The sequence below is a fragment of the Beta vulgaris genome, chromosome 8 (assembly GCF_026745355.1).
Source record: "Beta vulgaris subsp. vulgaris cultivar EL10 chromosome 8, EL10.2, whole genome shotgun sequence".
Taxonomy (NCBI): Eukaryota; Viridiplantae; Streptophyta; class Magnoliopsida; order Caryophyllales; family Amaranthaceae; genus Beta; species Beta vulgaris.
Window position 1 is genome coordinate 15,005,246 of NC_079209.1, and position 144,179 is coordinate 15,149,424.

The window sequence follows — 144,179 nt, forward strand, 5'->3', positions numbered from 1 at the left end:
AGCGCGATGCCCGAGATGCTCATATGATGTTGAAGATACCAACCATATTCTTTGACAATGCCCAAAATCTCAAAATATATGGACCCTAGTATCCACAGATATACCGGTTTCTAACCCAAACATGACCCTTTGGGGGCATGAGAACATCAATTGCAAGAGTGAATTTCGAGACGTTGAGTGGTCCATAATATTTCCCTTCCTATGTTTTGAAATATGGAAAAGTAGAAACCACACCATTTTCAATCCCACAAAAAACCACCCACTCCTAAAGTACTGCTGACCCAGGCGTGGAGAAACGCAAATGATTTCCTCCAAATAAAAGGCCCTTCCGAGGCCCGAATTGAAAGTACCAAGACCTACTGTTTAGTTGACCATACCCCTAACACTTGGACCATGCTTAATGTAGATGCTGCTTTCAAAGATCAAGCCCAAACAAGTGGCCTGGGGGGGGGGGGACATTGGGTTATGGGGTTCACAAAAACCACATTTGCAAGAGATGCTTTAGGGGATGAGCTCCAGGGGATTCAAGCGGGTTTAGAACTTGCCTTCCAATATGGCTTTAAAAAATTGGTTCTTTTTTCCGACTGTAAAAAGGTCGTACAACTCCTTGACCAAGAAGTAACCCAAACTAACATTTATACTAATGTTCTATGTAAATGTAGGGAGTTAGGCACGACTTTTGAAGATTTTAAGGTCCGGCATTGCCAGGGGCAGGACAACACACTTGTAGATAGAATGGCAAAATATTGTATGGCGCATGAAGATCCGCAAATATGTAATAGTGTAGCTAGTATTTTCACCCAGGTTCCTAGTTATTGCATAGAAACTTATGTGGAAGAAGGTATTAGTAATAACACTATGGTTGATTCTGAGGAGTTGTTTGAAACAATGATTGAATTTAATGCATACCTTTATTTCACCCAAAAAAAAAAGAATAATATAACTGATAAGAATAATCTCAAATTTCTAAAACAGTTTCTTTGTGGATTAGCTCTTAAAAAAAACATTCCACTAGATGAATTAAGTACTAATAATAGACAAAATTACTTTTTTCTATATATTAGTTTCTATCACATGACACGAGAAAAACGAACTGTTTTTCTGATGTGCTAATGAGTTTGATAGTAAAGGACTAAAGAGAATAGATGGACGGTTGGAATCATAAAAGATACATGTTTTCAATGTGTTTCTTACATCGAAACGTACACACAATAATGAAATTAAGTCATAAGATACAATAAAATTTGTGTTAAAGTAGCTCGCAAGATCATGAGCCCGTTGAATTTGTCCCCGAGTGACAGTGACTTTGGTAATACATCACTGTTAGGTTTTGTGCCTTGGAAAATTTTCATGTGATGTTTTTCAAGCCCGTCCGGTCGGATCGGGCAGGTACGCCCGATTGGACGTTCGTCGCAAACACGACCAGACAGACGTTGTCCGATCGGGCCTGAGAGATTAGTACGTATTTTGGGAAAAATCGATCGCCCGATGACGCGATCGGGCGGCCTAACGACAACGCAGTTTTCGATTTTTCGTTTTTGAGTTACCTCTTAGGGTTTTGTACGAGTTTCCTTATGTTATAAAAAGGCTTCCTAGTGTTCATTATTTAACACACAACTTTTTAGAAACACTTTTAGCCTTTGGTAAATTTAGGCCTCCTTGTATTATTCTCTCTGGTTTTCTCCATTATAGTAAGCTCTAATCCTTCATCTGAGAACGTAGGTCAAATTTGATTGAACCACGTAAATCCTTGTGTTCTTTGTTTGTCCATCTTTATTGTTTTCTCACCTTTATTATTCCATTAATTTTGTTCCGCATTAAATCAAACTACAACACCCTATTTCCTAGCAATCACCAATTCATGTGGCTAGCAAGCATCTTGATATCATTTATTGCCCAATATGTTTTACGTGATGCAGAGAACACTTTAAAAAAAGTGATGGAAAAGAGACGAAACATTATTTACGTACTTGACAAGTGATAACAACTTATCACACGTTATATTTGAAAGAAAATGAAACAAAGAAAAAAAAAACTTTGAAAGTTTCTTAAACATAATTATTATTGCTTTTACAACGGTGATAATGGAGATGTTTGATGTGGACAAAGATATTTGGAGCCTCTAATTGATTCCTTACTTAATACTAGATTTTATTGCACGCTATGCGTACGAGACTGCGAGTTATATTAACGTTTTTTTTTGCAATTAATTATTTATTAGTGTTGCAAATTCTTTAATTCGAACATATATGTATAATTAACTTTTTTTTTATTTATAAAATGTTCTTTTTGAATCAATAATTTATTGATTTTTTTTAGTTATTTGTTCATCCTTATCCAAACATAATATGGAGAGAAGGAAATATAAAGTAGAAGAAAGCTTGTGCTCAAATAAGTGGAAAAATTTGTGTATAAGGTTCAATAATTGAATATTAATAAAGTGAAAAGAGTTTAATTTATATAATAGAGATTACCAAATAATAATCAATATTTAAGTTTTAAAATATTATCAATATAATTATTAATATGAAATTCAAGTTTTTTTTTCTTCGGATATACATATAGCCATTTGAATTAAGGATAAATTAGACCTTTTTGTGTGGACACTATCTTCTCCCCCTTCCCTTATATAATAGAGATTAGTGGTTGATTACTTTTACTACATGTTCTTCATTGATTAGGTTGGACTATTTTATTTGTATATTCTGAATTGAGAAAGATTAGATCACTCAGTGTTGAAGTCTTCTAAAAATCTCCAAATAAGGCTTTCTTTGTAATTATATAGGTTGGAGATTAGATAAGCTTATACCAAATCCCACTCCATTTGGTACCAAAATTTTCACTTTAGTATCAAAGTTAAAATTTTGTATCAATCGTAAAAGTCAATTTGGTATAGGTGTCAAAATTATAATTTTGGTAACATGGTTTAGTATGAGCTTACTTTTACTTTGGGACCCTCAGCCAGCGAAATTACCAAAAAAAAATTGTTGAAATCTGTTTCAATACCAACATGTGAGTATTTGCCATCATGATATTAAACTATAATTTTTTCCCCATATTATTAGTGATTAGATTGGACTGAAAAATATATGAATTGGATTCGAACTCAAAATATCAAGTCCAAATATTTTCGGATTGGATTTGGACTCACTGCTTTAGTGTCCAATTCAATCCATATTATATTTTTTTAAAAAAATTCCTTAACATTTTTGTTGACATTTTAGATTTTCTAACATTTCCTCTCTAAAATTTTTTACCTGACGCCGAAATTTGCACTTACCCTGTATAACTCTAGTGAGAACTGAATAGACAAAAGTGAGTCTAAATCGAAAAAATTTATATATAATAATTAAACTGGAGTAGACTGGATTTGGACTCAAGAAAAAAAATTCGAACGGAATTGGAGTGAACTCGAAAAAAGTTCGCATCGTATTTGGTTTCAATTTTACGAGTCCAAAAAACTTTGGAATAGATTTGAATTTGGCAAAAACCAATCGAGTGTAATAATCAACCTCCACCCCTTACTCCTACCTATTATATCTCACTAAGAGTTTACTTTATTTTTGAGGCTCATGATCCTCGTACAATTGAACCACCTATGTTTAATCAATGGCCCAAATTAGTCTTGAATTAGTTTGGACCACTTATTGATGGGCACAGGGATGGGCACAGGCTGAAGATACTTATTTGTTATTTCCGACATCATCACATTCACCAAATGCTGAATTGGTGATGTACATCAGTGTATCAACTTAATATTTTACGTTGCTTTTGGCTGCGCTTTCAGTAAACAACGCAGAAGCGAAATCTCATCAAAAAGCCCAGGAGAGAAAATTCCCAATCATGGTTACGCCTATTGTTCTTGCAACCACCATTTTTACAGCCCAATCAACTGCGTTCTTAGTTACCCCGAAAACAGAAGCGCAAATAAAGATTAGAAATAGTGGATTTATTGCAGCTGCTTGCTGTACGAAAAGTTTTAGTACTTTTCCTCTGAAGGAGAGCTCTTTCAGTGGACATCACACCCCAAATGCAGTTAAGTTCTTTTCTTTTTGTTTAATTTGGACAGTCAAATACGTACAGTTAAGTTTCATCTTTCCACGTTTAAATTGATTATCTTTGGTGGGCTAAATGTTTGTTTTCTTTCATTTAGTATTGATAAACTTAGCATAATAAGAATTTTGAATATTAACAATAAAAATAAAAATGTAACACAATGATAATAATAATATAATAAAAGTAAGGAAAATTTACACAAAACCACCTTAAGTTTTTACTTATTTAGAAACTCCCACCTTTATGTTTTTTTTTTCCCAAATCTCCACCTAAACTTTACAAAACCATTATAAACTCCCACCACTTAACGGATTTTGCCAAACTCCTTTAGTGGTGGGACCCACATCAGTCATTTTTTTTGGTTTTTCCCTCGAAACAACTCACGTTCCCCTTCTTATATAAGAGAATATCCCTCCAACACAAGCAACAAAGGGGGCATATCTCCTTCTGATAAGATGTGGGTGAAGGGATCAAAGGGTGAAAAGGGAAATTCTCTTATATAAGAAGAGGAAAGTGAGTTGTTTGGAGGGAAAAACAAAAGAAATAACTGATGTGGGTCCCACCACTAACAGAGTTTGGTAAAATCCGTTAAGTGGTGGGAGTTTATAAAGGTTTTTTAAAGTTTAGGTGGAAATTCAAGAAAAAAAAAACATAAAGGTGGGAGTTTCTAAATAAGTGAAAACTTAAGGTGGTTTTGTGTAAATTTTCCTAAAAGTAACTTGACTGGTTATGTTTGGTTTTTTATTCTTTCTTTGGTTTGAAATTGTTTATTTGGTGCATGTATCGTAAAATATGTCTTGAAATGTTTTACTGGATCATGACTATGTCTGGCTGTGTGCAATGGGATCCGGGAATTTGAGTAAGAGGTAGGGTAATATTGTCATAATATGGTACTAGTCTTATATGCACGCTATGCGTGCAAAATCGCTATTAAACCTAATTAAATTGCCAAATTTCATCTTGTATTATTTACAGATAATTATTTAGAACATATTCATAGTCCAACAGTGTAATAATGTATACAATTTAGCTATGTAGTTTATTTCTCCCAAAATTTTCACATGCAAATGCGAAGGTCGATTAAAATACATCATTATTTTTTACATGAGCGTAATTCTAATGTACTACCTCCGTTTCTTTTTAATTGTTACACTTACAATTTTCACGCATGCCAATGTAAAACTTTGACGATATATATCTCTAATTTTGTATTTGTAAAAATTATAAAAAGTACATATTAATAAAATACATACGAAGACGAATCTAACAAGACCCCACATGAATATATTTTTATTCACGTATAAATCACAAACGATGGTCAAAGTGCAATTTGTGAATAGTGTAAAATGTCAAAGTGTAACAACTAAAAAGAAACGGAGGTAGTATATATAGTAATTTATAATCCTTATTAATATGTATGTTGATAACTTCATTTCTATATTTATTTATAAAGTCACTCCATCTAGTTTTACTTGTCACTTGGTTAAAAAAACAAACCAACAGTAGTCACATTAAAGAAACGGTATTGGATGAATTGTAATTCCCCACAAAGATTGAATTTTTTTTTAATGAATTATGATTCCTTTACTAAATTATGCTTTTTAATTAACCAACTTGTTGTCTATTAAGTACATATATGTCATTCTTTTTTAATTAGCCAACTTCACATTAAAGCATAAAGAAAAAGTAAAGTGATTGAGAATTACCTCTTGCATGTGATTTTCACTCTTACTCCTTTTGTTTTTTTCTGCTCTTCTGATTCGTTTCATTACCAGCTGAATACTATTAGCAAACCAATAAATATATCAAATTATCAAAAAAAAAAAAATAGTACCTTTTGAAGAACAAAGTAAATAAGAAAATAATTACATTTTGAATTGTTTTTTCCGTTGAGGATTGCAATTGCAAATTGATAGTACTGTTTTATGTTTACACATAATGGAGAAGAGGAGATGAAGAACTTTCAATAATTTTGAAGCATTTTACTGGTTTTGGAAGTTGAAAATTGACATTAGATTTGATCGGTTAATCATGGGAGTTTCTCCCACTATTTTAGGGATTTTAATTTTTTTTTAAATTGTTTTGATAATTTGATTGTAAATTCCACGGTTAATTGGGTTTTAAAAACATGAGAAGTTGGTTGCTTCCTTATCTTCCACTATTTTAGGGATTAAAATTTTTTTATTTTAATTATTTTGATTTTTTCATTGTAAATTTTACAGTTTATTGAGTTTCTAAAAAACCAGAAGTTGGTTGCTTCCTTGTTTTCATTTTCTTTTTATTTTTTAACTTTTTTTTGGTAATTTTCAATATTTAGTGAGGGTAAAACAGGGGTTTCTATATTTTGGTGTCCCCCATGGGTTGCCTTATAGAATAGAGATAACTAAAATAAAATCATGTCAACCAAATTAAATTTTAAAAGTTATAAAATTCAAAAAAACCTATAAATACTGTAATACAAGAAACTTAAAATTGTTTATGAGGAATTCTACAAATTGTAAATTTGTAATTGATCATCTTATTAGATTACAATTATTTATGCAGAAGAATTTTGTTAGCTTGGTTAAGTTGGAGAAGACATTACTATTAGATTACAATTATCTCCACTTTTATTTTGTGTCCTTCATAAAAAAAAGTAATTAGAAAACCAGAAATATGGCTCTCTTGTTTATTCTTCTTAGTTTTGAAAAGTCGCAATTTACAAATACATAAACACAAAATCTTTGATTTACAATTATAATATAGGTGAAAAAAACAAATGAAATGAATTCAAGACAAAAAAAGGATGAAGAAACTAACTTTATCTACACTGCATAAAAACTGCACAAGCGAAGCACCCAAGCACTGTCCACTTCTCACAAGAATACCCGATGCTAATTTGTCAGATGAGTATTTTAAAATACATCCTTTAATTATTTGGATATCTATAAGAAGATTAGTAACATAAGGATATTTAGAATAATTTCGTTGCAGCATATGAGTATTTTATAAAATTTCTGAATATTCTTAAACTTTTCACTAACCATTTGAGCCCTTTCTATGGATTTCAATTTTTTCATATTTTTGATTTTCTTTAATCTTTCGTAATGTAATTATTCTTTAGTTACTATTTCTTCCCTTACATTATAATCTATTTATATCAATGATAAATGTCTCAAAAAAATGTTAAATGATATTATTAATATATAACACATAAAAATTTGACACAATACAAAAACAAATAAGTTTGTTCGACACTATTAAATCATTTTTACTTATTTGTACACCTCTAGTTATACTTTTACAAATATCATTTCAAAAGAACTCGTTTAAAATTATAATAAAAATCGTAAAAGATTTGTTAAATATTAATCCATCAATACTTTATTTTATTTTATTTTTCTTGTTTTTCTCTAAGACTGTTGAGAAAGTCTAATGTTTTCATGTGATAACTATTCACAAATAGGGAAATAAGGGAAAAAAGAGTGAGAAAAGGAGAAAAATAAATGAAAATAAAAGAAAAATGGTTAGAAGAAAAAGCAAGTGTACAATATAAGCTAAGTGATTAGAAACGGAGTTGGCAAAAAATTTCTACTCTTTTAAACAAAGGCATGTACCGAAAAAGTCTCTCCCTCAGCGGCGCTAGGGTTTGAGTGTTTCGAAGTCGTGGTTTTCCACATCTCGGGATCGATAGTTCGAGATTTCTGATCCCTAGTGGGATTGCTTGGATTTTTGTGATGGATGATGACATAGCAGCGAAGGTTTCCAATCTTAAAATAACGGAGGAGGAAGATCAATTGATTGCCCTAAACGATATTCCGGAGGACCAAAATCACCAGGACTTATCCTTAGCTTTGGTAGGGAAGGTTTTAACTGGTCGTTCCTATAATGTTGAAGCTTTGAAGAGGACCCTTAATCAGATATGGGTGATTTCTAAACGCGCACTTTTACGGTCAATTGAAAATGACTTCTTCGTCGTTCAGTTTGCGTGTAAACGGGACAAAGAGAAGGTTCTAGCGGGCCGTCCATGGTCTTTTGATCAGAACCTGGTTATGCTACAGGAGATTGAAGAGGATGTGCAGCCCTCGAACATTGTTATATGAAACTCTGCCTTTTCTGGGTACGTCTGTATAATTTGCCGCTACGAAGTCGGTCGGAAGCCCATATTAGGTTGATCGGAGGTAGTCTTGGGAGGATCATCGAGATGGATTCTGATGGAATAATATGGGACAAATCGGCCCGGTTACGCATATTACTGGATGTAACTAAGCCTCTTCGAAGGGTGCAGAGAGTCGCATTGAAGGGTGGTACTTCGGCCCTTATTGAAATAAAATATGAAAGATTACCCACATTCTGCTATATGTGTGGGGTGATTGGTCATATCTAGAGAGATTGTCTGAAGGCATCGGAGGAAAACAAGGAGGATGAGAAACAATGGGGGTCGTGGATTCGAGCTTCACCCCGACGTGGTCGTCAAAAGATCGAAGAGGAAACTAAGGCTTTCTTGAAGGGAGCTCGGGTTCTTGATTTTCTTGGGAAAGATTCTGAGGTGGAGGTTAGAAACAAAGGGGGGAAAGAGGATGTGGAAGTACTCCAGGAGCGCTCGGCAGCCAAGGGAGATAATATGGTGTAGGAGGCTCCAGCGCTTTCCCAACAACAAAATGAGTGTGGGCGGGTAATTGTGGGCGAAGGGTGTGAAAGTTCCAAGGAGATTGAGTGGGTCTCTCCACAATGTATGCATGGGGAGTTGCGAGCGGATGCCATGCAAGTTCTGCCTCTCTTAAGTGGTAAGTCCCCAACTTTTCTCTTTGAAGCAGGATCGGGTAAAATTGCGAAAAAATTTAAGAAAACTAAAATAAAGACCCCTTCTAAAAAACGAGGTGGTGATATAACTGTTGATGCCCATTTTGACGTTTGTAATGAGTTGGACGTGGGTGAAAAACGTAAATTTGTGGATAATATGTTTGTAGATGATGAGGTTGACTTAGTTGAGAGTGGCAGTAAGAAACAAAAAGTGACAGGAACTAATATGGATGGCAATGACTTTGGTGTTGTCGAGGCGGAGGTTGGGCATAGCCAACCCCGCCGGGCATTTTGAATATAATATGCTGGAACTGTCAGGGTATGGGTAACCCTTGGACAGTTCGACAGATGAGAAGGCTTTGTTCTTCCAATACCCCCGACATACTCTTTGTGTCGGAAACAAAGGTGACGAAGGCTGTAGTGGAGCAAAAAAAGGAAGTTTTGGGTTTTTCAAATGCTACTGGTGTCTCTAGCATCGGTAGAGCTGATGGTTTGTGCCTATTTTGGAAGGGTGAGACGGTTTCTTTCTCGGTTGTGTCGTTCCCTCAAAATCATATATGTGGAGATGTGGAGAGTCGGGGAAATGTGAGATGGTGTTTTGTTGGTATTTATAGGTGGCCGGAGGAGGAAAATAAATATGAAACATGGGACTTGATCAATTCTCTCTGTGCAGATTTCGAGGGTCCTATTGTTTTTGGTGGAGATTTTAACAAAATTTTAAGTTATGACGAGAAGGAAGGGGGAGCATCTAGAGAGAGATGTGCTATGGAGGGGTTTCGTGAGGTCCTCTCTCGGTGTAGCCTTGGTGAGTTGAGGTTTGTAGGGCAATGGTATACTTGGGAAAGGGGGAGGAGTCCGGAGACTCGTATCAGGGAACGGCTGGATCGGTTTGTGGTGTCGCATTCGTGGATGCAATTATTTCCTCAGGCATACATCAAGCACACATTGAGATATGGCTCGGACCATTCTGCGGTCGTTTTGAGAGGGGATGTGAGTCGGCAGATTCATAGGGGCAGTACCGGCTTCTGGTTCGAAACAAGTTGGCTTCTTGATGCCACTTGTGAAGAGGTAGTGCGAGGCGCTTGGGCCAAGTCGTCTGGTGGGGTGATTATTGATCGATTAGGAGAAGTGGCTCGAGAGCTTAAAGCATGGAGTAAAAAGGGTTTTGGAAACTTGGGGAAACAGATCCGAAACACTGAAAAACGGTTGCATATGGCACAGAGCGAACCGATATCGGAGGAGAGTTGTTAGGCCTGTTGAACTTTGGAGAGGGAGCTCGACTCTCTGCACGCAAAAAATGAGGCCTACTGGTACCTTCGTAGCCGGGTAGTTGAGGTTAAAGATGGAAACAGAAACACATTATACTTTCACCATAAAGCTTCGCAGAGAAAAAAGAGAAATAATATCTTCGACATTCGTGATAGATTTGGGGAGTGGCAGACGGAGATAGAGAAGGTCGAGGTTGAAGTGGAACACTATTTTGACTCCAATTTTACCTCGTCAGGCCTTCTATAGACTGTTTACAGGAGGTTCTATAGCATGTTCGGAGTTCGGTCACCCAAGAATATAATGATCTACTGCTTCGACCCTATACTAAAGAAGAGATTTTTGCGGCCTTGAGTGAGATGCACCCCTGCAAGGCTCCTGGACCTGATGGTATGCATACGATATTTTATCAGAGGTTCTGGCACATTATTGGAGATGAGGTATTTAATTTCGTGAGCAATATTTTGCATAACTATTCATGTCATGGTAGTGTTAATTGTACTAATATTGCTCTCATCCCAAAAGTTAAATCTCCTGAGTTTGTTTCTGAATATAGACCGATTAGTTTGTGTAATGTGCTATATAAAATAGCTTCTAAATCTATTGTGCTTAGGCTTAAACAATTCCTCCCTGCAATTGTAACTGGGAACCAGAGTGCCTTTGTCCCTGGGAGACTGATTTCTGATAACTCCCTGATAGCACTGGAAATTTTTCACTCTATGAAAAAGAGAAATAATAGCAGGAAGGGTTTAGTGGCGATGAAGTTGGATATGAGTAAAGCCTACGATCGTGTGGAGTGGGGTTATCTGCGTAAGCATCTATTAACGATGGGATTTGATGGCAGATGGGTGAATTTGGTAATGAGTTCTGTGTCTTCAGTGCAGTATTCGTTTATCATCAATGGCAGAGTCTGTGGTTCAGTTTGTCCTTCTAGTGGCCTTCGTCAAGGAGACCCTCTTTCCCCTTTTTTATTTATCCTTGTCGCTGATGCCTTTTCACAAATGATTCAGCATAAGGTTAATATTAGGGAGCTTCATGGAGCCAAAGCTAGCCGGAATGGTCCAGAAATATCTCACCTTCTTTTCGCAGATGACAGCCTCCTTTTTACGAGGGCTACCCGACAGGAATGCGGTATTATAGTTGATATTCTCAACAAGTATGAAGCAGCATCTGGTCAGAAAATTAACTATGAAAAGTCGGAAGTGTCCTTCAGTAAAGGGATCAGAGCTGAGAAGAAAGAAGAATTGATTGATCTTCTCCATATGCGGCAAGTTGACAGACACCAGAAGTATCTTGGTATCCCTACCATCTGTAGTGGCTCAAAACAGGTAATTTTCAGGGATCTTTTAGATAGAATGTGGAAGAAGCTTGAGAGGTTGGAAGGAAAAACTGTTATCTAGAGCAGGGAAGGAGGTGTTTATGAAAGCAGTTATTCAAGCATTGCCAACGTATCTCATGGGGGTTTACAAAATTCCTGTAGCTATCATTCAAGAATTTCATTCGGCAATGGCTCGGTTCTGGTGGGGTGGAAAGGTAGATGAGCGGAGGATGCATTGGTTGAGCTGGGAGAAAATGTGCAGGCCTAAGTGTATGGGTGGTTTGGGTTTCAAGGATCTCCGAGTTTTTAATGATGCTTTACTGGGAAAACAGGTTTGGCGCCTATCGCATTACACAAATTCTCTTTTGAGTCGTGTTATGAGGGCAAAATACTATCCACAAGGGGACATCTTTCAGGCTTGGTTAGGGTATTTGAATAGCTATTCGTGGCGGAGTATATGGAGTGCCAAAAGCCTTGTGAGGGAAGGCATGATGTGGAGGGTGGGCGACGGGAAATCGATTGATATTTGGAGTGATCCATGGGTTGGGGATGCCGATGGAAGATTCCTTGTGAGTGAGAAGGTTGCAAGCCTGAATGTTGTTAGTGATCTGATAACAGAAAATGGGTCGGAATGGAGAGTTGATGTGATAGAACGAAACTTTGTGGAGCATGACCAAAGATGTATCTTAGCTATTCCGCCGAGCTCTAGAGTTTTACAAGACACATTGATGTGGGCATACTCAAAAGACGGTAACTACTCTGTGAAAACCGCTTACATGCTCGGAAAAGGGGGAAACTTAAACGATGTTCATAAGGCTTGGGGAACGTTGTGGAGTATGGAAGTCTCTCCAAAGGTGAGGCATTTCTTATGGCGTGTCACGACAAATTCACTTCCAGTGAGAGAGGTCCTTAGGGAGCGCCATTTGGTAGAAGATAGTGGCTGTCCGAGGTGCGTGGGTGAGGTGGAGACCGCCCAGCATGTGCTGTTTAAATGACCATATGCTACGCGGTTTTGGGAGGTGCTGGAGTGCGGTGAAATGATGCGCGGGGTTGAGGGTGAAGGGATGTGCGAAACTATGGTGAGATGGGGACTGATGGAAAAGAAGAAGGTGCAGCGAGGGTGTTATTTGATGTGGAATTTGTGGTCTGACCGAAACAAATTGATCTACGAAAACTCTCGCCCCCCATTCGAAGTGGTCTGCCAGCGAGTGAGGAGGCAGGTGGATGAGTTTAGCAATTACTCCAGCCGCATATATGGAGGGCAGATGAAGCAAGGGAGAGCCAGCCCGTCGCGATGGATAGCTCCGTCTAGGGGTGTGGTCAAGTTAAACTCCGACGCAAGCCTTAGTGCAGATGGTTGGATAGGGCTCGGTGTAGTGGCGCGTGATTCAGAGGGAAAGGTTCTCTTCTCGGCGGTGAAACGAGTAAGGGCGTACTGGCCCGTGGAGGTGGCCGAATGCAAAGCGGTCTATATGGCTGCACGCCTAGCCAAGAGTCATGGAATGCAAGAGGTGATTTTTGAGTCGGATTCCCAAGTGGTGACTAATCGACTATCAAGAGATGCGGTGTGCTTTTCCGATCTTGATGCGATCCTAGGGGATGTTTTTGATATTTGTCGTGATTTCAATTCTGTAATTTTTTCTCATGTTAAGAGAGATGGGTATACTGTGGTCCATAATCTTGCTAGAATAGTGCCGTTTGGCGTGGAACAACGTTGGGAATCTCATTGCCCAAGTGATGTAGCTCCGTATGTTTTAATGGACACTTTGTCCATGGATTAATGAAATCACGGTTCCCCTCAAAAAAAAAAGAAAAGGAGTTGACAAAAAATAAGGATTCATATGATTAAAAGAAGTTTTATTGAATACCCGTATGTAGGAGGATTTCGTTTGGAATACTCCAATGCATGGTAATTGGATATCTTTTGAAATACCAACGTGGTAGTAGATATTTTTTCAATAGTCATTTGTCAATTTGGCTGAGCCACCGAGCCTACCTTCCACCCATCCATTACCATCAGTCCAAGGCTCTATCGCTACTAACAAGTCCAACCTATGGATGACAACAAATCCTGAATTCATGGATCTAAATCCATTTTATAGGATCTAGGTCTATCAAATTTTGGTCAAGCGAAACTGGATGGAATCTGGATCCAGGATATGGTGGTTTTGATCTGGATTCTACTAGTGGACCGTTTTCTATTTTGAAATATTTCAACATATATATAGTTACATGATACTTCCTCCGTTCCATAATAAGTGAAACACTTATTATTTTAGAACGTTTCAAAATAAGTGAAACATACCTTAAATGGAAAAAGGAAAGTTATAAAACGACAAGAATACCATCACAAACTTGTGTGGTTTGCTTTTCTCTCTCCTCCTTTTGCTCATGAATTACCTATTGCTTCCCCCTTAATTGTTGCGCGCCCAAAACCGCAACAATAGGCAACTTTTTGACCGCAACAATAAGCATTTATTCTACTAGTGACACCACTAGAAATGAGGATCAAAAGGACCCAAGGGGGAGAGAGAAAAAAGAGAAGTGGTTGAGTTTAGGGTTTATGTTAATCCACAGTTCTCCACAAGTATAATATACTTCACACTTCTCTCTCTATTTTTTTAATTAGGGGTAACATGTGCTACATTTGTTACTAAGTGGCTCAGTCAATGGTTGTATAGTGCTTGAAAATAAGGATTCTCTTACTGAACTTCTATTCATCGCCCCAAAGTATTTAAAATCTCCCCAAAAAAAAGTTGAAATTACATCTCTAATCTTTGCCTTCTTTTTCCTAAACAACCACCACCACCCACCACCATCCACCTCACTCCACCACCATCCACCTCCTGCCACCACCACCCCATTGCCACACCCACCCACCAGCAACCTGGAAAAAGTTGAAATTTTTTTAGGACGATGACGGTGAACGTTTGGCCTGGAAGTTTGCTCCATGGGGCGAACATCTGGCCTGGACGTTCGCTCCATGGGGTAAACTTCTAGGCCAAACGTTCGCCCCATGGAGCGAACGTTTTGCTTGGAAGTTTACCCCATGGAGCGAACTTCTGGCCTGGACGTTTACCCCATGGAGCAAACTTCTAGGCCAAACATTCACCCCATGGAGCGAACGTCCAGGCCAGACATTAACCCATCTTCCTAAAAAAAATTTGCAGGCTTCCAGGTGGGTGGTGGAGGAGGTGGCGGATGGCAGTGGGGAGGTCGTTGATGGCGGGTGATTCCAGGGGGTAGCAGGTGGTGGTGGGTGGTGTGGAAAAGAGGAAGGGTAAAATAGTCTATAAAAATAAATTTGGGGCGATTTTAAGTAATTTTGGGGCGATGTTTAACAATCTTCTTCTCTTACCTTTTTCTGCTATTCCAATCTAAAATACGACCCGCAAATATTAGACCTAAAAATTATGTGGATTGTGATTCAAACAAAATTTTTCTCCTAACCAACTGAAAATAAAATACTACTTCCATCTTAACTTAAAATCCTTGTATAATGCTTTTCCACCTTTATTTCTTTCTTTTCCTCCCAGTAAAGTTATATAATTTCAACGTTTCGAATTACTAGCTATACTTTGACTTGCACGCTTATCGATGCACTACTTTGATTATTGATATCTTTAAATTTTTTTTGACAACAATAATGATATCGTTAATTATGTATTAGAGTAAAGTATACAAATTTAATTTTTTTAAAATGTACATTGAGACGAATGCAACAACATATTACATTATAACATATAACTTTATATAATAGTAAATAATGCAGGGTCAGATGAATACTGGAATTTTCAAAGAGTAGCGAGTGACTCGAAACGAAGGAAGTATGAGTTAGGACACTAAGTTTTGCAAACTAAGTTTAGTAACTCATTATATATTGACGTTTTCAAATTAAGTACAAAATATTTTTACTACTACATTGAACCCCATAATAGTTTGAACCTAAACTTTTTTGTTTGTCCTAAATTAATTTGGACACTTCCACTTCTAACATGGTCACACTATATTAGTTTTCTAAAAACCCATTGTCCCACACTCTATCTCTATCAATAAAAAAAATTATCCAACCTTTTTCCCATCCAATAAAAAAAGTACCCCACCTAATCAAATCAAATCTAATCTACTTTTTCATAAAATAACATATAATAAGCACAACAACTTATCACCTTAAATTGCATGTCTCATAAAACGTTTAATTCTTCATGTGATGGAGGTATCTTGTTTTTATATGTACTAGTTGCTTGTAAGATAATAAGGTTATTAAATTACATTGCATATATGCTTTGTTTGTGCAAACAGTTTGTGGGTTAAAAATATTTGCTACCAACCAAGGTAGAAAAAATTGATTAAAAAAATCGATGGTGTAACTATTTGAGCCAAATCATTTTGTTATCATCTACAATGTATTTGCATTATTCAAATTAAGTTAAATGTTTTCAATATATTGAATGTCAAGCTATACGCTAATATATTTAATGCTTTTTCTCTTATAAAAAAAAGATATTTGATGCTTTACACTCACAATTTTGGTCTATATATAGTTGTTTGAAGGTAACAACAATAATCGAATAAGGGAAGACAAATACATTTAAACATGGTATATAGAAACATAAGCTAAGTAGATTAACATATATGTATATTGTTGAGTTACAAAATATGACAAGAGTCTTTGCTATGAACAAGGACTCAATGTGAGCCTTTATGTTCCTCTAAAAAACCATTGGATCATTGTTATATAGAAGTATATTATAACTCCACCGTGCCTAGTACCAAAATGCATTAGTAGCAAAAGATGTTAGGACGATTGTGAGTGAAGGTTCTCTCCATCTAACTATGAGAATAGTTGTATAAGAATACAACTAATCGACAAAGCTTAAGGTATTGGCTTGCAGATCTTTGCAGAGTTTATTCCATTATGTAGCAAGATAGCTTCTACCAACAACAATCAACAAAGTTTTTCGTAAACTTATAGATATAAACGCTTCTTGAAATATAGTTGAGGAAAGAGAAAAAATAATTCCTTAGCATTCACTTTTTTTGTCATAACATTAAATTCTTTTTTGTTTGATGTGGCAACATCTTAACTAATGCGTCCCTACCCCTATTGTTCGTTTTTTGTATATATTAGATATTATTAGGGACGTAAGGTATATTAGTGAAAAACATAAGAGTAAACCTTTTATGTTTGATGTTACTTTAATATATTGGTGAAATATATATGAGACCGTGGTGCGTACATTATACTATCAACGTCTCAAACCTAACTCTAGATCAAACCTACATCCCTACCTCTCGATCTCTATCCTTCTTCCTATGTGTCTATTTCTCGATCTTTATCCTTCTTTCTATATTCCCTCCATTTCATAAAGATCTTCTCTCTTTGCGTTTAAGTGCGTTTCTAGAAGATCTTCCCTCTTTTACTTTATTCCTTATTTGGAATTTTTTTCCCCTTTTTACCATTCATGTCCCTATCACATGGTCTACTATTACATTATTAATTCAACTTTACTTCCTTTCCCTCTCCTACTTTAACCCCTTTTATTTGTTAATTTATCTTAACCCTTTTCCCTCTCCTACTTTACCCATCCCCACCCCACACCCCACATATGGATCCTCATTGGTATTTGTAAGAACAGTAACAAGGAATATCTTTAGGAAACAGAGGGAGTATGTGGTTTTGTGATTATAGAAGATCTTCAAAAGTGCTCCTCTATCTTTGGCCTCCTTTCTTTCCGATTGTTGTGTTTTTGTAAATTGTATAACGTCATATACTACATTATCTATATCTATTTTACTTTCCCTTTCTTTCCTTATAACTCGTCTTTTATGATTTTTTGAAGTTATAAAAATTCTCCTAGAAGAGATTTTTATCTCATTCCTAGTTACACTCTAAAAAAAGTCTATTTAGACTATGCTTCTCTTCCACCCTCTTATCTCAATTTCTTATCCTTACCTCGACATATTTTTTACTCTCTATGTATCACGCTTATTTAATTACTTGGCTTTGAGATTCAAAATTCTCAACCTCCTTTCTCCCTCCTCCTTTTCAACCAATATTTTCTAGCTTCACAAGTAATATGAAATGATCATTAACATTATTTATCTCTATCTTAATTACACTTAAACATAATCTAAGTTAATACCATCTCTTACTCCCTCTTCTTTCTCTCATCTTCATCCTCATATCTTCCCCTTCCTTTTTACCCTTACCCCATCTTGATTCTTGCTCCTCTCTTCATCTCACTCTATTTGTGAATTAATTTTTTCAAATTTTCTTACTTACACCTAAATGTAGTCTAAGTTAAGACCACCTCTTACCCCCCCTCCTCTTTAATTTCTCTCATCTTTATCATCACTTCCTCCTCGATATTATCCTTTTTATCATTACCCCATCTTGATTCTTCCTCCTCTCTCCATCTCACTCTATTGTTATCTATTTGTGAATTAAGTTTTTCACCTTTTCTTTCTCTTTATAGCCTTTACCATTACCATTATCAGTACCATTACCATTATCATTACCATTACCATTACCATAACTTTATCTTCCTCTTAGAAGTATTTTTTATCTTCTTCTTATTACACACTGAAAATAGTCTCATTAGACATCCCAGCTCTTCCACTATCTTATTTCAATTTCTCATCTTTACTCCTGCAGTCTCTTTCACTCTCTATATATCACGGTTATTTAATTCTATGGCTTTGAGATGTCAAAATTCTCACCCCCTTCCCCTTTTCCAACCAATATTTTATAGCTTTACAAGTTATAAGAAAAGATTTATTAATGTTATTTATGTCTGTCTTAGTTACACTTAAATGTAGTCTAAGTTAAGAACATCTCTTACTCACTCTCCTCTTTCTCTCATCTTCATCATCACTTCCTCCTCGTTCTTCTCCTTTTTACCATTACCCAATCTTGAGCTTTCCTCCTCTCTCCATGTCATTCTACTGTTATGTGTTCGTGAATTAACCTTTTTACCTATTTTTCTCTTTCCAACAATTACCATTACCTTTACCGTTACTTTATCTTTCTCTTAGAAGTGTTTTGTTTTTGTCTTATTCTTAATTACACTCTAAAAATAGTCTCTTTAGACTCTCCATATCTTCCACTCTCTTATTTCAATTACTCATCTTTACCCCCGTCCATTCTCTTTCACTCTCTATATATCTCGCTTATTTAATACCATGACTTTTGAGATTTCAAAATTCTCGTACCCCTCCTCCTTTTCATCTAATATTTTGTAGCTTTAAAAGTTATCGGAAATGATTTATTGATGTTATTTATCTCTATTTTAATTAAACTTAAATGTAGTCTAAGTTAAGACCATATCTTTACCCCCCCCCCCCCCCCCCCTCTTTCTCTCATTTTTATCCTCACTTCCTCCTCGATCTTCACCTTTTTACCATTAGCCCGTCTGGTTTCTTCCTCTCGCCATATCACTCTTCTGTTATGTGTTTGTGAATTAACCTTTTGTCCTTCTATTTCTCTTTCGAGCAATTACCACTACCATAATAATTACCATTATTTTCTCTTTCTCTTAGAAGTGTTTTTATCTTATTTTTACTTACACTTTAAAAATAGTCTTTTTAGACTCTCTATCTCTTCTACCCTTTTATTTCAATTTTTCATCTTTACCCCCGCATTCTCTTTCACTCTCTATATATGACGCTTAATTAATTCCGTTGCTTTGAGATTTCAAAATTCTCGTCCCCCTCCTCCTTTCCGACCAACATTTTGGAGCTTTACAAGTTATCGGAAATGATTTATTAATGTTACTTATCTCTATCTTAATTACACTTAAATGTAGTATAAGTTAAGACCATCTCCTACCCCTCTCCTCTTTCTCTCATCTTCCTCATCACTTCCTCCTCGATCTTCTACTTTTTACCATTACCCCTTCTTGATTCTTCCTCTTCTCTTCATCTCACTCCACTATTATATGTTTGTGATTCAACCTTTTTACCTTCTTTTTCTCTTTCTAGCAATTACCATTACCATTATCATTATTATTACCATTACTTTCTCTTTTCCTTAGAAGTGTTTTTTTTTTATCTTATTCTTAATTACACACTAAAATAGTCTCTTTAGACACTCCATCTCTTCCACCCTCTTATTTCAATTTCTTATCTTTACCCCTTCATTCTCTTTCACTCTCTATATGTGATGCTTATTTAATTCCATGGCTTTGAGATTTCAAAATTATCGTCCCCATCCTCCTTTCCAACCAATATTCTATAGCTTCACAAGTTATCGGAAATGATTTATTAATCTTATTTATCTCTATCTTAATTACACTTAAATGTAGTCTAAATTAATTAAGACCATACCTTACCCCCTCCTCTTTCTCTCATTTTTATCCTCACTTCCTCCTCGAACTTCACCTTTTTGCCATGATCCCATCTTGATTCTTCCTCCTCTCTCCATATTACTCTTTAGTTATGTGGTTGTGAATTAACCTTTTCACCTTCTATTCCTTTTTCTAGCAATTACCATTACCATTACAATTACCATTACTTTCACTTTCTCTTAGAAGTGTTTTTATCTTATTTTTAATTACACTCTGAAAATAGTCTTTTTGGACTCTCCATCCCTTCCATCCTTTTATTTTAATTTCTCGTCTTTACTCCTGTATTCTCTTTCACTCTCTATATATGACTTATATAATTCCATGGATTTGAGCTTTCAAAATTCTTGCCCCTCCTCCTTTCCAACCAATATTTTAGTTTTTTACAAGTTATCGAAAATGATTTATTAATATTATTTATCACTATCTTAATCACACTTAAATGTAGTATAAGTTAAGACCATCTCTTATCCCCTCCTCTTTCTCTCATCTTCCTCAGCACTTCCTCTTTGATCTTCTCCTTTTTACCAGCATTACTCCATCTTGATTCTTCGTCCTCTCTCCATCTCACTCTACTGTTATGTTTTGTGAATTATTTCACCATCCTTTTCTCTTTCTAGCAATTACCATTACCATTACTTTCTCTTTCTCTTAGAAGTGTTTTTTTTAATCTTATTCTTAATTACATACTAAAAATAATCTCTTTAGACTCTCCATCTCTTCCACTCTCTCATTTCAATTTTTCATCTTTACCCCTCCATTCTCTTCACTCTCTATATATCACACTTATCTAATTCTATGGCTTTGACATTTCTAAAATTCTCGTCCCCCTCCTCCTGTCCGACCAAGATTTTATAGCTTTACAGGTTATCGGAAAATGATTTATTAATGTTATTTGTCTCTATCTTAATTACACTTAAATGTAATCTAAGGTAAGACCATCTCTTACCCCGTACTCTTTCTCTGATGTTCATCATCACTTCCTCCTCGATCTTCTCCTTTTGAACATTACCCCATCAATTTTCACGCACCCTCAATTCTACGAGATCTCACTTGGTAAAGAATGGTACGTATAAAGTCCATATCATCATAAAATTGATTTAAAGCATTTATTTTCCACTAATGATATGGAGTATAATTCCAGTAATGACAAGGATGCTCAAACATAGTTCATCTCTCAGAACCCCCAAGCAGAATAATTGATTCATAATGATAAACCAGGTATCATGTGAATTCTATGTTGACATGTACCTAGCTAAAATCTCCTTACAAACATTTTAAGCTATAATCTTTCAACCTTGTCCTTTTAGCAGACCTTAAAATGCTGACATTTGAGGGTATAAGAATCCTTTGTTCGTGTAGTTGGGTCTTGGGTGTTACTCATAGAAGCTAAGTCCACCCACCCAATAGACACATCAAATATTCGCACTGACCTTTTGGACCCACAATAAGCTAAGAAACAAGTAAAAACACTTTATTGGACATGGCAAAAAGTATTTCTTTAAAACCATACACAAATATGAAGAAATTTTGTAGAAAACATGCTGCATTACAAACTTAATGCAGCAGCAAAGACTCAAAGACTGAGACAATACCGAAAACTGATGAGTTCATCTCCGTTTCATCATTAGGTTCCAGATCTTTAACATATTCAGGTGGTGGTGCACCACCATACATTGCGTATGCTTTTTCCTTTCTCCTCTGTGGCAAAGTGGAAACTAAGTTAAAACACCTAAAATAAAAACTTAAGTTATAAGATGTTAGGAAAATTATTATCTCATAAAGGACAATCTTCAAGCAAGGAATAAACAAGCACACACTCATCATGGTGTAAGACATTGCAATAAACTAACTAAAATCTCAATTAATCATAGTATAATAATTTAAAAAAGAATTACATTCGGGGGTCAACAGAGTGCAATGACAAGAAGGTTCAATATCTTCTGATGTCAACAGAGTGCAACAACCAAAGAGCAAGAAAAGTAACTAAAATATCAAACAACAATGAACAAGAAGGTTTAGTGAATATGGTTAGTGTGCAACAAAGAAACTACATAACAGCTAAACTATTACCACATCCATCGGATCACACATCTGATCTGTATCAAGCCAGACCTTTTCAAACCAGCTTTGAGCTCCTTAAGTGTGATTGAACCACTATTATCATCAGTATCTTGCCATAAACATCTCCTCGAAGCCAGCGATCTGTTAATTTTGAAATGCTTTTAGCCATCAAAGACACGAAAAACCTTTTTTTCCCTTGTTCATCTTGTTATACCTAGAAACATTAACAGTATGTCAACAAAAAAAGAAGAGCGAAGGATGTTAGCTGCTGGGATTGACAAACAGATAGTAGTAACGAACAACAAAAATAATGCATAATGACATCATTGGAAGCGTTTACGGAGGAACCATATGAAAATGGAGCTCACAAAATGAATGCCAATATGCCACTATAATCAATTGCACCAAAGATGGAAGGATCTAGGCAGGTCCACATGGAACAGACTAACAGAATGCCACAATAAGCAATCACAAGAATGAATGTGTCAGCAGACCAAATACTGGTAGTTGGTAATAAAGAGATCCCTAAGGAAGAATTGTCTAGAAACAAATAAACTGCAAAGACAGTAGCCAATGGAAGTAGACAGTTCTTCAACCGATACAAATTTGTATTTTCTAACGATCAATATAATTCCAAAACTTGAAACCATAACTAATCTTCACTCAATTACAAAGATGAGAAGACAAGCACACACAAAACCATGAATACGAAACAAGATGTACATGTGAATATAATGATACGGCTTACCCTAATGAGGGTGCATGGGCTCATATATATATATATATATATATATACGTTATCAATACAAACGTACAATGACGAGGATAGCCTTAATATCCACTATTACACCCCCCCTCAATCCGTGCAGGGGAAACTACATACAGATTGGACCGTAAGAACTCAAAATGTTGACCAGACAAACCGTATAGATAGATCTGAAATACCCATTACAAAGTAGAAGAAAATCATTCGCAAAGCATAAGTGGGTCAACTTCATGTTTTTACATCTAATATGGTATTTAAAACCATCTTGTTCTCCTACAAACCTCAGAACTCTATCAAGATAATCCATACATAGAGCAAACAAAAGGGGAGACATTGGGCCGCCCTGTCTTAACCCCCTTTGAGATTTAAAGAACACAATGGGAGTCCCATTAACCATTATAGAAAACCTAGGAGTGGTAACACAGATCATGATTTATGTAAATTTCTTTATTTATATTAATCATGAATTTATGTTTAGTTTAGTTTATATATATAATTTCTTACTTATATGTATTTTGTATAATTTTTGTTTCTGTATAATGTATTATTGTTGGTATATATGTGTTTGGTAATAATGTTGCCATAGCCCAGATGAGTTAAGAGTACTCACACTTAACATAGTGTGCCAAAACTGAGAGGAATGTTAAATGTGCAGACCTGCAGCTGCAAGTCTGCAACTTTTTTTTTACCATCAATTCCTACATATTGATGCGGTTCGTAGATAAAATCGCATCAGCAAATATATTGGATCTGCTGCGAGCCTATCCGATGCGGACTAAAACTGAATTAATAAGCCCACTTTTGACTGTATGGGATAGGTTTTTTTCCACTAGTGATAATTTGGTTGTCTAAACCTTTTCTTCATGGCGTATCTCTTGATTTCCCCTCCACCCCAAACCCACCCCCCACCCCTACCCCCACCCCCACCCCACCCCCACCCCCACCCAAAGTGGGGAAAAAGGAAAGCATGAGCATAAATTAGAATTAATTCTCATTAAAATATCTTAATGTTCAAAATGACTAATACTATTGAGTATTAAAAGATTCTCTAAATTCTTATTGATATAATAAATGTAAATGAAGATTATATTAATATTAATGAAAAATTAATTGATATTCATTTAGGTATTTCATCGAACATATGGTGTACAACATCAAATAACTTACTACCTATTGATTTTAACACTTAAATGAACATCTTGCATCATTTATACAATGATATATACACATTGTAACTCAATTAAACAATCAAGCTCACAAATTAACATATTTTAAAGCACAAATTAACGTAATAATTATTCCATATGCATATATTTAAAACTAATATAAACCCAGAACTTGTATAGTATAATGGTGGTTGGTTGGACACTGGTTTGACATGGTGGTGGGTCTTTGGTGGGCTGGCAAAGAGGAGCGATGGTGTGGTGGTGTGTTGACAATCTTAGAGGGTGTTGGCTAGTGGTCTATGGTGTGATGTTGTCTATAGATGTACGACAGAGACAGGGTGGTGATGGTGGGCGAGGCAGCAGGGAGTGGTGGTTGGTTTGCGAGGTGGCGACTGGGTAACGAGAGAGAGAATGAACGTCGAGGTGCAATCCGATCAATCAAACCTTTAATGCTGCAACTGTTTCTCTTGTTGCGAAGCTGAAATGGCAGATGATGACAACATAAGCGATACGAAACCATACGCTAGACTCCCGAAAGATGTGATAAGAAAACATCTATGTAAAATATAAACTGGGTTCAAGTAAAATACTATATATTAAGTGCAAGTACTTGTCGGAATTCGTGTTTTTAGAGGGGAAGAAAGTGCAAAGTTCATAAGGAAGACATTGATGAACTATGGAAGAACACTAGAAAGAGAAAGGGAGACAGGGGCAGAGAGAGAAATAAAGAACTACATTTTGTTATTATGGTAAGAGGTAAAGAGAAATATTACAACCTATCTAGTCTAATTACAATTAGTAACAAAAATAATGCTAGAATTCTATCTAACAACCTAACTAACAATAATAACTAAACTCTAACAACCTAGAACAATAGTCAAACTCATACTCCAACACCCCCTTAAATTGGAAATGGTTGGAAGCATTTCTAGTTTGAACTTATAGAGTGAAGTAGGCATAATTGCTACTATACACAGAGGAACACCACATGAACTTGTTGTCACTTGCGAGTAGCTAAGATGAACAAGGAGGAACATTGGACGTTGGTAATTTGTTGATGAACCACCACTCACCAATGTACCAACATGAAAATATGTATGGTCAATGTTCCAAAACCATTGCCACAACTAGAGCAGAGGAACTTTAGTGCCAGTTTATACATATTCTAGTGTAAACACGAGTACAAACATTTGAATTTCATGAAGTGTAGCTGATAAAGGATGGACAAAGCAGATTCAAAAATACATTGTTGGCAAGCATTTAATCAAGTTGATGCTACCACCATAATGCTAGAGAGAAATGGAATCCAATTTCAAGTTATCAATTGAATATACGAAGGTACCCTCTCTTTGCACACCATCAACAACACACTGTGGGAGCTGCACCCAACTATCGTTGATAAGACTACCAAACATCACATGAGCAGAAACCCCATAAACCTTTACCAACAACCAATCCTATCCTCCAAATACACCATTTGAACCAACCACCAATCATACTATATACACCTCAACTCCAATTTGATATAGAAAATAAAAAAGAGAAAAAGAATGAGAAAGAAGAATGTGTTTAGAAGCTGAAAAACAGAAGAAAATGATCACTATGGATCTTGAGAAAATGCCTCATTGGGTAAGAAAGGACCTCTATAGATCAAAAAGAAATGCCTCTACGGGCACAACAAAATGACCAACTATGGGTCTTAATAATCAAAGCCTCTATATGCATGGCAGGTAACCAACTATGGGTCTCAAAAATCAAAGCCTATATGGGCAAATGACCAATTATGGGTCTCAAAATTCAAAGCCTCTATGGGTAAATGACCAACTATGAGTCTCAAAACTCAAAGTCTCTATGGGTAAATGACCAACTATGGATCTCAAAATTCAAAGCCTCTAGTGGCAAATTTGACCAACTATTGGTCTTCAGAAAAAAAGACCACTGTGGGTCAAAATAGATCACTGAGAATCATCAAGAAAGCCTAAAAAAGGGCTGCAAAAAAAAGATGTTCCATGTTGCCAGCATGCTAACCAAAAGAAGACAATTGGATATAATCAAACTCTCTGGAAATTTAACCTCGGCAATTTGATTAATAACCCAAGAAGAACAAACTTTAGAAATTTGAAGGAAGAAAAAGAAAATGAAATGTGTTTGGGAAGGAAACAATCAGGGATTTTCAACATCATCCATCAACCAACAAACTTCTATATGATCCAACAACACAACAAACAACCACCCCCAACAACAATTCAACCCCAACAATCAAGTATTCAAACATCAAATTTAACAAACTCCAACAAAACTATCGAAATTCATTCATCCATCGACTATCATTAATCAACCACAATGTAACAACTGAAGAGCAATCCGCATCCAACTAGAATCAAGAACAAGATAAATATATCAGAGTTTGATAGAAATTATACCCAGAAATATAGAAACTGAAATACCCAGAAATTGAGTTGTCGTGGTTGAGCAATTTCATTAGAATTTTACACAGAAATATTATGATTGTTCCATTCATCCCAAATCATCAAGAAAAATTCAACTAGAGACCTCAAACCAGTGAGTGGTAGGATCGAACTATTTGAAGAATAACTCAGTGCAGAACTTAGAGAGAAATTCCCAAATCAGCGCCAAAAATAGAGGAAGAATTTGCATTAATCTCAAGAATTCGTATACAAAACACAAATGGGAGATTACTATACTTTGAAAAAGTGCAAGAATTGGAGAATTGAGATTAGAATCACCAGAACTAGTCGAGAAATTGCTAGGAAAATGGTTAATAAATTTCAAGTGAAAATCGAAAAATTAGCTCAAAGTTGAAACGAATTTGACAAAGACATCGTGGAGATGAGCTCGAAACTTGAATGAAGGAGCAATTAATAAAAGACAATCAATCACACAACAAAGAAGCAAGAAATCGAGCCACGAATTTGAGAAAAATATAATAAAAAAAATGATAAAAAATTTAGGGGAAAAATAAAAAAGAAATTTGCAGAAATTTGATGAAGAAAAAAAACGATTCATGATACGCATCCCGCTCTGATACCATGTTAGAATTCGTGTTTTTAGGGAGGAAGAAAATGAAAAGTACATAAGGAAACCACTGATGAACTATGGAAAAAATAGTAGACAAAGAGAGGGAGGCAGGGGAAGAGAGAGAAATAAATAACTACATTTTGCTATTATAGTAAGAGGTAAATAGAAATATTACAACCTATATATTTATACTAATTACAATAAGTAACAAAAGTGATGCTAGAAATATATCTAACAACCTAACTAACAATAATAGCTAAACCCTAACAACCTAGAACAATAGTCAAACTCTATACTCCAACAGTACTCAACAAGAGCACAAATGCAAAGAGCAACAATTGCAAAATAGCAGATCAATTCCAAAAGATAAAAAAAAAGATGAATAATTCTTGATTTTGAATATTAAAGTAGGGAAAACGGAATTGTTTGATCAATTGCAAAATAGAAAAGAACACTAAATTCGACTGGTACCTGTCTTACTATCGAACGTCTGAATAGGGACAGCAAGAGGAGCTGGTCGAAGATGAATTGCTTCATTCGAAGATCTTCATTTGATCACTAATTTCACGGCTCCCAGTCCCACCGCTTCAATTGTTTTTGAACCAAAGCCTAAAACGAAAAAGAAGAGAGAGAGAAAATGGTGAGGAGCGAGATGAAGAAGATTGAGAAAGTGAGAATGGAGGGGATAGGAGATGTTGGTTGAAAATGAGGGGGAATTATCTAGGTTGATAAGGACTTAGGAGGATGAAAATGGAGGGTTAAGAGGAAAAACGGGAAGGAAAAAAAGCACGTGGCAAATGGATGGTAGGAAGGTGGTTCCGTGAACAACAGAGAGCAAAACCGTCCGAGCACTGTTCCTAAGGAATAGTAACAAAACTCCTTGATTTTTGATGGGTATAGATATATACTTACTCCGTTCTTTTTTAATTGCAATGTTTACCTTATTTGGAAGTTTCATATTAATTGTAACGTTTGTTTACTTGGTAATACACAAATTTTTCAAAAAGACGGTCTTACGTTATGCTTAACGTAAGACCATCACATTTCCCATTTAATTTATATTTTCTCTCTCCTCTGCCAACTCTCATTTTTCTTTCTTCAATTCCCATCTCCTCTACCCCTCTTGGATCACTTTCCTCCGCACTGCCATTTCCTTATCCTCCACCCAACTTACGTTTCTCTCCCTTTCTCTTGTATATATTTAGATCTGGAACCTAAAGCCCACTTCTCTCTTTTTTCTTTAATTCTTTCACTTTTTCTTTGAACTACAACACCAAAGTTATCCATATTTGTTAGAGTTTTAGCTCAATTATTGTTACTAATTTTGTGTGAAATTGAGCTAAAGTAGGACAACTTATATTTGAATGCGGCCTTTTTCGAACATTCAAAGCTTTCGACTAACATCCTTTTTCATGTCATCTTTAATCTTGATGATGAGAATTTGATGATTCTTAGTTTACTTTTTTCACTTGAACGACGACAGTGTTGAATCAAAGTCAAGTAAGTATATTCTTAATTCTCAAAGCACATTATTTCCCTCTAACAATGGGTCTAAATTATAATATATTTCTTATTATGAATTAAAGTTTTTGGGTAGTTAGTTATATTTTTTGTCGTAATATATGTTTTGGGTAATAATTATTATTTTATGGTAATTAATTATTGTATATGTAAGGTTAATAGTTATGATTTTTACTTATTAGCAATTGTTTACATGTTCTTAGTTATAGTTTTCATGTTATAAGTTTCAAGGTAAATATATAGTTATATCTATAAGGTTACTAGTTATGATTTTTAGTTATTAGTAATTATTTACATGTTATTAGTTATAATTTTCATGTTATTAGTTGTAATTGACTAATTTTCGAGATAATATATCGTATTAAGTGGATACTAAATTGTTATGATTTGCTTGTTATTTGCTATGGTTTTTGGTTATTGGTTTGGATTGTTGGTTGTATGTTTAGATAAAAGTTATTGTTTTGGGTTATGATTATGGTGGTTTGACTGATGTTATAGTTTTGGGTTGATAATAATGGTTTATTGGTCAATAGTTATTAGTATTAATTTATTAGGTAACATAATTTTATTTAAAGTTATTCAATAAAAATAGTTGCACAGTTTTTGTAATTAGCTAACATTTTTTATAGTTTAGTTAAGTGGTATTGCTTTACCATAATCAAACGCGTGTAAATTATCACGTCTCACGTTAGTCTTAACATGATCCGTTTCCTTTAAAGACTTACTCTATGTATCTTCTCTCTATCTCTCATTATATCACATGGATCCCACTTTTTATCTATTTTTATAACTCTATTTCCTTATACAATTTTCTTAAATAATGTGTCAAAGAGTACTGTTGCAAAAATAATGGAATAGATGAAATATATATAATTTAAGAAGGCATTTCTTTTCATAAACTTCTTTTTACTGGTTATGAACAATCTCTATGATGGAAATGGAATGTAATAAATAATTAGAACATGGATATTTTAACAAAAAAACCACATATTTGGTGATAGGTGTGAGACATTAGTATATCAATTCGACTTGTGTGGACCTAGTTCACAGTAAAATTAGTGTGCATCAGGCTCACGCACGTGAATCAGGACACACTACTATAATATATGGAAACCTGCTATATTACAAACATATACACTATATAAGAGAGAAATACACTATATTACAAACAAATGCATTATAGCACAAAGAACACTATTACAAATAAATAATATAGCTCTTGCCAAAAAACACTATAATATAGTGAAACACACTATACCACATACAAACACACTATGGAAACGACAATATTATCCTAATCTTCTGTAACTGGTTCAATTGTACATTCAAGTAGATTACCCAAAAACAAACTATATCACAAACAAATACACTATATCAGAAAGCAATACACTGTAGCACAAAGAAACACTATCACAAATAAACATACTATAGCACAACGACACACACTGTACCACACATAAACACACTATACGAAACTGGTAATATCATACCAATCTTCTATAACAAGTTCAATTGTACAATTAACTATGTCACAAAAACAGAAAAACGAAGTAAGAACTTCAAGAGAGAGAAATGAAGCAATAATGAGAGAGAAACTGAAGGTAAGGAAATTCGAGAAGAGAGAAAGACAAAATAGTAGAAGGTGTAACCATCACAACCTACATAACATCTATTAGATGCACTCAGTGTGCACCGGGTTCATACGAGTTTTTTTTTACTATAAATATTGGTAAGAGATTTTTTTTTCCTAAAATAGCATGCAAATTAGATGTATTACCATCATTTTTGTTGTTGTATCTGTATATATAAAACGGTCATTGAACCTACGCAATTCACGGATTTAGGATATGTATATATGTTTTAGAAGGACGTACGATTTCAGCATGGAGTGCTGAAGATTAGGGAGATAATGACAAGCAAAACAAGGGGCTACATTGAATTGGAGGAACTAATTATGGTAGATATTATCCAGAGATTAGGTCTTGAAGATTACTTCCGAGAAGAAATGCATGTTGCCTTAGAAAAGCTACGTGTAAAATCGGGTACCTTGAAAGATGGTGATGGTAAATTTTATGAGGTTGCTCTTTGTTTTAGGCTACTAAGACAAAACGGATATCACGTACCTGCTGGTTAGTCATTTTACCTATAAATTTAATTTTTTCATTGTTCTGGTCCCAGTTAGTTGCGAAAACTAAATATATATAGTGATGAATTTAGACATATAAAATCGTAAATATATTCCTATGTTAATGTTCATAATAAGTATCTCTAAACATTTTTGCAAAATAATTTGTTACCATCTTTTACTGTTAGAAATCGGTAAAGGGTGAAGAAGATGATTACTTGATGAACTTAGAATCTTCTAGGCGTGTTGGGACACTTTCCCAAAAGCAATATTCCTACCCTACACTGAGCACGGGTTGCAAGGAATTCAATTCCGAGATACAAAGAAGAACAACAAATATCACGCTCGTTATGAGATTTGTCAAAATGAGTGAAAGGAAGAAAACTTTGTAATGATGATGAACTTTTGATTTAATTCTTATGCAAGAGAGAGAATCTGATTTTTCATAACATCCTTCATCATATGAGAATACTCATATATATACTAATGCTTAATAGTTTCTGAAAACCGAAACCATACAATGACTAACCGTCATTATCCACGAAGGCACGCTAAACCGCAGAAAAACAGATGCAAATAGCGAGCCGCGAAGCAGTGTCGCGAGTCGCGACTGGGCACTGTCACAAGGTGCGACCCAGGTCGCGACTCGCGACCATCATTCTGCCTCCTCGTTTATTCTGCTTGGCGAGTGCACAGCGTCGCGAGCACCTCTCTGCCTCCTCGCCTGTGTTTGTGCGTGAGAGAGTGCTGAGTGCTGCGAGGCTATTGCTTGTGTAGCTTGTTATAACTACAACACACTCCGAGGCTTGCAAGCAAATGTCATTGCTCTTCATAACCAAGCATAGTATTACATACATCGATTCAAGCAACACCACCATAACCAAGTAACTTGAAACAACGTATCATGAAATAAACTAACTTATACTCTAAATCTTCAACAATCCTCCCCCATTTAGAGTATATATAATAGTTATGCATAAACATCATCATAACAAATCAATCTTATGCATAAATGAAAGTGTATAAAACTTGAACTTCCATATAGTATAGTACACATTCCAAGTATCCGTATCCAATTGGTGTCGATAACGATTGAACCAATTTCAATACATAATGGAAACCCGAAGATACTATACACACAAGATAAAATTACTTAACTCATTATAAACCGACACATAAAGCCTTGTGTCCATATCTATTCATAAGTGTATAAAGCTATGCCCCATAGCTCCTTGAAGCGGCTAAACTTCACACTTACATAGGTAGATCTCTAAAATACATGCTACTGTGAAAAGCACAAAACAAGAGACCTATTAAATTTACAACCTCCTTATACAACACAGTAAGAACTAAAACTTAGGATGAATAAAAGTTCTACAATCATCTAAATGAAGAAATTAATCTTATTGAACTTAAGACCCAACGTCATATTGGGCGTTAAGTTAAGATTTCCTCATTCGTGATTCTCGAGGGGCTCCAATCCTAAACCGATTGCCATCCTCTTTACATTATCTCTAGCCAAGGCCTTTGTAAAACAATCCGCTAGATTATACGTTGTACGTACATAGTCAACAGTGATTACACTATCCTTGATAAGTCCTTGGATGTAGCTATGCCGCACACCAATGTGTCTTGACTTACCATTATAGACTTGACTATATGCTCTTGCCAAAGCAGCATCGTTATCACAATGAATCGCTATGGCGATATCGGTTTTGGCAACAAAGGAATCTCAATCATGAGATTCTTTAACCACTCCGCCTCTTTGCTTGCGGAAGATAAAGCAATGAATTCCGAAGTCATGGAGGAATCCGCTATGCAAGTTTGTTTCTTGGAAGCCCAAGATATAGCACCTCCCCCAAGTAGAAATACCCATCCACTTGTGTAAGAGTGATCCTCTTTATTAGAGATCCAACTTGCATCCGAATACCCTTCTAAAACCGAAGGATATCCACTGTAGGATAAACCATAGTCCTTGGTTTTTCCTAAATACTTAATACCGACGAATAGCTTGCCAATGTTGTACACTAGGATTACTAGTATACCTACTAAGTTTGCCTACCGCAAATGCGATATCCGGCCTAGTACTCGTCATAGCATACATCAAACATCCAATCACCCTTGAATACTCAAGTTGAGATACAGCACTACCTCATTAGGCATTAATTTCTCACTAGGGTCCATTGGAGTTGACACAAAAGAGCAACCACTAACATCGAATTTCTTAAGAACCTTTTCGATGTAGTGAGATTGAGACAAACTCAATTTACCTTTGCTTCTTTTAATTCTAATTCCTAGAATGACATCCGCCTCCCCCAAATCTTTCATTGAGAACTTAGACGATAGAAAAGATTTAGTCCATTCAACTTGGGATAAATCAGTTCCAAAAATTAGCATGTCATCTACATATAAGCAAATCATCACACCATGACCATTGTCATCAAATTTGCTATATACACACTTGTCTGAATTGTTCAATTTGAATCCGTTAGACAACACTACCTCATCAAATTTTTGATGCCATTGCTTAGGTGCTTGTTTTAGCCCATACAAAGATCTAATTAGTTTGCAAACTTTTGTTCTTGACCTTTGACAACAAATCCAACCGGTTGTCTCATGTAAACCTCCTCATCTAATTCTCCATACAAGAACGCAGTCTTGACATCCATTTGATGGATCACAAGATTATGAATTGCTGCAAGAGCAATCAATAATCTTATAGTGGAGATTCGAGCTACAGGTGCATATGTATCGAAATAATCGATACCCGGCTTTTGAGAAAAGCCTTGTGCCACTAACCGGGCTTTGAACTTGTCAATAGTTCCATCGATTTTCATTTTCTTCTTGAAAATCCATTTGCACCCTATTGGTTTACATTTAGGAGGTAGGTCCGCTAAAACCCATGTGTTATTCCCCATGATTGAGTCCATTTCATCATCAATAGCTTCTTCCAAAATGAAGCATCTTGAGATTGCATGGCCTCATCATATGTTAAAGGATCCCCTTCCACGTTATAGACATATGAAAATTTAGTTAAAACACTATCTCTTGATCCTTCAACCAAATATACATGAAAATCCGGGCCAAAAGATTTCTCTTTCCTAACCCGTTTACTTCTCCTTGGTTGAGTTGATGTAGATGCAACATTTTCATCTAGAATTTGTTCATCTAACTCATGATCATATTTGATCAATCTCTTGAATTTCGGTACTTGGAGTTATATCCTTTGGTCTAGGAACCGATGAATATCTTTTTCATCAAAAATTGCATCTCTTGACTCCACAATAGTGTGAACCGACCAAAAGTCTTTTGTTCTATAACATAGAACCTATAGGATTTGCTATGACAGCATATCCTATAAAGATGCATTCAACTCCTATTTCACCTAACTTTTTCCGTTTAGGTTCCGGCACTTTCACTATTGCCCTACATCCCCAAACTCTAATGTAACTTAGATTTGGTTTTTTTTTGTACCATAATTCATAAGGGGTTACTTTGTTCTTTTTCATAGGAACACGATTCAAGATGTAACAAGCGGTTAAAACCGCTTCACCCCAAAAACCATCACTCAAACCCGAGTAGGATAACATAGAATTTACCATTTCTTGTAAAGTTCTATTTTTTCTTTCCCTAACCATTTTGTTGTGGTGTATAAGCCGCGGTTGTTTCATGTATTATTCCTAAAGCTTGGAAATAACTAGGATTATGAAATTCACCACCTCTATCGGTTCTAAACCGTTTAACCTTGTCACTTAGTTGCAATTCTACTTCATTTTTATAGATCTCAAATTTTTCTAGGGCTTCATCTTTAGTAGACAATAAATATACATAACAAAATCGTGAATGATCATCAATAAATGTTATTATATATTTTTTGTTTCCTAAAGAAGGTGTACTATGAAAATCACAAAGATCACTATGTACTAAATCAAGCAATTTAGTATCTCTTTCCACATTATTAGGGAAAGAACACCTAGTTATTTTGGTAAGCATGCATGTTCTACACTTCTCAATACTTGGATCAAAAGCAGGAATTAAATCATCCTTAGCCATAGAATATAATTTTCTATAATTAACATGACCAAGTCTTAAATGCCAAAGAGAAGAATTATCATTAATAACACACACATTGTTACTAAAGCATTTGAAATGCTGAGTTTAAACATACCATTACACAAATAACCAAGTCCAACAAACAAACCACCCTTAGATAATAAAATTGTCCGACTCAAAAACCATTTTAAAACCTATTCGATTCAAGATAGCTCCTGACACTAGATTACGCCTAAGTTCCGGAGCAAATACAACATCTCTTAACACTAGAGATTTGCCGGAACTAAAGACCAACTCTACTTGTCCTACCAAGAACTTGAGCTGTAGAGTCATTTCCCATGTATAGAACTTCTCCATTGTCCACCTCCTTGAAGGTTTTGAATGAAGACCGCTCCTTGCACACATGCCTTGAAGCTCCTGAATCGATATACCATGAACAATCATCCTGTACACAAAAGATTTCAGAAATCATACACATATAATTCAAACTTGAATTACATGAAAGTTGTGACAAGTACCTTGTTTGGCTTGGGATTGGCTAGACTCGCCTTTCCCTCCACCTTGCTCATTCTTTTTGTTCATTCTCTCTTCCAAGGAAGCAATCCTTTTGAAGTGTCCGGGCTTGCCACACTCCCAACAACCACGTTGTTGAACAACCTCCACCATTCTTAGGCTTCTTAAAGTTGTTGCCTTTGGTGAAATTATTAGCCCTCTTCTTAGGATTTGAGTCTTTGAACTTTCCATCCTCCACCATGTTAATGGTAGAAGAATTAGGATTTACCTCCTTTTGTCCATCTTGAACCCGAATGCCCTCTTCAATCCGAAGATGAGCACCCAATTGTTCCACATTTATATCATCTTTCCTATGTTTAAGAGTATTTCTAACATCCTTCCACTTGGTGGTAATTTGTCAATTATTGAAGATACAATAAATGTCTCATCCATACTAATATTGTGTTGTTTAAAACTTCCTAAAATCCTTTGAATTTCATGAAATTGTTCCATCACAGGCCTAGATTCATTCATCTTAAAGTTATTAAAATTACTAACTAAGAACTTCTTATGAGATGCATCTTCGGCCATGTATTTTGACTCAAGGTCATCCCAAAGCATTTTAGCGGATTCATAGAATTGATAAACATCAAATAAAGTATCAGACATACCGTTTAAAATGTGACCACGACATATATAATCATCGTTCTCCCACTTGTTCCTTCTCCATGAAGCCTCCAAAGTTTCATCTTCCACAAACTCGGGTTTTGGAGTACTCAAAACATATGCCACCGAAAGAGAAGTGAGAAGAAAATGCATCTTATTTTGCCATCTACGGAAACCCACACCCTCAAACTTGTCAAGTTTCTGAAAATTCGAATTCATTTCACGTACCGTAGCCATCTTCAAGAATATTGCTTTTGGATTGTTAGAAATCGGTAAAGGGTGAAGAAGATGATTAATTGATGAACTTAGAATCTTCTAGGCGTGTTGGGACACTTTCCCAAAAGCAATATTCCTACCCCACACTGAGCACGGGTTGCAAGGAATTCACTTCCGAGATACAAAGAAGAACAACAAATATCACGCTCGTTATGAGATTTGTCAAAATGAGTGAAAGGAAGAAAACTTTGTAATGATGATGAACTTTTGATTTAATTCTTATGCAAGAGAGAGAATCTGATTTTTCATAACATCCTTCATCATATGAGAATACTCATATATATACTAATGCTTAATAGTTTCTGAAAACCGAAACCATACAATGACTAACCGTCATTATCCACGAAGCCATGCTAAACCGCAGAAAAACAGATGCAAATAGCGAGCCGCGAAGCAGCGTCGCGAATCGCGACTGGGCACCGTCGCGAGGTGCGACCATCATTCTGCCTCCTCGTTTATTCTACTTGGCGAGTGCACAGCTCCGCGAGGTGCGAGCTGGCTCGCGAGTCTCGAGCACCTCTCTGCCTCCTCGCCTGTGTTTGTGCGTGAGAGAGTGTTGAGTGCTGCGAGGCTATTGCTTGTGTAGCTTGTTATAACTACAACACACTCCGAGGCTTGCAAGCAAATGTCATTGCTCTTCATAACCAAGCATAGTATTACATACATCGATTCAAGCAACACCACCATAGCCAAGTAACTTGAAACAACGTATCATGAAATAAACTAACTTATACTCTAAATCTTCAACATTTACCACATTAGCAAAGATAATGTGTGGTGTGGCACTATAAATCTATGAAAAAAAAAATGTTTCATTACCATGAGCATTAGCACAAAACTTTATTTACAAATTGCAAACATAAATTCATCATCACATTTTATACACGAATGTAATCGGCAATTGACGCTTTCTGATCCGCTTTTTTTTATAGGCTTTTGTTTTTTCATGTCTTCAACTGCATAAAAAAATAAAATTCTAATAATTTAATTGATAATGATGGCAAGAAAAATATTCATAATCTTTCTACCTAGAGGAAAATTCTGATTGGTGTATTATATTTTTGCAATAGTTTTTGGGGGTTTTTTTACTCAAGTGATAGTTATTTTGAATCAAGTAAACAATTTGCAAACAACCACTTATCTTTACAAACAACTAAAATTAATTGATAACTAAAACAATCAATTCAAACAACGAATACTATCAAATGAGGAAACAACTGAAGTGAATTATAGTCAACAACCAAAAAAATTGATTGCCAAACAATGCTTAATAAAACCCTCGATTAAGGATATGTTTGACAATACTGGATGAAATGGAGTTGAAACCGTAAGGTGGTTGAAATTGATTAGGTAGCAGTTGAAATTGTTAAAGTGCTGAAACTGATAAGCTAGCTGATTACATAACCTGTTTGGTAAAATTATTTATGACAGCAGTTGAAATATCTTTTTAGGCTTAAGAAGATAGAAAGGAAATATCGTTTTAGGCCTAAAAAGATAAAAAGAAAAAAAAAATTAACACCAGATCTCGGACGCTATATTTTACTCCAACTCAATTTCAGTCAAATTTTGGATTTAAATTTTATTTAAGTTCCTCCATCAAATACCACTAATCATATAAAGTGACTTGAAATTGTAGCACCATATCATTTAAGTAACCTGCTTCCCCAAACAGAGCTTAAGTCAAAGGGCTTTCTAATTTGGGCGGCTTAACTATGGAATGTCCTACCAATGAATATACATTACGGGCCCTAAGTGTATAAGTTAATGTATAATACTCCATTAGTTCCTATTAATTCAATCTGTTTTTTTTTTATTGAGATGTTTCAAAAAGTTCTTTCAATAAAGAATATTAATACTTTATTTGGACATCTATAAGTAAATGAGAAACACTAGTAGAATAATTGCTTATTGTTGCGGTAATATTGCTGCGGTTATACCCATACGCAGCAATATATCAAGCAAAAAAGAAAAGAAAAATATAAAATAGGCATATTGCTGCGATTTCGACCAAAAACCGCAGCAATATAGTTTCGCGGATAACTTTTGAAAAAGTTTGACTATTTGACCAAGACATATTGCTGCAGTTTCTGACAAAAAGCGCAACAATATATTAAAATACTATAAAAAAATATAATATTTTAATATATTGCTGTGGTTTTTGCCAAAATCGCAGCAATATGTCCTTGGTATATATTTAAAATTACAATGGTTAGATTGAGCGCGGTTTCATTCTCCTCTCACGCCTCTTAATTCTCTCATCCTCACTCACCTCTCTCATCCTCCCAAACTCATTCTCGCTGACCTTCTCACAATCTCACCTTCTTACTTCACTCACCTTCTCGTTCGCACCTCACAATCGCCTGCACGCCGTTCGCCTGCGGTCTTCACGGTCTTCACGTCGTCGTCGTCGCTCGCAGTTCGCCTACTCGTCGGCGTCTTCAAAAAGTCGGCGCCTCGTTCATCTTCTCGTCGGCGTTGACTCGTCTTCTCGCAAATCGTCGTCGCCAGCAGACCTCATAACTCGCCGTCGCCAGCAGACCTCATCAGTCGCCGTCGCCGTCGCCGTCGCCGTCCTTCACAGTCCGAAACCTCGCCGTCGACCTTGCTGTCGCTCACAGCTCGAGACCTCGCCGCTTGCTTTGTTTAGATCTGATGTTTTTTTTTCCTTTTTTTTCATTTTTATTTAGGTCAGATGTTTAAATCTTGTGTTTTTCCTTTTTTTTAATAAATTATGTTAAGGTCAATGTTCAGATTTTAGTTTCACATTGGTTTTTGATGCTGTTTCGTTTTTTTTGATTTAGTTTGGTTATTTATGCCGATTCATTTTTTAGATCTGGTTTGGTTAGAGTTTCTTTTGCCTATGAAGCTCCATTTTTTTATGTTGGTTTCGTCTGAAATATTTACTGTTTTCTTTTCTTGATTTTTTTAATTTTTAAGAATTTTTTTTTACATGTTTAGTGCCTATTGCTGCGGTTTTTAGGACAAACCGCAGAATATACTTAATTTTTAATTATAAAACATAGTATATTGCTGCGGTTTGTCCTAAAAACCGCAAAAATATATTGATTTTTTTAAATATAAAATAAATATATTGTTGCGGGTTTCGCTAGAAACCGCAGTAATATGTTAAGATATTGTCGCGATTAAAAACTGCAGCAATATAATTATTACCTATTGCTGCCCCCTTAATTGTTGCGCGCCCAAACCGCAGCAACAAGCCACTTTTTGACCGCAGCAATAAGCATTTATTCTACTAGTGAAATTTCTAAAGATGAGAGAGAAAGTGAAATTAATGCAAATAGACAAAACAATCAATTTTATAAATTTACAATATGACAAATAATAACACAACTAACACATACATGGTCCATAGTATTTAAATAAAAGAGTCTAACACTAGTAACAAAGAATATATGTATAGTACAATACTAAGTTAGATTAGAGCGTTCATGGCTTCATGCTCATATATCGAGCACGACCAAATTATTATAGATAACTCGTTTGTAAATCATCAATTCATCCCTGTTTGGGCTCAACAAATGACGAGCACAATAATTTGATAAAGTCATCATAGTCACTAGACATGTGGCAATTGTGGTACCACCCACGAGTTGACCTAAATCCAGGTGTCTAGGGATGCACAAATTAAAAGGGTCGAAAATAGTTGCCTCAAAAAGGCAATATATAAGCATTTATCCCAAGAAAGGCCCATATTATCAAAGTTATCTATCTGGAAATTTTCAACAGTATAAATAACACCAGTCTCATCAATGAACAAGTATTCAATCCCAACCTACCAAAAGCTAGAGCTTATCTCTCAACTTTGATCTCTGTCTCTACCTTAATCACATCAAACATGAGCGTGGGAGGGGCGATCCCGAATCAATATCCGGGGTAGTCTAACCTTGTTTTGCAGGATTCTGGTATACGGTCAACAAGCTCCGACGAACATTCTTGGGGCAAACTCTAATCCTCATCTATCAAATCTTCAATTTCTTAATTAGACAGAAACAATTTGGATCCGCCTATAGGGAAGTTACAAACGAAGTCTCTTCGCCATCACTCAGTATGATTCACTTCATTGTCACTCAACAATGGCCCCAACCAAGAACACTCGCTTCAGAACCCAACAATTAGCACAAGATTAGAGGTTTGGACAAGCTTAGTGATCCAGATGAGAACCTTCACCTCCTCCCCATCGAACCCCTACCATACATACAATAGATCCCGAGGGAGTATAGTCCGATGAGAATCGGCTTGTGCCATCACATCAATTGCAACAAGCCAACCCCAACCCTTATTCGTAACGCATATCACTTTGATAGGTGCTCAGGTCCAACAGACCCTGCAACGTAGCATAATGGACATGGTTGCAACCTTACAACAAAGACGCGCACGCGCACATTTAAACCCCTAGAAGCAGGCCTTGCTGCCCTTACTAAGGGAAGAGAACACCCCTGACTATGTCCACGGTCAGCCTAGCCGGCAACGATCTGCAGCGAGGGAGCACAACCAACACGATCTGCAAAGATGTTGGCAGGGAGAAAAGGAGTGCCATCTGCCTAGGGGGAGATCGGCTCAGCACGGGGAAGATACCCATGTTTCTAAATCACCAAGAGGCGATGTCGGACAAAAGCCCAATGACACTCAACATTTCCTCAATGAAAAGCGCCTCATCAAGGGGTACGATGTCCTTAACAAGAAAGCCGCTCAGAGGGAAGGGCATGGTGACTCAGCCCAATCAAGACTCCCTCGGATCAATAGTTTAGCTCTCAAATTCATGGTCCTATTCAACCAAGCAATCATGGAAGCACTCAGTCCAAGAAAGATTAAAACACCCACCATTGAACCATTTTTGGGCCTAACCGACCCGGATAATCACATGCCCACATACAAAGCTCAGATGAGCATTCAGATATGCTGATAAAATACTTGGTGTCACTTGTTTCCCACAAAATTGAAGGGCCTAGCGCTGAACTGGTTCCAAGAACTCCCTTCCGAAAATATCACTGATTTTTCTGTACTAAAGGACCTATTCACCCATCAGTTTGTTGTAGGAAAGAGGTAGAGAAAGACAAGCCTTCAACGATAAGTCACTGAAAGTTTCATATTTGCAAGATGTGGTAACAATCGCTTTCTAATGTCTGGACTCCAATTCGGTCAGTTGAGATGGTCCTTGGCTTAAAACGAATTGAAAAACTTCTCTGTAGCAATGAGTAGGGCCCAAAAGTTCATCCAACTGACGGACATATGTCGCCACTCGAACGATGGTAGTAAGAAGAAGAAAAAAAGAAGGGAATCATAAGGATAAGTTCATGCTCCCCCGCCCACACTCCATCAGAACTTCATCCGCACAGAGAGACAGAAGTTAGTGGTGCGAGTACTAGAAGGAGTGAGGGAACACCACCAAAGATTGTCGGGAGCTGACGAAATCCCTTGATAACTTGGCGGATCAGGGAAAGTTGAACCGCTACCTCAAACACTCGAGTGAGAAAAAGGGCAAACCAGAAGGTGGGTCAGTCGAACATTGGGGATACAGAAAGCTTCATCGGGGTCATAGCAAGTGTCTTTACGTTGGGAGGCCTAACTGGCCGATCTTGTGAAGCCCACCTATAGAGTCTCAAGCATCAAGTGCTTAACGTCAACTAGGGATGAAAGTTTGGTGTAAGGTTCGGATTTGGGGTTAATCCAATCCGATTCGAAAAAAAAATTTGGATTTCAATTTTTCAATTCGAATCCAAATCAATCACACTTTGAATATGATCCAATACAATCGGAATTTTCAAATTTTAGATTTCAAATTCTATTTTTTTTTTTAAAATAAATCAGGCGCGACAAGCCGACAACAACTGCTCAATAGATTTACACTAGAAAATTCATAACTTATTACAAACCCCACTGTCTAGTAATAAACTAATAACAAACCCATAGGCCAAAATTGATTACATCATAACGTAACAAAATTCATGAGGTTTGGTCCACAACACACAACAGGTTCAATTCGACCACCAAGAATACAACAATAACACTTATGCACTGGTTTTTTTTAAAAAATAAATCAGTTAAGCACATAATACAAAGCATACTAATATTTGCTTATATTGGATTTTTGGATCCAATTAACCTTAATTTAATACGATGCGAAAATCTATTTTTTCAAAAAATCTCAATTCAATTCCAATCCGAACACAGTTCGAATTCGATCCGAATTACTAATTCGGATTGGATTGGATTGGATTGAATTTCAGTTTCTATCCGAATAATTTTCACCCCTAACGTACACCACCCCGACCCGACTTCCCTGTGATGAGATTTGGGGAATCTAGTCAGATTCTCCACACGTCGCATCGCGATGCCCTAGTCATCTAGCTAAAGGTGTCCAACACAAAGGTGAAGAGAGTGCCGATAGATAGTGGGTCGTTGGTCGACATGATCACCATAGAGTGTCTCAAGAAATTAAGTACTATGATACGGATGTCATTCCCTTGAATCAGCCACTCATAGGTTTTAGGGGAAACTTAGTGCACTTAGTCGGATCTATAAAGCTACCCACTCGGATCGGGGAGAAAGGCAAGGGAAGAAGCCTACTGATCGACTTCTTTACAACGTTATAATGGGGAGGCCAGCTATAAAAAAAGTCAAAGCTGCAATTCAAAACCGATGAGAGTAGGGTTAGAAACATTTAGAAAGATCAGCAAGTAGCAAGTAGCAAGGCAATGTTATGTCAAAAATCTCAAAAGCAAAGTCATTTGAGTACTCACTGTATACAAAAACGTCTTCGCTTATGAGGCCTCAAAAATGCCCGACCTAGACCCCAAAATTATGTCCCATAAAACTAAACATCCAATAAGGGTTCAGGCCAATCGAGCAAAAGTTGAAACACCAGGGTCCCGAGCGGAACGCTGGAGTAGCAGTCGAGGTTAAGAAGTTGCTTGAGGCAAGCTTCATAGAAGAATGCCAGTACTTTGATTGGATGGCCAATGTGGTATTGGTAAAGAAGTCAAGCAAAGCATGGAGGATGTGTATAGACTTCGCAGATATGAACAAGGCATGCCTATAAAATAACCATCCCCTACCCAAAATCAACACGCGGGTCGATTCAACTGTTGGGCATGCTCTCTTAAGCTTTATGGATCCAAATGTTTCTATCATTAAATTTTGATGGCTCAACAAGATCGGTACATACCACCTTCGTCACAAACCAAAACGTGTAATGCTATAAATTGATGCCATTTGGACTCAAGAATGCATGAGCTACATACCAGCGGAGAGTTAACAAACTCTTCAGTAACCAACTCGGTCAGAATATTGAAGTATATGTTGACAACATGATCGCAAAAAGCAAAGCTCAGGGGTATCAACCTTCAGACATATTAGAGACCCTTAGAACCTTGAGACTTAAGTGCGTCTTATAAGGAAAGTGCCTCGGATTCCTGGTGGATGAGAGGGAGATTGAGGCCAGCCCAGACAAGATTAAGCCAATCATGGTTTGGTAGCTCTCGAACGCTTCCTCTCCTGGTCAGCCGACAAAAGCCTTCACTTCTTTAAGGCCCTCAAGAGGAAAGAGTTCACGTGGGACAAAAAAAGTAGAACAAGCCTTCACCTCCCTCAAAACACACCTATCAACTCAACCTAAATTGATATCCCCCCTCCTAGGGGAAACATTGTTTATATACTTGCCGTATCAAAATACACACTCAACGCCGTTCAAGTAGCCGAAAAAGAAGAAAAGCAGCACTTGACATGCCTTCTGAGGGGCGGAAGCTAAGTACAACGAAGTAGAAGAGATGTCTTTGCTCTTGTAATGGCGAGTCTGAAGCTAAAACCTTACTTCGAAGCTCACCAAGTTAAAGTCATCACTAGACAGGCGCTTAGTAAACTAACTCATAGCATAAATTAGTCCAGTCGGATGATTGATTAGGCAGATTAGTTAGCCGACTTCGGGTTAGAATATGAACCCAAAAGGGCCATCAAAGCATAACCCATAGCATACTTCATAACAGAATGCAACATCAGGCCCCCAATCGACGAGCAATATGGTTGGGAATTACAGGTGGATGGATCATCCACCAAAACGGGGTGCGTAGTCGGGCTAGTAATCAAACCTCGATCGGAGAAAAAATTGAGTATGCCATAAAGTTCGAAATTGTGGGATCAAACAATGAGGCTGAGTATGAATACCTTATACTTGGTCTCCAACTCTGCATTTCTAGCTGGAGCCACATCTAATAAAGCTAAATCCGACTCACAACTCATAATGGGGCAAGTGTCGGGTGAGTGTGAGGCCAAAGAAGACAATATGAGGATGTACTTAGCCCAGACCCAAGAGTTCATCAAGCAGCTAGCTCAGTTCAGCATCACTCACATCCCTAGGTCAGAAAACGAACAAGCGGATGCACTGGCTCGGATGTCAAGCTGAGCAGAAGGAACTGCCCCTCGAAACATCTTGCATCAGCCCAGTATCAACACCAAAGAGCAACTGGTGTTGAATCAATCATCCACGTGGATGGATGAAGTGATAAATTATCTATTGGACGGGGAATTACCCGATGATAGCAAGGAAGCCAAGCGGGTCAAGCACAAGTCTGGATGGTTTCTATGGCATGAAGACCAACTCTACAAGAAACCCTTCAGCCATACTCTGCTTATGTGTATAACCCCCGAGGATGGAGATTACATACTAAAGGAAATTCATGAGGGAGCATGCGAAAGTCATCAAGGGGGTAGAACTATAGCAGGGAAAGCCCTCAGAACCGGTTACCACTGGTCGACCCTGAAAGGGGATGCCCACGAGCTAGTTAAGATATGTCCCTCTTGTCAACTTCACTCGGACATCCCTAGAGCACCTACCACCCCTTTGACCACATTCCATGTTGTTATGCCGTTTGACAAATAGGGGAAAGAACTCCTCGGCCCATTCCCCCACTCTTACGATAATGTAAATTCCTAATAGTTGCAATTGACTATTTTATTGAGTGGACTGAGGCCGAGCCACTCTCCTCAATAACGGAAAAACAAGTGTAAGCATTCATATGGACGAATATCATTACCAGGTTCGGCGTACTAAGAGCATTGGTATATGACAATGGATGACAGTTTAATAGCAGCCTTGCGGACTAATGGACAGGCCGAGTCAGCTAACAAGATCGTCCTCTAATGAATAAAAAAATCCTAAGAGGACGCTAAAGGGGAGTACGTCGATGACCTATTGGGAGTCATTCTCCCTTCAACCTAGTATATGGGAGTGAGGCAATCCTCCCGGTGGAGGTGAGCATCCCCTCAAACCGACACAGTCTATGAGTTGGAGCAGAACAAATAGGAGAAACTTGTCAACTTGGACATGATGATGGAGACCAAGAGAAACAGGTTGCTAAGGTCCATTAGGTACAAGCAACGGCTCACTCGGCTGTTCAACAGTCGAGTCAAAGCCAGACCAACCTGTCTCGACGATGACGGGGTGGTTCGAAAAGTTGAGGCTACATGACTTTTACATCTCAAAGGAAAGTTAGAACTAAATGGGATGGTTGTTACAAAGTAACAGAAGTAGTCAAACCAAAGACATTCCGAATGGAATCCCTAGAAGACGTTCCCCTGGCCCGACCCTGGGATGCGGACAACATAAAATGATTTTATGTGTATTGTTCATTATTTGAAATAGGGGAATAATATGTAATTGAGAAAAAGCGCTTTGTAGCTAGCTTGACACAGTTTGTAAACAGTCGGACTGCTAGACTTACTTATCATCAGTGTATTTCGACACATTTTGTAATTGATCAATTGATCAAATTTGAAGACTTAACCAGCCAATATAAGTTCTTTGCAATTAGGTAAATGACTTAACCAGTCGGATAGATTAATAATATAACCAAGAAGCTTTAACTTAAAAAGTTATTAAAAAGCACAAGAAGCAAGTCAATCGACCAATATTTCAATATAAAAACACAAATGAAGAAACATCAAACTTTCACTACTGGGCCAAAAACAAGTTTACAGAGCAAGTCGAGCAATAACATAAGCTGGCAGAAAAAGGCATTAAAAGAGTAGCTAAGTACAAAAGAGGAATATTAGAGACGCTTTCGATATTTTCATCTCCCTGGTCGTCATCCTCCACTGTCTCTTTGTCATAATCTTCATCATTGTCTTCATCATCATCTTGATCGTCAGCCTTGGCAGCCTCCTCCAAGTCCATTTGACGACAGAGTTCGGCAAACCTCATTCTAAGTAACAGTGTGATTAGATTGGTCCAACACCCCCTTCAGCCGTTCAAAGGCCTCGTCCTCCTCCATCATGTGGTTTTTATGGCCCACCTCATAAATGTACTCGGCGCTGGCTTCGATTTGCTATCATTCGACGAATCATTGCCGCTTCAATCGAAATACCCTTTCATGGGCCCGAGTCGCTTTCTCCCCAGCCTCCTTTAGCTTGCCCATACATATGTCATGTCCGTTCCTGCCTTATGCAGCTTGGCCTCAGCGCTACCCTTGGTAGTTAGGGAAGAATATCGAGCAAGGATGAGATCGGCCCTCTCCTTCTTCCATCCATCCATCCCGTTCAACCAGGAAGCCTCCTGGTCGGCCTTGATGACTCTCTCAGCATCGTCGAGTTTAGACTCCGTGATGCGTTTGGCCTCCTTCGCGTCATAGACCTCCACGAAGTGGTTTTTGGCGGCCTTTCGAAGGTCCTCCACCTTCTCCTTAAAACTCATCCCATTCTTGCCAACGTTTGTCATTCAATGGAGAGCTGCCGAAAAGAAAAATAAGAGTCAGATAAGTAAATAAAAGTTCATTTGGCCAATTAGAAACATAGTGGAAGTACTTACGTCGAAATAAGAGGGTAGTGTTGGTATACTCCTGATTGACCGGCTGGTAGATGTCCTCAATCACCTTAGTCCATCTCTTGTCCTAATCCGAGCGACGCAACTCGATAAAAGGCACGTCAGCCTGCACTGCCTTAGATGGACCCTTCTTTTACCCCTTAGGGGTGGGTGACCTTCGAGTGTAACCCGGACTCCCGACATTCTGAAAGTCCAAGTGGGTGACCTTGGAGCTCGTTGGTGTCGTTTAGCCCCAGGGTAGTGTTGGTATACTCCTGATCGGCCGGCTGGTAGATGTCCCCAATCACCTTAGTCCACCTCTTATCCTAATCCGAGAGACGCAACTCGGTAAAGGGCACGTCAGCCTGCACTGCCTTATATGGACCCTTATTTTACCCCTTAGGGGTGGGTGACCTTTGAGTGTAACCCGGACTCCCCACATTCGTCGGCCTTCTACAAGGATCCCACCAACAGACTGCAAGGGTTGGTCGCCTCAACGAATTTGGCGTTCTTGACCTTAGCCTGTTTGGCTTTGGTCAAGGCCCTCTTGGTCTGGGCCACCTTATATGCCGACCGCTCATTCCTATTCTTCTGGTATGGCGAAGCAAGGCCCTGAGTCAGACATAAAGTTAGCATCGATATTCAAGGCATGGGTTAGGACAAAACTAGAAAAAAAACACTAACCTTTGGGGCAATCAACACCTTTAAGGTCTTAGCCATGATCTCAACCCTTATTGTAGCAGCCCACATCACCGTAAAACTCAGTTTGTAAGCCATCTCTGGATAAGACTCGATCAAGTATGCTTTAGCTTGGGCTACAAAAAGAGAAAAAACTTAGTCTAGAAATAAGAAAAAACATAAAATAGAGCTGACCGCAAAACAAAGGCACCTCTTGGCCAATTACCTTTCAAAAAGGTCGGGCTCAGACCCATGGTTGAAAAGAAATGCTCACTCCTGAAAAGGTGGCAGCTGGGTAGCGAATTGCCTACCACATAAGTCTCGCCCTAATTGACAATCATGGACTCGGTCTGCATATAACAAGCTGCTATACCCTCTCCGTCCGTTAGATCAGGGAATCGAAAGTTTAATTCAACATTTGGCTCGACATATATTTGGTTGTACCAAAGGGACTCCTCAATCACCGTTGAAGTAAATAAAGGCAAAATGCCTTCAGAAGCCCTTCTAGGATGTGAGGAGATTGAGCAATGTTTGATAACCCTTCCGAACTAGAAAACTTTACCATCCGGGTCCATTATCTCTAGTCATCATTTCGAACAACTTATACAAATGCCTTCACAGGGTGAGGGTCGTTTAGACACTTAGCATCTCGCAGAGAACCTGAACTACGATGATTCCACCCTAGGAATTCGGTGAAATCTGACTGAGTGTCAGATTGAAAGCATTCAAAAGTTCGTGGACAAAAGGAGTTAAAGGAAACTTAAGTGCCATCTCAATGGCTTCATAATATGCGTCAGTACATCCAAGAGGTGGGGTCAGATTGGTTGGCCTCTAGTTAAACCAAATGACAAGGGTCCTTTATTTAAATCTTGATAGTCGTACCCCAAAGATCCTCCTTAAGTGCCTTCATCAACTCAGAGAGGGGAAAGAAGGTGCCTGGACCCCTCCCCCCTTCGGATCTAAATTCGAAAACTCTGGTTGGCCTGAAGTTGAGGTTTCAACTTCGTCCCTCGGCATGGCTACCCTAACTACACCATCAACAAATATTTTTCTAAGTAACTCCTTGAAGATGGATAGGCTAGGGACGCCTCCCAAGGGTAGGGAACGATGCTCTCACCCTCCTCCTTCATTAATGACGAATGAATCAGAAGAAAGACAACAACTGAGGGGTCGAGACAACTAATCAAAGTCCACATTAATGTTAGTTTTTCCTACCCCTCTCACCTCCTCGTATAAATTATAGGGAGGTGAGGTCGGGGGATCGCTGACTCGGACCCATCTCCCATTATTTATGGACAAGGAAGTCGGTCGAGATTTGGTGAAAGAAAATAAAGGAACTGAAAAGGAAGTCAGGAGCGTACCTGGTCTGATGAGGAAACTTTTAGAGACTGAATTTGGAGTAAATTCGAGAACTTTTGAGAGAAGAGAATTGGACTAATGAGCAAATGATCCCACTTTCTCTCTCCTGACCCATATATAGACCTACCTCGAAAGATGCGCAACGACAATCCCCTTGTATGCCATAATAGGATTTTATAGGAGGCCCAAGTAGAGCTATTCAACACATGCATTTTAAGACCTAGGAAGGCGAAACGTCAAGACTCAGATCCCAAGGGACGCGAAACGTCAAAGGGCTTCCAATTGTGCCTTGTTAGCTTTAAATTAAAAGGACCTAAGTCTCCCAAGTATCCAAGGCTTCCATGTGGCGTTTGTGGTCAAACTCATCCGCTCGGACCAGAGAGCCACCACCATTAAAAGCATTGAAGATCACAAGTATCAAGGGGCGCCCACTCAGACAGCTTAGGGCTCATTAACCCTTGTCCGAGTGACACCCGACGTACTCGGCCATCATAAAGTCCTCACTCCTCTGCCGAGTCACTCTCATACTTAGTCAAATATGGCTAAGTACTAATAAGCACCCGCTCGAATAGCTTGGGGCTCATTAATTCTCATCCGAGTGGCATCTAACGTACTCGGCCAACATGGGGTCCCCACTCCTATGTCGAGCCGCTTTTGTACTAGGCCAAATATGGATAAGTAGCAAGTGTCACCCACTCAGAGAACATCGGGCTTATTAGCCCTCATCCGAATGGTGTCCGACCTACTTGGCCAGCATGGAGTCCCCACCCCTTTATCGAGTCACTCTCATACTTAGCCAAATATAGCTAAGTACCAAGTAGCACCCCTTCGGATAGTTAGGGATCATTAGCTCACGTTTAAGTGATGTCTAACCTTCTCGGCCAGACGACCACCGTAGGGTCCCATTGCTCTGCCGAATCGCTTTTGTACTTGGCTAAGTACCAAGTAGCACCCGTTCGGATAGTTGGGGCTCATTAGTCCACGTCCGAGGGGCCTCTAACCTACTCGGCCAGACGACCACCATGGGGTTCCCACTCTTCTGCCTAACCGCTTTTGTACTTGGCTAAATATGGCTAAGTACCAAATGTCACCCACTTGGATAGCATGCGGCTCATTAGCCCTCGTCCAAATGGCGTCCGACCTACTCGGCCAGCATGGGGTCACCAACCTGCCGTGGAGTCACTCCCGTACTTAGTCAAATATGGCAAAGTACATAGTAGCACCCGCTTGGACAACTTGGGGCTCATTAGCCCACGTCCGAGTGGCGTCTAACCTACTCAGCAAGCATGTGGCCCTACTCCTCTGCCAAGTTACTTTTGTACTTAGGCAAATATGTCTATGTACCAAACAACATATATAGGGCTTGTTAGTCCTCATCCTAGCGGCGTCCAACCTACTCAGTCAGCCTAGATTTCCGTCTCCTCGCCCAAACGCTCTGGTACTTAACTATATATGGCACTCATTAGCTCTCGTCTGAGCAGCATCGAACCCACTCAGTCAACACGAAAGGCTCTAATTCCTCTACCAAGCTACTTGTACACCAAGTCAAGAATGGCTAGGTACTGGAGGTTCGGTGACTAATGAAAGGTTGATCGGTGTATAAACGACTATATCCAGGTGGACAATTGACCCTGTTCTACCCGGAGACGCGCCATTGGGTCATACATCGATGATCTCACATCCATGGCGTGGGGCTAATTGCTTGGGGCTAACAAATGACCAGCCCAATACCTTCATGAAGTCATCATAGTCACTAGATAGGTGACAGCCATGGGTCCCACTTAGGAGTTGACTTAACTCCAAGTTTCTAGAGATGCACAAAAGAGCTGGAAAGGATGGTTGTCTGAAAAGATACATAGTCATTTATCCCGAGAGAGGTCAATCTTATTGATGTTAGATGTATGGGAATTCCCAACAGTATACATAACATTAGTCTCACAAATGAACAAGTATTCAATTCCAACCTACCAAAAGTTAGAGCTTTTCTCTCTACTTTGATCCCTCTCTCTACCTCAATCTGGTCTGACTTGAGCGTCGCAGGAGCGATCCCGCAACAATCTGCGGCGTAGTCTAACCTTATCTTGCAGGATTCTGGTATACAGTCAACAAGGATCCGACGATCGTTTTTGGGGCCCACTCTAATCCTCACCCATCAACAGTCCTCAATTTCTTAGACAGAAATAATCCCAAATTAATTGCCTCAACTTTCCTATTTTTCGATTGTCTTCGTTTATTTGCCATATAACTATATGGTTAATAAGAAGTTTTGTTAGATAGTTCGTCTTTTTGTTGTAAAAAAAAAAATACGAAGCTGCAGTTCTTTCTATAATCAAGAGAGATTACAACATCCCTGTTGAGCACTCGTATAGATAAATTTCCAATATGAGGTCAAATGGTCCCCTGTTGGAAAAATCAATTATGTTAGGCTTCCTACTGCAAAACGTATTTCATCTCCATTTTTCTTCTAATATTGGACCCTTCGCTTTAAGAACCGGTGATGAGCCAGAGTATTTGGTGCTAATAGTCTAATAGGCTAATACAGTGATAATTTCATTGAATATACTAAATGACTTGAATGTTAAAATAATTCATAGATGTTGAGAAACAGTGGAATGAGCAATTCCACTGTTCACATGTGTGAAGTCCACTGTTCACATATTGTGCGAAGTCTATTTTTCCTGCGTGCATTTAATGCATGTCAGGTAATTTTCTCCCGCTTTGAAAATTTTGCAATTGTGCACAGTAGAAACTTTGCCTATATATACCAGTGTAAGAAATCAGTTTTACACATCAATGCAATACAATACTCTCTGATATATTTGCATAACTTCTCTCTCTATTTCTCACAACACGTTATCAGCACGAGTGTTCTACCGGAAATTTTTTTTAAGGTATCTTTAAAATTTTTACATCCATTTTGTTTTTAAGTTTAAATTTTTTTTCCAAGCCCAACCCTTTTACTACCCGAACATGGACCAACAAAGTAACGGGATTAACATTGTTTTACACAATGTCTCTGTCTCGGGTATTTATTTTTGGATAGAGCGAAACAATGTGCCATTCACTACCAACCCAGCGAGGGGAACTGTAATACAGCCCCGACCCAGTAACCGTAACAACGGTACAAATACTCATACCAGAGAAAACCCACAAACCCCTGTTCCCAACACCAATAATAACCCTCCTACAACCAGCTGAAAATCAACCTCCGCCCAGTAATAAAAGAGATAGAGATGAACAGGAAGAAACTAGTAGTAAACGTCACCATCTACTAACGCAGAAAACAAATAATTTTAACGCCACCTTCATGGAGGGCAAGGACATTTTATTTACGTTATTTTATTTTATCTGCTCTTAAACCGCCTATATGGACAGGTTAATTTTTTTTATTGCCCCTATATGGACGGCCTAGTGAATGATAGCATTATTATGTCTTATATGTGCAATAATGTCGTATGTATGCAGGGAACAAGCATTCAGAACATTATTATATATTATTGTCTCTAATCTTCTACTTTTTTTTGCATTTATAGTTACATATATTATATTACCAATTTACTAGCATGCTCTAATATATATTTGTCAATATTAGAATTTTATTGCGTTGTATATTTTTTAACTGTATATGAACTGCACAGTTAGGGATAACCCTCTATAAAAGCGGATTACCATCCCCATTTTCACCACATATCCCTTATCTTCTTCCGATTTTTTTCTCTAAACCCACAAATTTTTTTTTCTTCTCTCAACCTTCCGGCCACCATGTTTAACGCCGACGACAACCGTCCTCCACCCTCATCTTCCTCTTTTGAAGAGGATTTTAGGAAAATAAAACTCTACTTATTTCTTATAGCCGGTTTCTTTTTCCTCCTCATGGCATTAATGATATATCTCCTAATACATAAATAGGAGACAAAAAAAAAAAAATTTCCCCCGGAAGAATGGCGAAAAATGCACATGAATATCAATTTTTTTTTGTCTTTAAGTGCATTTTAGGAAGTTTTTTTTATTCACTTGTTGTATTTTGTTTCTATTTTTGGTATTTTCTTGTTTTTTTTTGCTTAGCTTCATTATTGTTGTGCGCTATTTTCAGTTTTTTTTTTGTATTATTTATCTATAATAATAATGATATAAATCAGGGGGAGATAATATATATATGTGATTTATCATCATTACTAATTTCAAATATTTACCTATTTGTAGTCAAAAGAATGGGAGATCTAGTGAAAAGACAATTTAACATACTAGATCTATCTGGGCAAAAGTTTTTAGAATGGACGGTGGACGCCCAAATGAATTTAAAGGCCCAAGGACTGGAACATACATAAAAGATGTGACAACCCAACAAGGGGATGCAACTACAACAGCCGCATCAGTTAAAATTGCGACTGTACAAGAAAAGGCAAAAGCCTTAGTCCTCCTGATACATCATTTACATGAAAGTTTAAAAAGTGAATATCTACTTGTGGATGATCCAAAAGAACTATGGGATAGCCTAAATGAAAGATATGGGCATCACAAAAATGTGCTTCTCCCAAAGGCACATTATGACTGGACCAATCTGAGGTTCCAGGATTTTAAAACGGTCAGTGATTACAATTCAACATTGTTTAGAATTGTATCATTGTTAAGATATTGTGATCATCCCATCACGAAGAGCAAATGATAAACAAAACGCTCTCCACTTTCCACGCCTCTAATATCATATTGGCAGAACAATACAGGTTCAGAGCTTTCAAAAAGTACTCTGAGCTAATCTCAGTACTACTTGTGGCTGAACAAAATAATGATCTTTTGCTGAAAAATCATAATCTTAGACCTACGGGGTCTTCAGCCACTCATGAGATAAATGCATAGAAAGCTCTAATCCACCAGAAGCAAATGCTATACATAGTGGTGGACGCGGTAATTACAACGGTCGTGGGAGAGGACGTGGTAATTACCGTGGCCGAGGGCGTGGACGTGGAAGAGGCCGATTTTCCCCAAGAAATAATAATTTTAAACATTCTGATAAAAATTGGGGACAATCATCTGGAAATCAAAGGCAGACGTCCTATAAAGGAAATGATACTTGCCATAGATGTGGCATGACCGGGCACTGGGGCCGCACATGTCGTACTGCCAAACATTTGGTAGATCTATATCAAGCTTCAATAAAAAAACAAAGGAAAAAATGCTGAAGCAAACTTTGTTAATGAAGCCACTACATCCATGCCCAGCCTTGATGTTTCAGATTTTTTTATGGATGATGCTGAAGTTGAAAATAAGTTTGTTTAGATCACAATCGATTAATGTGCTTAGTTTATTTAAACTGCTTCAATATCCACTTTCATGTATTTGTTCCTTTATTATTAATAAAAATACGTATTTTTCTTATACTAATCATCGTATTTATTATTTATGAAGATATGAATTCATCAGAAGTTGGAACTAAAGAACAATGTCTCCTGGACAGTGGGACAACACACACCATATTGAAAAATAAAGAGTATTTTTCAAAACTTACAATATTCCAAGCAAATGTTAGTACAATTTCTGGGACAGCCAAGCTAATTGAAGGCTCTGGAAAAGCTTGCATTATATTTCCAAATGGGACAAAATTGATAATTAATGACGCATTATATTCGAGTAAATCTCGAAGGAACCTCATAAGTTTCAAAGATGTACGTCAGAATGGTTACCATTTGGAAACAATGACATGAACAAAGAGGAATTCATATGCCTAACGGCAGAGAAAAAGGCAAGAAATACATCTATGAAAAATTGCCAGCAATTTCCTCGGGACTATATCGCATAGATATACGTCCAATTGAAATTAATATGATATCTAATCAGAAGTTAGATAAGAAAAAATCATTTACTCTATGGCATGACCGATTAGGCCATCCTGGCACAGGAATGATGCATAGAATCATTGAAAACTCAAATGGACACTCTATAAAGAATGTCAAAATTCCTCGGTCAAATGAATTAACATGCTCTGCATGCTCACTTGGCAAATTGATAATCAGCCATCTATAAATAAGATTGCCACTGAATCTCCAATGTTTTTAGAAAGAATTCAAGGAGATATTTGTGGGCCTATTCATCCTGCATGTGGACCATTTCGTTATTTCATGGTATTAATTGATGCCTCTACTCGATGGTCACATGTGAGCCTTCTGTCAAGCAGAAATGTTGCATTTGCAAAACTTTTGGCTCAAATAATTCGATTAAGAACTCAATTCCCAGATCATACAATAAAGAAAATAAGATTAGACAATGCTGGGGAATTTACATCCCAAACATTTAATGACTATTGCATGTCTATTGGGATTATTGTTGAGCACCCTGTACCTCATGTACATACACAAAATGGTCTTGCTGAATCATTAATCAAAAGACTACAATTAATTGCAAGACCATTAATAATGAGGTCAAAATTGCCATCTACTACTTGGGGTCATGCTATATTACATGCGGCAACATTGATAAGATTAAGGCCGACAGCCTATCACAAATTCTCACCATTACAATTAGTATCTGGTCGAGAACCGAATATCTCACATTTGAGAATTTTTGGGTGCGCTGTACATGTACCTATTGCTCCGCCCCAACGTACTAAAATGGGTCCACAAAGAAGGATGGGAATATATGTTGGATTTGAATCTCCATCAATTATCAAATATTTAGAGCCAACAACTGGTGATCTATTTACGGCTCGATTTGCCGACTGTCATTTTAATGAGTCGGTATTCCCATCCTTAGGGGGAGAGAAAGTGGACCCACAAAATATAAAATCGGAAATTACATGGAACGCATCGCAAATGTCGTTTCTGGACCCGAGAACAAATTCATGTGAACAAGAAGTCAAGAAAATTGTTCATCTGCAAAGTATTGCAAACCAATTGCCAGATGCATTCACAGATTCTAAGAAAGTGACAAAGTCACATGTACCTGCTGCGAATGCTCCGGAACGGATTGAAATTCCTAATGAAATAAGGCAATTGAAAATGAGTCAATAGCACGTCGAAAACGTGGCAGACCACCCGGTTCTAAAGATTTAAAACCGAGAAAAATGAAAAGGCAAGGGGAGACAACGAACGAAATTAATATAAATCTCCCAACAGAGCATGATGAAAACAAAAATGAAGAGAAACGTGTTCCAGAAGAAAAGGAACATGAAAGCTAGACAACAATGAAACTTCAATTAATTATGTTTCTACAAAGAGACAATGGAATCGAAAAGATGTTGTCTTGAATGAAATTTTTGCTTACTCGATAGCGGTTGAAATGACATACGATGAAAATGATGTAGAGCCAAATACAGTTGATGAATGTCGCCGTAGAAAAGATTGGCCAAAATGGAAAGAGGCAATTCAAGCAGAATTGAGATCACTTGAAAAACGTGAAGTATTCGGTCAAATAACCCAAATACCAAAAGGTGTAAAACCAGTTGGGTACAAATGGGTATTCGTGAGAAAACGAAATGAGAAAAATGAGGTTACTAGATATAAGGCAAGATTAGTAGCCCAAGGCTTCTCGCAAATGCCAGGGATTGATTATGATGAGACATATTCTCCAGTAGTCGATGCAACTACACTAAGATTTCTGGTAAGTTTATCAGTTTCGAAAGGATTGCAAATGAGATTGATGGATGTAGTGACCGCATATTTGTATGGCTCACTTGACACAGATATTTATATGAAAGTTCCTGAAGGACTAAAACTACCAGAAAATTGCATGCCCAAAGAGATGTTCTCAATAAAATTGAGAAAATCACTCTATGGGTTAAAACAATCTGGAAGAATGTGGTATAATCGTCTTAGTGAATACCTATTGAAAGAAGGATTCAAAAATAATCAAATCAGTCCCTGTGTTTTCATTAAGCGATCTAAATCAGGATTCGCGATCATTGCTGTATATGTCGATGATTTGAACATTATCGGAACTCCTAGAGAACTTGAAGCAACTGCAAATACTTATGAAAGAATTTGAGATGAAAGATCTCGGGAAGACAAAATTTTGCCTTGGCCTGCAAATGGAACATCTAAGAAATGGGATTTTTGTCCATCAATCAAACTATACAGAAAAAATCCTGAAACGTTTTTTCATGAACAGCCCACCCAATAAGTTCTCCAATGGTAGTGCGTTCCCTGAATGAGAAAGATGATCCATTGACCACGAGAAGAGAACGAGGAGATTCTTGGTCCTGAAGTACCATATCTAAGTGCAATTGGGTTTAATGTACTTGGCTAACAATACTCGACCTGACATAGCTTTTTCAGTAAACTTGTTAGCTAGATACAGCAATGCACCAACCAAGAGACATTGGAATGGAGTCAGACACTTATTACGTTATCTTCGAGGAACACAAGATCTCGGATTATTCTATCAGTCAAGACCCAATGCGTCACTCATTGGATATGCAGATGCTGGCTACCTCTCAGACCCACAAAAGGCTAAGTCTCAATCCGGATATGTATTCACTTATGGAGGTACTGCAATATCTTGGAAATCCACGAAGCAGACTTTGACGGCCACATCATCAAATCATGCGGAATTAATTGCTCTTTATGAAGCTGGAAGGGAATGTGTATGGCTAAGGTCAATGATCAAGAATATCCAAGAAGAATGCGGGATGGAAACAATAACAACAAATCCAACTATCATCTACGAAGACAATACTGCATGCATCACCCAAGTAAGCGAAGGGTACATCAAAGGAGACAGAACTAAACATTTATCACCAAAGCTCTTCTTCACTCATGACCTCCAAAAGGAAGGGACGATCAACATTCGACAAATCCAATCATGTGAGAATCTTGCAGATTTATTCACCAAATCCCTTCCGGCGAAGAAATTTGAAGAATTAGTCCGAAAAATTGGAATGCGTCATCTTCATGATATATGCTAGATTCAGGGGGAGTATTATATGCGCTGCACTCTTTTTCCCTTCGATCAGGTTTTTATCCCACTGGGTTTTTCCTGACAAGGTTTTTAATGAGGCAGTTGATTTTAAGCATATAAGGATACATAATAGTTGTACTCTTTCCCTAGTCATGGATTTTTCCCACGGGATTTTTCCTAACAAAGATTCTTAATGAGACAACGTCTATTATGACTTATAAGTGGACATTCAAGGGGGAGTGTTGAGAAACAGTGGAATGAGCAATTCCACTGTTCACATGTGTGAAGTCCACTGTTCACATATTGTGCGAAGTCTATTTTTCCTGCGTGCATTTAATGCATGTCAGGTAAATTTCTCCGGTGTTGAAAATTTTGCAATTGTGCACAGTAGAAACTTTGCCTATATATACCAGTGTAAGAAATCAGTTTTACACATCAATGCAATATACAATACTCTCTGATATATTTGCATAACTTCTCTCTCTATTTCTCACAACAATAGAGTATATATTACTACTACGGTTGTGCCAATAATAAAAACCTATTGCACATAGACATCTAGAGTTCAAGGATGAGGAGCTAGCTCATGTGGTAGAGCACTCCCCTCCGATCTCTGAGGTCAGGGGTTTGATCCGTACTCCCAGCATTATGTTGGGATATTTCCTTCACTAGTATATTTTAGGTTTATATTTTAACAATATAGACATTATATTTTGCATTTAAATTAGCTTTGGTTTTCATTTTATTAACTAAAAAAAGATAAACATCGAAATATATAGATAATTTGTTTCATTAATTTATTAACAAGGCTAAAGTATAAAGGTAGTTATACATGGTAAAAATGCTTAGAAATAAGATTACCATTGAGCATGAAAATAATAGCTTATAGATGAAAATATGAATACCGATCATGATACATCAAGGGACAATTTTATAAATAGATTCTCTGAATGAGGACAATTCTACTCAATTTTATTCACTTAGTTTTCTCTTTTGTTTACTCTTCTTCTTTTTATTAATGTCTCTCTGTTGTTTCTCTCAGCTCCAAATTTTTCTTTTTACTTTATCGTTTCTTTTACCTCTAAATATCTCTGTTCTCCATTATTTATTGTTTTCCCCCTTTAAAATTTTCTTTTCTTTATTTCTCACCTCTAAATTTTCCTCCTACATTATTTCTCTCTATTCACCAAATTTACAACCTTCATCGAACGGCAAAAACAAATATTGGTAGTATGATAAAAGTTCTCGTACATACTACTTTTAAACGGTGGGTGGTAACTGGTACCCTTGTATGAAACACAAGGAGCAGCACCTAGCGTAATAATTACATAATTCGTATATGAGTATTGAGTGGTGAGCATATCTATCCAATATGAAGTCCCAACTGTCGTCCTCATTTCTAAATTACTTATACAAGATATATCCCAAACTTGATTTAGCATTTTATTTCTAAATTAATTATACAAGAATCAAGATATATCTCAAACTTGATTTAGCATTTTACAAGTTAATCAATATCTCCTTCATATGTGAAACAGATGTTTTTTATAAATTCAAGGACAATGATGGGAAATTCAAGCATGAACTTTACAAGGATGTGAAAGCATTATTGAGTCTGTTCGAGTCTTCTCAGCTAAGCACAACAGGGGAAGATATATTAGGTGAAGCTTGTGATTTTAGTAGGCAGTACTTAGAAGACGCTTTAAAAGACATTGTTAGTGAACAGCCGAAGGCAAGAATAATTGTGAACACATTAAGATTTCCTTACCATAAGAACTTAGCAAGACTTTTGGCCAAAAACTTCCTTCTTGATTTTGATGTTTCGTTGAAGATCCTCCACGACTTGAGCACAGTGAAAGAATGGATGAATGAGGTTCAAGAACTAGCACTAATTGATTTTGAAATGGCTCAGATGACTTACAAAAATGAAGTAGAGGAAATTTCAAAGTAAGTTTACTATTCAAGTTATAATCCTCGTTAACTTTGTGAACTAGTTTATTTGCCTTAATTTATTATTTTGCACATTAGCCTCCGGCTTCCACCTCAATTTAATTTACAACAAGCATATGTCGTATTGGGATGTCTTAAAATGACTTACTCATTTCTTATTTAGTAAGTATATATTTTTATGTAAAACTGCCTTGCATAATATACTCCCTCATCATTTATCCTAAAAATGTCATATTTTAAATAAAAGAAAATACTTTATAAATTAAAACAGTCTTCTTATAATTTAAATGGATCATTTCTACATAAATACTCTTTTAAGACAACAAGTTACTCATTTTACTGTTATGAGGCGGGCTTGTACAAAGTTCTGTATTTCTTGATAGGGTTAGGAGCTTAGGACCACCATCCAACTATTATATTGAATTATGCATTCTTTCACACCTACCTTTTCCCACTATTATATTTAAATTTGTACATAAATACGAATTGTAGACTGTAGCTCACTATGTCTCATCTTACCTTCTTTTAATGGAAATCTATTCATGTCATATTTATATATTGTAGTCAATGTGAAGTTTAAACCCACTTTCTTCCACCTACATTGCACTCTTATTGCTTCATTTATCAAAATTGATAATGACGTTATGAATCTTTAGTAGAAACTAAGAGCTAAGTTACAATGTTTTAAATATATATTATGAATAAATTAAAATGATTTATCTCTATCCTTTTCCTGATCATATTTTTCTGCACTAAATGCCATTAATGTCTTAAACTATTAAATCATAACACATGTTTGAACCCCTGATTAGGCCCAATAAATATCAGAAGACACTTCCCCCCAAGGCCTAGGCCCTAGGCACCAAAAGGGTCCACCAGCTTTTCACAGAAGACAGCTTTACCATAAAAAGTTGATAGCTTCCCTAGGTATTGGGATGCTCCCCCAAAATGATTTCCTGTCTGGGGGATTCCCAACACTATAAATACCAACAGTCTCATCAATGAACATATATTCAATTGTCACCTAACTAAACCAGAGTATCTCTCTTGACTTACTTTCTCTCTCTAGGCTATCACTGACTTGAGCGTCGAAGGAGCTTTCTCGGGAACACCCCAAGTATGTTTTTCCTTGTTTTTCCTTGTTTTGAAGGACTCGAAGTGACAAGACTCGGGATTATATTCTAACTCGAGATTTGACTCTCACCTTAAACACATTACTCTTTTGACTAGTTTCTTAGCGAAACAACACATATATATAGAGCATCATTTGGGATAAAAAAAAAACTAGTACACTCTAAAAATTGTAGGAAAAAATAACTACATAATTCACATGCCACATTTTTGCCGAACTCTTGGAAAAGTGAAATATTTTCTATTCGTGGAAACATAGCTAACATTAAGGAGTGGATGAAGTACAAATTATCTTCATTCAATTATATCTAATTTTCTCTTTCCTAAACATAATATTCTCTAAATGACCCAATTTATTCTTTAAATAATGTATTATGAAATTGAAGAAGTATTACCTGCCCTTAAGTAAATCGTTCCAACTCGACTTAATATACTACATATTTAGTTGATTATCCGCTACTTTTAGTACTTACAAAAAAAAAATGTGCATATATGAAAAAGATAGCACTGTATTCTTGAATAATTAAGTGACTATCATATCATTTGGATCTTGCTAGATGGGGAAAAACACTTAATTTGGACAACTTGACCTTTGCAAGGATTGAACCATTTAAGTGGTGCATGTGGTCCTTCGGAATTTTCCCTGGGCCAAGTATGTCAGAAGAGAGATTAGAACTTGCAAAAGCAGTATCTTTTGCTTACATCATCGATGACATTTTTGATAGTTGTGGGAGATACGATGAGCTCTACCTATTCACAAAAGCGATCAATAGGTATGCAAATACTTCATCTCATAACAAATGCATCAGTTTTCATTTTAGAGAGTTTCATATTAATTTCATCAATATATTTATCTGATAATGGGTTTTTTTTTCTCTCTCTTATCACGTAGTTCCCTTTTGTTTCTCTCTCTTTAACTATGGTGTTTTAACAAAAGAAACCCGCATAATCATACAGATGGGAATACGCTGATATTAAGGGATTGCCCAACAATTACATGAAAGTGTGCTTCAAGGCTCTCTTGGAGACGACGGATGATTTCAGCTATAAAATTCAAACAAAGCATGGATGGAACCCACTAGAACTTCTACGAAATTTGGTACTCTCATATCGCGACTTTCTGTTTTACATGCAGTTAGATATCATCTAGATTCTCTATGTTTCATAATGACGAAATTTTTTACCGTACATATTATAACTCAATTGTGGTTGTACTAACCATTATAATTTGATCATTATCTTATACTTCCTCCGTTTCTAAATATATGCAAGATTTACATACTAACTACCAACCTCATCTCATATTCTTTTACAAATGTATAAGAAAAAATACAGCTAAGCCTTATTTGATTCGTTTTAATACATATTCATAATATCCACTACTTTTTATAATTTTTAGAAACAATTGTCAAAAAAACCTTTTAAAGGTTTAGTTTTGTGGAAAAAACCTTATAAACCATTCTATGCCAAAATAAACCAAAAAGTAAATTATTTTTGCAAGATGAAACCTAAACTCATTTACTGGTGTTGACTATAAACTTTCCGACGTTGACCACTTCTATTTCCCTTCTTCCTCCATAATCACCACCTAGCCACCACTAACAACACTTGCCACCAGCCCCGTACCCACCCGGTCACCCCTGCAGCCCCCACCCCAACCCCTAACCCCCACCACCTACGACCTACCCTATCCCAACCAACAGCCCCCAACCCCTTCCTCCACCCCCTTAGGCGGCAGCCCCCGATCCCCATATACGGCAGCTCCATACCTTACCCTCCACTCCCCCACCTTCGCCCCTACCCTCTCTCCTCCCCCTTTTTCCTTCCTTCACCCCTTCTCCTCTCCTTTCGTCTGTCTCCCCTCCTGAACCCCCGCTCTCTCCATTTTTGTTATCTACTACTCTCCCTCCTATCTTTATGCTTTAGGCCAACGGAAAAACCTTGGCTGGGTGGGAGGGGGAGCTGGGAGGGGATGGGGTTGCAGAAGGGGATTCTGGGTGGCGCAATAATGAAGGGAGAGGAGAAGGGGAAGGTAGGGAAGAAGGGAGTTGAGATAGGGTTGGGGCTAGGGGGTGGGGGCCGGGATGCCACCTAAGGGTGTGGAGGGGGGTTAGGGGCTGTTGGTGGGGTGGGATGGGCTGCAAGTGGTGGGGGCTGGACTGGGTGAAGTGGGTGGGGGGTTGACGGCAGGTGTTGGTAGTGGTGGCTAGGTGGGGATTGTGGAGGAAGAAGGAAAATAGAAGTGGTCAACTTCGGAACGTTTTTGGTCAACATCGAAAAATGACATTAGGTTTCATCTTGCAAAAACAATTTACTTTTTGGTTTTTTTTCAAAAGAATATCAGGTTTTTTTTCACAAATTTGAACATTTTAAAGGTTTTTTTTGGGAAAATTTTCCTAATTTTTTTTTATACAGCGCATACACACAAAATGTTGATGCATATATATTAAGAAACGACAGAAGTACTTCATATCAAAGTGCCATGTATAATGCAGTGGGCTGAACATTGCAACGCGTGCCTTCTTGAATCAAAATGGAGTGTTGCAAGATACTCGCCTACCGCTGACGAATATTTGAACAACGGGATTGTTACTTCTGGAACCCATGTAGTTTTAGCACATGCATTTTTTCTTATTGGTCAAGGAATTAACAAGAGGAGTTTGGAAGAGTTAAAGACCCTTCCTTCCATTATATCTTCTGCAGCTACAATTCTTCGCCTATGGAATGATGCAGGAATTCATACGGTTTAGTTCTTTTCCTTAACTACCTTTGATAATAGATTATGGTACTCGTGATGAATGTCATATAGTTTCATGCCAATCAATGTTAGTGAATGTTCGTGTGCAAAAATGATATTTTGAGATGAGCAAGCATTATAATTTCCTTGGCATGATATTTAACTTGTGATATTACTTCTAAATTTTTACCATCGCCGTCCACTTATAAGTTATAATATGTTGCCAAAGAAGCTCATATCCAACAACAAAAAAAAAAGTGTTTTTTACCCATCATTAACTCTTAATCATTTACGATGTTTTTTTGCAGGACAAAACTCCAAACGGGTATGATGGTTCTTACGTAGATATATTCATGAAAGAACAAAAGTGTAGCTCATCTGACTGCGCGAGACGACATGTTAGACAAATGATTTCAGATGCATGGAAGTGTCTTAACGAGGAGTATGTGTCTCCTATTTCTCCTTTCTCTAAAGATTTCAAGGTGGCTTGCGTAAATTTAACGAGGGTGGTTCCCTTTATGTATACCGGCCATCTTGGAGGTGTAATGGACATTTCTATATTTAGTCGGTCACTAGATTAAAATTTTTAGTTGATAGCATATATCTCTCGTAATAGTACTCAAAAGTGGACGTTTTATTGAACATAAGAAGTATTTAAGTTTTTTCAGAAGCAGTTTTTTTTCTTCTTGAAATTCCATTTTCTAATAAGTGGTAAAATTTTTCTAGTTAATTATCAGAATAAAAACTTATTATGGAAAGTTTTACTTACTTAGGAATCTAGCTAGTAGGTAAGTAAGTTCCTCCATTGAATTAATATTGTTTGCAGTTTGCACCGCAAATGTATAAAATTACAGGGTGATTTGAAGAAAATTATACAATGTGAGAAGTACTTATTCGGTTATTCCCTTTTTCAATGATGGAACTTAAAGTTGGGTCTTACTTACTATAACTAGGTTTTAGGCCCGTGCATAATGCACGGGAACTATTTAGTATAATAACAATGTTTATATATCAGCTACAATGAAAACGTGTAAACGATTCTTAGATTAACTTGATAAAAAACTTTGTGTTTAAGAGATATACACCTTTATATTAATTATAAAGTTGTTTAACATATACATGATACTCATATGTTTTGAAAGACTTCTTTTTAGTGCAAAACGAAATTTATGAAGAAGTTACTTCCTCCATTCTATTTCTATAATATTGCAAGATGAAATTTTTACACTATCATTCACAATCATAACCTTTCAGTGTATATTATGATTTTTATGTAAGGAAAAATATTGTCGTGTGGGGTCTTGTTAGATTTGTCTCCATATATACTTTCAGAATATCAATTTTGTATAATTTTACTAAAAAGTAATTAAAGATATTAATAGTTAAAATAGTGCATTGGCAAACGTGAAAAGTACTCTAGAAAAAGAACGGAGGTTGAAGCAAAGCCAACAAGACCTTAAGAGGAACTTTGGAATTCCATATTTTCTCGACACTTTCGATACAATTGAACAGCTAATAACTTATGTATGGAAATTCTTTGAAAAATTAATAAAGTGATGACATGATTTAATATAATATATCAATTTTGGTGTAGCCCCACAAAGCCATCATCTAATGGTTGAGATGACAAAGGTAAATTAATGATCTCAACTGCTTCAAAAAGGGAGAAAAGTTGCACGAACTTGGTCTTATTCCAGTAAACACTTAGGGGTCAATTGTCTTATAAACCCTCTCCACATTACAGTCTTCATTTTTTACTCGAACTGGCCTTAAAGTGTTAGACTTCCCATGTTCTTTCTCATAAATTAGTACTATTAGGCAATTTTTACTCGTGACTGATAAATGGCTACATGAAATTAGCCATGACTAAGAACTGGTCTCGGGAGATACAAACCTACCATGTGATAGGGATTATCCTTGACTTTTAACACATGGCCGAAAAAACTTTCTTTTTTGAAACTTCATAAGAAATTTTGTTTTCACTGACGGAATAAGTACCATATGGGATATTAATACCTTATTCCCTGTGCTACCTGAAATTACCATAATTTTGATGATATATTGTATCATATCTTATTTCCTGTTCCATCTGACATAATGAGTATCATACGGGGTTTTCCACTTTACTTTTTTGCCTAAATACCTTATTCCCCGTTGCTACTTGAAATAATCCTTGCTCATTAGTTTCTTCCTAAAACCAATTTTAGAATGTATTAAGCCACCACAATTTTAATATTAAGAATAATTTAGAAAACGATAATTTTGTATAGTAAATAAATATGAATACAGTACTTGTATAATGTATATGTGTTTTATAAGTTCTCCATATGATTTACATTTCAATATTATCTTTTACATCAAAGAAAAAAGAAGCTGTCAAAACAAAGTGCATAGGCAAATTAACAACTTTTCTAATTCGATAACTCCTGATCTTTCAACAACAGTTTTACTATCTTGTAGACCAACTAAAATTGAATACTGATAAATCCCTCTTTTGATATATAATTAACTCATTTTGTTGATTCACCTTCTCAATTAGTGTCTCGAAGCTCATTAAAGAAAGTTATATTTTATAATTTTAAGCACATGAGCCATGTTTCCTCTCTCTGCTAATCCTTTATTTTAGAATTTTTATATAGAATGGGCCAAATTCAAAGTGTACATTTTCTTTAAAAATGATATTAATATCAAGTGTAAGTTCATAAGTAGATGTATCTATAATTTTTGTTTCATTTGAATGTAAGAGCGTGGGAAAATTTTTGAGTGATCCTAAGGTTAAACCCTCTTAGGGTCTGTTCTCTTCGGCATAAAATAGCTGAACTGAACTGAACCGAACTGAATTGAACTGAAATGAATAGTGATATGTGAGAGTAAAAGCACTGTATAGAGCTGAACTGAACTGAACTGAATTGAACTAAACTGAAAATAAACTGGGGAGAACAGGCCCTTAGACACGATAAAATAATTATATTAATGTATATACAATAAATTGGAGAGAGAACAATCACAAAATTAATGTGTGAATGTACTATTGACCCAGGAAATTTCAATAATTAGAGGGTTGACAACCCGTTGGATCACCTAGTCATCTAAATTTTTTCGAACTTATATCGTCATAGTTTTGTCAAAATAAGTTGAAGTGAACCGACCCTTATATATTGGTTTTCACATTTTTTACCTTATTTAATTTCTTGTTTCATATATTGTCTCTTGTCTTACTTCTCTCACTTTATGGTACTGTCCTCCCCAGCTTATTTTCAGTTCAGTTCAGTTCAATTCCTAAATTATTATCATTATTATTAGTTATAATTTAATTCAGTTCAGTTCAATTTAGTTCAGCTGTTTTATGCTAAAGAGACCAGGCCCTAACTCTGTTTTTTTTTTTAAAAAAAAAAATTTAGTATGTATTGGTCGTGGATATGATTTGTTATGATGATTCATATTAGCCCACCTTAATTAGACCACTTCGGGACTAAAGATTGAGTTGTTATTGTTTTTGTTATATGTAACCTCTGATCATAGTCATGGTGTGACATTTTTTTTTTGAACAAAACATCTTTTTATTTATTATTTGGTAATAAAACCGGACCTGCTTTTTACATCTTAAGTATAAGGTATCCTCGGGATAATTCAAATCAAAGCAATTGGATGTCTAACCCGGGCCCATATGACCAATCAATATAAATATTCCAACACTCCACCTTGGGGGAATATTTTATAAATTTAAGATTTTAGGACGTTTCTCCTAAAATAATGGCTGAATATTAGCTCATGAATTATTATAACAATATTGTGTAATTAAAAATATATCTTAAAACCGACTTATGACCCATGTGTTCAGTGAATGATGTAACTAATGTCATGATAAAATGCACGTGAAGTTTTTTTGTTGATTAGAAAACTAAAAAAATATCAATTGACTTTTTTATTTATACAAATTCTTTAGTACCACAAATATACAATAAGTTATTGTTACATGAGGGTAACTTTTTGTCATAAATACATCAGTTTTCTTAATCTATAAGTGATTCATTTAAGATAAAGTTACCACTTTTACCAATAAATTTTATTATTCACCTAGATATAATAGTTGGAAACAGTTATTTTTAACTTGTCGAAAAATTTAAATTTTGAACATATTGCTTTAGACCCTTGTAGATTATACGCATAATTTTCATTTTTTTTGTGTGAAACGGAGGGAGTATTATTTATCCAGTATAATAGCTGTAATAAGTTTGTTTCTAACTTGTCGAAAAATTACATTATCCAACATATTGATTTTTACCCTTGTAGATGATACGCATAAAATATAATGACATGACAATTCTACGTGGCGCGCTCTAGGCTCCCGAAAAGTTCCTCCTTTATATATATACTTACTGCACTTCGTTTTAAATGTAACAAAAGAGTATTATTTGTGAGATATATAATATTCCTTTGTTGCAATTAAAACGAAACGGATGAGTATATTGATTTGGGGTGGATTGTGTGAAAAGTTGATATCTATATTTCTATCTAATAACTAAACTAAACAATCAAAGCAAATGAGTTCCTTCTTGTGCGTGTTCTCCTTCCATGTCCTGCCATAACAAATTTCTTTTTCCTCTTTGCTTTTCTTCCTCATTCTCTCTTCAAAATTAAATCCTCATCCATTCATTTTTCTAACAAATAAATATTAAACAACCACAACAAAATTGGTAAAAGGTAACACAGTTACACATTATACATCAAATTATTTAAACATTACACCATTTCTCTCAAAAGTTAGTCAGAGCATCAACACCTGTTCATCAACTCTATTGCATGTTCGTCGGTTTGTGAGAAAAATCATAAGAAAGAAGAGAAATAGGTGAGTTATAAGAAATTTATCTTCACTTGGTTTTGGAATTTATTTCCCGAGGGGACTTTGTTTTTCGGATTTGATTTGATAGGAAATTGGATGGTTTGAGACATTATCTTCAATTCTTTGGGGTTGATTGATTTTTTGCTCACTCAAAAACTCCATTGATTAAATTTGCTGTTGGGTTTGATCCTGGCAGGCTGCCACCAGTCAGAAAAATTGTATGCTACCTGCTGCGAGCTATTGCGTGTTGTTTCGGGTTTGGACCACCACTATATTGCTGCTGAATTGTCGTTGGTATTCTCTGGGTTTTTTTTTTGTGAAATCCTTATATCTTGATCGAGCATCATATGAGCATTATATAGTAAGGATTTTTTTTTATTTTATGAAAATAAAGTGAAGAATCAATCTTTGATAGCCGAAAATCAAGGGATATAATGCTATATATGTTGCTTGATCAAGCTTTCTACTATCAAACAGGTTTTGTGAATATTTTTTATTTCCTTAAAGGTTACACTTATGTGGCAATAAGTAATTGATTTAATTTTAAAATCCTAACATAACTGGTTCATCTAATTGATTTGTTGCCTAAAATGCTAGAATGATGGATAAAAAAGGAATTCAATTACGCCTAAAATTATGAGTTGGAAATGAGAGATCTCAAGGCTAATGACACGTGCCAGATTGATGAAATGCAAAGGAGAAATCGAGGAGCAATGTGAGACTTTGAATAATGGTGGCTTGACACGTAGGCAGAATTTTTCTTCCTTTAATATTATATATGATGTGAAGGACTTTCCCGATTGTGTATTTGTATTTAACTTTCCTCAAAGCTATAGTTGAAATGGTATCATGTATTACTAAATAAACCGCCTTTCCTGTTAAAACTACTAAACTTAGTTTTTGCCGGCAATCCAGAATGAAGTTCTTAATTGCTACCTTTTAATTTAACTGATAGGTACTTAACTCTGTAACATGGTAAGCTTTAAGTCTTATTTTTGAATGAGAAATTTAATTAATTAAATGCCAAATAACATTTAGAATAAGTAAAAAAAATTAAACAAGATTAAAAATCAACTTAGGTGATCGAACAATGTGGGGCAGGCACTTGTATTTACTGGATCAAACAACTATTAATCGAGCTGTCTTTTATTCTGACATAGTTGAATAAGAACATTCTTGGTCTAGCCATGTCGACCACATCCGAGCTTCTAATACTTTCATCCGGATAGTCTTGAACTACAACCAATGGGAACAATTTTCCATACCTACAAACAAACATACAAACAAACAAACTAGACTCACAACTGTCTTAGGGATGAAGAAGAGCTCCACAACAGATAAGACTAAATTTTCATAGTAGGACATGAGAAACTCTCTTAAAGAGAGACTAATAACTTATTCAACAAAACAAAAGAACAAACTAAAAGAAAATTTGAGCCTTGTTTTCTCCCCTCGGCGTAGGATAAGCGACTCGTTCTTATCCTACATCGTCGCCAGGCAGGGAAATCCAAGAACAATTCGAAGAAACCTAAGAGCAAAAATAGTAATAAGAGAGAAGGAATGGTTCGATGAGTTCTTTGGAAGGTCAGAAGCACAAATCAATGGCGGAAATTCATGGTGTGGAAGCTTTGGTAATTCAAACCCCCGATTTTGTTGATCCAATTTCACCTCAAAGTTCATTGAAGGAGTTACATAATCAGTCAAGGGATAAGGCTCAATTGTCAGAATGGTTATCAATAATGAAGAAAACTCAGAGTCGGTTGGAATCTATTAATGGAGGTAACCCACAATCTCGACAATTATTTCCTGAATTTGAAAAAGTTAAAGATAAATCACCTGTAATTGAAATATCAGTAGTTAATTCTACTATTAAAATTGATGTTGAAGATGTTCAAAAGAAAATTGATTATTGGCAATCATCTGTAATTTGTTATGTTGTGGGTGCAAATCTACCATTTCCTGTTATGGATGGATTTCTTAGGCGAATTTGGGCAAAAAAAAAGGAATTGAGAAAATATTGGCTGTGAATAAAGGAGTGTTCATTGTTAGGTTTCATAATGTTGAACAGAGAGATATTGTTGTAGGAGAAGGGTTTCATTTCTTTGACAAGAAACCTCTAATTGTGAAAAAATGGCACTCAGAGATGGATGCTCAGAAGGAGGATGTTAAGACTGTGCCAGTGTGGGTGCAATTACCTGCTGTGAATTTGAAAAAACTGGGGAGAGAATGTTTGTATAAATTGGTTGCAGGCATAGGTAAACCTATTAAGCTAGATCAATCTACAACTAATAGAGATAGATTGATGTATGCTAGAATGTTGGTTGAAGTAAGTATGAATCAAGATTTTCCTAGTCATATTGTGTTTGAGAATGAAAAAATATGACTGTGGAGCAACAGGTTCATTATGAATGGAAACCTCTGAAATGCACCAAATGCCATAGATTTGGCCATGATATTGCTGAGTGCAAGAAGAAAATGAAACAGGCCCAGGTTCAAAATCCAAAAACAATATGGGTTCCTAAGAAGAACGTTGTAAAGCCCCGACTTCTAAGCATCACTATTAGGTTAATTAATTAAAAGAATTAGCAGCGGAAGACTTTCCTAGCTTAGTCGGCGCGTTACTGCCGTACTCTCCGCCCGGGAAAGTAAAACGCAACATTCTTTCATATAATTAAAGCTCTATAATAGTGGTAGTAATTCTAGAAATACATATAGATAGCTTAAGCATAGCTGATGTTACGTAATTTAGTGATCATAAACTTGGATTACATAACCGTCATAGTCGCATGAATTAACGTAATTTAATCCTCACTGCTACGTCATCCCATCTTCGTATGCATACCTAAAACAGAAAAACAAAACGTTATGAGCCGAGGCTTAGTAACATACTACTCTAACAACGTAAATTCATTTCAATTCATTTTATTTGAAAACAGGGAAAACAGAATATAGTAAAATCATTTCGTAAACATAAACTTCGAATCAGGAATTGAAAAGTCGTTTTCATTCATATAATCTCCATTATCCCATTCCGTTATCAGAAAACTTTCTTTGGTTACTTTGGCGAGTACAGAGAAGGCACATGCACCGAGGATATTAATCCCCCATCAGAAGGTGACGTATAACATCATAGATCATCACAGAAGGCAAAGCCGCCGAGGATATTCATCCCCCATCAGAAGGTGGCATATAATGCCAGACATCGTAACAGAAGGCAAAGCCACCGAGGATATTCATCCCCATCAGAAGGTGGCATATAATGCCATACATCGTAACAGAAGGCAAAGCCACCGAGGATATTCATCCCCCATCAGAAGGTGGCATATAATGCCATAATGTGGGTGCCACCGAGGACGTTGTCCCCCATCAGAAGGTGGCGTTGCCGCCTGATAACAGAATGACACGTGCACGGCCTAGGGAACATAGTACTGCCATTCACCATCTTTCACTTTCATTTATCATGTTTCGTTTCTTTTGAGTAGTTTTCAGAAATCATAATAAAGTCATTTCATAACGTCATCAAATCATTTTATAAACATTTCATATCCCGCGCACCATATAAATCATAGCATAAACATTATATAAAAGCACCATAAAACATAGTTGGAAGGGGAGTGCGGGTGTTAGCAGTAGACGTTACCTGGAATCCTGCTTAACAACCTTGATCGTAGGGGAAAGCTTTTAATATCTCTTCCTTTTTAATCTAATAATCAATTCAGTAATTAATAAAGACTTATTAACATTTTATTCGGAATTTTGAGTTTACTTATTCATTTCCATCATGGTTCCATTTTAGGAGTTTTATATATTAATGTCTTGGGTGGTTGATAAAAAGTCGTAGGCGCCCTTTCTACTTAACAACTTAGCGTCTAAGTCGTAATTGATTATTTGTGATTATAGACGACGTCTTCAAAATGTTATAGTTTTATTAACCTTTAATTCAATACTTCATTCTATTAGTCATAGGGTACACTTAAACAAATTCGTCATTTTATGAATTAAAACAGTGGTCATTTAATCTTATGGTTCATGATTATACTTAATGACTTGTAATTATAAAACGCGCAATAGAACTCTTTCGTTCTTGTAGTTTAATAATTGTATGCTACTTTAACATATACAAATTTGACAAGTAAACTATACTTATTTACTATTACTCTTTAGTTGATATATTATAATTATAAGTAAGTACGAAGTATACTCAATACTATTATCACATCATGTACCATTATTTAATCATTTATCAGTCTCAATCTAGTCTCATGATAATCAAATTACAAGGATTATATACATAATTATATATATTAAGTTTTGTTATATTTTAGTAATAAATAAGTATTATGACATATTGTATCACTATTTAATCGTTTATTAATCATCAAATCACAAGTATTATATAATATGTAATGAGTCTTTCATTATATTTTAGTTACTAGTTAGAGAGATCATAATTACTTAACCATCTCAAATAGTCCATTTCATTTACAGATTTAATTAAAATCAGCCCAAAATACTATACCAAACAAGTTAAATATATGAATTGGTTTAACTAAAATCAACATTATGAGTATTCATGATTTTTGGGCTCAACTACTTAAGTCAAATTAAACACAACAGTGGGGAGGTATGTTTATACCTCTGCTCCAACTTAGCATACCCGACAAGAGAGCAGGAGAGGGAGGTCGGTTGGGAGTGGGTCGGGGCTCCGACGACTTGGACGGCGAGGCGAGGGGGAGGCGTGAGGTGCGGTGCGGTGGTGCTGGGCGGTGCAAAAAGCAGACCAGGCAGAGGAGAGAGAACGAACTGGGCGAGAGGGAGGAGGAGCTGAGCGACGGAGAAGGGGATAAGGTTGGGTTGGCGGTTCGGTGGTTGTTGGTTGCGCACAGAAGCAGGCAGTGGTGGTTATAGCGACGGTGGTTGTCGGTGGAGGGTGGTGGTGCTACGGTGGTTGAACGAAAACAGAGGAGAGAGAGAATTGCGAAAAAAAACAGAGGAATTTAAGGGTGGTTTGGGTGGCGGTTGGGGGTGTTTTCCGGTGATAATCTTAGGAGCTTTGAGTGAATTTGTTCGTGATGAGTGGATGGTGTTTTGAGGGAATGAACATGGCTATTTATAGCCATTGTTGAGTTCTAATATTTACCCAATTCGATTGATGAAATTGAATGGATACAGTGGGTTATTGGGTAATTTGGTTTGAGTAATGGATTTTATTTGAAAAAGAGTTTGATTGTGCAAATATAATTCATTTGAAGGTAAGAAATCCATGGGTGGGAGTTAGGATTCCATGGGTGGGTTTTTATTTTTTTGTATGAAAACAACCGTGATGGAGCAAGGGAGAAGTAAGGAAACTTACTGTTTCCATTTTCATTTTTTCTTTTATTTTATCTTCATTATTCTTTATTCAATTTTCCTTTTCTTTTTATTACCAAAACCAATTTGACCCAACTTTGTAATGTTCAAGTAATTGTTTTGTTTATTATTTGTTTTCTTATTTTAACTAATGAAATCATCTAACATAACTTATTATTAAAGAAAAATTTTAGCCACTAATTATTAATATTTAATTTAAGCAAGTTTAAAATTTTCGGGATATTAAATCCTTACCCCCTTAGAAAAAGTTTCGTCCTCGAAACTTGAGAAAAATAATGGGTTATGCACAGAAAATCTTTTAAACGTGTTTGAGCATTCTTCTTGCTCCGTCTTGGCCCTTTGTCGATTCCCGTGTAATAGTTCCATCATCATGAGCCTCATCAACTCCGTTCGATTATTGTTTGCAACGTCTCTCGTGGCATCTCCGAATACGGGGTCGTTTCGTAAAACGTCGAGTCTTGCCCTTATTTCATCTGAAACATCAGGCTCATGGTTTCGTCTGCGCCATTAGTGGATCACTTTCACTTGAAGCCATTTCTAATACATTAATTGTATTTGAATCATCACATGTTCATACACAAGCATCATAGAGTAAATATATAAAATATTTCCCGTCCCGTTCCTAACACTCACGCTCATATCGTTTTTATTTACCATTTTCATAATCATATAAATCTCCTTCTTAAAACCATTTTATAACTTTATAACCTAATTCTCTTATTTCTTTTTATCTCCTATTTCTCATTTTAACTTTCCTTTTTCCTAAAAACTCGTTGGCATGAAAACCCGAGTTTCACAAATGGTCCTCAGAACCTTGCCTCTGATACCACTCTGTAACGCCCGGACTTCTAAGCATCACTATTAGGTTAATTAATTACAAGAATTAGCAGCGGAAGACCTTCCTAGCTTAGTCGGCGCGTTATTGCCGTACTCTCCCCAGGAAAGTACAAGGCAACATTCTTTCATATAATTAAATTCTATAATAGTGGTAGTAATTCTAGAAATATATATAGATAGCTTAAGCATAGCTATGTTACGTAATTAGTGATCATAAACTTGGATTACATAACCGTCATAGTCGCATGAATTAACGTAATTTAATCCTCACTGCTACGTCATCCCATCTTCGTATGCATACCTAAAACAGAAAAACAAAACGTCATGAGCCGAGGCTCAGTAACATACTACTCTAACAACGTAAATTCATTTCAATTCATTTTATTTGCAAACAGGGAGAAGAGAATATAGTAAAATCATTTCGTAAACATAAACTTCGAATCAGGAATTTAAAAGTCATTTTCATTCATATAATCTCCATTACCATTTCTTATCAGAAAACTTTATTTGGTTACTTTGGCGAGTACAGAGAAGGCATAGGCACCGAGCATATTCATCCCCTATCAGAAGGTGACATATAACATCATAAATCATAACAGAAGGCAAAGCCACAGGATATTCATCCCCATCAGAAGGTGGCATATAATGCTAGACATGTAAAAGGCAAAGCCACCGAGGATATTCATCCCCATCAGAAGGTGGCATATAATGCCAGACATCGTAACAGAAGGCAAAGCCACCGAGGATTTCATCCCCATCAGAAGGTGGCATATAATGCCATAATGCGGGTGCCACCGAGGACGTTGTCCCCCATCAGAAGGTGGCGTTGCCGCCAGATAACAGAATGACACGTGCACGGCCTAGGAACATAGTACTGCCATTCACCATCTTTCACTTTCATTTATCATGTTTTGTTTCTTTTAGTAGTTTTCAGAAATCATAATAAAGTCATTTCATAACGTCATCAAATCATTTTATAAACATTTCATATCCTGCACACCATATAAAACATAGCATAAACATTATATAAAAGCACCATAAAACATAGTTGGAAGGGGAGTGCGGGTGTTAGCAGTAGACGTTACCTGGAATCCTGCTTAACAACCTTGATCGTAGGGGAAAGCTTGTAATATCTCTTCCTTTTTAATCTAATAATCAATTCAGTAATTAATAAAGACTTATTAACATTTTATTCGGAATTTTATGTTCCCAAATTCATTTTCATCATGTTTCCATTTTAGGAGTTTTATATATTAACGTCTTGGGTGGTTGATAAAAAGTCGTAGGCGCCCTTTCTACTTAACAACTTAGCGTCTAAGTCGTAATTGATTATTTGTGATTATAGACGACGTCTTCAAAATGTTATAGTTTTATTAACCTTTAATTCAATACTTCATTCTATTAGTCATAGGGTACACTTAAACAAATTCGTCATTTTATGAATTAAAACAGTGGTCATTTAATCTTATGGTTCATGATTATACTTAATGACTTGTAATTATAAAGCTCGTAATAGAACTCTTTCGTTCTTGTAGTTTAATAATTGTATGCTACTTTAACATATACAAATTTGACAAGTAAACTATACTTATTTACTATTACTCTTTAGTTGATATATTATAATTATAAGTAAGAACAAAGTATACTCAATACTATTATCACATCATGTACCATTATTTAATCATTTATAAGTCTCAATCTAGTCTCATGATAATCAAATTACAAGGATTATATACATAATTATATATATTAAGTTTTGTTATATTTTAGTTATAAATAAGTATTATGACATATTGTATCACTATTTAATCGTTTATTAATCATCAAATCACAAGTATTATATACTCCCTCCGTTTCCTAAAGATCTTCCCTCTTTCCGTTTAAGGGTGTTTCCAAAAGATCTTCCCTCTTTTGCTTTATTCCTTATTTGGCAAAACAAATTTCCCTATTTACCCTCTCATGTCACTATCATATGGTCCACCATTACATTATTAATTCAATTTTACTTCCTTTCTCTCTCCTACTTTAACCCCTTTTTATTTGTTTATTTATCTTAACCCCTTTCTCTCTCCTACTTTACTCACACCATGCCCCACACAACTTGATTTTCCTTGGTATTTGTAGGAACAATAAGTGGGAAGATCTTTAGGAAACGGAGGGAGTAATATGTAATGAGTCTTTTATTATATTTTAGTTACTAGTTAGAGAGATCATAATTACTTAACCATCTCAAATAGTCCATTCCATTTACAGATTTAATTAAAATCAGCCCAAAATACTATACCCAACAAGTTAAATATATGAATTGGTTTAATTAAAATCAACATTATGAGTATTCATGATTTTTGGGCTCAAAAGGATGAGGAGCTAGCTCATGTGGTAGAGCACTCCCCTCTGATCTCTGAGGTCAGGGGTTCGATCCTTACCCCCAGCATTATGTTGGGGTATTTCTTTAGCATGCTTTGCATGCTTTACCAGCCAATGTGCTGGTAGTTCCTACAAGGCTAGTAGCCTTGGTAGGGGTTAGCTCTTGGGCTGACTTAATTTCCCAATCATAAAAAAAACAAAAAAAAAAAAATGATTTTTGGGCTTAACTACTTAAGTCAAATTAAACACAACAGTGGGGAGGTATGTTTATACCTCTGCTCCAACTTAGCAGACCCGACAAGAGAGCAGGAGAGGGAGGTCGGTTGTGAGTGGGTCGGGGCTCCGACGACTTGGACGACGAGGCGAGGGAGAGGCGTGAGGTGCGGTGCGGTGCGGTGGTGCTGGGCAGTGCAAACAGCAGACCAGGCAGAGGAGAGAGAACGAACTGGGCGAGAGGGAGGAGGAGATGAGCGACGGAGAAGGGGATAAGGTTGGGTTGGCGGTGCGGTGGTTGTTGGTTGCGTACAGAAGCAGGCAGTGGTGGTTATAGCGACGGTGGTTGTCGGTGGTGGGTGGTGGTGCTACGGTGGTTGAACAAAAACAGAAGAGAGAGAGAATTGCGAAAAAAAAAACAGAGGAATTTGAGGGTGGTTTGGGTGGCGGTTGGGGGTGTTTTCCGGCGATAATCTCAGGAGCTTTGAGTAAATTTGGTAGTGATGAGTGGATGGTGTTTTGAGGGAATGAACATGGCTATTTATAGCCATTGTTGAGTTTTAATATTTGCCCAATTCGATTGATGAAATTGAATGGATACAATGGGTTATTGGGTAATTTGGTTTGACTAATGGATTTTATTTGAAAAAGAGTTTGATTGTGCAAAAATAATTGATTTGAAGGTTAGAAATCCATGGGTGGGTTTTTATTTTTTTGTATGAAAACAACCGTGATGGAGCAAAGGAGAAGGAAGGAAACTTATTGTTTCCATTTTCATTTTTATTTTTATTTTATTTTTCTTTTATTTTATCTTCATTATTCTTTATTCCATTTTCCTTTTCTTTTTATTACCAAAACCAATTTGACGCAACTTTGTAAGGTTCAAGTAATTGTTTTGTTTATTATTTGTTTTCTTATTTTAACTAATGAAATTATCTAACATAACTTATTATTAAAGAAAAATTTTAGCCACTAATTATTATTATTTAATTTAAGCAAGTTTAAAATTTTCGGGATATTACATCCTTACCCCCTTAGAAAAAGTTTCGTCCTCAAAACTTGAGAAAAATAATGGGTTATGCGCAGAAAATCATTTAAACGTGTTTGAGCATTCTTCTTACTCCGTCTTGGCCCTTTGTCGATTCCCTGTGTAGTCATTCCATCATCATGAGCCTCATCCACTCCGTTCGATTATTGTTTGCAACGTCTCCCTTGGCATCTTCGAATACGGGGTCGTTTCGTAAAACGTCAAGTCTTACCCTTATTTCATCTAGCGAACCATCAGGCTCATGGTTGTCGTCTGCGCCATTAGTGGGATCACTTTCACTTGAAGCCATTTCTAATACATTAATTGTATTAGAATCATCACATGTTCATGCACAAGCATCATAGAGTAAATATATAAAATATTTCCCGTCCCGTTCCTAACACTCACGCTCATATCGTTTTTATTTACCATTTTCATAATCATATAAATCTCCTTCTTAAAACCATTTTATAACTTTATAACCTAATTCTCTTATTTCTTTTTATATCCTATTTCTCTTATTGTGTAAAGATCCAGGCTTACAGATTTGGAAGCTTTATCTTGTAGATATGTAGAACTAGTGGAGCGTTAGTCTAGAGATGCCAATCTCAAGAACCAGTCATGTATTTGGAACCTAAAGTTGTTATACTAAATGACCCCCATCAATCAATCAAACAAAAAAGCCCCTTTTATGTATTTAAAAAAATTTAAGTTAAAGAGGCAAGGGAAGATGAACAACTATCAGTACAAAACACCAAGTATTAGCCAAGAGAATCGAGGTTGCTCTTGATACTCCCTGGTTGCGTTCGGGTTCTCGATCCGCCGCGCAACAAAAGCTTCCGAGGTACATATGGTCTAGGATAGGTTGCCATGAAGCTTTGATGAGAAAGATGCAAAGACATCATACAGGAGATCGAACGAAGCTGATAAGAAGTAATGTTAATATGTTCAAGGTTTTTAATACTTTTATTATTTTTCTAGTTACTCCATGGAATGATTGTAAGTGTCTGAACTTTTATTATTAATGAAATTGCCTCTTCTATATTGCTTCAAAAGAAAAATTATATATGGTGAAATTTGACCAAGTGTTGCAATGTTAACCGAGTGATTATGACATTTTGTAGCTCGACTTTGTCATAAATTGGGCTATTTAGCGAACAAGAAAGAATAACTAGTTTTGTAATTTTTTTTGTAGCATTTTCTTTATCTTGTTCTTTACATGATATGTTCGACGCAAATTCTTCAAAAAGACAGTCTCACGTCAATCTGAACGTGAGACCAACTGGTGTCATCTTAACAGTAGAATTAGTTAAGCTCTTGGACCTATTAGTTATGCTGGTAAACCATCACATTTTCCCCTCAATTTATATTTTCCCTATCCTCTATTAACCCTCATTTCTCTCTTCTATGCCCCTCTCCTCTACAGAATATCATTTCTCTCTCCTCTACCCCTCCCGTTTCTCTCTCCTCTGCATTGTCATTTACCTCTCCTCCATCCAATTCCATTCTCTCAACAATCCTACATCTCTTTTTATTTTATTTTTTCTTTTCTTTTTCGAACATTTGGAACTTTCAATTAACTTCCTTTTTCACTAATATTTAATCTTGATGATGAGAATTTTGTGATGTTTAGTTTAGTTTCTCCCACTTAAACAACAACATTGTTGTATCAAAGTCAAGTAAGTTTATTTATAATTCCCCTAAAAAAAGTATATTCTTAATTCTCAAATCTTATTATATTTTTTTCCTTTATCAATTGATCTAAACTTTATTGTATCTCTTATTATGAGTTATGGTTTTCAGGTAGATGGTTACAAGTTTTCGTCGAATATATGTTTTGAGTAAGGAGTTATAGTGTTTTGGTAATTATGTATCATTTTCATGTAAATAGTTATGAAACTGGGTAAATAGTTATATTAGTAAGGTTAATAGTTATGCTTTTTGGTTATTAGTAATTGTTTACACGTTATTAATTATAGTTTTCATGTTACTAGTTATGAGTAAATAGTGATATTTCTAAGGTTAGTAATTATAGTTTTTAGTTATTAGTAATTGTTTAAATGTTATTAATTATAGTTTCCATGCTCTTAATGATAGTATTCATGTTATTAGTTATAGTTTTCGAGATATCATATGGTCTTGAGTGGATTAGAAATACTTATCGTTTGTTTCATCTTAGTTATGGTTTTAGGGTTAATATTTATTATTTAGGATTGTTAGTTATAGGTTCAGATAAAAAAAATGGGTTAAGATTATGGTGTTTTGGTTGATGTTATGTTTTGGGCTAATAATGATGGTTTATTGATTAAAAGTTATAAATTTTAATTTATTATTTAACATATTTTTAGTAAAAGTTATTCTTCAAAAATAGTTGTAGATTTTTTCCAATGACTTAACCATTTTTATAGTTTAGTAAAATTGTGCTGCTAGAGACTAGAAGAAAAAAGCTCAAAGGCTGTGGTAAAATGGATGCAGATTTAGCATAAATGCAACCTTTAATATACCCACGAAAAACAAAGTTAAGCTAAGAACTAATTAAGAGTTATGGTTAGCCCAAAACCACAACCTTTCACCATTAAAGGGTTGCAGTTTTTGACTAACTGCAACCCTTGGGCTTTAATAAGTATACTTTATTTGCCTTGAGCTCCCCCCATTTTCCCTTATACCCGCGTTAGATGAGGCGTTGAGCCCTTTCTCTCCACTTCTTCCCTCATTCCCTCACTCATCATTCGTTTTCCATTAGGTTTCTTGTTATTCTTCTCCCCACACACTCTCACTCCTCTTCTTCCTTAGTCGGTTGCTAATTAAGGAGTCACTATTTTATACAAAAGCACAAACCTCAGCTTCTCTCTCCTATTTTCTCCCTAATTCTGTCTCCTTAATCTGCAATACGGGACAGTCAATGCTCATTTTCGCTTACTATTTTCAGGTACTTATACTTGTTCACTAATCCATCTATCCATTCCGAAAAACTAACTCACAGGGTTAATTTTTGCTTTTGGGTGTGGTGGTTAATGAATTTTACCTGGTTATTGGGTTAGCAAGGGAATTTCGTCCCTCTTCTTCCAACCGTCAAATTGTGAGTCCCAAAAATGAGCAGATCTTGGACCTCATACCAATTTCACAAAGGTTGAGGCCTAGATCGAGGGTTGAGGAAGAAGGGGGTTGGAAAAAAGGTAAGGTTATGCTACGTTCTACCCATGAGATCATTTGCGCCTTAAGGGCTCCGTGTTTTTACTGTGTTTCAAAGAATGGTAAGGTTCAAGAGGTGAAGGAGAAGGAGAAGAAAATTTTGGGGTCTAAGAGGAAGGGGAAATGTGAGTGTTTGGGTTGCAGTGCTACAGCCTTCAACGTCTATGACGATGAAGGCACAACGTATGCAATGTATGTGGAGACTAATGGGGGGTTCAAGGTTTTCGATGTGCTTGAAGACATGTTGGATTCTGAGGAGGCTGATGAGGATTAGCTTGAAATACCATTAAGCCCCTGCACAAGCTCAGAACTTGATCCTGATTCTCATTGCTTCCTAATCAGGCGTAAAACCAATGATTTGACTCCCTGAGGTTCTATCATCCTAACTCTATTTAATTGCAGATTATGTTGGTGCATATTTACTTAGTGAATTTAGTCCATAAACTGTTGTGCTTGGTTGCTGTTGGGTTGTATATTATGAATTATTGGTTGCCTAATATTATTATGATGTATATGTTGCCTTCTATTGGATGTATATGTGCCTTCTGTTGTGGCTTGCCTATGGGTGTTGGTTTGGAAATAATTTATGACGCCATAAACTGTTGGGTTGTATACTATGAATTAATGGTTGCCTAATATTGTTATGATGCATATGTTGCCTTATGTTGGATGTATATGTGCCTTCTGTTTTGGCTTGCCTATGGGTGTTGGTTTGGAAACAATTTATGATGCCATAAACTGTTGGGTTGTTTACTATGAATTAATGGTTTCCTAATATTGTTATGATGGATATTGTGATGTTGTTGGTATTTGGTTGCCTTCTGTTGGATGTATATGTGCCTTCTGTTGTGGCTTGCCTATGGGTGTTGGTTTGGAAACAATTTATGATGCCATAAACTGTTGGGTTATTTACTATGAATTAATGGTTGCCTAATATTGTTATGATGGATATTGTTATGTTGTTCGTATTTGGTTGCCTTCTGTTGGATGTATATGTTGCCTTCTGTTGTGGCTTGCCTATGGGTGTTGGGTTTGGATTGGAGGTTTTAGGGTGAACAATTGGCTAATGATGTGATTACTCATGCCTGGTTTGCTGAGTTATGTAAGTCTCCACTGTTTACAAAATGAGTCCCTCTTGCTCCCCACCTGAGTCCCAAAATTTTTAAAAAAATAACCAGATGATGAAGGGACTCATGCTTTGGGCTTAAGGAGCATTAGATGATTTGCTCCTTATTGGTGTTAGACCAATAAGTTGAGGTTTTAAATCATCCATTGCTTCCTCAATGAGGCATGCAATAATTATCCCTAATGAATTTAATAAAACACACATCTCACTTTACTTGTTGACATGCAAAAAAAAAAAAAAAAAAAACACATAACCATACATGCTTAACTTCAATAAATCTTGCATCACTACATATACAAACCAGTCCTTCAACATGTACATAACAGTTTAATAAGTAAACAAAAACCCCCCAAAAAATTCTTGGTTTGCTTAGAAGTGTTGCTTCATCTTGTCCATAAGCTTTAACAAAAGTGTTGTAACTAGTATACCTGTGTATTTGTGCAAAAAGTTCCTGCATCTTCTTCTATACTTGTTATATACCAAAAAGTTGCTCCCCATTCTTTTCCTTCATACACAACTTCATTATGTGCAAAAAAGTAGCCACATCTTCTGGCCATTCTACTCTTGATGTGCATCTAAGTAGTCAAATGCTTCACCTACATTCACAAACCTCTCATTCAAATAAGCAACTGCCTCATCTATTAGTGCTTGGTCAACTTCAACATTTTCTGGAAGTAATCCATGTCTCTCTAGCTTTCTTTTTGAATGGTGTGGGTTCTTATAATTGTTCCCCCCTTTGCACTTTAGTATTTCTACCATAACATATTGTAATTGCAACCAAGTGTACTTCAATATTTCTGGGTCAAAGAAATCATAACAGTCCTGCACTCTTAAAATCAATTCATCTAGATTCTTAGGAAATGATTGATATTGTAGTGCTTGGATTGCTCTAAAAAACCCCCAAGTCAAGCACATTTAAGTCAGGGGACTGAGGTGGTTGATTGATGAGTTGAATATTGAATCCATTCTAAGTTGTTGCTGCCATAAATTATGGGTCAGATGCATGAATATGAGGTCTAGCATTGTCTTGTTGTATGTAGATATATTTAGACACACCTTCTGGCCAATTCCTCATGATAGGTATGATAGTGTTAACTATCATGTCCCTCATAACTGCTAGGGTAACACTATCAATTGCTTTTGTCAGCAAAGTACCTGCCCTTTTGTTTTTAGTTGAATATTTAGTTCTTGCATACTCAACAAAAGGGTACATACCAAATTTCCCATCATGTATCATCCTCCCTTCACTGTCCTTAATAAGTCTAGATGTGGCACACATAAACATGGCTTTGATCTTAAATCTCTTGGACTGACAACAAATATAAGGGTCATCTTCAATAGGGAACAAGTAAAACCTCCTCATGTCTGGACTCAAATAAAACCACTTTTCATCTATGTGAGCAACATTTTGCATGTCAACAAATTTTGGTGGTTGTGTCCTTGTTGCTGGTAATATGTGTTGTAACACCCACTTCATTCTTTGAATCTTGTGATCTTCTGTCAGTTTTGGGTGGGTGCTGCAAGCGTGACTTCTCAGCTTGCCCCCTTTGAGTAGTCTATAGACAGTGGATGGGAGGCCTTTAAGATAGCCAGCAAATGCCCTTATACTTGTCCTTAGTTGAAGTGGGACTGACTGAAGCCATTTGTCATTATAAACTTTAAGCAACCTACCACATCTGCTTGCTTTTTTGGTTCTCTCATCTATGGCATGCCCACTTTCTCTCTGTTTTTTTTACATCTTTCCATATCCTATCTAATGTCAATCTGCTTATGCCATGCTTTCTTGCTATTTCTGTTTTTTAAACCCCATGGAAATTTACCATTTATTTCAGAGGTAAGAAGGTCGTCAACACACATTCTTCTTTTTGTTAAAGTTAAATATGGTTTTTGGGTTGATGAACTTATATTGTTTTGTATTTCTGTGTTTGGTTATTGTGGGTCACCCTGCTGATGTTGTTGCTCTGCTTCATTCCCATCTGCTGTTGTACCTCCTTCATCATCCTTTGTGTCATCATCACTGTTGTAATGCGTCCACATCTCATGCATCAGCATGTCATCCTCCATGCTTTCAATTCCCTCTCTTGAAGGCCAAATATCCCTGCCCCTCCCTCATCTGATGACCCCATCTTCAAAGTTGGAGAAGATTTTTTGAGGACTGAAGTTTGAAGTTTTTGTGGGAAACTTCTATTCTTAATTTGTTGGTTAATTTTTTGTAACATTCATGTGCAGTGTGTGCAGTGAATTAAGGAAAACTATCTGATTTTTGTAACTAAACTAAACCAAACCATGGTGCTTCACAATATTTTCTTTCTCCTCATTTTGTGAAATAAGCCCCCATTTAATGTTGGGGTTTATAACAAAGGAGAGAGTATGAAAAATGTAGGCTTAAACTATGTTTGAAATGGGTAATTTAAATTTCTTGCAAAATTTAAACTTTATGAAAATTTTGGAGAGAAAATCATTTGGTGCCAAAAAAATTGACTGCCCCCTACTTTCTCTCTCCTCACCCGTGTATAAATCTTGGAGGGAACCAAGTTGTGGTCCCTCTTTTCTCTCTCCTCCCTTCCCTTAAACCCCCCATGTGCAATGGTCCCCACACCCTTAATCCCCTACACTTATTCTCTCCTAATTACTCCTCCAATTTTTGCCTAGGGAACCACAATTTTTGAAAGTGTAACATCTAAAAAAAATGGAGGAAGTATAAAAAGAACGAAGAAGAAAGAAAAAGAAAAAAAAATAGGTAGAATTAGTGCTATTGGGATCGAACACGGGAACCAAATTACTGCTCGCAAGGCCACACTCATGGATTACCACTGGAGCAAAGCTACTTTGTCAATATTTATAGCATGGGTATTATTTATCTTGTATAAAATGCACCGAACGGTAAGAAAAAAGAAAAAATGATTTTTTTTTGTGGGGCCTGTGCCACCCATGACCCTTATATCCTTTTATCCATTTATCAAGAGGTACATGGGGTACTAGTGTCCCTATCTGAAGTAGAGACCAATAGAAAACTAATGTACAAGTAAAGAAAAAAAAGATAAAGTAAAATCCAAAAACTTAAAGGATTGTTTAACTAGAATAATACAAACTTTGAGCGGTTCGCTCGTAATAATACAACCTTTTGATTATTTTTTAATAATACAAACTTCACACCAAAATTCCTACAGCAAGACAAGTTTACCTGTGACCTCTAAAAGAGGTAAATTTTTTTAAAGCTTTTTATGTTTCCCCTTCCTCCCCCATCCTTGCCCACTCGAAAAGAACCCTTGACCATTCCACTACCTCCCTCACCAGTCCACCACCATCCCGACCCCACCCCTGAAACAACCCCTCGCCTGAGACTCATTCGATTGCAGCGTCAAAATTGGCAGAAGTGGTGGAGGTTTTGCCGAGGGTTTCTTCAGAGACGATGCGGTGGTGGCACACTTCTTGTGGCACCCCATTTTTCGTCGGTGATGTGTAAGGCGGTAGAAAGTTTGAGAGAGAAAGTTAGAAGAATAATGATGGGGGGAAGAGAGGGTGAAGGTTTTCAAGGGCGGGGGCGACTTGGTTTGGTTGCTTTACAGGTTAGGGTGGCTGTGTTTGGTGGTTTTTGGAGGTGGGGGAGGGGAGATGTGGTGTTATCGGTGGCTGGGGTGGCTGGGGAGACGTGGTGTTTTCGAGGATAGAGGAGAGGAGACGTGGTGTTTTCGGGGAGGGCAAACATGGTGTTTCCGGTGGTTGGGGAAGGTGGGGGTGGCGGGTGGGTGGGGTGGCGGCAGTGTAGGGTGGGGTGGCGGGCAGTGTGGGGTGGGGGTGGCCAATGCGGGTGGAGTGGAGGAGGGCAGTACGAGTGTGGTGAGGGTGCGCAGTACGGGTGGGGGAGGGCAGACGTGGTTGGGATCGGTGGGGGGTGGCCGGTGGGGATGGGGGTGTTTAGTGTGGGTGGGCGGGTGGGTGGGGGTGGCCGGAGGGGGAGGGGAAGGGGTGGAGGCCAAGGTAAAGTGAGGAAGAGAGAGAAGAAGATGAAAAAAAAATTGTTTTTTTTTTTTATTTTAACAAAAATTTTAGAAACAACCAACAAGATGGTGACACGTATCTCTTTAGACTTGTTTATCAAGTTATCTCCGGTTTTGTCTCGCTGTAGTAATTTTGGTGTGAAGTTTGTATTATTAAAAAATAATCTAAAGGTTGTATTATTACGAGCGAACCGCTCAAAGTTTGTATTATTCTAGTTAAAAAAATCCAAACTTAAATCTATCTTCACAAGAAAGTTGAACATACAACCTTCTCAGAGCAACTAATAATAGAGGGTAGAAAAACAAAATCTACTACATGATATGAAAAGACCAAACTGAAGTATCGTGAACAAGCAAGTAGCTTCTAGACAACTACCACAAGGTGGCGGGGTCGAAAACACTGGCATGGTATCTTAAAGCCGTTGTCGAGGTAGAGTCGAGGCGATATATACTCAAGGTCACCCACCGATAGGGAACTTGGGTGGTGAAACACTGTTGTATGGACTAGATCTCACCACAAGTTGGTGGCAAAGATGTCTGAGTAGGTGGATGTAGCAGAGGTAACAAAGAGAAATGAAGAAAGAAGAGAGGTGTTGGCAGAGCAGATGAGGTAGGTGCTAAAGGAGCGGAGCGGGAAGTCGAAGGAGGAGCTTGAAAAAAGATGGTGGAGGGGCTAAAGCAAAAGCAACGGGGGGCTTATTAGAGGCAGTTTGTGGGGGTGGAGAATTTTAGACCATTCTCTTTAACATTCTCGTGGCTTTTATCCAGGCATATAGAGAATTATTTTAGATTATAATTTTTGGGGCTTTGAGGACAAGACAAAGGAAGTGTTGGTAGAGCTTATTTGTAACCCCCAATAAAGATTACATTTGTTTTAAATTATATTGCCTTTTCTCCATCTTAGTTTCATAAAATATAGTTTTTGTTTTCATTTCAAAACATTAATTTTTCACAAAATACCCTCATTACCATAATTTTTCCATGAGAAGTTGTAGCTATATCAAAGAAGTTTGGAATCTTTAATCATTTTTCCTAAATTTTCTCTTTCCTTAATTCCACTCGTTTACTCTTACTTCAACTATTACACATTTTTCTCACTTTAAATCTCTTAATCTTATTTATTGTACCAATTTATTGTTCATAATGCAGATACGTAATTTAAACTACGTGAAAAAAATTATACTCACCTTAATTCTCGTGAAAGAAATACAAACAAATACTATATTTGAAACGGAGGGGGTATATAAGAAGCATCACAAAAAATAGTCTTATATAACACATACTTTATCACTTATCAATCACATCTTAGCTAATTTTACCTATCCATGCACCCTAAGAATGTTGAGGAGACTATTTTAATTCTCATAAAAAGTAGGCTATCACTTTATTTTTGATATATTTGAAATACTTCGCAATTAAAAATATTCATAGGCTAGATATTTTCTAAAAAAAAATTACATCCAAATTTAATCCATATTACCTTTTCTAGATTCGATATTGGATCCAGTATTTCAAATATTAATATCCCATAAAATAAATAATGGATCTAATAATTTGAATTGAGTATAAGGTTCATTTATTGATATCCCTAATCAATTAAGTCAAAGACAAAGTTTACATAGATAAAAGAATACAATCTTTATTATACATCCGTCTGTATCATAAGCATGGTACATCTATATCCTTTTTTGCTCATTTAGAAATTTTATTATGTTTATTTAGAGGTTCCAAATAAGTGAAAAACTAGCTTTATGTGTATCATGTACTGATATATATGATGATTATACTCGATAAAAGAATACCAATCTAAAATTATTAAAAGGGTAATTTTGGTAGGGTAAATTCCTAATAAAATTTCTACTTATACCCAAAATCAGTTTGAAAGGCAAATCACTACCCTTCCACCAACTTAACTTGCCAGAAAAACATAAAATGTCTAACCCATGTTCTCATCTTCGTAAAATTCTAAAAACCTCAGCAGCAGCACCCACTTCAACACTCTTGCAATCTGCAAAACCCACTTCAATCCCCATTTCAGTCAAAGAACTTGTGGAAGAATCCAACCTTGAGGAACTTGCTAAAAAGTTCAAGCAAGTTGCAAGTAATTCTTCCAAGTTTCGCAACCGCCATAACATCTATGATTTCACCATTTCTCGCCTCGCCCTTGCTAAGCGTTACAATCTCATTGAAGACATCCTCGAATCCCACAAAAACTTTGATGATATTACTCGTGAAGGGTTTGCTATACGCCTCATTTCATTGTATGCTAGAGCGGGCATGTTCGATCATGCCCGGAAGGTGTTCGACGAAATGCCTGAACTAAAATGTCCAAGAACTGTTAAATCTTTTAATGCTGTTTTGAAGGCGGGGGTGGAAGCTAAGAGGTTTGAGGATGTCTTTAGGCTTTTCAGGGAGGGTCCGGCTACGCTGTCTATAAGCTGTGATGTTCTGACGTATAATATTGTTATTCATGCTTTTTGTGAGACAGGTTCGGTTGATGAGGGTTTAATGATGGTTGATGAGATGATGGAGAAGGGAGTGAACCCGAGTGTTGTCACGTTTAATACTCTTCTTGATGGGTTTTATAGGGAGAAGGGTTTTGAAGGAGGGGAAATTATATGGAGTATGATGGATGAGCTCAATGTGGTTCGAAATACTCGAAGTTATAATTTGAAGATGCAAGGGATGGTAAATGAAGGAGAGCTTAGGAATGCGGTTGCTTTGTTTGAGGTATTGGAGAGTGAAGGATTAAAACCGGATGTGAGTACTTTCAATGTGTTGATGAAGGGATGTTGTGATCAAGGAAATGTAGAAGAAGCAAAAAAGTGGTACAATGCGTTGCTTGAAAGTGGTGCTATGCCTAATAGCATTACTTTTTCCACCATTGTTCCTAAGTTTTGTGATGGTGGTGATTTTGATTTGGCATTCGAGTTGTGCAAGAAGATGTTCAAGCGGCAGTTTGTAGTTGACGAGGCTCTATTGCAGCTTGTTGTTAATGGATTGGTGAAGGGATCATTAACTGAAGAAGCTGAAGAGCTGGTAAAGCTTGGAAAGTCTAATAGCTATGTTCAATATGATTTGGTACTGCCTTCAGATAATGCCGAGAACTGACAACTCAACCATTCGCAGTGGAAGTTGGCAGCTTGATGTGACAATATTCTGAGTATTTGAGCTCATCATTCTTCTGCCTGTTTAATATACTTGTGCAACTGGTAGCCTTATCATTTATGCTTGGGATGTTTGATTCTTAAGTGCTTCATAACTAGTTATTCTTGTCTTAGGAACATCCTTCTATACGAAGTCTTCCTTTTCAATTTCATCTTGGTATTGGTAATGTTTTTTGAAGAAAATCACATCTAATTTTGAGACGTATGCAATCATTGTTGTATTCATTAAGAAGTTGGATGCAGGGTGACCAATGAGTTGATAAATGGTTTTGGGCCATTGAAGCAAACTTATAAGCGTTCTAATAGTATTATTATATATTCACTTAATTGTATTTTACATGCTAATTCCTTAACCACATCATATTGATATCCTTAGCTCTCGATGGTTAGTCTATATATGAAAGTCTAATGTGATGTTTACTGTATAATGCACTAGCCAAGTTTTCATGACCCTATTAAAGTTGCAATGCAATACAAACTTCCATGCACATGCCAGAGATGTTCAATTCAAGTGACATATACAACTATACAAGGGGAGCTAAGTAGAAGTTCAGCTAAGAATTCACCTCCGTACTAGGTAGGTTTTTTGTGGTCTTAGGTCAGTTTTTTCCCAGAGTGGTGTACTGGACTATTATTGGCTTGGCTCGGATTGGTCTCAGGACACTGTGACAGATGGTGGGATCACTGAATTGGACTTCTTGCCAGGTTCCTGGGGACTTAGACCTTCAATTTCTCCAAGCTGTGGGTAATATGTTTTTCAAAAGAAAACTCTGGTATAACATCCCGGTTAATGTGTTGTGCAGGTTTCCTCGTGCGTTGATGATATCGAAGTTTCAATGCACACTTCCATACACCTCAGAATAGGTTTAAGTTAAAGTGAACATATACATGCCCAAGTATACCATCACTAATGGCTAATGCAGCAAAAAATAGACGTGAGAACTCGGTAGGTCTCTACTAGACCAGTTTATTCCCGGTCCCCTGGCCCAACCTACGGGTATGTCTCTCTTAGGGTACTGCTGCCTGCTTTTGGACAGAAGGGGACTTTGGAATGGATTTCCTGGCCTGGCCAGAGGACATTTGACCCAGGTCAACCCGAGCAATGGGATTTTGCAAATAATAACTTATTAATTATTACAGAGTTTGGTTAACTTTCATTTTGTGCATTTCTTTTTCTTGAAGGTATATGAATCTTTTTGTTTTGGGTAAAAACTTGTATTATGAGGGATATATCGAGATTAGGGTTAATGGTGGCCGACTGCTCGAAGATTGCGAAGAGACCTGCACAAAGCGAGAGTTATACCACCCCGAGGGTGAATCCAGGATTGCCCCTGCAACGATCAGGTCAGTTGATTTGTATTAATTGGGATGTGTGAAGTAGTTTGTCTAGAATTCATTACCTCAATAAATGGGGATCTGCTCCCTATTTATAGGTGTTGAAATGTGAAAATGTTTCCGCCACGCTGGCACTGGATCGGAGATGGGTAGGACCCACTGAGGGCTTGCCTTGCCATGCTGGCGAAATGCTTTGGAACATGTGGGGGCCCACTAAGGGTTTATTCACTAGTGGAAAAAAAAGCTTTTGCTACTTATCAAATGCTTTGGTTGAATAATCAACCCGAGCATTTGTGATAATTTTAGTAAAAAAAATTCACAAATGCTCGTGTTGATTAATCAACCGGAGCATTTGATGTCAAATGCTCCGGTTGACTAATCAACACGAGCATTTATGAATAAATGCTCCGGTTAGTCGACAGAGCAAATGGATTATTAAGCGCGAATTTTTTTTTGGTTGAAATTTCCCCCTGCTAATTTAATCAAATATTACTCGACCCTAATCCTATATATCAGTTTCAGTCCCTACTCCCTCCCTCTCCTAAGTCGCCCACTCTCTCTCTCACTCACTCACTCACTCAGCCGTCCTCCGTCCGTCTTCCCGGCCTCCGTCTCTCCTAAGTCCTTCGCTTTCTCGCCCACTCAGTCGTCCACCGCTTCTGTTCGGTCGACATATTAGGGCTCCAGTCGACTTCTGTTTGGTCGACAAATTAGGGCTCTGTCGTCGACTAATGTTCGGTTAATGCTTGTTGGCTTGTGAAATATGTTGCTAATTAGGTAAAATCGATAGATGGTAAACTAAAATTTTGATGCTAAGTTTTGGTTTTACCCCCTCCGTCGTTCTCTCTCTCTTTCCCTCATCAAACTGCTTCTATATCCCTCTTCTCTCTCAATCCGCTCCTTGGAATGCATGTCCAGGTAATTTCGCACAAACTTTATTGTTGTGATTTAGTTTTATTGCAGTATTTTTAGGTTATTTTTTTGGTTTCTTAGATTAGGGGATTTTTTTTAGGGTTTTCTTTGATTTCGTCTAGGGTTTTGTTTGGGTCAACAAGTTATTATGCAGTGATTGAGGCTACGATTGATGCCATTAACGAGGCTTGAAATTCGTGGTTAATTTGAAATTTTATTAACATATCTTAAGAATTTACTCGTGTTTGAGAGAAATTTTGTTGTTTCTGTTTGAAGTTGTAGTTAATTGTGTTATGAATTTTGATATGTCAAAAATTATTGTTCATATAAGGTGGGTGTTGTTGCTTACCCAGAGTTTTTCAGACCGGGATAGGAAAAATGATACTCTTTTTCTATATCTCCTGGAAAAAGCCACTTCTCCGATATGTATCAAAAATTCTCTGATCTCATAGTTCCTCTACTTTGCCATGTATTATCATATCATGTTCTATGTCTGTAACTCTGCATTAGTATGTTAATCTCGGAAGCTATTTGGCTAAGAAACCGGAGACTTTGTTCACTGTTTGTTTTATAATGCACAATTCATTGTCATTTATTAAATCTTCTTATATGTAGTTCGGCTGAAATAGACTGGGCTCAATCCTCAGGCCGACTGATCGAAAAGGTATGAATATTACAGTGTAGTTCAAAGTATATGCTCTTGCATTTCTCAATCCTCATCTTCATCCTGGAATGTGACATCCTTGTTCTTGTGCAGGTTGAAGATGAAATTGATAACAATGAAGATCTACTTCCAATGATTAGACCAAAAAGAAGGCTCCTATTAACGACACAGCTTATGCAGCAAGTTTTTCGACCCCGTCAGCCGCAGTTCTCTCACTTGATGCGAGTTCCAACTATGAAGTTATTATGTACTCTCTTGCAAGATCAGTATTAGGTATGAACCGTATCTGGCTTTTACAGATCTTCATTTGTTAATTTCTATATCTTTGTGGTGATAATTGATAAATTTCTTGGTGGTTTTTGTGTGGTTATATATCATCTGTCCATATTTTTTATTAAACTATGTTAGATTGTTTGTGCCATTTTGTGCTGACAATAATCTTTTGATTTTAAGTTAGATTTTATTCCTTATCCTTTATAGAGAAAGGGTAAAGATGCTAGAGTGAGCTCATATCGATGTGCTTTACTTGTGTTGCCTCTGTACTTGTGCTCTTTTTGTAGTATCCGTTTTATTTAATGATCATGAATCAATCTGCTATATGACGAGGGCGGGGCGAAAGATAAAGTTCCAGCAGAATTTTTGATAGCTTTGCTAGTTATTTGGTCGTGTTACAGATATCTTATGAGCAGTTCAGTCTTACTTGAATTTATAGGATGGGGATCCATTTGGGATGTATCTACATCCTACTTGTACTTATGCTCCTTTGACTTTACTTTTAATGTACCCCTTTTAAGCATTCCTACTTGTACTAACTTGATGATTTACTATTCAATTATGTTATTTTCCTGAAGTGGTGGTTTGTAGTTTGTGCCCTGAAGTGGCTCATGCTGTTGCCCTATTGAATTATTCAAGCAGGTGCTTCTTTTGACCCATGCTTGACCTTAATTCGGTTCTCTTTTTGCTCTATCGAGGAATTTCTTCTCTCTTATTGGTTTTTTTTGTACAACTAGAAGCTCTCTATCCTAGTTGTCTACAAGAGCGTCCATGAATATGGCAGTTGATATTGCAGGGGTGTGAATGATTCTCTTGCTTCTTGAAACTGTGCTTCAATATCTGTAACTTTAATCTTGTCATTTATGCTTACGAACCATGAACCATGTATTTCGTGTTTGATTTTTCAGGGAGTATTTGGAGTATACCAAGGGGCAAGAAACCATGAGGAATTGCACAATTTAATGAAAGCAACACTCATGATATGCAGACTTAAGAAGGATGTTCTTTCTGAGCTTCCTGTAAAATGCAGGCAGCAGGTAAGAAAACCTTTACTCTTGAGATTTGAGCAATGTGATATGCTCATTATGTGCTCGTAGGAGAATAAAGTTGACTGTTCAGAAATATCTCTCTACTTATAGGATTTGGTTTGCTAAAGCTGGTGCATATTTGACTTTTCATTTATTTAAGAATTGTGATTCAGTGGTGCTATGACACAATCATACTGGCTACTCCATTACATGCATCCTGAAGAATTCATGATTTCGTGTTTTTAATATTTGACAGGCTGGTTGTCAATGAGTAGTTTATATTTTAAGTCAATAATTTATGATCATGTTTATTTCCCTAATATGGTTCCGATATAGTTTATGATGTAGCAAGGTAGCAGTTAGTATGATTGCAAGTCCTGGTGAAGAATGATTCTGCAGATCGTTTCGTTCACCTTTAATCTATTTCTACCCTCTTGTTTACTTTAATAGCTGTGTACAAGCGGTCAACTATGCCTATCTTTAAAGCTCATGGGTTGGCACAGTCGTCAATGTCTGATTGTGTGTCAGAAACAATATCTGCTATTCGCACGGTGAGTTTCAGCGAGTTGTGCCAGTGCAATATGGCATTTTAGCATTCTTTGCTAGCGTAAGCTCCTTTAAGGGTGAAATTCTTAACCATAAGCTATAACTTTTGCTTTTGGGCTATGGGATTCAAGGTCCGACCTAGATAGTTGTTGTACCGAACACTAAATACAATACCTCTCAGGTGAGGTCCTATGGTGGGGAAAAGCGCCAAATGTCAGCATTCGGTAATCAGGTAATATATGTCATACCCTTGAGTATGCATCATCTGATAAAGTGAATCAGATTATTTGCTTTTTGTTTTTTGATATGTATGCTGTTTGATATGGCAGATTTTCGCATATAAGGCTAGCGGCATTCAGCTGGGCACTTACAAATCCATTAATGAATCAGTGACCCGAGTTAAAGCGGTTAGTTGTGTTCATCAACAACCAGTGATTTTAGGATCTTTTCTAAGTATTATTTTCTTAATTTTCTGCTCACTCTCAGTTGCACTTTTGGGTGTTTGACTGATATGAATGGAGATATTAAATAATAGCTTTTAGTTACTGATGGGAGGAATAATTTTACATGTAAAATGTGAAAGATTGTGGGAAATGGAGTAATTGTTCTTGGTTTTTAATGATATCCTCTTCCAAAGGATCTTTCGTAGATTCAGTTCATGTTCAAAAGTAGTTTTGTTCAAGGGCATTCATTTGCAGGAGCATAGGTTCCTTCTCCCAGCTAAAGTCTCTAGTTATTTTATCAACTTTGTTTCTCATTAGATGCTAAAGCCATTCTCTTGTACTTTGCAAGGGCTTATTATTAAAACCAGAGTATTAAGAAGTGTGACATTCATGTTCAGAGAGAACTGTAATTTTTGTGCGAGAGCATTGATTGTCAGGAGTATAGTTTCTTCTCTTGGATAATGTCTGCAGCTCTATAATCTAATTTTCCTTGTTAAATGCTAATGTTAGCTGCAGATAATTCTAAACTTAAGCACCACAATAATCTAGTCAAGTTTTATGAGCATTTCTATGTATGTTTCCTTAATACGTTTTAATGGAATGCGCAGGGTGAACTCTCAGTTGGAACTGTGGTTTGATATACCTTTACTCTTACATTTGCTGTAAGTACTCTCGTGTGGCAAATAACTGAGTTGGTATACAACTTTCAATTATTGTGCCTTATAGATTTCATTATGTGCTATGTAGGTTCAAGGCCTGGTTTACTCATTTGGAGATCTCCGTGGGGCTTTTGATGCATACCCTTGTTACCTAGTTAATTTTTTTTTGGATTTGGGTTTTGTATTATGGAATTAAAATATGAGAACTTTGAATCTGGATACTTCTTAGGTTTCAACTATTAACTTTGTGGAATAAGAAATGGCTTCTTGTTGTATCAACTAAGTAAAATATTAACTTTGTGGAGTTGGAAATGGTTGTATTAAGTATATGTGTTTCAAGGTTGTGTGTAGTGGGTACCCGTTAGTTTCTTGGCTTGAAGACCTGTTACTCATGCTGCTAGCCAGCAGGGGTAGCAGGTCTGAATTTTTTTTTATAAGAAAAGCTCAAATGCTCCGGTTGTTAAGGAAAAACCGGAGCATTTGCCCATGACAAATGCTCCGGTTTTTCCTTAACAACCGGAGCATTTGAAACAAAATGCTCCGGTTGTAAACCGGAGCATTTGTAAAATGCTCAAATGCTCGTATGACGTCTGCTACGCGTTAAATACGGAGCATTTGGGGCCTAAACAACCGGAGCATTTGAGGTTTTTTCTACTAGTGATTGGGCCCAAACATTAGCCCCACACAAAATATGTGGAAGAGGCCATTCCTGAAGCCACGTGTTTTGCGGAAGTTACTGAATTGCCTTCATAGGCCAGTTGGTCTGCTTACCTTGAGAGACGTCGGACCTTGTGATGGCGACACCTCGATCGAGCGTGGATTAAATTTAGGGAGACCTGAAACTGTGATCAAGGTTATTCGAGTCCCAAGCAACTCGAGGAGTCTATGGGCCTTGCTCGAGGTTGCCAAGGGGCCAATAAGCCTCAGGCGACTCGAGGGGGTGATAGACCTCGCTCGAGGTCGCCCAAGGTCTAATGAACCCTAAGATACTCGAGGGATCGATGGTGCACGCTCGAGGTTGCCTAGGGGCTAATGAGCCCCAAGCAACTCGAGGGATCGACGGACCTCGCTCCAGGTTGCCCATGGGTTAATGAACCCTAAGCAACTCGAGGGATCGATATACCTCGCTCAGGGTTGCCCATGGGTTGATGAACCCTAAGCAACTCGAGTGGTCGATGGACCTCGCTCGAGGTTGTCCAGGGGCTAATGAGCCCCAAACCACTCGAGGGATCGATGGACCTCGCTCGAGGTCGCTAGGGGCTAATGAGCCCCAAGCAACTCGAGGGATCGATGGACCTCGCTCGAGGTCCTCCGGGGGCTAATGAGCCCCAAGCAGCTTGAAGAAGCGATGACCTCGCTCGAGGTCGCCCATGTGCCAATAAGCCCCAAGCGAGGAAGCGATGGACCTCGCTCGAGGTCGCCTAGGAGGCAATAAGTCCCAAGCAACTCGAGGAAGTGATGGACCTTGCTCGAGGTTGCCCTGGGGCCAATGGGCCCTAAGCAAATCGAGGAAGAGATGGACCTCGCATAGGGGCCAATGATCCCCAAGCAACTCGAGGAAGAGATGGACCTCGCTCGAGGTTACCCATAAGCCCCAAGCTCGAGTTGAATTCTGTCAAACCTAAGGAGTCTGAGGAGACTGGTCTTGGGAAGCTAGTGATTTTGGGCCTGTTGTGAGGCCCAATCTTAATACTGGCCATTTCAGGCAGTCTATATAAGGAGATGCAAGTACTTTATTTGGTCTCATTGTGTGTTATGAAATTCTTGAGACTTTGTTCTTTCCTTTTATACGATCTCGAGAGTTATGAAGGTTGATATATAGCCACGCTTCGAGTCAGGGGAGAATCTCGAGAGCCCTCTAACCAAGGTACGATCTTACTCTTTCGCTTCTTTGTTTGACTTTTTAATGGACCTTTCAGGATGGGGCCCCCTATTAAAGGATACCGGGGTACATCATCTAGCTCGGGGACCCCTCTTCCTTCGCTTGAACCATTGTTCGATGGGATATTAGTAGGTGGTGTTCCCGTGGTGTTTGCGGACTTCGAATGCCCCGATCCCTCTCAGGTGCTCGATGCCCTACCGTACTCGAGTGACGGTGTTTCTATAATTTCTGACCGCGAGGGGGGGGGGGGAAGAGTTAACAAACCCACACTCTGTCACCATTGCTCGACCCTGGGCCATTAGGAGTTACTTAGATGATCTTCTCGACAACCAGGTTGTTCGAGTGATGGAGGGGAGCAGGGAGGGCAACTCGCTTACTGCGAGCACGAGCGGCAGGGATGAAGAGACTGTGACTCTGCCTCGAGGAATAGCACACTTCCATCTTCGAGGTCCCTTTATGGATTTTCTGACGGAGAACCTTTGATTCCTCGAAAGCTCCTACTGGATTAAGCACCCTTTTGCCCTATACATACCGGAACCCACGAAGAATGTTTGCACCCCTCCGACGGGTTGCATAGCCCTTTATAAGGCTTATCTTAAGCTGGGACTAAGGTTTCCGTTAGACCCTTTAGTGGAGGTGCTTTCCTCATACGGCCTGACTCTTTGCCAAGGTATGCCCAATAGCATAGGCTCGATGGTGGGCTTCTTGGCCATCTGCAACATGATGGGTAGGGATGGCAATTAGGCTGGGCGGATGCGGAGGATGGTACCCTTACACCCGCACCCGCATAAAATTTTCATCCCCATCCCCGCTCTACTACCCATTGCGGGGGAAGATTCCATCCCCATCCCCACCCACCACCCATTGCGGAGGGAAATTCTAGACCCACCCACGTCGTACCCGTGTTATACCCACTTCATCCTCGCAAAAAATCCACCAAAAAATCTGCCATAAGCCCATTACAATTGTCTACTTCACAAAATCACAATATAATATAGTAAAAAAAAAGTTAAAATACATTAATGAAGGCAAATGTTCTATGACATATTAAAGGTGTCTTCAAATACATTATAAAATGTCATCAAATATGTCAGTCAATCAAGGCAAGATGTTCCAGTTGTTTCTGCATCACGTTCATCTTCCACTCTTCCATTAATTTAGAATACTCCAATTCTTTCAATTCACCTTCAATATAAGAACATTAATTAGTAACCATTAGTAATAAGTAAGCATATATATTCAATACATAAAAATAATATAATGAAATAATTTTACCTTTAATGTCAGCTCATATCCAATTTTGAGTACACATCAAAGCTTCTACGGTTTTCGGTAGAAGACGACTACGATAAGGACTTAGAACACGTCTACTTGCGCTAAATGCATATTCTGATGGGACAGTATAAACAGGAATGTTAAAAATATCCATTGCTATTCTTTGAAGAATTGGATATGAGTTTCCGTTAGTCTTCCACCAATTAAGAATATCAAAATCAGCAACAAGTGGTACATTAGGGTCTCCCAAATACTTCTCCAAATCTGATTTGTTATTTATTTGGCTTTGATCTTGCTCCAAATATTCTACAAATTCTTGCATTAAAACATCCCTACTCACTCCACTAGTACTAACAAATATACGGTTACTAGAACCTTGGAATCTCCCATTCCCCGACCCGTATTCATCCACCAATTGCTTGAGAAGATCTTGAATTTCGTTTACTTCTCTATCAACCTCAAGACCATTATATAATTTTGCAAAATGAAAACGAATAAGAGCCGTTTCATATCTAGGGTCAAGTATAGTGTTGCAACTCCCAACAAACTATTGACACCAGCCTAATATTTGTTATACTTTTCAAGCATTACTTCTGCCAATTTTCTCGCATAATCTTAAGGGGATGAAAGCCAATTATTTAAAGCATACCGAAGGACACAAACTTTAGGAAATTAAATATTGGCCATTGGATATTTTGATGCAGAAAAGTCAAGGGTAATAGTACTAAACACTTCCAGCTATTCACAAATTTTCTCAACCTTAATCCAATCTTCACAAATTGGTGGGTTCTTATAGAGATTATCTCGAGCACCCAAGACAACAAAAACTTCTCTATAATCAATAGCAACGGAAAGCATTTCATAAGTAGAGTTCCAATGAGTCTTACAATCAAGTACCAATTTCCTTTTACATTCAGGAGCTATTTGCTTAACTAAGGTCTTGACATTTTCTTTTTATACAAATTTTTGTATGGTCCTTCAAATGAGTAGTTCCCGTTCTTCGTCCACCAACAAGTTGCTTCAAACAATAGTTACACTCAGCCTTAATAACATCCTCCAGTCTCTTCCTTGTGAAATCAGACCATGCTTTTGATGTGTGTCTAGAGGTCATTGGTAAAATGGAAGGATCATGTGATTCAATTTCAATTGGACTTTCGTCATCATCCACGGTAATTGGAGTACAGCTAGCCGAAGTCGATTTTTTTGAGGATTTGGGAGTAGACACGTTTTCATCATTTGAAGCCATTCTCACTAATACTCACAATAATTATCCCTCTATTCAACATAATGTATTAGGAAAAAAAATTCTACAGATGAATGTTAAAACCCAAAAGCAATAAGACTTAAGATACATACTCAATATTAACCAACTAAACCTAACTTGTATCACTCATAGAATTTTATAGATTACATTAGAACTTCACAACAGGAAACAAACTTAAACAACGCTAACATACAGGAATCAAAGTAGACTGAGATTGAACAAAATTCATTGCACATTTTCGAAATTTTAAACATAGATTGTACAATTGAAGTGCAAATTCCATACACTGAAATTTACGTAATTGAAGCAGAAGCACTTGTTTTTTCTTGGTATTGAACTGCGAAAGTTGACTAGGGAGAAATGTAGATGTAATTTGTCTGCTTATGTAGAAATGATGACCAAGCACTTGTTTTTTCTTTGTTTTGTTAACTAACATTGCAGCACAAATGCTATTCACAATTTGGTCAACTTTCTATTGCCTCCTACTTCCTAGAGGCTAGAATACCAACTTTTTTTACATACTCATTTTAAAGATGATCAGGGATTCGCTAGAATGAGAAATGCGAATATAAAAAAGTCAATCATAAGCTAGTGAATCACAAGTTTATGATTTGGAATAATAAGTGGGAATTTGAAATAAATACAAAAGTAACGTCACAGGTTTATAATTATCTTTCGCATATTCTAGCGAATGCCTTATAATCACTGTCATCAAATTCAGACATTTAAGCAACCCAAAATGTAAGAACCATGTTATTTAATTTACGCAAGAACAAGTCATATCATCAATGTTATGTCAAATGAAGAGGAAGGCGAGTATTTCAATGACCATCAAAGTTCAATTAGTGATACCACTAAGCAGGCGAGCAATTCATCGACCAAAAACTAAGCATCGAGCACCGAACAGTTTTATAATGGCTGAGAGAAGAGGAAGTCACAGTTGATAATGGCTGAGACTTTGAGAGAAGAGGGAGTGTTGACTGGCTGCAGACTGTAGTCCTAAAACCCTAAAACTTTCAAACTCGAGACTTCTTAAGTCTTTATAGTTTACTCTTTAGACAGATTGGTTTGGGGGCGCTTTAGTCTTCTGATGGCTAAAACTCAAATCCAATGCCCATATATTTTTTTGACAGATTTATAATATGCAAAATAAAATTATAAGTAACATATGTATATAAATACTAATATAATTTTAATAATAAATATGCAGTGCGGGAAAGAGGCGGGCGTGGATGTGGCGGGGCGGGCGTGGATAGGGCGGGCCGGGCGTGGATAGGGCGGGCCGGGCGTGGATGGGGCGGGTATTACATAAAATCCACACCCGCTCCACCACCCATTGCGGGTACAATTTTTATCCCCATCCCCGCCCCATCACTGCCAAACCTAGATCTGTTGCGGTTCTTGTTAAAAACCGCATCAATATGTCTGGTCAAACGTCAACTTTTTTTTAAAAAATTTATTCCGTTGAAACCATATTGTTGCGGTTTCTGTCGAGAATCACAGCAATATGGTTATTTTATATTTTATCTTTTCTGTTAACGTGATATATTGCTGTGTACGGGTAACACCACAACAATATCACCGCAACAATAAGCATCTATTCTACTAGTGCACCATATGCTTTAGTCATGTGCATTGGACTTCATGGATGGTGCGATGCAAATCTTCTTGCCATTCATTTGCTTTGAGTATTTATGTTAGACTTTGATTAAAGTCCGACTCAAATCGTCTGCGCGAGACCATTTGCGTTAGTTCCTTTGGCATGCGACGCAAATAAAAACACGCAAATTGTTTATTTTGTACTAGTGAATGTTTCAACTTTTTCTATGGCTAGTCGTGTCACTAATTTCATTAGAGACTGGACTGGTTCTCAAGATACTGTAAGAAAACTTCTTATTCCTTCCAATTTTATTATTAAGCCCTGGTTCCTGCGTTCTTCTTCTAAGATCTCTTCCTGGTCTCCTACCCAGCCCCAGGTTGTATTGGTTAATTTTGATGGTTCCAAAAGAAATGATGGTAGCACAACCCTTGGTTTTGTTATTCGAGATCACAAGGGCAATGTGGTGTTTGTAGGGGCACATTCTCTTAGTGCGGAGTTGTCTATCCTACAGGTTGAGGCTTGGGCGGCTAGCGAAGCGGTTTGATATGCCAAAAGTCTGAATCTGAATAGGATCATCGTTGAAGGAGATAATAGTCAAGTTATTAATGCTCTTTCCAATGTTGGTAATGTGCCTTGGTATATTGATTCGATTGTTGTTGATGCAGGAAAAGAGGCGATGAGTTTCTTGGGGATTTGCTTTCGTCATATTGGTAGAGATGATAACATAGCAGCGAATTTTATGGCGTCAAATGGGCATCATTATAACTCTCCTACTATTTTCTTTCCTCCATATGATGTCGCTTTTTCCTTGTAGGTCCAAAAAGACATTTTAGATTGGCCTTCGCGCTAGAGGGTTTGGTTTAGTTTTTCCTTTTCTTGGTAAAAAAAAGTGATAAATAGTGTAGCGGCCCACATCTTGATTCAATTGTAGGATGTGGGATTTGAACCTAGCTTGCACGCATAATTTATCATTGTATCGAGTATTCTCACTCACTTACAATTACGTAAATGGGAATGTTGTGCTTCATATTTTTTCTCAAAACCTTTTAGGGGTCAGGCCTAGGCCTTCCCTTTAAAAGGTCTGCCCTGAGCAAATAAGTGGTAAAGATAATATCTTTTTAATCAAGAGATTATTAGTTCACATCTTAGCATGTTTCTAACATATAGTTTCAATTTGCTTCATAAACCAAAATGTAACAAATTTAAAGACAAATTAAAACGCAATGGAGAGGAGGCCACGTGGACAGAGTTCCATATATTAAACAATTTAAGTAGTATTTGGACCTGGGCATTGCCATGGGTTGATATTGTTTTTCAAATTTGTTATGCATTTTTTTCCATTCCATGAAAATATATTAAGGAAAACTCAACATTTAAAAGGTACAAATATAATTATATGGACATTAAGGCATGAATAAAAGTTGGTTGAGATTGTGTTATGTATAATAGCAAGAGGTTACGGGTTCAAATCTTGTTGTAAGCTAATTTTACTTTTATTAATTGACATGACTTGTGTATACGTTGGACAATTCTAATGAAATAATAGAAGTGGCACGTGGTGTCCATGTATACATTGTCGCGCACGCCTTTCAATATGTTTGTATAGGCATGAAGATAACATAAACAAATTCGTAACAAATAGATAATACACGAACATGTTGTATTGTTTACTAATAGAATCCCAACTCTAACTGTATTATATACAGGGGCGGATCTAGGGGGTGGCCTACCCTGGCCACGGCCCACCCCATGATCCAAACAAAATACAAATAACCTTTGTTGAGGAAATTAAGCAGATATCTTGCATAGCCCAGTTGGTGCAAGGGATATAAGAAGTTAAGTGAAGAGTGGGGTTCGAATCCTTGTAAATTGTAGTATGTGATTCGGTTTGTCTTTTTTGTCATTTCTTTCTACTGTATGTGTTTGGTCTTTGTTTTTTTATACTTACCATGTTTCACAATATCTTGCTTATAATTTGAAATTCACATTGATAATATTATTATTTATATAATATTGAGCAATGTTTCTTAATAAATTGAATTAAAAAAATATTCAACACCCTTTGTGATACCCTTTTTTGTTTATATACTTGCTTTACATTTCTCTTTATATTCTTAGTCGTTACGATTTAATTGTAAAATTTAAATAATAAAAATTAGAATAAATACTATCTTTGTTCTAAAGTGTTTTTTGCACTTCTTTTTTTTTCATCTGTCTAATAAGGCTATTTACACTTGCATTTACTCACTATCTCCCCTCCCATTTGCCTTTGGGAAGAAGAGAATATTATTTAAATTAAAAATAAAGCAAGTATATATAGGATCTAAATGACATTTTTTAAGAAAATTAACGCTTTAATTAGGTTGGCCCACCCCACTTAAAAATCCTGGATCCGCCCCTGATTATATATATTATCTTTGCTAAAAAAATACAAAGGATATAACCCTATTACATTAATTAGGTTGGTTGACTTATAATTGTCCAAGATCGCTAATAGACAATATGTGCTTGGTTTACTCATAAAGCAATGACGTCATGTGTTTTTCTAGGACTGGCAGACGATGATTGTCATCATACGAGTACATAACTGGAATCATTCTAGCTAAATTTAGGAAAGCAGTTTTGAAATTTGATGAAAACGGCGAGTGAGAAAGACATTGTTCATTGAGGCGCTTCCATGCATCTGAAATCATCTCCACAACACATTCTCGTGCACTTTCATCCGAGCTCCCATGGTGCTCATTCATGTAGCAAGCTACAAATGACCCATCGTTCCCGTCTTGATTCTCATCCTATAAAACAAAATACGTACTGAGCTTTTGATATACTAGTCATGTACAATCCCTCCATTCCTATTTGGTATAGCTATGTTTGGTTTTTTTTACCATGTTCCATACATAATTTGATCATTAATTATTTAGTAATATAAGCCTGAAAAGTTCATAATATAAACATACACAATATAAATAACAAAATTTGACATAATATTATTTTTATTAGTGAATATATATTGTCAATGCTTGCAATATGTAGATATTGCATTTAAATTATGATGATGTATGAAGTATTATTTTGAAATGGACGTAAAAGTTGTTAATATTTCTTTAAAAAAATATAAAGTACAGATAAACGTTGCTCAATCAAAACGCAAAGATGTAAGTTTTGGGTGTATATTCAAATGTCTCACCTATCTATATTTGGGGTGTTATTATAATACTCTTTAATATGTTCGAAAAAAATTCCACCATGTTTAGATAAGTTTAGCAAAAATTAGGTCAAATACATACCTTTGCACTCCCTAAATCATCCCAAAGCCGAAGAATTGTACCCGTTGCAGATACGATTTCTGGATGGGCGTTCCACAAATGTCTGGCTTCACCCAAGAGGGAGAAAAGGGTAGCAAAAACAACGTAGACTCCAGAGCTAACTAATCCATTCTTCAAATACTCCTCAGTAGTCGGTAAGCGCTCATTAGCAAACCATCTTGCTTCCACCAAGAAAGCATTGCATAACTCCGACCACTACATAAAGAAAACATGTACAATATAATATCCATCTTTGATTTAATTCCGAGGCAAATTCTAGGATTTTTAAATACACAATATGCTTTCCTATTTTTCTAACAGCAAATATTTTAAAGTTCTGGATCGACTCATCTAGACATGATTGGACGGAATATATAATGACTTTACAAGAAAATAAGGTTATAGAGGAAAACACAACAATAAGTAGTTTTCTTTAAAGGGAAAAGCAGAGTAAAGATGGGTGAAGTGAAAACTTTAAAGGTGGTAAGAAATGGGGATGAAAATTTGGCATTCATTCTACTAGAAATGAAATTGTTATTTTTGAAAGAATTATTTTTCACTTTGAAATGTTGGAAATCCATTAGTCTTTTGTGTACTAAGTGAAAATAAATTTACCGTCAAAATAGGTCATTTTTCAAGTTAAGTCAAAATATATATTTATCCCTGTATAACACATAATCTAGTATAAGTCACCCATTTAGAGTAACAAATTACCCTTGCTTATAAATTACAAGTCATTACCCTCATGCAAGAATATATGATTATGTTCTACCATTTCCATATCACACAAAAAAAGAAGAAGAGAAATTTCACTGTATCCCAGCTAATCATCTTGCTGTCTTCCACACGTTATATGATAAACTCAAAACAACGATTCATGAACGTACCGCATTTTGTAGATATCCTTCGGGATTCCAACCATGATTAATGTAAACTTTTTTGCTCATCTCAGCTGTAGTGTCAAAGAGTGCCTTAAGACATATTTTCATGTAGTTTGGTAAGCCATTGATATCAGCATATTTCCATCTATTCACAGCTTCTGTGAATGGAATGAGATCCTCAAGTTTTCCATATACATCAAAGATATCATCAATGATATAAATAAACGATATCGCTTTTGTAAGTTCTACTCTCAGCTCTGCCATATCTGGACTTGGGAGAGCAACAAATGACCACATATGCCATTTTACAGGTTGGTTTCTTGCATGCTCCAACACCTCGGCCATGTCAAGTTCTTTCCACCATCTAAAATTTTAATTAATAATAAACAACACAAAATTACAAATTAATCAAAATATAATTCCAGTCTTTCCTTCTCATATTAATTGCATAGTTTGTTTTTTAGGCTCCTTAATAAACTACCTTCACTACAAATTTCTTTAATCGACTTTTGCTAATTTTAAATTATAAAAATTACTAAATTAACAATATTATACTTGTTTAACAAGAACTATAGTATCTCTTACATATTAGTGAAAACAAGTGAACAAATTTCTAAACCATTATTCTCGATGTCAAACTATTACAACTAATATGGAACTAAAAGAGTAAAACTTTTTCCAAAATATTTGGGGAAATTTCTTATGGAAGCTTACTTGGAAATTTGAGTTGTTTCACTTTGGAGGGTGATTTGGGCCTTGTTGATATCAATTCTTGCTAGATCTTGTATCTCCTTAATCCAATCTTGTGTGTCCAAGCAATCATGTAGGAAATTCAGCGAAGTTTCAAAGTTGGGTAATTCCTTCTTCACAGTAAGTCTTGGAAGACTTTTATGGTGTGGACTTATAAGTGTTTTATTAATTATTACTGCAACATTTTCATGAACGTTGCTCAAAGAACTCTTTAGAAGATTCCAAGTGAAATAAGCAGCTTCATCAAGTATTTCATCGCCTGGGATGTTCAGCTCAGATGCTTCAAAAAGACTCAATAACCCTTTGGTGTCTTTACATAGTTCTCGTTTAAACCTCCCATCTTCGTTCTTGAAGTTATCAAAAGTGTCTGTTTGCATAAAAACACTCTCAATGATTAGTGGATCACGGGAAAAAAAGACATAACAGTGGTGAAAAAAAAAGAAACTCTAAATTTTTGTAAATAGTCTTAGTCTACTCCTTTGTGATAGTTCATGAAGTTCAATCTATATATATGTGTTTGTTATATTTTCCTCCATCCTATAAATAGCGAGTATTGGGTACCTAATTGAGAGTATAGGTACACAAGATATACATAGACGAACAAAGAAAAGTTTGGTCGAACTATAGACTCTGGTGTATATAGATTTGATTTGTATTTCACGACCTTAATTTATAAGACTGAATTCTACTACAATGGGCATTCTGGAGGTGGAATCAAATTCCACTTACTATTCAGCCAAAAATATTTTTATAGTTTAATTATTTTAAATTCAGACAATACTCGCTAGCTATAATCCTCGTTATAGTTTCACTAAGTTCAAGTTGATGAACCCTTTTGTTTTTCGCTCTTTAACATCAATATTGCAAACAAAACATATATGATTGTATATATTGTTAGCTAACCTGCTTGCACATTGTATCCGGCTTGTCTGAGAAGCCGAAAGCGAAGAGCAACATCATGAAGGTTATGACCACTTTCTTCCACTTTACTCCATTTTCGCAATGCTGCATTGATATCTTCTTGAAAGTAATATTCAAGACCTAATCTTTGGATGGCATCAATCATAACCAACTCTTCGACTTGATATTCATCACATTCTTTTGGTTTGCTCGCCATTTTTTCCTTTATTTTCTTGACTAACTGCTGAAGTTGATAATCGAGCTGCAAATTGAAAATTAAACTTAAAAACTAGCTAATTACTTCAACAAGTTAAATTTTGTACTATTCAGATAATCCGCTTTGGCAACTAACTTAAATGTAAGAAGAACATATAGTCTTGTCTATTTTGTAATATTTCTTCAAAAGTTATGATCAAAATGCAAAAGATTATTGTTTGGCTGATGAGGTATGAGAAGTTAAACTCTAAATCGCCTATGGAACCAAACAAGCAACTTATACGATTTTCTGAGAAGAAAAACTTGTATTTTAGTTAATTAACCAAACAAATTCACAATCTTTCTGTATTCTATAAGAACTTTGACTTCCCATTACTTATAATCAGCCAAACAAATGACCAATATGCAGTAATAAAAATTAATATAGTTAAACTCATAATACTCAACTCGAAAGGGAACATGATGGGTAGGCTCAAAATATCGTTGCTTTACGGGGGCAGCTGTTCCCTTGAATGGTCCAGTTTCTTTTGTCTGAGTCATTTTGTTTGTGGCTGAAATGGGAGGTGAAATCTGTGCTGCAAAAATGACAATGAACTTTCACTTGCTCTATTTTTGGTTTGTAAAATTGCAAGGCAAAGACTATATATTTATAGGGATGAACTACTGATTTAAGTAGACAACTCCAAGATCAGATGACAACGTCTATTTTGTTGAAAATACTAAACACATGTAAATTATGCAACGTGTGGGTCCACACGCGACTGTGTACATGATTTTCGCCTTTTAGTACATCAATTTCTACAGCCTTTGAATTGTCAACTTTTTTAAACCTTAGATTAGTTTACTACTAAGATAGTATTATCGGTTGATTAGTTTAAAAGATAGGATTGTTGGACTCTATAGCATTGTATAAGTACTATCTTTCCATGATGAATGAAATTTCAGCCTTAACCTAATTATTTATTGTATTATATAAGTCAAGGGTGTAGGTATGGTGTTCTCCTTATAATTACTAGAATATCCTCTAATAATTTAAAACGTTTTCTTTACCTAAAAATTAAAAAATGAGGAACCAATGCAACTTGCAATGTGGAATAAGTAAAAAATAGAATATGCAATCACCATTAATAACTTGCCAAAAAAAAAATGACACAATAAATTTACGAAATGGATTAGAATCTTCAATAAAAATAGTTAGCAATATATATATCTTGACAACATAATATTTCGTATATACAAAGTTCAAACAATATGGTTTATTAACATTTACAATCGCTAGAGAGAGAAGTTTGTGGCTCTCTCTACAATTGAAAGTTCAAGTGAGTGTCCAATATTGCTGGAATTCGTTCCTCAGAGTATGATTGAAGGTGAATAAGAAGTCAGGCCCGGTCCTGAGGGGTGTTTGGAGGGGCGAGGGCCAAGGGCCTAAGCATGAAAGGGGCCCAGTTCAGCCAATCTCACACCTGAAATATAATGCGTGAAAAAGAAGCTTTTCAGTTTCCAAATGAAACCAGTTCAACCAATCTCACGCGAACTCCTCATCTTCTTCTCTCACACTCTCTTTCCAAGATCCAAAATTAAACATTCTTTCAATTCCCAAATTTTTCTTTAAACTCCATTAAACTCGTGGAAAATTTCCTTATTTTCCAATAAAAAGATGTTAAGAGCTATTCTTAGATATGGCAACAGGATTTTTTTTTTCTACAATTTAAATAGGAAAGAATTAGATTTGTATAATGCAATACTCATAAGAATTGGTCTCAATCAATTGAAGTTATTAAGATATTATGAGATTAAGAATATAAGGGTTTTGGGAAATTTGTTATCGAGTGCTTTGTTTCCTTGTTGGGGTTGCTCTGCCTCTACTGGTGGACGGTGGACGGTGGTTCGCGGTTCCCGGAGTCTCAAGCGTCTTCATTCTTCAATTTATTTGTAAAATTGCATTCGCTTAAATAACGGAGTTTTTAATAGAACTATTATCATAAATTTTTATTTTTTCTATTATAAATTGCATTTTTTAAGGGCCCCAATCTACTATTTTGCCTAGGGCCCCCAAAAATTCAGGACCGGTCCTGATAAGAAATTGGAGTATGATTGAAAGCCGATCATATATGTGGATTGTAATGGTATAGGGATAATGTGAAGGAGTGTATGAAAAATAAATATGAAATTGCTCTTAGGAAGGTGAAGTCAAAGAAAGTTTAAAAGGTTAAAGTGCCTAGACCTGATGTGTTTACAAGGATTACTCCTTCACAAGGTGATGCTCAAGTGAGTTTGGTGACTGGGGAGAATGAAGCTGTTACTGGCCAAGTTGATATGATTGTTGTGCAGTTAGGTGTGGTACATGACAATATACTAATGCAGGGCAAGCTGCAATTAGTGGTGATGTAGATGAAGCTAGTTGGGATCAGTAAGGCTCTCTACAAAAGGCTTAAGTGACTGGTGTAGGGACAACCAGGGTTACAGAGGTCCAGATAACAATGAAGGATTAGAAAGGACTTCAGTAGAGAAAGGTATTATGGGTCTTGAAGAGGAAGGGTATACTAAATAGGGTGGGGAGGTGATTATTACTTCTCATGGATAGTTTTGGAACATGGAATGTTAGAGGGTTTAATAGCCCTCAAAAACATAGTGAGGTTAATTTATTTTTTTGAATCTCTATAAAATTTGGTTATCTTGTCTTCTTAAAACTAGGGTAAGGGCTCGTAATTTTCATAAAGTTTTTCCTAAAGTGTGTCAAGGTTGGTCTATTGTTACAAACTATCAGTTCCATATTAGTGGTAGAATCTGGTTAGTATGGTTGGCTAGTATGTTTCTTGTGAATGTGTGTGAGCTGAGTATGCTGCTCAGTTCTTTCATTATGAGGTGCTTCACAAAGCAACATGGTATATATTTGATTATATTATGGTCTAATGGTGTTCATGAGAGAGAGTTGTAATGATGTAGTTTGGAGAAGATTGGTAGGAAAATCATGGGGGGATTGGATTGTTTCGATAGATTTTAATAATGTTCTAAAATTGGGGGAAAGGCTTGGGTTTGCAGTCAATCTTAAAGAGGTGGCTAGTTTTATACAGTGTAGAGGGATTGCAGATTGCATGATCTTGGGACTAGTGGGCCTTTCTATAAGTGGTATAATAAGGAGGAAGGTGAGAGTAGAGTGTTTTATAAGATAGACATAGTTCTAACTAAGTTCTAACTAATGAGCAGTGGTGTAATGTGTTCTGTTTTGCATATGCTACTTTATTTCTTGAAAGTGTGTTAGATTATTGTCCTTGTGCTACTAAAATAATGAAATAGAAAAAAAAAGACAAAAGAAAAGAAAGATCAAAAGGAACATATTAATTAAACGAAGTGAGAGAAGAAAACAGGGGAAGGCTGGTTGTGTTGCGAATCAAGACGGAAAGCTCTGATGATGGTGGTGCGCAGGTTGATGGTGGTTCGCGGTAGGGCGGCAGGCGGCAGGCGCGCGCGGAATGACGGAAAGGCAAGAAAAGGAAAATGAGGTGGGGGGCGACTGGTGGTGCGAGGATCAAGAAGGAGTGCGAGGGGGGTCGCGAGGATTTCGAGGGTATCGGAGATGGTGGTTCCGCGTAGGGGGGTCGCCGGCGGTGTGGTGCGATGCTGGGCGACCGGTTGGTTGGAGAGGGAGAGGTTGAGTGGATGTGACTTGTGAGGAAAGGAACGATGGGTCGCTGTTGGTGGGGGTCACTCGTTCGGGAGGGGGACGCAAGGGACGCTTGCTATGGTGGTGGTGTGGCGGTTCTTGATGGTTGTCGTGATGGTGGCGTGCAGAGTTCTTGATGAAGGGGTGCATGAGAAACAAGAACTGCGTGAGGAAGGAATGCTGGGCAAGTGTGGGCCAGCGAACGCTGACCAACCAGCGGGCTTGGCAAATTTTTTCATTTTGGTTTTTCTGATTTTTTTTTTCTTCGTTCGTCAAGACTTGGACAATTTTTTCTAGGATTTTTTGGTTAAAACACCCTTATGTTTGGTGATTTTTAAAACAATCCCCCTTTTGTTTTTTTTTTTGAAATGAACCCCCAAACGTTTTATAAAAATTTTGGTTGCACCCCTAAAACCTAACTTCCGTCAAATCCAGACGTTTGTGGGGACCACTTCATCCCCAAATCAGGATATTCTCTCTCTCACAACGGTCATTTTCCGCCACCCCCAAATTGAAGCTGCTAATCCAAAATTTCGAACGGAAAATTGCAATTCCACTCTCAATTGACAATTCCTGACATCCTTCAAATCAAGTAAGTGTTACATTCATTTATAGGCGTTAAATTTTGGGTAATTTTGCGATTCTAGGGTTTATTTGCTTATTTTAATTTGGGTTAATTGTTCAATTAGGGTTATGGCAACCAAATGCAATTGTCCAATTCCTCCTAAGATTTTGAAGTCATGGATGCATGACGATCGTGGGAGGAGTTTCTGTGCCTGCAAATTCTAAGGTGTTCATACTGGAAAAGAAGGGTGTGGATTCTTTGGATGGGTTGATAAGAATTAGGAGGAGTGATAGAGGTTGTTGACACATGAAGTGGTGCTGGAGAAGAGGTTGTTGACACATGAAGTAACGTTTTGAAGACTGAAATCGCAAGGATTCAAGACACTAAGCCAAAGGTGGAAATTTTGTGGTGTTGAACAAAAAATCAAGAGCATCAAAAAGGCAAAAGGCACCAGTCTCCATGATGACGAGTGAGAGAGTGAGTGTTGGATGAGAGAGACTGAAAGAGAAGATGAAATGGTGTAGATGATGACAAGAAAGAGATGCTGAATTTCTGACTGAAGCAAGTGAGAGAGATGAAATCAGAAACGAAGGAATTAAATAAGAGAGATGAAGAGGTTAGTTGAAGGGTTTTATTACCCAAGGATACAAATGTCATTTCACGCAACATTTGGGAGGGAAAATGGAAAAAAGGGCCCCACAAACGTCTGGATTTGACGGAAGTTAGGTTTTGGGGGTGCAACCAAAATTTTTATAAAACGTTTGGGGGTTCATTTCAAAAAAAAAAACAAAAGGGGGATTGTTTTAAAATTCACCAAACGTAAGGGTGTTTTAACCAAAAAATCCTTTTTTCTAATTGCTTTTCTTATTTTCGATCCACCTACAACAAACAAAAAAAACACACAAAAATGAGTAAACTCACTCAAAAAGAAAGAAACAAAGACAAAAATCAAAAAAAAAAAGTAAAGAAAAGAAGAGAGAAAATGAGTTAATGTTCGGGTTGCCTCCCGAGAAGCGCAAATTTAAGGTCTTGCATGACCGTTTAAGACTAGTAGATCACTCATAATAGTTCAATGCTCTAAAGCTTATCATATGTTCCTGCAGACATCTCAGAGCATACTATATAAGAGTGAAAAGGAAAAATGTAAAAAATTAGTACTGAGAAATTACTAAAACTACAAAAAGAAAAATCAAAGGAAAAATTATATTTACAAGAGGAAGTAAAAGAAAAATTGTTAGTCTTTTTACATGACTCAAAAGAAGGAAAAGAAACTAAATGTACATTATTCACATTATCATAAAAGTCATTCAAAAGGGGAGAAAGAAGAAACGATGGAGGATATAATATAGGAGAAGAAGGAATAAGGTCAAGTGGTTGTGAAAAGGGAACATGAGACTCAAAAATAGTATGTAGTGCCGATAAAAGCTCATAAATCACCTCACTCTCAACTTGACTTTCCTCCGAAGAGGAAATTTCAACCATGATTTCTTCCTCCTGCAAAACATCCATCACATTATATTAGCGCTTCTCTCAATCTTATCAACATCCAAATAGCTCTCATTAAATATCCACCCCTCTTTAGCATCATAAATAAATGGATTGGGGCTAGAATTCTGAGCAGATTGACATTCAAATTGGAAAGAGGGGTCAAAACCATCTACTAAAGGTGGTGTCATGTATGTTTGGGGTAGAAAAGCAGATGAAGACATCTCCCACTCATAAGTATCCCTAGCCAACCACATAATTAAATCCCAACAATAATCAGGTGATTGGAATAGAAATCATCCATTACACATAGATTCTACCACCATCCTAGTTTCTTCATTTAACCCCTCATAAATCACTAGACACATATCCCACAGTTCAATTCCATGATTAGAACCAATAAAATCACCAAGTCTATGATAATACTTCCAAAACTCTTCATTCTCATACTGAGTAAAAGAAAAAATTGCTCTAGAATTACTAACAGATACACGAGGTTCACATAACATATGAGATAATTCAGGAGAACTCATGCAAAAATTGAGATGATTTTGATATGATGTATCAAAACTGTAAACATGAGAATTCCAAGAATTATTACTATGTTGCCTAGCAATATAATTATCCCCCTCATCAAAATAGCATGACTCCATGATACAAAAAATAAGATGAAAAAATAAAATAAAAATATTCACAAAAAGGAAAAGAAAATATATACAATTTAGTCTCACCAACAATAAAAACTAAATAAAACAATATCGTCTCCCCGGCAACGGCGCCAAAATTTGATAGGTTGTCTTACACCCGTCAAAAATAATTTCTGCAAAACCTTCTAACAATGTAGTAGGGTAAGTAGGGTCGAATCCACAGAGAGATGGTCGTTTTATCTAGTTGATAAGGTATAGAGAAACTAAACAAGATCACAGATATTTGAATTAAAGTTCTAAACTTATCCAACTACGAAAATCAAACTAAAAAGATCTAGGGCAATGGTTCACCATGTTTATAACTATAATCTATTAAAATATCATCAATGGTTCAATAATCAGATATCTAGAGCACAGGTTAATCCTTGGTCAGGCACTAACGCTCTCAAAACAACATATGCTAGTACGGTCGCTCAACATAATCAGATTTGCTAATTGTAGGTAAGCCTCTAAAGAGTACTATCTCTCGATCTATGACTCATATTAGCAATATTTAATCAGACAATTGATCAGATTGCAAGATTAAAATAAAACACTAATCAATTAGAAATAACAATACTAATAAACCATCAATAAACATCATCAAGAATTATACATATAAACATGGATTCCCAAACCCTAGAAATAAAAATTACTCAATCATGAAATAAAGAATAAAACTACATCTAGAAGAAAGGAAAACATAATTAAAGAAATAATGAAAGAGAAGAAATAAATAATAAAACTAAGAATTAAAGAAGAATGAAAAATAGGGTTTACAACTAAGAACTGAGAGAAAAAGAGGAGAGAAAACTAAAACCTAAGAAGATGAAAAAATAACGTGAAAGAGGGAGAAGAGAGAGAAAAAAGAATGAAAACCTATCTGAATAATATTCACCTAATATGACTAGGAAAGTAATTTACAAGATAAGGAAAGTCTTAAATAAATCATTAATAGGCGGATTAGTGATCCCGTACGCGTGGAGATTCCAGCAGAAACAGTGCAATCTTCCGAAAGGCATAACTCTTGACTAAAAGTCTCCTCGGGCGTGCCACCTATCGTTGGAAAGTTTCAAGTCTAGTTTCCAAAATCTGCTGGAATTATTCAATTTTAAGAAGCACATCAAAAGTTACGATCAGAAGAGTAGACGTGACTCTTTTTCACATTTCTTCTAATGATTTTCCGCTTTGTTTTTGCTCAAACTCGTACTATTACAATATCCATACGATCCTTATGCATTGTAACTTCTTTCCAAGTGCTCCTAATCCTCAAGTTTAGCTAATCATAATCCAAATACGTTCTCAATGCCTGAAATTCATCAAAAACAAGAAAACATACCGAATAGGAGTAGAAATGCAAAACTTAAGAATATAATGCAATAATGAACCTAAATATGAAACTAAATGCTCTAAAATGCAACCTAAATGCACCTAAAAACTATATATAAATATGACTTATCAAACTCCCCCAAGCTAAACCATTGCTTGTCCTCAAGCAATAAGACATAGACATCGGAAAAGTTAGACAACCTACAATATAGGACTACAACAGGGCTAAACACTCAATTGAGAACACAAGAGATATAATCACTACATAAACAAGCATCGAAACAATCTCGAACAAAGCCGCATAGCATATCATGTATCGCAATCGACTCTCCAATCATACCACAAACCATCTCTCCCAAACTGGATTTAACCAAACACGACAGACCTCACTATAGTTATGTGCACTCAAATTTCTCATGTGTTTAAGGGATAAATAATGACTCTTAACCTAAATCAGTCGACTCAGATGAAACAAATACTCTTTAAATTTTACTTTTTGACTCACTTAATACTCAACAATACAATACATAATGATCAAGGGGACTTTTAAGGGTTGTAATGGGGCTGAGGTTAAAGGTATGGAAATAATTTGGGAATTGTGGTGGAAAAACAAGAAGGGGGGCATCATATAACTAAAAACATGACCATAAAAGGTCATAACAACTCCATGCAACAACCAACAATCTCCAAATCTAATCAACAACCTTTTTCACTTAAGAAATTCAATCATAACCCTTTTTATTTCACTTTATTCATAACTCTTTTTCACTTCTTTTTCATTTCATTTTTCACTTTTTTTTTTCTTTTTTTTTTCACTTTCAATTCAATTTCAAAGCTCACTAAACATACTTTTCCATCCTTCTAAACCACAAATAGAGCACTTCAATTCAATACAGACTAAACCAAAACTAATACTCGCTCCCCCAAGCTAGGCTTGGGACAAGAATCAAATGAGGTCAAGAATGTAATGTAGGTAACAATCAAACAAAGTCAGAAAAGGCTCGGCAGGGCTATAGGAAGGATAATATGAATAAGAATAACTCTGGAGCTAAGATCATCAAATGAAACGCCTCAATCATATCAAAATGTATGCACTATCAAATATCAAGGAGTACCAAGTCAAAGTCAAGATCAATGCAACAACGAGGAACTAATCACACATGAAAGAACAGAACTGACACAGATACGTCAGTTTATAGGCACAAAAGCTCACTTAGGTTAAGGTGTCTGCATAGTAATGTTAAATCGAGCCAGAGAGAGATCAATCAATCTTACCACAAATAATCAGTTGCGAAACAATCATGCTATGAAGTATCATGAACAAGATGAGTGACACTTAACAAATGTAGTAAAATATCAGCAAGGTTCTGAAAAAGTCTTAACAGCAGTCCCATAAATGCAACTAAAATGAGATGAAATCTAATATGAGATAAATATGCTGATGCAACTAAGAAAGCAGTACAATTTTTTTGGTTATATGTAAACTCTCACTCCTAATAAGCAGTACAAACCGTGCAACATCCTACGAAAGCAATGAAATCTACACTAAAAGCAATAAAGGATAGAATATTCCTCCTCTAAGCTAGTATTTGCAGTGTCCTCACTGCAAAAACCAGATTAGAGAAGGAACCAAAGCCAAACCACGGGATCACCAAATCACCAAAGTCGCCCACCAAAAGACACAACACACCACCAAGACCACACACAAACTCCGACGATCCAAAAGACCAATAATTTAATCAATATGTTTAAAAGATTCTCAACAAAATGACATTAAAACAAAAATCCAAACAAAAATTCGAAATGAACATCAACAATAGGTTCAAGTGAAAATAAATGTGTTGAACCCTAGTTTTGATAATGACAAAGAAACAAAGGAACAAACTAAGTAGTGAACTAATGAATTATTTAAGTGTATGGTGTCTAAGGTATCAATGCAAGGAACTGGGAGAATACAAAGTCAATGAAGAAGTCAAGAGAGGATTTCAAAGGCTAAGTAAAGAAGTTTCTATGTTGATACTGGAGCAAGCATTGGATCAAGAATAATAGAAGCTAGGCGTTTTATTTTCTAGTTCCAATGTAAAGGAACAAAGAAAGAATGGTAAGGAACTGTGGCAGAATATTTGAGAATGAAGCGTTTGTTCCTCTGTAAGGAACAAACTCAGTGGCACTTAGTAAATATGTTAAAGGAACTGAACTAATATAAGGAACTAGACTTAGGCGTGTACTTAGTGTAACGGTTAAAAGAAAATGGAGTAAGTCATGCCTAGATTATAGGAAATTAGTTATTTCTAATTTCAAATGATAAAATCAGTTTTAAAAAGAAAATCTGTTTTGGAAAAGATATTATTTTTCGGAAAATAAGAAAATAAATATCCGGTTGTTAGAAAGATTTTATTTTAAAGATATTATTTTCTTAAAGATTAGAAATTCAGATTTAAAGATAAAAAGAGTTTATAAAAACTGATTTTCGGATAATGTTGAAGGAACTCCTATTATTTAGGAGTAATGGCTGCATTTTATCCACGTTCATTTATAGTTCATGGGATCATGGGACATGATGTAAAACGTGTTCCTTAGGGGAAGGAACATCATGGGTAAATGGATTAAAACGTGTACTCTAACATTACTCCCACGTTCTTTATGATTAACACTATAAATATAGAAGTCTAGATAAGTTCCAAATTGTGTCTGACTAAGTAATTAAGTGAGTTTAACTTATTAAGTGTCAGTGCCTTCATTCTCTCATAATAGCCATTTGTTCTTTGCCTTCTTACTCTAATTCCACTAAGCTTATTTCGATCAATTGTATTTTGGTTTTTGGGGTAAGGGAACTTTGAGTGAAGTTCTGTAAGAGAAAGGCTTTGAGTGAAGCTTGTATGTGTGAGAAAACTTCGAGTGAAGTTGAGAGGAACTGCTGTTAAGGGAACAGTGGTTCAGGAACTTGAGTTTAGGAACTCAAGGTAGGGCTCGAGTTAGAATTAGGTTGTAACAGAGTTGTTTGGCCTAATTAGTGAAAGTGTTGAGTTTAAAATCCCTAGTGGTCGAGGTTGTTTCTTCTTGTTGGGCCCAAGAAGTTTTTCCTCGTAAAAATCCCTTGTGTTCCTTTAGCTTGTTTATTCGTTTAAGTTTTAATTTCCGCAAAAAGTTACGTTTATTTCTACACCTACAATTCACCCCCCCTCTTGTAGTGTTCCTAGGGAAATAACAAAATGCTTAGCTAATAGTTCTCCGGAGGGCCTAGCTAGCCCAATGGGAAATAAAGTTCGTTCTATTCCATAGATTTATGATTCTAAGATTCTGAAAGAAATTGTTTTAGCAAAGAAAATAGAAGAATATTTGGTTTGGAAGAGACTTGAAGAAAAATGTTTTATAATGTTTTTATTTAGTATTGTGGTTGAAAAAGTAAATGATTTGCAGGATATAATTAATACATCCTGCCTGCACATGTATTTGTCTTTACATTATTGAATCTTGCTCAGCCTGTTTGGCTAATACTACATGCCTGATATATTCAGGTACATGAAGGCTTAGAGCCGGGGTGTGGGCAGAGAGCAACGTCCACTAGTTTTGCATAACTATAGTTATAATAATGATGTTCTGGTGCTTTTATTATATATAATCGATCAATATTTTGAGACTTAAAGTTGTAAATATTAATCCACCTAAATTTTTATTCGGTTGGGTTGTAATAGTTTAAATTAAGCTTTAATTTAGTTTTGGTACAAGTAGTTCTTCCTTAGCGATTATTCTCGTAATAATCGTGGAATAACACGTTCGGATTTCGAGTAATTATTCAGGAATCACGATGGCATTTGAGCTGGGAGGAGTTGTTGGGAATTTGGGATATGGATTGCTGATTTGTTGAAACAGGTTTATAATTCGGACGCCAGTCCTAACTTAAATTTTAGGCAGTCCATATTTCAATAGAACTTTGCCGAATTTTCTATAGAATTTTAGTATTATTTAATTTAATTAAGCACACGTAATTCAGGGGTGTCATAACATCGCTATTGTTCATCTTCTACGACCATAATGTGGTTGCCCTCTTATTGTTTTGATGATAACATTAACTTCATTTACGACTAGATTTTAGGCTTCTTTTCTATTATTTTATGATATTTCGTATTGCGAGCTCCTTTATTAAGTCACATACTCTTTTTTGGCTTGTAGTAAATTACTACAAAAAATCTTATTTTCTCCTTGTGCTTGGTCAATCTTAAGCTTAATGATCTATCACGCAAAAACAAACGCGTGAAAGTAAGATACATAAATCAAAGGAAATATTCACAAGAGAGAGCTCAACTATTACCCATTTTGTTTTATAAGTTCCAATTATGGATTATTTCCTATAGGTCCCAAGTTTACTATCTTGTGATTTTCATAGGTCTTGAGTAACTTATAATCGGTTTAGAAGGTAAGATTTTTAAATGTTTACTATCTTCGAACATTTTCAGCAAGTAAACACCTATAATATAAAATGGGGCATCATTTAAAAATCTTACCTTTTAAATCGTTTATAAGTAATTCAGGACTTATAAAAATCACAAGATGGTAAACTTGGGACTTACATGGAATAATTCATATTTTTGACCTATAAAAGAAAATGGGTAATAGTTGGGCCCCCTCTTGTGAATTTTTCCTAAATTAAAATTTGCAACAGGAATTGATTTTGAACAATTACAATAAACACATAGCAATTTTCAAAACTCTTACAATTGAGAGTACTATAAAATAGTTAATTATGACTCCCTCACATAAATAAGAAGCAAAAGTGTTTAAGGTTATACTATGATATGTATACTATGATATGTATACAACTCAAAAGTTGCTCATGTTCGCTAATTTAGTTGCAAAAGGCTTCTAAAGACAAGAAGAGTAAGAAATAACTTGTATATAGGTTGAGCCTTTTACACAATAGTCGTAAGATGACACTTCTTTTATGTTATTTACATGAGTGATATCCGAAATACTCTATAGAAATTTATTACAAAGCATTTATATCAAAGAAACAGTGCCACAAGACACTCTATTTAAGTGTATAAGACACATGTTTATCATCTCATTAAAAAATATTAACAACATGTAGCTACTGGAAATCAAACACATGATCTTTGGAATGACATGTGAAAGTTTAACCACCAATCCACTACGATTTCAGTGTTTAATATTTCAAAGTGAAATATAATAAAGTCTTATAATTATATGTAATTGTAACTTTAAAGACATAGATAAACTTTTTGATCTCTAACACTTTTATTACGGTAATAACATTCTCATACATTAAAAAAATTAATGAGAGTCTAGTGAGAGAAACTCTCGTCTCTCTTTAGTGTTTTTGTTGTTTGTCACGTTTTGTTCATTTTTCATATGGATTTGAATCTCAGCATCCTTGCTGAAGCCATGTCAAAAGGTTTGGAAAAAGGTAATGGTGGACAGAAAGCTAAACAACCGATTAAAACGGTGAAGAGACCTCAGATGATTGATGCGAAAAAGACTAATAATGTGAAAGACATTCCGGATAGTTTGGTGTTGAGCTACACATTAGAGGAGGAGCATGATGATGACTCCTTGTCAAATCGGTGGATGTCAATGCCTCAAACATTAATTGGTCAAATTTTGATGATGCGAGGAGTCAAATGGCGAGTTAGGTAGCGTCGATTAGGACACCAATAAGATAGAATTCAGGGAATGTGGTGAATCCATCTCCTCACCCTATGCAGCAACTAGAAAGCAAGGTAGGTAATACTTCTTGGCGCCAAAGTTCATTTGAGATGATTATAGAGAAAGGGATTCATCTCAATGTTAATTTTCCTCGTAATGTTAACTCTGATGATATTGTTAATGATGTGGTTATTAGTGAGGATGATATGAAAGATGAAATAGTTTTCTGGGATTCAATTATTGTTTTTTATGTTTTGGTGATTAAATTGCCATTTTAAATTGTCACTAAAGGAAAAAAAGCCAAGGACTACTATATATATATGTGACGGTTATCTTAAAAACGCAACCCTTAGAATTAAGAGTTGTGGTTAGCTTAAAACCACACCCCTTTATCAATAAAGGGTTGCAGTTAATATTAAAACCGTATCCTCTAATTCTTTACTTGTTACACGCGAAACCCGCACATAAAGTCTTATACACACAAAACCCTAGATTTTCTCTTTCTTTCTCACCCCATACCCAATTTCCCTCTCTCACCTTATTAAACCCCATCCTTCTCTCTCTTCGCAGCTCTCGTCACCCTCCGTTATGGTTCTCTCGCCGGAGCTTCTCTCTCACTATTAGAGAACGAAATACATATATTCCAATTTGGTGGGAAAAACTGTTAGCAAAGTTATAACAGAATTCCTAATAGAATTCTATTTTGGCTTGTATTTAGTTGAGCTCCATCTACAAATCGTAGAGCTGTAAATGTAAGAGAGAATGATAAGTGCAATAATACTTATCTATCTATCTCTCTAAAGACTTCTTCTATCTTTCTCTATCACCCTTATCTCTCTCTATATTCATCTATCTTTGTTAGTTAGATTAGCAGGACCTTATGTCCTGCAACATTGGTATCAGAGCCAATCTGCTGCATACTCACATTCAGAGGCCATTATTGAGTTCATGAGCTGAAGGTGTTTGATAAAAAGTCTGAGTGAAAACCCAGACAAATTTTTCCTTTGAAATCGTTACTGAAAGTAGAATTTTGGCCCCGTTATCTCGAGCAGTTTCTAATTAAGAAGGTCTCGGATATGGAGGAGCAAGTTAAAATGCCAAAAAGAAGATTGGAAGAACAATCTAAAAATATGCAAGTTATGATGAAAATGCTGAAAGAGATGAAAGATACTCAAGAGGGTAGTCAAGGAGGAAGCCTAATGGAGGTCAATGAGGGAATCATGAGGGTAGTCTCCAAAGTATGACTCCTAAATTGCAGAGTCCTTCCTTTGATGGCATAAATCCTAGAATATGGATCAAGAAGTGCAATAGATATTTTTCCTTGTGCAATATTGCTGATGAACGTAGGGTTGATTTGGCTAGTTTGTACATGACTGATAAAGCTGAAACATGGGTGTCTAGTTATTTGGCTGTTAGAAAACATGTTGATTGTGATGATTTAATCTTGGATTTGACTGCAAGATTTAAGGATGGAAAGGGGATGAATGCAGTAGAGCATTTTAATAAACTTTCTCAGGTAGATTATTTGGAGACTTACATTGAGGAATTTAAAGAAATTAGGGCTATTTGGATTCAGAATGGTCATGCTTTATCTGAAGAATATGTTTTACATAGTTTTATTTGAGGCCTAAAACCCACTATCAAACTTTTTGTGAGAGCTTTTGATCCTGCTTCCATTAGTCAGGCAGACAAATATGCAAGATTACAAGAAGAATAGCAGCGAGCTTGTTCATATAAACCTAATCACAAAAACACCAGTCAAACACAAACCCCACAAACACAAACTTTTAACTCCAATGCAAATAAACCTCCCTTACTTCCCACACATGTAAACAGATCCATTTAGCCTTACCAGCCCATTATAAGAAATAATTCCAAAGCCAACCCATACATACATGATGTTAGGGATGAAAATATAGCAAAGGGTCTCTGCTATTATTGTGATGAGAAGTATAGAAGGAATCATAAATGTAAATTTAAAGAAATTCAATTGTTTACTGTAGAAATTAAGGGTTATACTTATTCAAATAATGAAGATTCAGCAGAAGACAAATTTAATTAAGAACCTTGTATATTTGCACATGGCTTGACTGGAAATCAAAATTTTCATACTATGAGACTGATTGGGGTGGTCAATAGAGACTAACCACTACATATATTACTGGACTCTGGGAGTAGCCACAACTTTTTGGACTTGGACTTAGCCAAAAGGTTGGGTTGTTGCATGGATACAATGGAAGCTCATGTTGTGGCAGTACATGATGGCAATCATTTGGCTTACAATCACAAATGTAAGCGCTTCACGTGGCAGATGAGTATGAAATTTACTTTGAAGGGTATTCCTCCAAAGAAATTGAGAGTATGGGAGGGAGATATTTCTACCAACATGATTGATACTGCAGCTCAATTATGTTTAATGCAGTTGATGGATGTGAATGTCACAGACTAAGAGACTCCAATAGTTCGGGGAAATACTCTTAGTACTAACATAAATTTTCAAGTTTAAAACACAAATTCAGTAAGATCTTTAAAGATACTACAGAATTACCTCCTCATAAAGGGCCATTTGATCATAGAATACCCTTAAAACATGATGCTGAGCCTGTTAATATCAGAACGCACAGATATCCTTTGAAATAAAGGGATATCATAGAACAATTTGTGCAAGAAATGATGGATATTGGTATAATCTAGAATAGTTCTAGTCCTTTTGGGTCTCCTGTGGTTTTAGTAGGAAAGAAAGATGGTACTTGGAGACTTTGTATTGCCTATAGGGAGCTTAACAAGCGAACTATCAAGGATAAGTTCCCTATTTCTGTAGTTGAGGCACTTATTGATGAATTGGCAGGGGCTACAATGTTCTCTAAACTGGATCTAAGGGTTGGCTATCACCAGTGGATATTGCACCCTGATGATGTTTTAAAACAACATTTAAAACTTATACATGACATTTTGAGTTCCTAGTAATGCCTTTTGGCCTTACTAATACTCCAGCTTCTTTTCAAAGTTGGATGAATAAGGTTTTTAAACCTCTATTAAGTAGGTATGTACTGGTTTTCTTTGATGATATATTAGTATACAGTGTAGACAAGGATATTCATTTACATCACTTAGCACAAGTCTTTGAACTCATGCTTCAAAACTAGATGTGTGCCAAGGAAAGTAAATGCTCTTTTGTTATGAAGAAAGTGGAATACCTAGGGCATTTTATTTCAGCTGAAGGGGCACAGACATATTCTAAGAAAATTAAAGTTGTGGCTCAGTGGCCTACTCCTACATCTCTAAAGGAGTTAAGAAGCTCCTTAGGCCTCTGTGGCTATTACAGAAAATTTGTGAAAAATTATGCTCATATATGTAGACTTCTTAATGACTTACTGAAGAAAGGAACATTCACATGGACTGATCTTGCAACAACAGCTTTTAATCATTTGAAAACTACTCTTATCTCTTCGCCTGTGCTAGCAGTACCCAACTTTACTAAACCATTTATTGTTGAAACTGATGCTTCTACTCATGGTAATGGTGTTGTGTTAATGCAGGAAGGACATCATTTGGCTTATATCAGCAAAACCTTAGGATCCAAATGGCAGAAGTTATCAGTTTATGAAAAAGAACTTCTAGCTATAGTCTTTGCTGTTCAGAAGTGGGAGAAATATCTCTCAGGCAATCATTTTGTAGTAAAAACTGACCAGGAGAGCTTAAAATGGTTGCTTCAACAAAAAGTTTCCACTCCATTATAGCAATTATGGCTTTCAAAGCTAATGGGTTTTGACTATGATATTCAGTATAGAAATAGGCAAGAAAATGTAGCTGCTGATGCTCTATCTAGGGTATAATCTGGTTTAGAATTATTGTACATGGCTATTTCAGTCATTTCATCAGACCTGAATACTCTCATTGAAGTCAACTATCAGTTGGATTACAATTTAATCCATATTGTTGAAGAGCTTTAAGATTTGCCAAGTGTTGTTGGGTTTACATTGAATGCATGATTACTCAGGAAAAAAGGGCAGAAATGTGGTAGATCCTGATGCAGATTTGAGACTCAAATTAATTACTTGGCACCATTCTACACCTAAAGGAGGTCATTCAGGGAGGGATGTAACTTTTAAAAGACTAAAAACTGTCTTTTACTGGAAGGGAATGCACTTGGCTGTAAAAAGTTCCATTAGATCTTGTCAGGTTTGTCAATCTTTAAAGTATGACAATGTTGCAAGTCCGGGATTATTGCAGCCTTTACCAATTCCTGCAGAGGTGTGGACTGATGTCAGTATGGACTTTATTACTAGGTTGCCTAATTCACATGGCAAGACTATCATATTCACATGGCAAGACTATCATCTTTGTGGTTGTGGACAGGCTTAGTAAGTGTGGCCATTTTATGGCCTTATCCCTTCCTTTCACAGCTTTACAGGTAGCTGAAGCTTATCTTGACAATGTTTTTAAACTTCATGGTTGGCCTAGAAGTATTATTGTCAGTGATAGAGACCCTATTTACTTGTGCAAATTTTGGAAAGGGCTATTTTCTTATATGGTACTGAGTTCAACATCTCTTCAGCTTACCATCCTGAAACAGATGGACAAACTGAAGTTGTGAATAGATGCCTTGACCCGTACTTAAGGTGTATGTGTGGGGATACTCCAAAAGATTAGAGCCTTTTGTTTTCCTTAGCTGAATGGTGGTACAACACCTACTTTCACTTAGCCATTCAACTTTCTCCATTTAAGGTGCTTTATAATCAACCTCCACCACTTCACTTACCTTATCTAGTTGGAGAATCCACCATAGAAGGTTACACAGAAGAGAGCTTATGATTCACACTCTTAAATATCACTTAACCCGAGCTCAGACAAGGATGAAGACATAAGCTCCTCATCAAGATCACCATGTAAGAAGGCATTGTGAACATCCATTTGATGAAGTTTCCAGTTTTTAGAAGCAATAATGGCTAAGAAAGCATGAATAATGACAATTTTAGCAACAAGAGCAAAAGTCTCAGTGTAGTTAATGCCTTCTTCTTGATGATTGCCAAGAGCAACCAAACGAGACTTTAGCCGTTCGATAGAACCGTTGGACTGATATTTGATACGATAAACCCACTGACAACCAAGATCACGTTTACCAGGAGGAAGATGAACCAGAGACCAAGTATTATTAGCCTCTAGGGCTTGAATTTCATCAGACATAGAATGTCGCCAATCACAAATTGCCTCTTTGAAAGATTTAGGTTCCGTCCTTGAGGTAATAGCTGTAAGAGATAACCAATATTGCACAGAAAAATTATCACGATTAACATAGTGTGCTATAGGATAAGAAGTACCTGAAGCAGACTGTAGAGATGGAGTGGAGCAGGACGTAGTTGAAGCTGCAATGGAGTTTGTTACATAATCGTGAAACCGAAGGGATTTTGGAACGCATGCCACGGCCCAAGTCGGGTTGAGAAGAGGAAGGAGTAGACTGGGAGGGAGAAGTAGGCGCGGAAGTACGGATAGGGCCCAGCAGAATTGGGCTCAAAGGTGGAGGGTATATGTATTGGGACAGACGGTTAGTGTGACAGGAAGAAGATAGAGGCCCACAAGAAGGAGAAACAGGCTGGACTGACTGGAGAGACATGCTGAGAGGAGAAAAGCGGTTCTGTGGGATCAGGCCCAAAAGAGAAGGATGAGTCAGCAAGGGTAGGCCTAGTAGATGTAGGAGAAGGGGGAGTATCTGGTGCTGAATGGTTTGTGAGGAAAGTGGGCTAATAATATAAAGGGGGATGAGAATAATGTTGTGGCTTGGTGTCAGGGACCCAAAGAAGAGGGATGAGAAGGATTGGGCTCAAGAGAAAGGTCAGGATAAGGAATAGGAGCGAAATCATCTTGTATATCATTGCAAATTGGAACAATGACATTAAGAGTGATATTAGCTTTATCCGGATGAATGAAGGGAAAAATATCCTCAAACAATTTGACATCACGAGAAATAAAAAATTCCCGAGCATCTAAATCAAAAAGTTTCCACCCTTTTTTGCCAAAAGGATATCCCATAAAAGACATTTCCTACTTTTGGTGGCAAATTTATCATTTTTGAATTTTAAGTTATGAGCAAAACATAAACATCCAAAGGTACGAATAGCATCATAAGAAGGACAAGTGCCAGTTAAAATTTCATAAGGAGTTTTGTTGGCAAGTAAAGGAGTGGGAGTTCGATGGATGGGATGAGCTGCATCAAGGACACCTCCCCCCAAAAAATAAATAGGCAAATTGGTTTGAAATCTCAAAGCTCTCCAAACATTTAAAATGTGTTTGTGTTTGCGCTCAACCCGCCCATTTTGTTGTGGAGTATGAGTACAAGAAGTGTAAAAGAAAATGCCCATGGCAGAAAAATAATCATGCAAACAATTAAAAATTCCGTACCATTATCACTTTGAACGATTTTGATGATTTGAGAGTATTGACGGTCAATCATAGCAACAAAGGACATAAACATATGAAAAACCTCAGTTTTATCCACCATTAAATAAACCCAAACAGCACGAGAGAAATCATCCACACTAGTCAAAAAATAACGAGCACCACAAGTAGATTGATTCTTATAAGGTCCCCATAAATCACAATGTATTTTCTCTAAAATCCTAGAAGCTCGATTTTCACTTAAAGGAAATTTATCACTAGAGTGTTTAGCACGAAAACAAATTTCACATGTCTTACTCAAACTACTTTTCAAACCAAAAACAGGAGGAAGTAATTTTACAACTTTCTCGGAAGGATGCCCCATGCGTTGATGCCAAAGAGTAAGAGAAGAAGAAATGTTGTGAACCATAACATTATGAACCTCATCCGTTCTAAAGTAGTAAAGTCCATCCCGTCTAGCACCCATTCCAATCCGCTTCTTCGACTGGTCCTGAATAACACACATGTGCAAGTCAAAGTAAACAAGACAATGCAAATTATCAGTTAATTCAGAAATAGAAACTAAATTACAGTTTAAGGATGGAACATAAAGAACACGAGACAAAACAATTTGAGAGGAAAGACGAACCGGACAAGGAGACGATAAAGTAATAAGATCATAAAGCCAAGTGATATTACCAGTAACATGACGAGAAGCGCCAGTATCAAGAATCCAAGAGAATGATCACACGTACCCGTTAATCTGTCGTCGGGAACCTTGGTACTACCAAGCAAACCTGCCAAGACTTTCCACTAGTCTGCAGTAAAAGAAGTTGTAGAGGGAGAAGGCCCCTGAACTGGCCGAAGGGACTGCCAGAGCAGCAGCAGCATGAGCCCGAACCGGGCCACCACGGCCACGCCCACCACGCCTACCATGAGAAGCAGTGGCAGCAGCACGTTGCTGCAAACGCTCCTCATACAAAGCTGGGTATCCGTGGAGTTCAAAACACGGGGAGACCTCGTGACCGGTTTCACGGCAATGAGTACAGGTGAGATGTGATTTATCCGGCTATCTCAAGAGAAGGTAGGGGATCTTGAGCCAAAATGTGAGAGTGAGTTTGAGAGTAAAAATCTGAGTCAAAACCCATGAGAAAATCATGCAATTTATTTATTTCACGACGAGTAGCATATTGAGTATTAGGAGAATTATTTTTTGAGAAACCCCAAGAATTTAACATTCTCCGATACCATAATAAACGTAATAAACGCAAATAGGTAGAAATGATTTGTTGCCCTTCCATTCCACTAATTTCCAATATATATACAAGTGTGAGAGTTAACAAATATGTAAAGTACATCAATTATGGATAGATTTTAGGTAACAAGATATCCTAAAATCTCTCTAATATCATAACTGTATATCGTTGTATTTCATGAAAAATATGTATGAATAGTGGCCTCGTGAGAATGTCTTCAATATTCATTACCAGCTTCGTTTTGTAGTGTTTTGAGTACCTAAAAGAACATCATGAATCAAATATAAAAAATGAAATATGGCAGTGGGGATAGAGAAGGTGAGAAGTCAAAAGCATGAAGTTTTTTTCATGGAGGAAGTTGTTGCTTTTTGTTGTAGCATTTTATTATTTTTTAGATTCACCAATAACTCCAATTTTAGGATGAGTACTATGAGGGAGCCACCCATCTTTTTTTCTTGACTGCATATTGTTGGCATTATAAAAATGGGAATTGTGTAACATGTCATGCTTATAGAGATGTCAAATATTTATTTCATTATTGATTATCACTTGCGCTTGATTTTAAATTGTTAGCACAGGGAATTCCAATTATATCCAATTTGTCAATGTGAGTCTTATCCATTGATTGCTCAGATCAATATTGATTATTTCAGTTTCTTGCAATTAATTGACTAGATAAGATTCGTTGAGGTGCCTGCTTCAACTTCCTGCTACTATATGTGGCTAATTTGCTCATAGTTGTAGGACGACATAGATACTTCTTCTTTTTAACACAATATTTCATATATCTGGTTGCTCCTTATGCGCAATACAAAAATGAGTTGTGGATTATTGACAGGACTTGCATACCCCCTGTATTTTTGTAATGGAGGAGTTAAGAAGTTTTTGATCACGATCAAGCAACATGTTTCTATTGCGAGGTTGGTGTTGCTTGATTTTCTTAATTTTACTCTGGGAGCACCTGAACTACACTATACCATGGGTCACAAAACTCAAGGGATCCGAACTTTAATGGGTTGGTAACTCTCGAATATCGATCTTGATTGACAACTGTAATTTTGGGCCTGTAAAACCGGAGTCTGTTGAAGAAGAGTGTGAAGATTAAAATAGATAAAATCTATTTTTGCAGCATGTACTCTATACATGTAATGCAATCTATATTTGTGTAAAAAACATAATTGGCAATGAAAAATGATTTATATATATATATATATATATATATATATATGTATATATAATATATATATATGTATATATATATATATATATGTATATATATATATATATATATAATACATATATATATATAATTGAGTTCATATGAGAATGCATACTTACATGAGATATGAGAATGAATTTTACGCGCTATAATAAGTGATGTAACTCCAAAAAAAAGAATATTAGAAAAAAAAATATTTTTTTTTTTTTGGGCTTAAACTTTTTAGGGGGTATAACTCTAATGAACAAGTGTTGTAACTCAAATCCAATCATGTGGTTGAGATCTATTCTTATTTCTCTCATGTAAAGAGCATTCTCATGTAATCTTACCCCTATATATATATATACACACACACACATATATATATATATATACACATATATATATATATATACACACACACACATATATATATATATATACACACACACACATATATATACATATATATATGTAAATATACATATATATATACATATATATATACATATATATATACATATATATATATATAATATAATATATATATATATATAATATATATATATATACATATACATATATAATATATACATATATATATATATACATATACATATATATATATATACATATACATATATATATATACATATATACATATACATATATATATATACATATACATATATATATATACATATATATATATATATATATATATACATATATATATATATGTATATATACATCTATATATATATATGTATGTATGTGTGTGTGTATGTATGTATGTATGTATGTATGTATGTATGTATGTATGTATGTATGTATGTATATATATAACTTTTTGCGAATATTTACGACTAAAAGATGCAAAAAAAAATTTTGGGGTCAAAAGGGTTGCGGGCATGATGAAAACGCATCCCTTGGTAGGTTAAGGGCGAAAACCGCAATCCTTAACTCACTAAGAGCCGTAGTTTTGGACCTTAACCGCAACCCTTAACTATTCGCATGCAGTTAATATCTTTTTAATCAAGAGGTAAAGATAATATCTTTTTTTCAAGAGGTTATTAGTTCACATCTTAGCATGTTTCTAACATATAGTTTCAATTTATATAAACCAAAATGTAACAAATTAAAAGGCATATTAAAACACTATGGAGGGGAGGCCATGTGGAGAGAGTTCTATATATTAGAGTAAACAATTTAAGTAGTATTTGATCCCGGGCGTTGTCTTGGGTTGGTATTGTTTATGCATTTTTTTCCTTTCCCATTAAATTATACTACCTCCGTTCTCTTTTAGTTGCAACGTTTGACAAATTGCACTATTCATGTTCTCTTATTTGACCACATTTATTGATTTATATGTTTAACAAAATATAGTCATGTGGGGTCTTGTTTGATTCGTTTCGATGTAAGCTTTCATAAAATCAAATTTTTATAATTTTTACTTACATACAATTAGAAATAAAACGATTTGAAATTGTACATTGGCAAGCGTGAAAGTCAAAACGTTGCAACTAAATAAAAACAGAGGTAGTATTAAAGAAAACTTAACCTTTAAAAGGTACAAACATAATAATGTGGACATTTAAAGCATGATTAAAAGTTAGTTGAGATAATAATTGTCTTATGTATAATAGTAAGAGGTCACGAGTTTAAATCTTGTTGCAAGCTAATTTTACTTTTGTTAATTATTGACATGATTTATGTACATATTAAACAATTCTAATGTATTCATAGAGGTGCCACATGGCGTGTATACATTGTTACGCGCGCCTTTTAATATATTTGTATAGTGTCCCCCAATGAAATGTCTTTTTTATCCTTAGCTAAATATATATACTTGATTGGATATTCAGATTTTACACACTTATATCATTTCCTAATTTAAAGATGGGTCAAAAATTCCAATAATAAACTCTAGTAGAATAAATGCTATTTGCTGCGCTGATATTGCTGCGGTATTACCTGTACGCAGCAATATAACACGCAAAAAGAAAAAAAAAATTGAAAATTACAATATTGTTGCGGTTTCCCGCCAAAAACCGCATCAATATTAGTCAACGGGCAAATTTTGAAAACATGTGGGCCCTGAGCAGCGAATATTGCTGCGGTTGCCACGTGGAAACCGCAGCAATATTCGCTGGCAATCCAAAAAAAAAGGGACGCGGGTTTCTCAAACTCTCTCACAGTACCCTCACTCTCTCAAACTCTCTCAGTCTCTCAAACTCTCTCACAGTACTCTCTCAAACTTTCGACCCCCTCACACTCTCTCTCTCTCTCTCCTCCGGCGACACGTTCGGTCTTCCGGCGATTTCGCAACAACATTCCGGCGTCCCCCTTTCGTTTTCCGGCGTTTCGGTCCGGCAGTTCTCCTCCGCCGCCTCTCTCCTTCGTTGCTTCAGCGAATCGACTCCGGTATTCACTCCCCCCTTCGTTTTCCGGTGCTTCTCCTCTGGCACTTCTCCTCCGGTGCCTCTCCTCAGAATTTCTGGTGCATTCAAGCTTGTTCCTCGCCGTTTTGTCATCTTAGGTTAGTTTTTTTGTAAATTTTTCTTCATTAGTGTTTTAATAAATTTTTGGCTTAAATTGTAGTTTAAAATGATTAGTATAAAGTATATATATGCTTAGTTATAAGATTTGAGTATTAAAAACTGATTTTGTGATAATTTTGTATGCCCTAATATGTTATACGGGATTTGTTTTTGTAATTCTTTGTTTAAATTGATATGAATGCAATGCCTTTATATTGATAGACTTACCAATGGGAGGGGAAGGGAAATCTAAGGAATGGTTTGGTATTTGTTGTTTCATGATAACTTGAAATCGCTTGAATGCGATTATTGTTTGGTGAATATTTGGAATCGCTTGAATGCGATTGTTTTTATGTACATCATATTGCCTAGATACCCGTTCAAGACTTACTCTTTAGGAGTAAGTCTTGAATAGTCCCGTTTTGGGACTGTTCTTAAACGTCACATCTCACTTAGGTGGTGAATGTGTGTTGATTCTTTGATTCTAAGTGAAATACGGTTAGTCATTTCCCTAATTTGTTCTCCGGGTACATATAAGATAAACAATTATCTTTATCGTGTACTTGGAGAACTGTAGGGAAATGATGCCGAATTTTACTTAGAATCAAAGATGATACATGCATTCACTAGTGGGATTGGACGTTTAAGGATGGGTTAGGTTGGAGTGATAAGGACCCAATGGAAGCATGCATTGAATATTAGTTTGTTGTATGTGTTGGAGTTATGTGAATTTTAAATTGATATTAATTTGTATATATGTATGTGTTGGGGTTTTTAGAAATGGATCGAAGTTGGATGTATGGAAAGCGGAATACGTTGGAGTTCGTAGAAGGTGTGAATGAGTTTTGTAAACGTGCTGTAGAACATCAACAACTTACTTGCGAGGCTGAGATTTATTGTCCATGTGTTGATTGCTACAATGTGAATATGATTTCTGATATTAGGACCATAAGGGATCATCTTATCCGTCGTGGATTTAGGGCTGAGTATTATATTTGGTTATGTGTAATAGCCTATATTTTAAGAAGGTTTAATAACGACTTTATAAATGAGATTTGATAAGTATAATAGCTGATATTTTCAGACACGTTTTAGTCAAAGTTAGCTATGTTCATATTAGTAAAGAAATTACTTTGAGAATTATTTTAGCGTCTAAAGTAAGTTCCAAGCACAAACAAGTTAGTATGGATTTTATATAATAGAGACATTGTGTTAAGGATTTTAAGCTTTGAAATAAAGAGAAACCCATTTTTAATTACAAATTATGTCTCCTCACTCATGCTACCTACTCTAGATGCTAGAACATCTCTCTCCCCTTTTCATAACTTCTCAATCAAGTTTCAAAGTGTATTTTTCCCATAGATCAATTATTTTCTTCAAGATTTCAGTTTAATGACCCAAGTGGTTAAGAATTGGGAGAAACCTTAAAACCAAAATAAAACCCCAAACAATAATTTTCTCTCTCCTCTGATTTTATACCCCGTACTGTACATGCTTAATTTCTGCATTTTAAAGTTGGAATTTGACCAAACTTATTGAATCAAAGTTGTAGATCTCGAAAAGTTATTGGACTTAGACCCAAAAATCACTTGCTTTGGAGTTCGGAGCTATGAGTTATGGTCTTTACAAATTTGGTGTTGTTACCTCAATTTCTCTCTCCTATGTTTTATTCCGACAATCTGTTGCCCCAATTATCTACAACATGCAATCCAATTTTGCTCTTTCTTGCTAAATCAAAGTTGTAGTTCACTTCGAGCTAATGAATTTGGGCACAAAAATCACTTGATCTGGAGTTCAGAGCTATGAGTTATGGTCTTTGTAAGTTTGGTGTTCCTATCTTGATTTCTCTCTCCTCTGTTTTTATTCCGACAATCTGTTTCCTCAATTATGTATAACATGCAATCCAATTTTGCTCTTTGTTTCTGAATCAAAGTTGTAGATCACTTCCAGCTAATGAATTTGAGCACAAAAATCGCTCAATTTGGAGTTCGGAGCTATGAGTTACGCCTTACACAAGTTCAGCAAAACTGATGTACTTTGTGTTGCGCTGCTGCCGTGATTGGCTTGCTTGCCTTGTTGTTGCCATTATTTTGGTATTCCTTTACATATGAAGGTATAAGCTAATTTTTCTGAATTCCTCATCTCCTTTATTCCAATTCAAGTGTGGTGCAATTGGATTTTATATTCTGATTTTAGAAATAAACTTGGTTCTCAATTTTGTTATTTATTAGCAAATATAATTATGATAAGAATTGTTAAACTTAAAGATTGAATATTTTATCTTTCTTATTGGATTGAAGCTTCTAATATGAAGTAAGCCTCTTAAGTAAGTTTATAAAAACTGATTTTTATAAATTATGTGTTTGATAATACTCTTTGAAATCAGAATGATGTTAATTAGAGATGGAATTGATGTTGTGAGTTGGATTAGTAGAATGGATTGTATATAAGAGTTGTGGTGGTTAGTTCATGGAAGAGCTTAGAAAGTATGAGTAATTCAATTTGTTTATCTAAATTGTTGTGAGGATGGTTAATGATTGTTGTTATTGTTTTGAGGTCGTTGTTGGAGTATGTATATGGAGATAATTTATGAAGTTCGAGCTATAGTTGGTTATCCAGAATGTCGAATTATTGGGAATCGTTTAAAGGTACACACATGTCCTTCCACCTTTGAATCTATATTCGTGTTTTATGTGCTTTCATGTGCTGAGTTTAATAAGCCTTTTATATAAATACAAAATTATTCAAAGTGTTATTTGTGCCTTTACAAGAGTTGTTAACTACATATTTGGTTTTAAGCTATGAGCGAAAGCTATATATGTGATGAGTTTTACTGAGTGATATTTTTATGAAGAACTGATTGGAGGTAGTTGAATCCTTCAATAATATAGATGTGTGATGTTATTAAACCTACTTGTTTCCACATCGAATTTATAATAAGTTTTTTTATGCTTAGTAAGTTGATCTTTTATATGAAAGTGTAGCTATGAGAATTAAAGCAAGGATCTTTAGTATATCTAACTATATAAGTGGTTTTACAACAAGTACTTCGATTTACGAACTAAGCCGGGACGTCGACTCGATATCTTTATGAACTCGCTTTCGATTTAAACTATAGTTATATTTGAAAGTTTCAGAGAAAAAGAAAGGAATTTTGATCAAGGATGTTGGGTTACAATTTCAGGTTTAAGACAATTGTGAAAATATTTCTGATATAAGTTTTATATGGAACTCTGAAAGTATGAAAAACTCTTTATTATGATTTATGATCTTGATTATATATGATCATGAACTTTGAAAATTATGGCTTGGAGTTATGAACAAATATGAACTCGTGAAATTATAAATCAGAATTTTCTAGTTCTATTAATGTCGGGGAGGATCTTTACTCCTACTTAAATTTTTATGAAGAAGTTCTCATAGGAAAAAGTCTCTCAAATTTGGGTCAATTAATGAATATTATTTTCGGATTTAAATTTGGAAACACGTAAGTCTAGTGAAACAAGTTATATCTTTACAGAATATCATGGATGAATTATGTTATATGGAGTTTGTAATCCAAGTTAGAATGAGTTTGTTGTGAGATGGGTACTTGTGAAGTTCTATTTAATAAATACAATTGCCGCTTTGAGGATATTATTAGAAGTAGTCATATCCCAAGATTTACTTATGGCGTATAAACAAGGTTGAATGGTATCACCCGAAGAAATCTCCGAAAATAATATGGAGCTTGGTTATATAATTAAGAATGAAGATTTGTGATGTCATAATTGAAGGATGGAGTAATTTTTGGGAGGTTCTAACTAAGAATGAAGATGTTATGTGGTGGACGTAGATTAAATAGTTAGGGAATAGTAAATTTGGATGTGAATTTCAAAGGTCAAATATTAATTTATGAGTTAATGAAGTTGTTACAAGAGGTTTGTGAGTTCAGAGGATGTGTAGGATTTGAGATATGAATGTCGTATCAGTGAAATAAAGGATCCAATCTTGGTGGTGGTTTAGATGAGTATCTATTAGAGAGATATAATTTACAATACTTATGTAATAAAAGATCTATCTGCAAAGGGGTCAAGTAAAAGAGTTTGGAGCATAATTTCGTCTATTGGATGAGTAAGATTATATAAAATGGATGTTGGGAAAGAAAAATATAAATCTAGATAATAGAGAGCATGGTAATTAAAGTTATATAATGGCAATACTAAGCGTATGGTGTTAAGACTAATATGAGCTTTCAGTACAAATACATGGGGACGTATGGTTGTTGAATTATAAATTTGAGAAGGATGAGGACAACGAGTGGAGTATTGGGAAATATGGAGTGAGATATTTTGACTTGCCATAGTAATTGTAGGTGCTTTATGATACTGTAATAAGATTATACTCTGGCAATGAAAGTTCATGTATTGGGAATAAGAAAATCTTTAAGGGGAAAATTCATATCTTGAGAATTTTGGAATGCTATAGTTTAGATGCTATAAGTTAAATACGGAAGTCCAAGTACAAAGAGAAACTATTATGATAAAGGGAATTGCCAAGACATGTTAGAGGATACCTTATAGTCTACAAGTAAAACATTACAGGTTAATCGCACGAGCTTAGAATTGGGTCTCCATAATAGTTATCTTATAAGTCTTTGAGAAACATATTTTACACTTTGATTATGTTATGGGTTCGACTGCGGAGAGACATTTGATTTCGAATACGTTTTATGTATATATACTTCCTTTAAAAGAATATTCGAGGTAAGTGAGGTTATTTGAGATTCGAGTTTGTGTTATAATAAGATTATTGAGGTTCAGGTATTTTGGATATGTTAGTTACATTTCAACTTTGTTTTATTTTATATTAATTTGCGGACGAGAGTTTAAGTCGTTGATACACTGTGGAATTGAGTATGCGATACGAATTATGAACAAGAGTATAAGTTTTGAAAGATATAAGTTTATGTTATTGAGAAATTAGTATTATGAGTTAGTTATTGTTTTATGGGGAAAGTAAACAACATTTATGTAGCGAGATGCTCAATATGTGTTATGGAGCGGGTATTGTTCCTTTGAGTAGTCATGATCCAAAAGTTATTGAGGTTAAATTTTGGAAATTCCTAATTCGAAGTACCGAGCAGGAAGTTATGTTCATTTTAAGTTCAGTATTTTTGCTGTAATTATTTTGACAAAAGTTCCAAATGTTCTTGTTAACTCAACCCTTTTGGTAAAGTTTAAATGTGCACACTAAGTGCCTATACGACTTTTACAAGCAGTAAAAATTGATTATTTCCTTATATCTTTACATGTAACTAATATGTGAAATTGTTGACGTAAAACAAAAGATTTCAAAAGAAGATCCAAGTCTTGCAATGATTAGCAACACCATAGTAGTGGTGATTATTTTTCCTCTTCATGGATAAATATGTGTTCTTTGAAACACTGTGGTATTGATAAACTGTGCATTTAAACTATTTATGTAAATAAACTATGGATACAAGTGGGTAAAGGCCGATATCAAATAAGGTACGGTATGAACAACAACCCTTGGAGGATGGGTGATCTCCTTTCGAACCCTCGCTAGGTGGGTGAAGTCCAGCAGATAATAAAAATGGGACATGTCCTGGTTAAGGCTTGCAAGCATAAATATTTAAACGGTGGGGTGACGACCTCCATTAGCTTAGAGACAGTCGGCTCCTTGTGTAAGGAGCCCCCTCTATTCGTGTTCGCTTTACCCAATGAAATTAAATGCTATCGACCCAAAGGGTTTTTGAATGATCTAAGTGGTGATCTTCATGATAAAAATTCTTACTTTAATATGATTGTGCAAGGATAGTAATCCTGAAATTTTTAAACAAGTACCTTACTTGTCAAGCATACTGAATTCTAGCATGAACTATATACGAATGGTCTTAAGCCACTAAAATGAGGTTTTGGGATGAGCTTATGTATTTCAACTGTTGTTGAACATTGTCCTTATGGCAAGGAACTTATTATCTGTAGTATATGTATGAGTACTCTTTATTGGACTTTCTAGTTAAGGGTTGCTGGAGTCGTGATAGAAACATTTCTAACTATTGGATTTTAATTATTTTTGAAGTCTGGGATTGTTCCACTTGATGAGTAATAAACCGCACAACTATATTTTAAGCCACTAAAATGAATTTCTGGTTGGACAGTGTGTGTACTCTGTTTTTCTGATTTTGTTCTTCGAACTTGTCCTGGTGGGGGCAGGGTTCATTGTTAGTGATTTTGCAGGGTTGATGTCGAGGTCGTGGAATATGATTATTGATCAAGAAGAAGAGTTTTATGTTATGAAATGGTGGGCTGAGGTTAAAGTTAGATTGTTTTGTTTGTATTCGTAATCTGTTATTTGATTTTCAAGTTGTTATATTGTGTGCCCCTGACCCACAGATCCAGGATCGTTTTTAAATGTTTTGTTTCCGCTGTTACAGGTGTGAATAGATGTAAATTCGAGGTTTGTTAAGTGTTGATTGTGTTTTGTGTATCTTAATTGTGATTAGTTAGCAACTCGGAAGTGCGGGCTGTTACAGGTGGTATCAGAGCATGGTTGTTTTAGAGTTTTCCTGATCTTCATATCATGGCATACGAGTTAAGAAAGATATTTGGGATTGTTCGAAATTGCTTAGGGTTATTGGTTGGTTAAGAATTGAGGAATAGAGATTGAGAGATTTAAGGTTCAATATTGAGATTGAAAATTTGTAAAAGTGAAAAGTTTTGTTGGAGTTTAGCTTTGAGTGGCCATTTGAGAAAGATCGTATTATATTGAGATTTTTGATTCAAAGTGAGTAATTATATTTTCCAAAATCAATTTATCTTTCGAGGTGTTGGAGTTCAATATGAGTTGATTTGATTGATTTTCGTTAAATATGTTTTATGTGATCTTTTTGTTTGAAATGATCTAAAGTTTTACGTTCACTAGTAGAATAAATGCTATTTGCTGCGGTGATATTGCTGCGGTTTTACCCATACGCAGCAATATATCACGTAAAAAGAAAAGAAAAAATAGAAATTGACAATATTGCTGCGGTTTCATTAGAAAACCGCAGCAATATGGTTTCAACGATTATATTTCGAAAAAGTTTGACTACTTGACCGAGACATATTGCTGCGGTTTTTAGCAAAAACCGCAGCAATATATTAAAATAATATTAAAAAATAATATTTTAATATATTGCTGCGGTTTTTAAAGAAAACCGCAGCAATATCATTAAATAATATTAAAAAATATATATAAAAGGCGTGCAAACCGCAGCTAGGGTTTATTTTTCCTCATAATTCTCTCAACCTCCCCCTCTCCCTCTTACTGATTCTCTCAACCTCCCTCCTCTCCCTCTTACTGATTCTCTCAACCTTCCACCCTTCATCTTCTACCTTCACTCTCATCCTCGTCATTCACCCTACACCATCCTCTCAACCTTCAACCTTCGACCTTCGACGTTGATTTTGCCGGTGTTTTCTTTCTCTTCATCTTTTTCTTTCTTGAAACGAGAAACTGAGAACCAGATCCGGTTTTTCATTTGTTGGCGAGCTTCGACCTTCGACTGCTTCCTCCTCATCTTTTTCTTTCTTGAAAACGAGAAACTGAGAACAGAGGCGAGCGAAAGCAATGGCGAGCGAACGAGAGGCGAGCGACGATCAATGGTGGCGAGCAAGGGGTGCTCAAATGAGATCCGGTTCCGGTGTTGTTGGCGAGCGACGATCCGGTTGTTGATGATGAATCCGGTTCCGGTGATGATGAATCGACGAGAGGCGAGCGAATTTCAACCAGATTTCGTTCGATTTTTTTCGTGTTGTTGATGAATCCGGTTCCGGTGTTGTTGGCGAGCCTGAACCTTTTTTTTGGATTTTTTTTTTCTTTTTTTTCGTTTCCAGATCTGTGATTTTTTTTATTTTTAGGATTTTATTTTTATTTTTGTCGTTTTTTAGATATGGTTTTAGATTTTTTTTTGTTATTTTAGAGATCAGTTTCTTATTTTTATTATAGTTTTTTAAATTAGTCTAAGTTGTAATAGTTGCTTATTTTTGTTTTTACTTTTTGATTTTTGGTATTATGTATGTAATTAGTTTTTTTTAGTTTTATATATTAATGAAATTCATGTTATTTTATCTTCATTTTGTATGTGAATTGGATGGATTGTGGATGGGTTAGTGGTATGGTTTTAATATTTCAAATTTAATTGCAAAATTTCAAAAAAAAAAAAATTTTTTTTTTTACGTTTACCATTACTTATTGCTGCGGTTCTGGGCCAGGAACCGCAGCAATATTACCTTTTTGGGCCACCTTATTTCACCATAATTCCTTATATTGCTGCGGTTTGGTCATTAAAACCGCATCAATATTACGTAATATTGCTGCGGTTTAAAACCGCAGCAATATTATTAATACCTATTGCTGCGCCCTTAATTGCTGCGCGCCCTATTCCGCAGCAATAGGGCATTTTTTAACTGCAGCAAGTAGGGTTTTTTCTACTAGTGGTTTTCGAATTTCGAGGACGAAATTATTTTAAGGGTGGTAGAGTGTAATAGCCTATATTTTAAGCAGGTTTAATAACGACTTTATAAATGAGATTTAGTAAGTATAATAGCTGATATTTTCAAACACGTTTTAGTCAAAGTTAGCTATGTTCATATTAGTAAAGAAATTACTTTGAGAATTATTTTAGCGTCTAAAGTAAGTTCCAAGCACAAATAAGTTAGTATGAATTTTATATAATATATAGACTTGTGTTAAGGATTTTAAGCTTTGAAATAAAGAGAAACCCATTTTTAATTACAAATTATGTCTCCTCACTATCTACTACTCTAGATGCTAGAACATCTCTCTCTCTCCTTTTCATAACTTCTCAATCAAGTGCCAAAGTGTATTTTTCCCATAGATCAATTATTTTCTTCAAGATTTCAGTTTAATGACCCAAGTGGTTAAGAATTGGGAGAAACCTTAAACCAAAATAAAATCTCAAACAATAATTTTCTCTCTCCTCTGATTTTATACCCGTACTGTGCATGCTCAATTTCTGCATTTTAGTTGGAATTTGACCAAACTTATTGAATCAAAGTTGTAGATCTCGAAAAGTTATTGAACTTAGACCCAAAAATCACTTGCTTTGGAGTTCGGAGCTATGAGTTATGGTCTTTGCAAATTTGTGTTGCTACCTCCATTTCTCTCTCCTATGTTTTATTCCGACAATCTGTTGCCCCAATTATCTACAACATGCAATCCAATTTTGCTCTTTGTTGCTGAATCAAAGTTGTAGTTCACTTCGAGCTAATGAATTTGGGCACAAAAATCACTTGATCTGGAGTTCAGAGCTATGAGTTATGGTCTTTGTAAGTTTGGTGTTCCTATCTTCATTTCTCTCTCCTCTGTTTTTATTCCGACAATCTGTTCCTCAATTATCTATAACATGCAATCCAATTTTGCTCTTTGTTTCTGAATCAAAGTTGTAGATCACTTCGAGCTAATGAATTTGAGCACAAAAATCGCTCAATTTGGAGTTCGGAGCTATGAGTTACGCCTTACACAAGTTAGCACTACTGCTGTACTTTGTGTTGCGCTGCTGCCGTGATTGGCTTGCTTGCCTTGTTGCTGCCATTATTTTGGTATTCCTTTCATATGAAGGTATAAGCTAATTTTTCTTGAATTCCTCATCTCCTTTATTCCAATTCAAGTGTGGTGCAATTGGATTTTATATCTGATTTTAGAAATAAACTTGGTTCTCAATTTTGTTATTTATTAACAAATATAATTATGATAAGAATTGTTAAACTTAAAGATTGAATATTTTATCTTTCTTATTGGATTGAAGCTTCTAATATGAAGTAAGCCTTTAAGTAAGTTTATAAAAACTGATTTTATAAATTATGTCGTTTGATAATACTCTTGAAATCAGAATGATGTTAATTAGAGATAGGAATTGATGTTGTGAGTTGGATTAGTAGAATGGGTTGTATATAAAGTTGTGGTGGTTAGTTCATGGAAGAGCTTAGAAAGTATGAGTAATTCAATTTGTTTATCTAAATTGTTGTGAGGATGGTTAATGATTGTTGTTATTGTTTTGAGGTCGTTGTTGGAGTATGTATATGGAGATAAATTATGAAGTTCGAGCTATAGTTGGTTATCCAGAATGTCGAATTATTGGGAATCGTTTAAAGGTACACACATGTCCTTCCACCTTTGAATCTATATTCGTGTTTTATGTGATTTCATGTGCTGAGTTTAATAAGCCTTTTATATAAATACAAAATTATTCAAAGTGTTATTGTGTTTTACAAGAGTTGTTAACTACATATTTGGTTTTAAGCTATGAGCGAAAGCTATTATGTGATGAGTTTTACTGAGTGATATTTTTATGAAGAACTGATTGGAGGTAGTTGAATCCTTCAATAATATAGATGTGTGATGTTATTAAACCTACTTGTTTCCACATCGAATTTATAATAAGTTTTTTATGCTTAGTAAGTTGATCTTTTATATGAAAGTGTAGCTATGAGAATTAAAGCAAGGATCTTTAGTATATCTAACTATATAAGTGGTTTTACAACAAGTACTTCGATTTACGAACTAAGCCGGGACGTCGACTCGATATTTATGAACTCGCTTTCGATTTAAATTATAGTTATATTTGAAAGTTTCAGAGAAAAAGAAAGGAATTTTGATCAAGGATGAGGGTTAAAATTTCAGGTTTAAGGCAATTGTGAAAATATTTTGATATAAGTTTTATATGGAATCTGAAAGTATGAAAAACTCTTTATTATGTTTGAGATTTTATTATATATGATCATGAACTTTGAAAATTATGCTTGGAGTTATGAACAAATATGACTCGTGAAATTATAAATCAGAATTTTCTAGTTCTATTAATGTCGGGGAGGATCTTTACTCCTACTTAAATTTTTATGAAGAAGTTCTCATAGGAAAAAGTCTCTCAAATTTGGGTCAATTAATGAATATTATTTTCGGATTTAAGTTTGGAAACACGTAAGTCTAGTGAAACAAGTTATATCTTTACAGAATATCATGGATGAATTATGTTATATGGAGTTTGGAATCTAAGTTAGAATGAGTTTGTTTGAGATGGGTACTTGTGAAGTTCATTTAATAAATACAATTGCGCTTTGAGGATATTATTAGAAGTAGTCATATCCCAAGATTTACTTAGGCGTATAAACAAGGTGAATGGTATCACCCGAAGAATCTCCGAAAATAATATGGAGCTGTTATATAATTAAGAATGAAGATTTGTGATGTCATAATTGAAGGATGAAGTAATTGTTGGGAGGTTCTAACTAAGAATGAAGATGTTATGTGGTGACGTAGATTAGATAGTTAGGGAATAGTAAATTTGGATGTGAATTTCAAAGGTCAAATATTAATTTATGAGTTAATGATTGTTACAGAGAGGTTTGTGAGTTCAGAGGATGTGTAGGATTTGAGATATGAATGTCGTATCAGTGAAATAAGGATCCAATCTTGGTGGTGGTTTAGATGAGTATCTATTAGAGAGTATAATTTACAATACTTATGTAATAAAAGATCTATCCGCAAAGGGCAAGTAAAAGAGTTTGGAGCATAATTTCGTCTATTGGATGAGTAAGATTATATAAATGGATGTTGGGAAAGAAAAATATAAATCAGATAATAGAGAGCATGGTAATTAAAGTTATATAATGCAATACTAAGCGTATGGTGTTAAGACTAATATGAGCTTTCAGTACAAATACATGGGGACGTATGGTTGTGAATTATAAATTTGAGAAGGATGAGGACAACGAGTGGAGTATTGGGAAATATGGAGTGAGATATTTTGACTTGCCATAGTAATTGTAGGTGATTTATGATAT

At 36.2% G+C, this 144,179-nt stretch overlaps 6 protein-coding genes and 1 long non-coding RNA gene across 11 annotated transcripts in view; 4 read left to right on the forward strand and 3 right to left on the reverse strand.

Annotated features, from left to right (window-relative positions):
* The first annotated feature begins 3,588 nt into the window (after window positions 1-3,588).
* LOC104901069 ((3S,6E)-nerolidol synthase 1) lies at window positions 3,589-64,162 on the forward strand. Of its 3 annotated transcripts, none has more exons than XM_010688616.4 (7): window positions 3,609-4,035; window positions 30,188-30,452; window positions 59,213-59,621; window positions 61,355-61,528; window positions 61,713-61,854; window positions 63,251-63,499; window positions 63,801-64,162. In XM_010688616.4, exons 1-7 carry the CDS (start codon window positions 3,844-3,846, stop codon window positions 64,071-64,073), a joined length of 1,704 nt encoding a protein of 567 aa, XP_010686918.2. In that variant the 5' UTR covers window positions 3,609-3,843; the 3' UTR covers window positions 64,074-64,162. The 3 variants fall into 3 exon arrangements, with proteins under 3 accessions (XP_048493631.1, XP_010686918.2, XP_010686917.2); XM_010688615.4 differs by having other exon boundaries at window positions 3,610-4,035; window positions 61,313-61,528; XM_048637674.2 differs by lacking the exon at window positions 63,251-63,499 and having other exon boundaries at window positions 3,589-4,035; window positions 61,313-61,528.
* On the reverse strand, window positions 21,337-25,043 carry LOC125494108 (uncharacterized). 2 transcript variants are annotated; one of them, XR_007270517.2, is made up of 3 exons: window positions 24,208-25,043; window positions 21,841-22,045; window positions 21,337-21,468 (listed from the first exon to the last, which is right to left on the reverse strand). It is a non-coding gene; the product is annotated as an uncharacterized LOC125494108 (long non-coding RNA). The 2 variants fall into 2 exon arrangements; XR_007270516.2 differs by lacking the exon at window positions 21,337-21,468 and having other exon boundaries at window positions 21,614-22,045.
* A 19,293-nt stretch (window positions 64,163-83,455) lies between the features above and the next one.
* Window positions 83,456-84,531, reverse strand: LOC104901081 (uncharacterized). The gene is made up of 3 exons (XM_048637703.1): window positions 84,411-84,531; window positions 84,204-84,259; window positions 83,456-84,100 (listed from the first exon to the last, which is right to left on the reverse strand). The coding sequence occupies exons 1-3, from the start codon at window positions 84,529-84,531 to the stop codon at window positions 83,456-83,458; spliced, it is 822 nt and encodes a 273-aa protein (XP_048493660.1).
* A 3,803-nt stretch (window positions 84,532-88,334) lies between these two features.
* On the forward strand, window positions 88,335-89,845 carry LOC104901070 (pentatricopeptide repeat-containing protein At1g55890, mitochondrial). Its single transcript, XM_010688617.4, has one exon. It carries the CDS (start codon window positions 88,401-88,403, stop codon window positions 89,577-89,579), a length of 1,179 nt encoding a protein of 392 aa, XP_010686919.2. The 5' UTR covers window positions 88,335-88,400; the 3' UTR covers window positions 89,580-89,845.
* A 2,635-nt stretch (window positions 89,846-92,480) lies between these two features.
* LOC125494134 (ABC transporter B family member 28-like) lies at window positions 92,481-95,834 on the forward strand. Of its 2 annotated transcripts, XM_048637710.2 has the most exons (8): window positions 92,483-92,546; window positions 92,640-92,819; window positions 93,728-93,856; window positions 94,298-94,398; window positions 94,575-94,625; window positions 94,723-94,800; window positions 95,445-95,498; window positions 95,584-95,834. In XM_048637710.2, the coding sequence occupies exons 3-7, from the start codon at window positions 93,844-93,846 to the stop codon at window positions 95,472-95,474; spliced, it is 273 nt and encodes a 90-aa protein (XP_048493667.1). In that variant the 5' UTR covers window positions 92,483-92,546; window positions 92,640-92,819; window positions 93,728-93,843; the 3' UTR covers window positions 95,475-95,498; window positions 95,584-95,834. The 2 variants fall into 2 exon arrangements, with proteins under 2 accessions (XP_057247182.1, XP_048493667.1); XM_057391199.1 differs by lacking the exons at window positions 95,445-95,498; window positions 95,584-95,834 and having other exon boundaries at window positions 92,481-92,546; window positions 94,723-95,393.
* An 8,109-nt stretch (window positions 95,835-103,943) lies between these two features.
* LOC104901071 ((3S,6E)-nerolidol synthase 1) lies at window positions 103,944-108,187 on the reverse strand. The gene is made up of 6 exons (XM_010688618.4): window positions 108,016-108,187; window positions 107,356-107,614; window positions 106,417-106,819; window positions 105,709-106,066; window positions 104,804-105,037; window positions 103,944-104,308 (listed from the first exon to the last, which is right to left on the reverse strand). The coding sequence occupies exons 1-6, from the start codon at window positions 108,106-108,108 to the stop codon at window positions 104,030-104,032; spliced, it is 1,626 nt and encodes a 541-aa protein (XP_010686920.2). The 5' UTR covers window positions 108,109-108,187; the 3' UTR covers window positions 103,944-104,029.
* Window positions 108,188-142,278: 34,091 nt separating this feature from the next.
* Window positions 142,279-144,179, forward strand: part of LOC130589846 (uncharacterized) — a 4,774-nt gene continuing 2,873 nt past the window's right edge. Inside the window, exon 1 of the mRNA XM_057391447.1 lies at window positions 142,279-142,490. The gene's annotated coding sequence lies outside the window, so the exon portion shown is untranslated. The remainder of the gene's footprint in view (window positions 142,491-144,179) is intronic.

Bases quoted from the DNA above. Each gene is read 5' to 3' on its own strand.
- LOC104901069 (XM_010688615.4), top strand. From the start codon at position 3,844: ATGGTTACGCCTATTGTTCTTGCAACCACCATTTTTACAGCCCAATCA. The intron at 4,036-30,187 runs GTTAAGTTCTTT...TATATGTTTTAG, and splicing joins GACATCACACCCCAAATGCA to AAGGACGTACGATTTCAGCA. The intron at 30,453-59,212 runs GTTAGTCATTTT...TATGTGAAACAG, and splicing joins CGGATATCACGTACCTGCTG to ATGTTTTTTATAAATTCAAG.
- LOC104901081 (XM_048637703.1), bottom strand. From the start codon at position 84,531: ATGGAGGATGACATGCTGATGCATGAGATGTGGACGCATTACAACAGT. The intron at 84,260-84,410 runs GTGACCCACAAT...TTTAAAAAACAG, and splicing joins AGAGCAACAACATCAGCAGG to AAATAGCAAGAAAGCATGGC. The intron at 84,101-84,203 runs GTAAAAAAAACA...AAATGGCTTCAG, and splicing joins TAGATAGGATATGGAAAGAT to TCAGTCCCACTTCAACTAAG.
- LOC104901070 (XM_010688617.4), top strand. From the start codon at position 88,401: ATGTCTAACCCATGTTCTCATCTTCGTAAAATTCTAAAAACCTCAGCA.
- LOC125494134 (XM_057391199.1), top strand. The intron at 94,399-94,574 runs GTGAGTTTCAGC...AATACCTCTCAG, and splicing joins CAATATCTGCTATTCGCACG to GTGAGGTCCTATGGTGGGGA. The intron at 94,626-94,722 runs GTAATATATGTC...TTGATATGGCAG, and splicing joins TGTCAGCATTCGGTAATCAG to ATTTTCGCATATAAGGCTAG.
- LOC104901071 (XM_010688618.4), bottom strand. From the start codon at position 108,108: ATGACTCAGACAAAAGAAACTGGACCATTCAAGGGAACAGCTGCCCCC. The intron at 107,615-108,015 runs GTTGAGTATTAT...TTCAATTTGCAG, and splicing joins CCCATCATGTTCCCTTTCGA to CTCGATTATCAACTTCAGCA. The intron at 106,067-106,416 runs GTAAGCTTCCAT...TTAAAATTTTAG, and splicing joins GAAACAACTCAAATTTCCAA to ATGGTGGAAAGAACTTGACA.